General features: G+C 41.1%; 1 protein-coding gene across 6 annotated transcripts; it reads left to right on the top strand.

Annotated features, from left to right (window-relative positions):
* Positions 1-60,169: 60,169 nt before the first annotated feature.
* On the top strand, positions 60,170-103,182 carry CD47 (CD47 molecule). Of its 6 annotated transcripts, none has more exons than XM_058555742.1 (11): positions 60,170-60,308; positions 71,376-71,723; positions 79,720-79,809; positions 90,188-90,295; positions 91,528-91,620; positions 92,515-92,607; positions 93,849-93,941; positions 98,936-98,967; positions 100,346-100,370; positions 100,982-101,014; positions 102,939-103,182. In XM_058555742.1, the coding sequence occupies exons 1-11, from the start codon at positions 60,263-60,265 to the stop codon at positions 102,941-102,943; spliced, it is 966 nt and encodes a 321-aa protein (XP_058411725.1). In that variant the 5' UTR covers positions 60,170-60,262; the 3' UTR covers positions 102,944-103,182. The 6 variants fall into 6 exon arrangements, 4 of the variants coding, with proteins under 4 accessions (XP_058411725.1, XP_058411726.1, XP_058411727.1 ...); XR_009222220.1 differs by lacking the exon at positions 100,982-101,014 and adding an exon at positions 95,786-95,832 and having other exon boundaries at positions 60,171-60,308; XM_058555745.1 differs by lacking the exon at positions 60,170-60,308 and adding an exon at positions 69,460-69,577.
* The last annotated feature ends 740 nt before the right edge of the window (positions 103,183-103,922 follow it).

Genomic DNA, 103,922 nt, shown 5'->3' with positions numbered 1-103,922 from the left:
ACAAAAACAAAAGTTTCTGTAACGAGTAAATTTGAGAAATGTTGAACAAGTTTCATTTTCTTCACATTTCATTTCTTCTACATTGTGAATCTTTTTTTTTTACAAATATGTAATCACAGACGTTTTCACCCAAGAACATACTTTGAGAATGCAGAATGCATATTTAGAATGAGCGTGTGAAAATCAGTATACAAACCTGAGATTATCTTCCAACCTTTTATTAGAACCAGCCGACCTGTGTAGGAAGACGGATGAGGAGGCACGTGCTTCTCTCTGATTTGTAACTCTCCTGCGTGGATGGTTAACAAGCATGCGATGCTCTGTGAATGTCAGTAGACTCTGAGGATTTAGGAGACTGTAGAAAATCTAGGATTACATGGCCAAATGCGTTTCTTCTTAAAACTCTTCCATGCCAGGCAAAAAGTATTTTTGTTTTTCCTTTAAAGCAGTCTTTATTATAACGATGCAGCAATAGTAGTTAGAATGTACTGCCCTATTTTGTAGTCAAGTAGCAACCATCGTCATAGCTTTACCTTTTTAAAAACTTAATGTGCCTAATAACCAAGTCATAAATCCTAAGACTTTAAGAAGGAGGAATGGAATTCTAAAGGGTAAAAACAATTTTGGATTCACTAGTTTGTACTTTTTTTTTGACAAGCCTTTTTTTTTTAAATACACAAGAGAGGAGAAGAAGAACCATGCTCATCTTAGTGTGTCCCAAATAATATGTCTCAACATTAGATTTCCATAATTGTGTGCTTTTGATGGAGACATGCGAAGTTCAAACCTGTGATCTGCAGACTCGCCATCAGCGTCTTATTTTAGACCTGCCCTCGTCCCTCTGTACTTTGTCGGTGCACTGCGATGTACTGCAGGGATACTTCCCGGTTGACCATCAGACCATCAGTACCCTAAAGCCCACCATCCCCTCCTCAAGAATCTCCTGAATAGGCTTAAAGCTCCTGTACGTGGCCCCTTCTCGTGGGTCAGTAGTCAGCGCCTGGCTACCAATTTCTTACCCTGCAAAGCCTTCTCCAGGCGAGCAACCTCTGAAGTTCTTGACTCTGGTTGGGCATCAAAACAAACAGGCAACTTTTTAAAAAATACCCAATTTCCCAGCCGTCTCCCTCAATTCTTACTTCAGAAGTCTTGGCTGGGACTAGGGATCAGAACTTTTAAAAAGTTCCTCAGGTGACTTTGATGCCACTAATCTAAGAACTACATTGGAGAGCTGCCACTCTAGAAATTTTCCCTGGCTACAAGTAGACAGATAAAGCATCTTAGATCTGAAAAGTCTTTAAAGAGGATCTAAAACACTGTTTCTTGAAATGTGGCCTGTGGACTTTCTTAACATTAGCCCCACCTGGGGTGATTTATAATAAGTACCCTAGGTTATTTAATACACTAGAGTTTGAGACACACCAATATTGAGAACTGTCACTTAACAAAAATTATAAGCCCAAAAAGGTTAAGTGGCCTGCCCATTGACATACCAAGATTCCAAACTGCAGTTTCCTAAATGGTTCTCAGCACAGCTTGGAGCAGCTGTGTGGGAACTTCATGTCCACAGCTCTTGTCACCCATCCTGTCCCATCCACATCCCAAACAAGATGATACAGTCATGTTTCCATTTATGTCCAGTGACTTTTTTTCCTCAACTCCCTATGTAAAGGCTTTTGCACAGAATACTCCATGGAGAGTCCAAACACCTTGATTCTAATCCCAAGTCTGCTAGTAACTTTCCACATGACTTTTAAGGCATCATTTATCCTCAATGTCAATTTTTTTCTTCAGTTTTTTTCCCTGCAAATTTAGTAGGACTAGAATATTCTGAATGCTTCTAGTCCTAAAAGTGCATGATTTTAAATCTTTAGCAGGCTCTCCTCCACTTTTTATAACTTGCAATGATGTACCAGCTCCTCAGAGCTGCTTGTCAGATCTTCAGAAATTTTGAGAGCAGTTGTTAAACTGTTGGTAGCTTAAAACCAGCCCACAATGGGAGTATTTACACCTTAGAAATAAGAAAACACTAAAAATCAGGGCTTTAAAAATCAAGAAGAAAACAGCCAATTTACCAGCACACCACTGGTAATAAGTATTATAATGTTCCATGGACCAGAATCAAGTGCAGTAAATATATAACAGAATGTCCCACCGTATTTTAAGGTAGATTATTATAGTACTAATTGAATTAGACCAGATTTGCAAATTGTTCTCAAACATCAAGTCTCTATAAAGCTACCCAGTGTGTCAAAAAATATGCATCCCCTGCACCATCTTACTGATGTCACTTTATTGCCTTCCTAACTAAACTCAGTTCCTTTTACTGCTTCTCGAATCAATAGGCTAGAGCAGCCCAAGCATCTTCCTACACGATAGATTCAAAGATTGTGCTCATACAACTCAAAAAATGTAGAATGCACAACTAGTCCAATTACTTGACTATAAAAAAAACAACTAATTCAGTTCACTGCATCATTGATCCATTTAATTGTATAGCAGCTTCCTATTCATAACGGGAGATGTCCCTGACCCAGCCAGGCTGAAGCTGAAACTAGCCGGTTTTCCACAACCATAAATTTCAATAAGGATTCTACATAATACATGGGAACTAAAAATCACAGCCAGAGTTTATTAGATTTTTCTTAGTTTCTTTGACCTATTCTCTTGCATATCACCCGATTTCTCATGCTTCCTGGCTTTGTTAGTCATTAAATGTTAGCCTTTATTTATGTTCATGACTGGATGTTTTATTTCAGATAAAGATTGTGATAAATTTTGGACCATTTATTCATTTGGTTGTTGGAAACCATTCAGCAACCCATAAGCTTTACAGAAGGTTCTGCTGACCCAGAAGAGTCATATTTCTGATCTCTTGGTTTAGGTGGATGCTATTTTGTAAATCTATGTATATAAATACAATAAAAATTTGATGGATAACTAATCTATTTTGAGCACAGTATTAGATCCAGAGGGAAACAAATATGAATAAGACATAATCCCTCTCTCCAAGAGCTCACAGTCTAATGGGAAAGATATGTACATATAATTAAAATATTATAATGGTACATTTCCTAATAGAGAAATAAACAGTGTTACTGAATCTGGGTGAAAAGTAATTCTAACTTGGAGAAAACAGAGAAGAATTCATAGAGTTAGTCCTGGATGGATGAGTAAAATTCCAGTAGCAAAGAAAAATGGGAAAGACCATTCCAGGCAGAGAGGAAGACACAAAGTCATGGAGGTGTGGAAGAGTATTAAGGGATCAGGTGGTCTAGAGGAAGTATTAAAGGAACACTGGAAGAAAAAGAAAAAGTGGAGCGTTTTGAATGCCAGGATAAGGAGTCAAGCAGGTAAAGTGGTAAATATGCATAATACAATAAAATATAATAATGAAACTGGATGCAGTGGAACACAGTTGATGAAACATGAATCCACCGAGAGGAAAGGATCCTTCAACCAGGTCTTCTAGAATTTTGCAAAATGGAAAAGAGGAGAAGCAGCTTTTCAGGAAAAAGAACTAACATGAACAAAGGCACAAAGAGAGTGATGAAGATCATTATTATCACTGTATGCCAGGCACTGTGCTGAGCATTTTATCTTTATTATCACATTTTGTTTTGCAACTGAGTGATGGAGGTATTGTTTCTGCTTTACAGATAAGAAACTGAGATCCAGAGAAGCTAAGTAACATGCCCAAGGCCACACAATAGTGGACTCAGGATTTGAACCCGTTATGCCAGGGCCAGCTGGGTGGCATAGCAGTTAAGTTTGCGCCTTCCACTTCAGCGCCTGGGGTTTGCCAGTTCGGATCCTGGGCACAGACCTACTCACCACTCATCAAGCCATGCTGAGGCAGCGTCCCATATAGAAGAACTAGAAGGACCTGCAACTAGGATATACAACTATGTGCTGGGGCTTTGGAGAGAAAAAAGAAAAAGAGGAAGATTGAACCCGTTATGCCATAAAACCTGCAATCTGAGAAATATAGGGATATATGATGTAGGAGGACAACAGTAAGTCAAGTTGGCTATAGTGTAGTGATTTTTTAAAAATTATAGTAGCCCTGTATTGAGCAGCTACTATTTTGCAAAGAATTTAATATATGTATTAAATCATCACAACAGCTTGAAGAAAAAATTTGACCAAAATCACCCAGTTAGTGGCAAAGATAGAAATTCTTGACACACAAAAAGGACAGAAGAAGCTGAGAAGAAGAGGAAGAGAGGACACCAGTCATGACTTTCCAGAGAGGTATTGGTGGAGAAAAAGCAAGGAAGTTTTGGCAGCTATGGTTGACAGCTACACTATTCTATTCGTCTAACCCTAACCCCAACCCCAACCCTAACCCTGAAGCCAGGTACCTGAGGGTTACTGTAAACATTCAATAAGAACATGATTACCTTTTGATCTTGTCAATGTGCTGTTTTCTTGTTTAACCTGAGGGGTGACTCAATGGTCACAAGGATTTATGAGCTTGTTTTACAGAAGAAAGAGAATGCCTGCAAAGAAGTTACAATCACCAGATAAGTAGCCCCCAGCTGCCGTTGATGCCCAGAAGTCAGATTGCCCAAGGGCTTATCAGGAATGGAAGAAACACTGATCACGCCTTTGTTTCTCTGAAACTTCCCCCTGCCAAGCTCCTTAGCTCTATAAAACCTCCTGCTTTCTTCTCTTGTGAATGTGGATTTGAGAGAACCTATCCTCCCACCTTCTTGTTTTGGCCTATTCAAATAAACTTTTCTCCATCTCCAAGCCCTCATGTCTCAGTGATTGGCTAGCTGACTGCACAAGGGATGCAGGAACTTGAGATTAAAAGGTTCAATATCAACCCTAAGAGGATTTTAATATAATGTTCAAGTCTAGCATTTGCTATTGACAACAAATAAATATTGCCCCTCCTCACCTGATAAACTTTTTTTTTTTTTTGGCTTTTATACAAATAGTCAATCCGCCTCCCCGTCCCCCCAAATTCTCCCTTCCCACTGTTGACCATTGCCATTGACCCTTCCTACATATTGCACATAGAGAAGGAACCAGATTCAGGATCAGGAGAGAGTCCCCACTTGATTTGAACCTTGTTGAATTTGAAGCATTTTCAAAATATCCATGTGGATACACTCAAATAGACAACTGCAAATACTGTCAGTCAAGAGTTGGTGTGACATATGTTGTAGTGGGAGATGGTGGAGGAACCTGACTAGAAATGTAACCACGGGCCCATTTAGAGACAGTTTGAACAGACCCCATCTCTTATCAACAAAGTGATTAAGGATTGTCTTTCAGAAAAACTGCCAAGTCACACAGCCAGGGCATGTGCAAAAGAAGATATCACGACCTGAAACAACCTCAGAACCAAAGAGCCTCCTTCTACGGAACCCAAGGACTGGGACGTGACTGGAACTTGAAAGCCGGACTAGTATCAAAAGCGAGAGCTCCCTCATTCAGGAAAATCCGGTGTTAAAATTCCTTCCCAATTTCATCATAGATGTTTAGAACCTCATCATAAATATTTAATACCTTACCATACATACCTGAAGCCCACCAATCGAAACCTGTCCCACCAGCGTTTCCGCGTGCCAACCTGTTCTCCCTAACCTCTTAAATTTTGTCCCAAATCCTGAATCGGGGAGACAGATCTGAGGGCACAAGCCGCCTGTCTCCCTGGAGATCAATCTTGCAGAATAACAAGATGATTTCTCCCTTCGAAGGCTGGTGCCATAATTAATTGGCTTGTTTATGCACATTGGGAAGAGAACTCCAATTTTGTGCCGTAACAGAAACTGTAGTGGAACATGAGAAAATGGACCAAGCTTCTACTTCCTAGGAGGAGGCAATATGGCAGAGACCAAGTCTGCCCAGGGAGGTCATGATTTAGTCCAGTTTCAGATCAGGAAGTGGCAGTCCTGGAGTTTCAATCCAGGGGCAGCAGACCAGGGACCAGAGAGAGTTAGTATGTTACCAAATGCTAAATGCGGTAATGCCAGGTCATGGAGAATGAGAGGGAGATCTGGTCTTCCCAGGGCCTGGGGCTGGTAGGGAAATAGGAAATAGGCAGGGATACTGGGTCAGATCCCCCTGCAGTGACCACACCTTGGAGGGGGTCCAAAATGTCCAGCACTCCAGAAAAAAATGCATGGGCCTCAGAAACCATTCAGCAGCCTCCAAGCATTATTTCCAGAAGGTGCTGCTGATCCCAAAGCACCCTGTTCAGTCAGATTTCTTATCTCTTGGTTTAGATAGATGCTATTTAGTCCTAATCTCACTGGGATTTTGGAAGGGGCTGGAGTGACTCTGGCCCAACACACACCCTGTGGCCGTGAGCAGTCCAGCCCCATTCATTTATGCATAAGGTGGCTAGCTGCGAGCAGGCAAGGTTTTGGAATGTAGGACAGAATCCGGACTAGAGACGAGAGTTGTCTACCAGGAGGCTGCACCTCAAGCCGGGAGTGGGTAAGATCTTTCAGAAACTGAGACTGGGAAAAGGACCAAGAATCAGACAGTTTTACCCTTACAAACTGGCCAGAGGAAGGAGACTATGACGGGTCAATCAGATAAATTAAAGGCAAGTGAAGAGAATGGAGCTTCTAATGTTTCCCTTCTTCTCTCATGTCCTCTATATCACTTCTATTTTACTCTTTGATTTGTAATTGGAACAAATCTTCAAAAAGAAAACTCACTTCATTGTAAATGGATGGTAATGATGCGTTCCTCTGGGGAGGTTGTGAGTATTAAGTGGGATGCTGTATATGGCTGCACCTATTAGGTGTGTTCGTTCTCACCTCCTCTGGCACTCTGCCCACCGTCCCCCTTCCTTGGGGTTGTATTACTTAGCTTATAAATCCTTTGATCTTATCATCAAAATAGAAACAGGTGCGATTAAATTAGGTGTGATTGATTTCTACATACAGGCTTAACAGTGAGAGAAAAGAATCCAGCCTTTGCTTTCCAAACCAGCTCTCACAGTGTCTTGAAAAGGTGTTCTTTGGCTTTACACTTTTATGGGTGAAAAATTGAAATAATCAGCTGAACAGAAGTGCCCTCTCCAAATTCATAGCTGTTGTCCGTGACCTGGCAGACACTTTCCTGCCTGTTGCTTAGCATTTGGGGAATCCCAGGGAGTCAAAGAAGCAAGACAATGAATCATTTGGTAGTACTTATCCTTCCAATTCTGGAGCAAACCAGTTCCCCAGAATCATCTTCTAGGAGGCCTGTTGCTTACCTATTATATTTCACCACTGCCGTTTTACTGGTGCAAAGATGGTAATCATCCCCTGTTACCTTTTCCCCTTATTAGAAGTAGCCAGTGTTTATGATGATAGGAGTCACCGTTAGTTCCACTTCATGGACCCACCTTTCCTGTAATATGGCTCATATAGCTTATCTTAGAGACTCACACGGTTTTCCAAGCATAGTTCCATTGCCCACATGTTAAATCCCTTATGGCCAGGGGGCCCCATGATCTTTGACACACCAAATGGGGAATCTCAAACAGTTGTAAAGGGGCCACCTGCCAGTCCCTAGGAAGGTGACAGATGTTTACATCATGGCCCAGAAACCTCTCTACCCCCACCTCAGAGGTCGGGCTGAGCTCCAGAAGGAGAGAACGTGACAGTGTTGCCACAGTGCTAGGTTATGATCACGTCTGCTCCTCCTGGCTAGCACCACCCTCTCCTCTCTACCTCCAGAGAGTCCAAGAATCCCCAAGGAGACCACTCCAGTTTGTTTCACATAATGATCTGTAGATGTATGTCTGTGTATGTGTGTACACACACCAACATTCAAAAATTAGGAGAATTTCACATAAAAATCTAGATTGCAGACCTTGACTAAAAATCAGAAGATGCCACAACGTGAAACCAGCATTCCCACCTGTGACAATCAGACCAAGGGGACTAATGCTCTCCATTGTACCTCAGGCCGCACCACTGCCTACTGCATCCCTGAAATGAGGCTGTCAGTTGCAGTTCTGAATACTAGATATAATGACTCCGGGTTATAAGAATTCTTCTCTTGGCTGCTTCACTCTTCTGAATTACCTGCTTAGTCTAGTTGGCATTTAAGTGGAAACTAGTGAATTCTTGCTGCCAGTTAGACTCTAATCACCACCACAAGGTACCAGCATCGCCAGCCCCCATTTAGCTGTCCACTTTCGGAGAGAAAAAAAAAACGATCAACAGGTTTTTTCCTCTCACTGAATCCCTAGAGCTCTTGGAATAGAATCTGTATCAGGCTCCAAAGGCCACGGGACTGCTCCCAGGGCTGGAATGCATGCTGGCAGGATCTGAGTTTGGCATTGGGCCCTTTTGACATTTCCTGTCTCTTCTAGGGGACAGAAAACCAACTCCCTGCGTAGCCTAGTTCACTGTGAGACGACTGCAAGGCAGATTTGTTTGTTGTTGTTGTCGAAGTATTGACATCCCTATATTTTATATCCGTACATGCATATTTTACATGTATCCTATACATATATTTTACACATGTATAGGCCTACATGATTTTGATATATCACAGTAGAAAATTTAAATATGTTATCGGTCTGTAGTTCAGTTGAGATTGGGAAGCCCTGGCCTCGAGCATGTGGAATATTTCCCGACATCTCAGCGTTCTTTCCAATTTGAGGAAGGACCCTGTATAGACGTTAATATTCCTATTTCTCTTTAGTGCCGTATTCTACCGAACAAGCTTGTGCACCTATCTTCACTCCCTGGACTTTCCCATTCATCCGCGGAGATGCGGGGCAGAAATCACTCCCCTGCTTTAGGGAAGAGAAAGCTGGGGTTCCGGTGAGGCGAGCTGCTCACGGCGTTCAGGTGGTTGGGGTGGAGTCAGAGAAAAGCCCATCTCCCAGCCGGCAGCCCAAGGCTCTTTCTGAAGGTGATGCCTCCATCCAAATCCAGCGAACGTTTAAACATACCTGCTGATTGAATAACTACCCACAGTCCCTGGCATTGAGTACGTAAGAAGATAAAGCAGAATATTAAAAACACATATGCACTGGACTGAAGGTTCCGAGGTGTTGTGTTGGAGTCAGAGGCTTAGAGCAGTTCTCTGTAATGAAAGCCGGTCAGGGTTGGAATGGGCCCCTTCATCTCACTCATTCTATAACCCAGTTTTTATCAAGGACTCCTGCCTGAAGAGCTCAAACTGCATTTTGAAGCTTATCTCATTGATATGCACCACCACACCCTCAAAGGGTGCGGGGCATGTATCACTGTCTTCCCACTTAAGATGGAAATATGGCAGTGAAAAGAAGAAAAGCCATGTGTGTCTGGGTTCAAGAGTCAGAGACTGTTGTCTTTTAGCAGCATCAGCCATGTCCGATTCGCCTTTGCCCTCCCCTGTAGGAACCAACACTGCGATAAACCCAGTGGGATGCTGTCATTTCAGCCTGATGTCCGCAATGTCACAGTCTGACCAAAATAATAAGATCAAAGCCCTGAGGCTAGGCTAAAATGAAAGGCTATGATGAGGGGAGATTGGCAAAGAAGCCATTATATACTGGCCTGGGTACTCAAATGTCCTTAGAAAAATATTAAAAACACGGATGTGCATTATTATACGATGGCACTTAAAACCTATACCTCACAGTGAAAACAGCCAGCTTAGAGAGCCGGCCACACAAGAGCTGGGAATTAGATTTGCTTCCTCTGTGATATTTCAGCATGATGTGGAGCATTGTGGGTCAATTTCACTGCTTCCAATACGTCTCACTGTTTCTCATTCTGCAAATCTCTCTGCATTTTTAAAAAAGTAGGCCAAAGACACCTGGCATTAACAACCCCAATGACCACTAAAAAGAACACAAGGCATGTCATGCTGGGCAGATCAGGGGTCCATTTGATCAAGAATTCTGTCACCATTATCTGAGACATTTGGGGGAGGGGATGACTTCTTAAAAACTGGTCTTGCACTTCTGAGAGCCTATCCTACAAAAACAATAATCACACAAGATTATTCATTGCAGTGATGTTTGCAATAGCAAAAACCTGAGAACGAACTAAGTGGCCATTGATAAGAGACTGGTTGAATAAATTATGGTACATCCATACAGTGGAATATAACTTAGCTCTGAGAAAAGGGTGAAGGCCTTTATGTGCCAATAAGGAAAGATCTGGAGGACATATTCTCAAATACGTAAAGCAAGATGCATAAGCCAGTGTGTACAGGACATGACTATTTGTTTAACAATTGTGGAGATCAATATATTTGATCATTTAATGTCTGTTTATTGAACCCCTTCTGGTCCCAGGAACTTCTCTAGGTGCTGAGGATATGGTAGCTAACAAAACAGACTGAACGCCCTGCCTTCAAGGGATTTATTCCTATTGGCTTGTATATGCAAATATTTTTTAAATATTTGGAAAGATACACAGGAAATCCACGACAGTGATTATTACCGGGTGGAAGAGGCAGGGACTAGGCAGATGTGAGACAGACGCAGGAGAGCAAGTTTCTACTGTGTGGCCTTTTATATTACTTAAATATTTAAATCAATAAAATACAAATAAAAAAACCCAGGAAAATCTTAAATGCCTTTCCTTATTAACCTGACATGGACTTGCCCTCACTAATTTATCCAAACCTGTCTTGAACCTCTTTACCTATTTAGCCTAAGTATTCCACCCTGTAAACAGAGCCTCTTCCGTATATTCACTTGTGGAATTTAAATAAAATAGCATTCCTTTGTTTGTCCTATAAGATTTCTTTTTTGGTTGCAAATACCCCTTTCATCTGAGAGTAAATGAACATATTTACGTTTATTGACCTCTAACCATTCGTTAACATATAAGCCTTAATGAAATCTCCCCACTATCTTTGCATCCCGTCACTGTAGAGTTCTCATTCCTGCTAATGAATTCCTTATTTCCATTCTGTTAGTTACATAAAGCAGTGTCTCTGCTTGTCACTGAGGTGACTAGGAGTCCATCTCTCCCCCTGCTAGCCAGCCGCGCCACCCCCACGACCACCTTTCACCTTCCCTTTTATCCATAAACTCCTTTCCCTCAGAAAATATCCAAAGATGATCATTCTGGAGTATGGAAATTCTTTTTGCTAAATCCTAGCAGTAAGTTAATCTCTTCCTGTCCCCCATCCTTCCTGTGACCCCCCGTTTTCAGCCTGTCTCTGATGCTGTTTACCCCTCGTCCATGGTGACGCTGTGCCCATCCGCCCGTTGTTGCGTTTCAAGTGCCAGCCCAGCTGCTCTTCATTCCAACATGCGTTCAGCCCCTCTTCTCTCACTCATGCCTCTAATGGCCAAACTAAACGACGGTTCCCCGCTCTGATCGTCCACAGCCCCTCTGCAGTGTCTGAAACAGTTTGAAACCACTTATACCTGTCATGGTCACAGGTTCTTATTGTTAAAAGTGTCCTTGGCTGCTTGACCTCCAGCATCCCTGGCCTCTTACAGAGATGCCTCTGCAGGGTCCTGTGGGCCCCACTCACTCCAGCTTGGGGATATTCATGTATCCACTGTCGCAGATGCTCTCAGGCTCTGCCCATGTCCCCTGGGATCCCTTCCTAGGGTGACCAACTGTTTGGTTTTCCCAGGACTGAGGGGTTTCCCAGGATGTGGGACTTTCCGTTTTAAATATGGACAGCCGCTGGCAAACTGGGACGAACCAGTCACCCTACATTTACCATTTCACACACGCTGCCTCGTGTGCTCCTTCACTCCCAAAGGGCGGCACCTGTGTCTCCGTGTTGGTGGGCTGCCCTCAGGCTGCTAACACCCCTGCCCCTGCTCCCCCAGAGAGCAGAAGTGACCGGGAGTTTACATATCACTGGGGCAGCCCTTAACCAAGGCTGAAGGGTAAGGGAGTGTAGGCTTTCCAGTGACTTTGATGCTGATGGGGACAATGCTGAGACGACTTACACTGTCTCCAGAGCTCCTTGCAGGGTTAGGTCAAACACAGCCTCCAGGGGACTTTGCTCGGTGCTGCATCCTTGCTGGGCTGTCTTCCTTTTGCTGTCCCACTTCCCCATGCCACTTCTAGTTTTCCTGGGAGCACATCCTAATAACTCACTTTATTATCTCAGAGTCTGCTTTTAGGGAGCCCAGGTTTTCTGGCAATCCATTGTTGTGTAGTAAACCATCCCAAAACGTAGTGATTAAAACAACCATTTTATTATCTCTCACAATTCGGTCAGTTGACTGGGCTCAGCTGGGTGCGTGGTTCCTCTATTCTGCTTGATGACAGCTGGGTCTCCAGTCTTCTGGGGGCTCTACTGGGGCTGGAATGTCCCAGATGGCCCATGCCATGGACACTCACGTGCCTGAGGCCCCTTGAGAGTTCTGCTTGTCTCACTTGGGGTCCCTCATGTGGTTGTGGTCAGACAGCAGCTAGGGCTAAGCAATCTGAAGGATCAACCAGGATGCTAGAGAGTGAGTCTTCATTTCCTCTCCATGTAGCTTCAAGGCGTCTCCTCTTGTACTAGTTTTCCAGAGCTGCTGTAACAAACTACCACAAACTGGTGGCTTAAAACAACAGATATTTATTCTCTCACAGTTCTGGAGGCCAGAAGTCCAAAATCAAGGTATCAGCAAGGCCATGCTCCCTCTGAAGGCTCTAGGGAAGAATCCTTCCTCACCTCTTTCTAGCTTCTGGTGGCTGCTGTCTGTCCTTGACTGTTCCGTGGTTTGCAGCTGCATCACTACAATCTCTGTCTCTGCCATCACATGGCCTTCTGCCCGTGTGCGTCTGTGTTTTCACGTGGCCTTCTTATAAGGATACCAGCCATGGATCTGGGTTCCATCTAATCCAATATGACCTCGTTTTATCTTGATTACATCTGCAAAGACTCTATTCCCAAATGAGGTCTCATTCACAGGTTCCTGTTGGGCACATGGTCCCTCCATCAGAGTAACAGGACCTTTTACAGGCAGTTCTAGATTCCCAGAAACATAAAAGCAGAAGCTACTAGGCCTTCTTAAGACTTACCAAGTACTTGCGATGTGGCCAGCACTGTTTTAAATGCTGAGGTTACAGCGGAGAACACGACAATCAAGGTGCCTGCTGTCACGTACCTTTCACGGCAGTAGCGAAAACATCACTGACCATTTCCCTTGCCTAGAACTCTGAGTTTATGTGATGTGGTAGTGTGGGAAGACGAATGAACTACATCTGACACCTGGACTCTAGCTGTGCTTTGGGTTCGGGACAGAATAAAAGACGATGCAGCCTGTCTCCTGGCGCAACCATGCAATGTCCCTGGGCCTTCGTTTCCTCGTTGACGTAGTAGAGGGTTTGAACCAGACAATCTGAGGGCTTTCCAACTGAGGTCTCTACCATTTAACAATGCTTTCCTTTGTTCAAACAACTTTTTAACTTTCATCTCCTTCATAAAGTCTTAAAAGTAGCTATTGTTTTGGGGGATGAGTAAACAGAGGATGAGAACTTGTAGAAGGGAAGAAAGAAAGTGAGGTTCCTGGGCAGTTAAAAATTGCCTCTCCCACTCACGAGATAGTCCATCTCTTGTACTCTTTCTTTTCAATTGTGACACTTCCCTAAATTATTGATACACATCTGCTCAAATTGTGCTTTCCATCTCAACTGACCCATTTGGCAGGAGAGACAGGCTGCAAATTGTGATCTGGGCCAACGTCATACGGTTTTTTACCATTGCTATCTCGAGCATACACCTGTCACAGAGAAAGCCAGGTGTTAGGCAACAGATGTTCCTGGGATTCACAAAGAAAACAGGTTACTGCTCCCCTATGCTTCTTAGCATAAAAACACAATGATATCCATTAATATACTTTAATGGAAGGGACCAGAGAGTCAGCCCATGTGGTGCATGTGTGTATCTTCTTCCAAGCAAGTCAATAGAGCTGAGAATACAAGAGTTTTTTTGAGAATAAGTTTTAACATTGCTCTGAATAAAAGGTGTCTCTACGCCAGTGTTTTTCCAAAGTGCGGTACAGGGACCACATGCATCAAAATTACTTGGGCTGCATATTAAAACACATATTTCTGGGCCAGTTTCAGAAATTCAGAGTTAGAAGGGCTGGCACTTAATCATTTCCCCAAGACATGCTGGAAATAATGAATCCTCCTAGCATCTCACCCTTTCGAACAACTCTCACCACTCCCTGACCTTTCTTCTAGGTAGTTTGGATTCCAGGTCAGATTTCCACAAATTCCCCTCCTGCCAGGGACCAGGAATTAGCCCAGCTACCAATGTTACCACTGCCACCCCCTCACCTCCATCCACCACCACCCCCACTTCCCACTCCTGCCAAAGCTGTAGGGACACAAAATCCAAGAGTGAAGCAAAAAATAGAGTCTGAAGAATGGCCCCCACCAAGGGCCAGCAGTGGGGTCTGACTTGAAGGCAGGCAGCTGGGAAGCCCAGGAGGTGGAGATGCGGGGAAGTGTGGTGAGTGTGGTGGAAGGGGGACAGCCGGGCCATTATCCCAGAACAGCATGCTAGGCTGCCACACTGCAGCAGGGCCAAGCTTCAAGACCCAGGGATGGGTTTCAAGACCAGATCATACCCTTTTGTTATATGTCACTGAGAAAATTAAAAGGATTATACATTGAGATATTCAGAATGTGTTAAGAAGCTTATAATAGAAGATGGGAGTTTTGAGTCAAAAAAATTTTAACTACCTTAAAATTTAATATATGACCTATCACTCAACAGAGATTTAGTTCTTATCCTTTAATCTATTACATTTAAAATTAATTCTCTTGTGTTTTCAGAATCATTTATCCTATTCATTGAATGAATATTTATCAACGCCTGCAGGGGATACAATGTTCAGCAAAAATTCACTTGGTCCCTGCCCTTATGGAGTTTATATTCCACTGGGGAAGAGAGTCATTGAGCAAATAATCACATAAACAAAAGCATAATTACAAACTGAGCTAAGTGTCATGACAGTGAGGTTCATGGTGCTATAAGGATATATTACAGGAGAACCTGACCTAGTCTGGGAAGAGGAGGCAGGAAGGTATCTCTGAAGAATTGACATGTAATCTAAGAACTGAAGAATGAGTAAAAGTTAACCAGACTTGGGGCAGTGGGGTGGGGAGAGCATTTCAGACAGAGGGAATAGCATGTGCAAAGGCCCTGCAGTGGGATGAAAATGCCCAAATGAAGGAAGGCAGATGTGCCTGAGTACAGAGAGTAAGGAGAAGGCATCCCCATAAGGCTGGAGCTTCAGACGGAGGCCAGACTTTGCAGCGCCTTGTTCATCACACTAAGCAGATAGTTCTTTATCTAAAAACAATGAGAACCAGGAAAGAGTTTAAGCAGGGATGATATTGTCAACTTGCATTTTGAAAAGACCATTTAGACCGCAATGCCAAGAGCAGATGAAAAGGGCCAAAGCTGGATGTGAGGAGACCCATCAGCGGTCTATGGCACCAGATCAGACAGGAGATAAAGTGGCTTGGGTGAAGGTGATAGCTGTGGAGATGGAGACGGGAGGACTGCTTAGAAGCATATTCCAGAGGATCAGTGATAGGACTGCAAGGATTGGATAGGATTGAAGGAGAGGGAGGGATGAGTCAAAGATGACACCCAGGTGTCTGGCTAATGGAAGATTGTGTCCTTCACTGATGGAGGGAGCACTTAAGAGGACTGGATTTGGAGGGAGAAACAACTGAGTTAACCTTGGGGTGTATTTAGTTTAAAGTGTTTCTGAGACATCCAAATGGAGACCTTGAGTAGGCAATGGAAGTTTGGGGGTCATTGATGCTTCGATGGCAGTTGAACTCATAGCGTGGATGAGATCACCTGAAGAGTCCATATAAACAACAGCAACAGAGAGTTGTGGTTGAGAGCAGAGATCCTAGAGTAAAACTGCCTGAATTTGCAGCCCAGCTCTGTCGCTTCCTAACTGTGCAACCATGAGGAAATTAATCAAAACACTGGAAACCAAATTTTCCTATCTATAAAACAGAAAATAATATGCTTTACTTTATAACACTGTTGGAAGTATTAAGCATGATGCATTTAGAACTCTTAGTATGAGGCCAGCCCTGTGGCTTAGCGGTTAAGTGTGCGCGCTCTGCTACTGGTGGCCCAGGTTCGGATCCCGGGCGCACACCTACGCACCGTTTCTCCAGCCATGCTGAGGCAGCGTCCCACATACAGCAACTAGAAGGATGTGCAACTGTGACATGCAACTATCTACTGGGGCTTTGTGGGGGGAAAAGAAGAAAAGGAGGAGGATTGGCGATAGATGTTGGCTCAGAGCCGGTCTTCCTCAGCAAAAAAAAGAAGGATTGGCACGGATGTTAGCTCAGGGCTGATCTTTCTCAAAAAAAAAAAAAAAAAAGAATTCTTAGCATGGTTCTCAGAATCTACTAACTATTCTATTAACCAGTCAATAAATGTGGACTTTCCTTCTTCCAGAGAGCACACAGAGTTAGTAAGTAGGACCCAGGGCTAAGCCTTGAGGGAATCCAATGCTTAATGGTTGCATAAAGAAGGATTAGGAACAACCAAGTTGTGGTTTGAAACTGTGCTGTCCAAATCCACCCACCAGAGAAACTAGGTCAGCAGCCTCATCTAGAGCCCACTAGGATGGATTATCCCTTTTAAGGCAACTAGAAAGGGAGCCAGGAGTCCTTGAAGGGAGCCCAAAGTCAAAGGCCTGGTCCAGGGAATAAAGGGAGATAATAAAGCAGAGTCAGGAACAAGCTGGAAATAGGCTAGGAGCAGGTCAGAAACCAGGAGCTAAGGGCTTGGAAATGGCTGCTAACCATGGGATGGCCAGAGTATCCTGATAAACGTAGGTGGACAGGATGGGAGAAGCCACAGTACTTCACAACATTATTAAATAGATAGATGTCTGCTGCTCAGAATCATCTACCTAGAAATATTTTAAATTGTCCTACATGCAAACAATGAAATAACAAAATTTGGTAGTTCCTCTAGTTCAAGAGTATCCCATGTTATATAAGTTTAGTCATGACACAGTATGAAATTTTGATACACATTATGGTACATATGTTACTTTTAAAAATATGTCTTCTCTGGTATTCTCAATTAGAGTTATTGTTTTGGGATATAATATATCAGACAGGAAGTATTTACTTTATCCAAAACCCATTGACAGCCACGTTTAAAATGTTCTAGAAATGTTCATCCATATGATGATAATGGTGATGGCAATAGTGGTGTCATAAATGTCATTATCAATAATGTCCAGTGACAATAGAATCTGGTCAAATGTAATACTTGTGCTATGAGAAAAGCTATATATGTATGTGTGCATGTAGTGTGTGTGTGTGTCTGTGTGTGTAGAGAGAGAGAGAGGAGCATGCAATGGCAAGGAAACTTAATTAAAAGCAAATTTAGATTGAGACTACATATATAGCAATAGAATTTGCATTATTAAATACAGTGTTGATATTGGCTCATGCTCCTAGAAGTCTATTCTCATTATTCCGATAGCTTCTATTTCTCCCATTAGATTGATGAATTGCTGAAGGAAGCAAAAAGTGAATTCATCTCAGGAAGGGAGAATCATTTCATTGAGCATGAATTTCTTTTGGTCCTGCACTGATAATAGTCGCCAGGTGAAGGTCTAACGGTCTCTGATCTAGGCTATCCTCGGTCAAAGACAAACACGCAAGGCTTATTCACAGGAAGAAATATTATTACCTGAAACTTAACAAAGATCTTGGAGAATATTTAAATAGACTAAATCTACCTTTAATTTTTTTTTTTTGCTGAGTAGGAATGTCGTTCTGAAAGGTCTTCCGGCTGACATGTCTGTTTACTGATTGATTGTACGTTTCCCACTGTGCCGACAGCAGTATAGTCCCTGGGACCATTTTTGAATGTAGCTCTTAAATTTTTTTAATTAGGACATTGTAATGATTAAAGGCAGGCAGAAGTGAAAGCAGCTCTCTCTCCACACACACCCAGAGGCATCCATCCATCCGCCTCCCCTGTACTACCCCACCCCCACCACCCCTCTCCATCTCACTCTGGCTCTACTTCTCTCCTCAGGAAATTTTGGTTTCTATCGGAGTTTGAGGGCAAGGTAAAAATCACTCATCCAACCGTCACCTTCCAAGTCCACACAGTTGAAAACTTGGCAAAAGGAGCAAGCAGAGGATCCAAGCCCACTATCGGCTTTACCAGCAGTAAATCTGGATTGATAACACTGCTCAATCCAGGCATAGTATCGGCTTTATGTCATGGACAGAGAGCACGGGTGCTTTGTTAAACTATGCAGGAAGGGCAGCCCAGACCTACTAGTTCTCTGCTGCACGTCTACACCTGGGGACCCACTGAACCATGACTTACTACTCAGCTACATGTGGAGAAGAAAAAACAAGAGATGTAGCTGGACCCACCAGTGATGAGCTAACCCCTTAGAGACTTGAGACAGGCACATGCAGCTCCTAGGAGCACTTGGGTCTGAGAGACCAAGAGAAAAAGAACAATGACCTAGCAACACTTAACTTTGCCCAGTCAAGAAATGTGGCCAAGTAGGTGGCATGCCTTCCCCAGTCTCACCAATCAGGAAAACCATCCTCTCCAGAGACGAACTGAGTAAGTGGGGAAGGGCAGGGCTCTAGCACCCTTCCCAAAAGAGCAAGACCATTCTAGATGCATGTGGAGAAACTACTATATTTCATTATTTCCTCAATGGAAATAATACACAAAATTTTTTTTCCCTTTCATATCAAGAACTCGTTATAGATGAACTAGAAATCCAGGGATGGAAAGAAAGGACTTTGTTAAGGTCAAGTTTAATTATTCATGTTCACCATTTTGGTGATGATTAACCCTCTTTTTCAACTGGCAGAAAAGGATTTCTGGAGATCAGCTAATTCCGTGTCTCTGAAGAAGCTGATACAGTTTGTTGTAAATGTGTTTTGCTTCACGGACAATAGTGCTGTGATGGAATGGTTAGTCCATGAGTCTGTGAATAAATGAATAAATCACACACCTGTTAAATTGTGTGCTGCACATAATGAAGGGGTTGTGATGTGGTTTATTTTTAAAGCAAAATGTTGCTCCTTTCCATTTGCTGCTCCTAAACAATTTCTAAATGTAATGTCTTGTATATCTCCCCTTTTAGAGAAGCTCAAAGTACTTTATGGTGTTTGTACATATAAATTCTACCTCTCTTTATTCTCCCATCAGTTCTCAGGTTGCAAATATAAACACTGAGATTTGGCATATGAGCAAATTAAAATATATCAATGTGTGATCCTGTACCAGGCCATATTGTACAAATAAGAGCAATAGAGTCTGAACCGCTGCCATGGACATGCCACTCACATGGGCAGGTACTCTGTGAAAGGGTGTAGGGTATTCAGAATCCTAGAGAAAACCATCTAAGCCTTGGAGCCTCGGGCACCAATTCAGGAACACCTACTATGAAGGAGATCTCCATGCCAGGAACATGGCCATTGTGTCCACTGGCCCAGGCCAAAGGAAGAAGGAAACCAGGATCTACTGGGTTCCAAAACTTGTACATGGATAGCTTCTGAGTCTTTAGTGTATCTTGTAGCTTTAAAACAACCTCTTCTTCCAGAGTAGGGAAATGTACTCCATTATGAATGAGGACATTACATCTTTATCTAAACTAAACAATAATTACAACATTGATTTTGTTCTACTTTGTGCCTATTATCTCCCAAGATTTGCAGTGAAAAGAGTAAAGGCTTCAGAGCCAGACAATTTAGCTTTAAATTCATACTCCACGTTGTGATTGTCATGGCCAAGCTATTTAACTTACGTAATTTATTTATTCATCCAAAAATTGGGCAAAAAATTATTATAGAGTAGAGCTGTTGAGAGAATTAAATGAGATTTCGTGTGTGTGTGTGTGTGTGTGTGTCTGTGTGTAAATAAAACATTTAACAGATTGAAATAGACATGTAGAAGTTAGACACTTTTACTGATTTTGGCCACTTTACGAGCTAACTTATTTATTGGTCCACCTGGTCCATATATATTTACCTATAAACCATCAAAAGAGGTTTTTTATTTTGAAATATCGTAAAGACAAAGAACAATAAAAGAGAGAGAAAGGAAAAAGAAAAAGAAAGAGAATTGAACATGATGGACTGCCATATTATTGAGAACTCCGTACAGTTGACTTAGCCACAGTTGCATTGATAAACTGCGTGTTATATACAGTGCAGTTCTGATATAATTTACAATTCCTTCTCACTAAGAACTGAAGAAGACTCTCACGTGAAAGATTAAGAGTGTAGTCTCTGGTCTGGGATAAACGTTCCTTTCTTCTTTGTGTTAATTCAGCTGAGCCTTCCCCACATGCTTAGAGAGGTTGTGTTCTCACTGGCTCTTGTTCTCACTCTTTCTCATTCACTTGCTCCACGTTCACCTTCCTTTGAGAACAGCTCTTATCACTGTGTTGCTAAGAAGAGTTTTATACTCTCTAGTAATTGAGTCAAAATGCTAGCCACTCTCTACTTGGAATATCACTTAAATACTTCTCTTTTTATTTTTGTTTCCCTGAAACCCTCTCTCTCTTTTTTACCTGAATATTCTATGTCATACTGTGGAGATGGGGGAGACTCTGCTTTTGTTTTTCTTGTCATTCTCTACTCCTTTTGGTGAAAGGAGTAATTTCTGTACTGGTTTCAACCCGAACAATGGATTCCTTCAATGAGTAAAACGTGGGTGCCATGACACTTTCTGCATAAGTTCTGCAGATTAAAGTCCCCTGTGGTTGTAGCAGATCAAAGCTCTCCTCCTTAACCATTTACATCCAATGCTGAGTGTGTTTCTAAAGCACTTGAAGTGATATTGAAATCTTTATCTGTATCTTAAAGTGGCATTTTCAAAGGTTTGTCAGCAGGGCCTTCTAGCCTTAAAAAATAACTAAGTAGGAGGCGTTAATGAAAGCCATCTGGCCTCCAAAATACTGCTTTTCTCTCCCTTACCCCATCACTTTCCTATAGCTCCTGAAATTCCCAGCGTTGTTCATTCATTCTCTAATCCACAAGTATTGATTGAGGTCTTCCATGTGGGAGCTAGGTGGTGTGAATTAGTATAATGGTATATGTATGTGAATATACATGAGGCTATGCACACACAGAGGAAGGGGGACAATTAAACGAATGATCCCAATAATGGGAGCTAAGCGCCATGACAGGAAAAGTACACTTTGCTGAGGAGCCTTACTAGGAACTTCTACCCTGGGGAGGTGGAGGGAAGCAGGAGATGCTTCCTAGAGGAAGTGAGATGTTATCAATCCTATGGTGCCATTGTTTTGAACTAAGGCATTTATTTACCCTTGTTAAAATGCAAACTACTTAGAAGAATAACATTTATATATTTTTTTGTTTTGTTTTGGTGAGGAAGATTGGCTCTAAGCTAACATCTGTGCCAGTCTTCCTCTATTTTGTATGTGGGTCACCGCCACAGCATGGCTTGATGAGTGATGTAGGTCTGCGCCTGGGATCTGAACCCGTGAACCCTGGGCCACCAAATTGGAGTGCCACTGGGCCAGCCCTGAATAACACTTTTAGATCATAAGAACTGTGGATTTCAGCACAGATTGATGTCTACGAACTGATAAGGCCCTGAGGAAATAAATATTAGAATTGTTAAATTTTAGATGGCAGCAAAAGAGAAATGAAGCACTAGGCACTGTTTAAAGAGCAGGGAGCCACTTCCGCAGGGGATTGTGTCTGCAGAGATGTGCGGTGCCTGGGGGTGAGGATAGGGCTTAGATCCAAGACCCTGAAACAAGATGCAGCTATGGCAATAATTGCATCTGCATTACAGTTTTGCCTAAAGCCTACTCTTGAGCTAGTCCTTACAAATCCCACTCATCAAGGAAAGCGTCTCGACTTGGCTTCTAGATGGTGAAAGCAAAGTGTGAGAGGAAAAATATCTTCATAAAACCTGACAGTATGTCTAAAGTAGTTATGCGCCAAGACAAGCTTGGCTGAAAAAATCCATCTTGTTTTCCTTCGGGTTATCTCTATGACCCCTCCTTTTATGTAAATTGTTTATAACTGTGTGATTCTAAAACTCAACATAAAAATTGGTCATTCATTTTGTGATTCTATTACATGAACATATGCTAGCATCTATACTTCCTCATTCCTGCAGCATTTCAGAAATGCCAGGAAATGAGTCTCCTGTTTATGGTCCAGAAAAGCTTTCACCTAAACGCCACTGCAACATAATTTATATAGGGTTTCCGGGATGAAATAAAAATCCCTAATCTTAATCTCAACCTGTGTCCTTTTTTTAATCTAGTTCAAAACATTTGTCAAGTGATTTGCTTCTTTCTATTAAGCAAATAACAGGAAGTCTTTCCTTGTGAAAATAAAGAGAGTTGACAAGTTATTAGCAACCAGGAATTTTGTCTCTACCCGCCTTCCTGCTGTGAGAGACGTGAACTCTGTGAACAAGGATCTCTCCCTCTCCTTCTGCTAGTGGGGTGTGTGTGTGTGTTGTGTGTGTGTGCACGTGTGCGTGCTCATATTTTCGGAATGAAGAGGGATTAAGTCCAGAATTCCCACTTTTCTTGTAGGATGAAGATCCATCCCTGGTTTCCCAACGTGGCAGTGTGGATATGGGGCACGTTTCATGGAAATGATAGAAAAATCTGAGTAACATTTTACAGTTTCACTTTCATTTTATTCCAACAACAAACCTGTGAAGAAAGTAGGTTAGTTACAGTGACTCTTCTGCTTACTGGCTTTCAACCTTTGGATGTTCCTGGATAAAAACAGAGCTCTCCTGTGAGAACACGCTACATGGTACCAACAGATGATGCTGGAATGTGTGCTTCTGCCTTTTGGACTCTAAAACTGCAGTTTGCCATCAGTGCGTTTTGCTGTGTTTGTGTTTATTTTGTGACTTTTTCCAAGCATTATTAACCACATCAGATCCAATAAGTCTAAGAGCACAGAGACTGTTAAAAGTCCTTGTCGAGATATACAATTACCATGGAAACGGAAGAGATTTTTAAAAATTTAAAAGTGGTGAGAAAAGAAGGAAGTTTCCTGTGAATATAGAATGAATTATTCAAGAGTAGAAATGATTCTGAAGGACAAAGAGCAAATCATGTAATGTACAAAAGCGCTCTGCCTGCACCAATGGTTGGTATCAACAGAATAACAGAAGGGGGACACGTGGAACACTTTTTGAGGGTGCAGCTAGACATTGTGTGTGTGTGTGTGGGGGGGGGCGGCGTGGGGTAGGAGTCTCGTGTTAATTCTAGGCACTGGAGAAGTTTAAGGATTAGTGAATGGGGCCCTGTTCCCAAAACTCTTGTCTCTAGCCAGAGAGAAAGCCTCTTCCAATCTGGCTTACATCCACACGAGGGTGAGGTGGTGAGAATGGAGAATGGCTGCTAAGGGACAGCCCAGGACACTGGGAGATCCCCAAGGAGGGCAGTTATCTGCCTCCACAGACTTCCAGTAGACACAAACAAGGATGATTTGGGGAAAAGATGTCATTCACTCATTCAAAATGTATATATTCAATACCCTCTATGTGCCCAACATAATTCTTTCAGCTAGGCGTACATGCCCAGGACAGGTAAGAACAAGAACACTAGCCTTAGGTAAAAATTTGAGAAACTGATTCATGCTCCTGTACCTGGAAATGCGTTTGAGGCTGCAAGCTTAGTCATTTGGGACTTTCCAACAAATAGATTTACTTACATTTTGATTGTAAGTAGAGTTTCTATATTAATATTTCTAGTCTACTGATGAGGAAAGTGGGCTTTGATGAGGTTAAGACACTTGCCCCAAAGAGTCAGAAGTGGAATGAAAATTCAAGTCTAGCTGTTGACTTCAAACCAGTGCTCTCTTCTTCTACATTGTGATTCTTTGAAATATGGGCCAACATATTATCCAAAAATGGACCCAAAACTGATCCCCCAAATTTCCTTCCTTCAGTGCTTGGAAGCAAATGACAAGCAATGCCTTAGATTTTCTTTTTCACATATGCTGAGAGCTACTTTCTAGCAACCTACAAAGTGTATTACTAAGAATTACTAAAATATGGTATCATGATCTGAAATTAACACATTATTAGAGCTTACCAAGGACTTAATCCTATACTCTACTAAGAAGACTGAACAGCACCACAGGATTGTCACCTTTGGCATATGACCTACTTAAAGACATGGAGAGAGTTTGGAACATCTGTAATTTTTAGTAAATATGCTGTACATTTTGAGAATTGTTATCATGAGTGGGCTGGAAATTTCATCTTCTGTCATTCCTACCTTTAATTGTAATTCATTGTTCACTAATTTTAGAATTCTCATTTTAGTTTGTGGGGAGTTGTTGGGTTAATCCTATAGTCAATAGTAATGTATCAAGAGTATTTTAGCGCAAAATTATCCAGTGACTATCCAGTGACTAGAGTTTAAGACATAGGCTCTTTGAAGCTCAAAATAAGCATTTGTTTTGCTAAAGCACATATGTATAGAATCCACCCTCATCCGACAAATGTACTTGTACAGAGACACTTCATTTTTTTTTTCAATCAAGTTACTTTTTTATTGGAAAGTGGGAATGAATAGAAGAAAGAACACAGAGTATTTTCTACCTGTGCTCAAAAACATCTGAGAGTCACTTTAACCTCTAGAATACAATTACTGCTATCCTTTAGGTGTAAGGGCCATTCGCTACTGGTTAGCTATGCAAGAGCTGTTGCCAATCCCTTCTCCTTTGCTGCCTCCCACTATAGAGGCTGAGAAACAAAATATGTGCTTTCCCCATTTTTCTTGAAGCTAGAGGCAGTCACATGATCCTGTCTGGCCCATGAGATATAAATGGAAGTCTTCTGGAGGAGGTTACTTGGAGAATTTGTTCTTGCCTGATGAATAAGGGCATCCCTACTTCCAAATTCTTCTGACATTGAAGGCAATGCCTAGAACAACTACCATTCTATAACTTTGAGGAAAGTAGCAACAGAATCACGGGATGCATTTTTAAAACGCTGAACTATGCTGGCAGTTGCCTATCTACAAATTTCTAATTATGGGAGAAAAAAGAAGCATCTATTTGATAAGATCAATGAGTGCTGAGTTTTTTGTTAGGATCCAAAAGCATCTTCACTAGTACTTTGTATGAGAAAGTAGGGATTTAGGTGATGACTTTGTGCATAATTCTTACTTATAGCATTGTTTCTGAGAGGAAAAAGTATCCTGGGTTCAAACAGACTTATAAATAAAAAAACTTGAAACATCACTCCCTAACTGATAAACCAGTTCAAGTGTTCATTTTCATTCTCTCTCCCTCAACTCCATGCTCTTGCTACCACTCACACACATATTTGTGCACACACACCTGCTCAAAGACCTATATTTGTCCCTATTACCTAGAGCTGGGATGATAAATTAGTTTCATCTCAGGTGCCAACATTGATAGATTGGTGGTGTCTGTCTGGATCACTACGCTGAGAATAATTTTGAAGCAGACAACACAACTCATGAGGAAGAGTGTTGTGATCAACTGGCCAAGTCCCCCATGAATGTGAAAAATGGAGTGGCAGCACCTGTGTTTTTGTAACAGTTGACCTGAGCCAGAGTATCAAATTTTAATTCCTCAACCTGTGTAATCCCTTTTCTCCTCTTAACCTTGTAGGTAAGAATTTAGTAGTTTCAAACTAAGACATTTAGTCCTTATGTGGGCTACAGTTTTCTAACTAGAAAGTCAGGGAGTCCTAAATAAAACAATATCTAGCTAGGGTTCTTAGGTTGGAATTGCAGAGAAAATGTCATGTCCTCAGAAAAATATCAGATATGCTGTACTGGCCATGGGGGCGCACCACTTGCCTCTCCCTTCAAGAAGGAGCTTGCCACTCAGCTGCAAGAAGTGCAATGAGCCGACAGCATCCAGCTGCAGTGCCTGCAGAATCCTCAACTTTCAAGACAAGGGGACGTGCTTCCTAGGCAGACCCAGACCTTGACTGAGCGTGGGGCGGGGTGGGGGGGCAGTGGGGTCACAGCCTGGCCATTTCTATCCAGAGGGGCTCTACTACAGGCAATCTTTGCTCTGGGACTTCTGTTGTATTGATTAAGACTTCATCAGATCTGCATCATGGTCTGAAGCACTCCCAGCTTGATTCTGCTTCCTTCCACCTCTCCTTTCACAAGTGTCAGATCAGCATCCCTGCCCCATCCTGCCCCATCCTCCTTTATCTTTCACAGGTGGTACTCTTGCTCCTCTTGCACTCGTAACTCCATCAGAGTGTCTGCTTCCTGGGGGACCCAAACTGATACACACACCTACTGTGGAGGTGGCTACTTAAATTTATGGAGCATTTACATTTAATGTACAACATTCCCAAAGAGGCAAAGTGCTATCTATATTGGCTTTGGCATCAGAGAGTGTTGATTAAAATCCCAGACACTTATCCTCCAGGGGCATGAATCTAGTGTCCCCACTTTTAAAATGAGGATGCTAATGGTGACACTTGATGGGACTGGGTGAGGACTAAATGAGATAATATCCATGAAATTGATTTCTAAACTATTAAGCATAAATTTTAGTTATCATTATTATTATTCCAAGTAATCTTAGATATCAATTGCCAGCTGACCAATTAACATTCCTTTACAAATCTTGATAGCACCCTTACCACACTGGTGCTGGTCTGGGGAATGAGGTGAGCAAAGTCCCTGCTCTAGCGAAGATTACATTTTCTAATTAATCAAGCAAATATGAGTTTCATTTTAAAAATACTAAGTTAGCAACAGTTTACTAAGAGAGGAGACCATACTCTGGCTTGGTTCAAGTCTAACTGCCCTTAGCTCATGTCCTAGGATTGTCTTCGTGGATCTTTCCTGCTGAACCACCTCTCCTTTCTTTTGATTCCACCATCCCTGCTGCTGTGAATCCTGAGGAGGCTAACAGACTAGCGCCATAGCTTCCTGCAATGCCCACGGCTCAGCTGGCCGCACCATCCCCTTACACACTTGCTGTTTTTCTCTTTGCCTTTCTCTCCTTTACAACTCAACCCCTTCTTTCCCGAACATTTGCTACGTCTCTCCTCTCTGCCCCCCATTTCTCTCGTTTTCGCTTTCACATTTCTTCTTTTGCTGTTGTCCCTAGTGAGACACGCTCTCTCTGTGCCTTCAAATGGACTCATTGTTTCTGTGGGAAAGAACAAACTTCCTGACAGAAATAACAGGAAGACACACCTTTAAACAAAACCTCTGCTTCTGACACTTCCTGGAGATTGTAACCACAGGATTCAATGTGTGTCTCTGAGCGGTTTCTTCACTTCAAATTAATTCAGGCCTCAACGAGGCAGAGTGGGATGTAGTCATCCGTTACAGGCTGTGGTCGGGCCAGCAAGTCACCATGAACCGAGAGGCTGGCTGGAACGTGGCCGTGCGGAGTGCACAATGTCTGCATCAAAGCAGGACCCTTTCATCCAAAATACTAATATCTCACCACATTCTACACCCATAATTTTTTAAATGGATTTTTTAGTGTTTACCCTAATGTCTAGAAACCTATAGGTCAGGGGCTATCAAGTTTTCTGACCATACTCTACTGTTAGAAATAAATACGTGTATGTAAATAAATATACACACATATACATATGTATATTTGTACACACACATATTTGTATACCTGAAACAAAAGTTTCACAAAACAGTACTTACCCTTGTTACATGTGGAGCTCAAATTTTTCTTTTTTTGTAATCTAGTCTATCATAATAACTTTTTAAAATGCTGGTCTTGACCTAGGGATTTTTAACCTTTTTTTTTTGGTACCATTTCTACTCACTGTGGTGAAGCTTATGGATCCCTTCTTGGAGTAATGTTTTGTTTTTTATTTTTTTTTGTGAGGAAGATCAGCGCTGAGCTAACATCCATGCTAATCCTCCTCTTTTTGCTGAGGAAGACTGGCTCTGAGCTAACATCTATTGCCAATCCTCCTCCTTTTCTTTTTTCCCCCCAAAGCCCCAGTAGATAGTTGTATGTCATAGTTGCACGTTTTGCCCTCTAGTTGCTGTATGTGGGACGCAGCCTCAGCATGGCCAGAGAAGTGGTGCGTCCGTGTGCGCCTGGGATCCGAACCCGGGCCGCCAGTAGCGGAGCACGCGCACTTAACCGCTAAGCCACGGGGCCAGCCCTGGAGTAATGTTTTTAAATGCATAAGACAAAACTCACAGGATTACAAAGGAAATCGACTATATCGAAACAGTCCTTCCTGTGGGCCTCTGAGGGCAGGGGGGCCACGTCCGTGGACCCCAGGTCAAGAACCCCCCGTGACTAGATTGACTTCACAATCTACTGCTGAGTCATGACCTGCAGTTCAGAAAATATGGCTGTAGACAAAGGCTCAGAACACTTCCTAGTGATTAAATATCTCAGATACTTATTATCCTGTTATGGTTTTAACCCTCTCTTTCCCCAAGCTTCCCTTTCCAGCCCAACACACACACACACACACACACACACACACACATGCATGCAGATCTGGGGTCACCTCTCTGAAATGAGACAGGTACCAGCCTCCCACATCCACCCCTCCAGTCTCCGGGGTCCCACTGCTGACTGCCCCTCCATGCCAGCCCCCGGCCCCGCTCAGAACTCGTTCAGTGGCTCATCATCTCTGAAGGCCAGTGTTCACAGTCGCGGCCTTCTTGGTTTCTTGCCGGCACTGTGATCCAATAGGTGCTCTCTGTCTTAGAATAACGGTGGAGACTGGGGTGGGACAGCCCAAGCCCTCAGCCTTGTTTTCGGGGGCTTCAAGTGGACGTCCGCGGCAGGTGTTTCCCTCTGAGAGGCGCCCCGCCTCCCACCACGAGGCGTGACCCTGTGTGTCACTCCCCGCCCGCGGCGGAAGCTCTGGCTGGGCTCACAGTGGCTGTGCGGGACACACTGTGTCCCCAACATGAGCAACTCGAGGGGGGCGCTGGGAGGAAGTGCTGGCCCACGCAGGTGCCTCCTGCGTGGGCTGGCTGCTGTGTTTTCCCACCCAAGTGCGCACACTCCCGTGAACAAAGAAGAAACAGAGGAGGAAGAAGAGCCTGTGTTCGCTCCCTGTTTGGCCCGAGAACAAGTCAGACTGCTCTAGCGTCATTCTATCAGCAGAAGTTCCTGGTCCAAAATATGAACATTTTTGCTACATTCATAATTTTAAAAATAGATTTTCTGAGATTTACTCTAATGTCTAGTACTACCCTATAGACCAGTGACTATAATTTTTTTTTTTTTTTTTACCATGCCCTACAATTAGAAATGCAAATATACAGAATAGGGCCTCAGAGGCGTTCACTCCAACGACTTCCTGCAGATGGGAGGACTTTCAGGGCCGGAGAGGGGATGGGACTTGCCCAAGGTCACACAGCAGGAGGTAGCAGACTGGGGCCTCAAATTCTGCGCTCTCCTCCAGAGGGCTCCATCACTACAAGGCTTCCATGGTACATCCTGCTAAGGAGGTTTCTACTATAAAATTCACACTATGAAAATTAAATTTCTTTGTTCATGGCTTACCACCCTTCCCTCAAACTGAAACTGATGATGAAGAGGTTAAAGAATCTCCCCTGAGCTAGAAGAAGAAAGCGGAAACTTTGAGATAAGCTTTGCTAACTGCAGCTGTGCATATTCAGCATAATCAACTGTTGTTTAAAACTAACCAGGTCTCTCTGTCCCTCCTTAGTATATGAGTGAGCTGTCTTTCCCAGGAAGTCCCAAGGGTCCAGACATCAAGATTCAGCCTCACAAGACCAAATGCAGGCTGAAGATGAAAACGAGCCAGGAAAGTCCAGTCAAGGGAAAAGAAACTCAGTCTTCAAGGTAAAATGCAGGCTGGTGGGAAGGTGCCAACCAGCACTGCCGCATGCTCCCCCTCCCCTACCTAAAACCCCAGCACATGCTCTCCATCCCCTACCTAAAACCCCGGATAAAAAACCCTTACCTTTTTCCCTTTGAGGAGGTGGATCTGAGTTCTAACTAACTCCCATCTCCTCGTCTGGCTGCCTTTCGATAGTAAACCTCTTTCCTTGCCACAAGCCTGGTGTTTCAGTTTTTTTCTTTATTGGCGCTACTATGCAGTGGGTAAATGAACTGTGTTTGGGTTCAGTAACAAAACAAGCATTTAGAAGTTGAAAGGTCACAAGAGCGTCATAAAATTACCCAGAAGAATTGAAAAGACAACAGTTGACAGAAGTCTTTATTTCAAAATTTCTATTTTTCATGAAGACAGCTTTTTTCCTCTTCAGATAAATTAAATTTTTCTCTTTTATTTCCAGGTGTTCTTCTAATTGTGCCTAAGCCTGCATTTTTAAAATTGTTTGAAAGAGTCCTCTTTCTGTACGTTAAATCTCCTTATAATGCTCCCTTTTTTAGCAAACAAAATTCCAAAATTTTTTTTAATCTTCATTTTTTAACCGTAGTTCCTCTCCCTCATCGTAATTCACTTCTCCTATCCTGTTCAATGCATTATACAACTAACTACTTTTTCAGCTTCCAAATGGTTTACTATTGTGTGCATCATGGTTTTCTTCTGGATGAGAAAACTCTTATTTCACACAATAGTGCCATTGCTTTTATTTTTCTTCCTGTCACTGAGGGAGGAAAAGATCAAGAACCAAACAATAAGACTTTTAATTACAGCCACTGGAGAGCCGTCCGGAAGGTCACGACACACCTCTGCCATTGTGCGCTTCCATCTTGGACATGCCATCAGAGACGCATAGAATGGCAGGGGTCTTTGAGACCATGGAGTCTAACCCCTTCATTTCACAGAAGCAGAAACTGAGGCAATCAGGCCATCCAGGACCACACAGCTAGCTGGGGGCAGATCCAAAACCAAACCTCAGGCCTTTGACACTGTCTTTTCCACTGCCCAGTAAGTCCCAGGACTTCCCCCTGAACTCCCCGAGTTCATCCCCTGTTAGTGTTACAATCCATTTGTGTCCATCTTAGCCGTATGGAGGAAAAGGAATGTCATGACTCCTGGCTCAACAACATGAATTTACATAATAATTTGCATAATCTGGTTGATTAGTTTCAAGTTGCTCCAACTCCAACGTTCAGTCCATCTTCAGAAGTTGTTTCATATGTCAGAATCCAGAAGCTGTCAGCAGGATCCTGCGCATGACCTTGTGGTGGCCAGAAGATGGGCTCTATTGACCCCCCGAGCCTCAGTTTCCCTGTATGTAAAATAAAGATACTGATAACACCGGCTCATGCCGCTGTTTTTGAGGATTAAATGAGAGAATGCATGGAAAGGGCTTGATATTCATAACAACTCAATAAATGTTAATGATTATTATTCTAGCTACCAATAAGGAAATACTACTTGATAGTGTTTTAATAAAAATTTATAAGGAAATGTAAAAGAGTAATTAGTGCGAATGCAACAGTTGCAGGGCAATGCAGTAGAAATCATCTTGGCTGTGAATTGGGAAATCTGAGCGCTAGATCCAGCTCTGTCACTAACGAGCTCTGTGGCCAAAAAGAAGTAGGCTCATCTCTCAGGGTCTCAATTTTATAATCAACAAATCTAACACTAATCTCTAAATGGGAGAGAGGAACTTTCTGAGAAGTACAAATTAACAGACTTAGAATCCATCAAGGCAACCCCATCTCAAGCCAGAAGATGGTGAACTTCTGCCAAGAGTTACTGTCCTCTCTGCAGTGAGGAAGCTGGTTTCTTGGTCCACCTCCATGAGAAAAGCAATTGCTGGGACATCACTCTGAAACACCCTGTCCCCGAAGCAACCCAGGAATAATTCCATCCTTGCCTTCTCACGAGCCACCTGCCTGAGCTCAAGCCAGAGAAGAGAGCAGATGAACAATGAATGTCACGGCAATTAGTTTGGCAATTAGGCAGGCAATTAGTTCTGCAGCATGTAGAATGGGAGGAGAAAGTAAATCAGTGCTGAGAGGTGACAGGGAAATATGATTAGGACATCAGGTTCCAATGACACCCAGGTGGAAAGACGTGCATCAGGGTCCCAGCCTCCCTTTCCCATTGCTGCTGTGACAGAGTAGGATCCTTTCCAGAGACCTTTGAAAACAGCTGCTCTCATGGAAAGGGTTTCAGCCCACTGTTCTAGTTTCTTCCTCAGGGTCACCTCACAGCTCTAGTGTCCACTGCAGGCTAAAGATCTTGCTGGTTTCTCACCAAGGATTCTGCCCATAGCGTTAAATAAATGGACCAGTAGTTTCCTGGGGACTGTTTTCTCTTAGCTGAGAGTAAGTTTGGTTCTTTGTATGTGTGTTGTTTTCTTTGTTTTAATAGCTTTGGCAGTTCTTTTCTAGGGACAAATTAATTCCACATTTTGCCTGGGGTGGGTCGGAGGTAGACATATAATTGTATCATATAGTGAAGGAAAAAACTGAACTTTAGAGAAAAAGACCTGGGCTTGGATTCTCTGCTACCTACCAGGCTGTGAGCTTTGGTTTCCTCAGTTCCAAAACGGGCGTAGTAATAGGGCTGCCAGGTAAAATACACGACACTTCAGTATCTTCTCCAAAGACAAAGAGAAGATTTTTGGGGGGCATATTTATATTTAAAAATTATTTGTATTTTTCTGAAATTCAAATTTAACTGGGCATTCTCTATTTTACTTGCTAAGTTTGCTAACCCTAGATAATAATAATAATACCTAGCCCAAAGAGTGCCTGTGAAGATTAAATCAAACACTGTAACGAAACGCCTCACAGCATGCCTAAGACGGAAGTGGAGGAACGACTCAAGTTACTCTCTCTTCCCTTGCTTGTTCCACTGAGCACAGAAGCGTAGAGCAATGCCAACAGCCACAGCTTTTGACTCAAGGCAAGAAAAAACCTTTCCAATGGGTGGCCTCAGGCTGGAGGTTGGCGTCCAGGCCCAAATGCCTGGACAGGGAGAATCAAGCACAGAGGAGTGGCTGGACATGACTCCCAGGTAGGTCCCTTCCTAGCCTGAGATTCTGAACTGGTATTTTGAGCTGCTTTTCCCATGATGAAGACCTGAGAACAGCTTCAGAGGAGGCAGAGTGCAATCGGGAGTGTGGTGAGGTACAAGGCACCGAGCACAATGGCAGTTTGTCTGACACACTCATAGTGGTTCTCAGGAAGAGGCAGGGATGGGACTAGTGGTGGATTTCACACGTCACTGGTGACCCACTTAATCAAAGGCACCTTCAGGATTTGTGAGGCATGAAGCTGGTACAATTATGGGAGCCTTCTTTAAGAAAAAGAATGCAGATTTACAAATACAAAATTAGGCATGAAAGTGAATATTTACTTAGAAGGAGAAAATAGATCATGACAAATTACAGGAGCGCTGGAGAATTAGGTCTCTTTCTTCTGAGATCTCTTCAAGCGATTTACCAGAAACGCTAACATAGAGATGTTTCTGAGTATCACAGGGCTCCTCTCTCCACCTGGAACACTCTACAGCTCTTAGCAACTCAGGCTCTCACTGGGTCCATGCAAATGAGGGGACCTGCAGCTTACACTTTATTAGATTCATGGTATATCTTCTGCACCCAACTAAATACTTTTACAACTGTGCTTATTACACGAGAAATAGTGTAAGAGTGTTAATGGAAAACTAAAAAGAAAAAAGCAGAGGGGAGGTGACCTTTCATAATCCCACCGTCTTAACAAACTGTTTCCTCTTTCCATATTCCTTTTTCAGTCCATGCTTATATATGCATAATTTGTGTACTTGAAATCATGGTACAGATGCAATTTCATCTTCTTTTTCACTTAACGTGCCATCATTTTCCTATGGTGCTCCAATGTCTTAATCAACATGGTATTTCAAGGCTGCATAATAATCCAGTATCCTACCATTGTTAGAAATTCATATTATACAAATGAGAATTATGAAGATGGGAACTAAATTTTAGCCCGACTTTCGACAGCTCTAACTCCCAAAAAAATTTTTGAAAAAGAAAGACCCTAGCAGCATTGTAATTCACAGAAGCATAAATAAGCTGTCAATTTAAAGAGAAAAATCAGTCAAATCAATTATTAGGTGTGGGCAGATGAAGAAACTATCAGCAGGTTGGGTTTCCACTTTTCAACTCATTTCTTCTGTTAAGCAATTGAAAATCCAGTGCAAATGACCATTCTCATGGGGTTAGTGAATAGAATAAATAGAGATTGCCATGTGACTGGATATGACAGTGGACATTTTTCTCCTAAAGAGTATTTCCTAATGGAAAGTGTTCCTACAGAAGTCACACCACACCAATTCTATGGCAATAATTTAATTATGCCAATTAGAATGCAAATTATTCCACAAAACACTATGTGTACCATCTCAGAGAAACGTCTGAACAAAACATTTCAATAAGGCCCAGTCCTTTTGCCTTCCTGGGGGGTAGTCAGGAGTCGAGTACAATATAATTCATAACTTCATAGAACAGCTGTGGGAGGACTCCTGTCACTCACATCCCCCTCTACGCCCAGGGCTATACCTCCTTACCTTTTACTGTCTCAGCTTCTCAGTGGGATGCAGCCACCAAACCACCCTGTAGGGGTTGGCTTTTTAAAACTCCAGTATCAAAGGACTTGTGTGGTAAAGACATGGCAAAAGAGTCAAAAGTTCCTATTCTAAATTCTCTGAGTGTCGTATCAAGTGGTAAGATCAGGGTTTGAAATATCTTTTCTACGGTTTGGAACTGTCTCCACAGCCCATCCAATTCACAAGGAAAGTGAGTACAGCTCATCACAACTCACAGCATTGTACCAAGATGGGTATAAGCTATGAACATTGTTGCTAAGTCATTTTTAGAATGAGCCTTCATATTAATCAGCATGACTCACCTTATTTGGGGGTTCCTGATATAGCAAAGTTTGTTGCAAAGGTCCCCGTGGGGTTTTAAATCTGCATCTCTCACGTTCTCATATTAAGGGCAGGATGGGGGATCTGAGAGCATCTGAGCAGAGGGCAAGGTGTCTTGGATGTTGTGACAATGTCAAGGCTTAGATCTTCCCCAAGCCTCAAGCTGTAACATCCTCTCAGACTTTGTGCCTTCGGTGCCTTGTAATGAGAGACATGATTTGGGAGGTAACTACAAAGAACTGATTTCACAGGGTCTCCTAAGGTGTTCATCTTCCTTCCTCCTCAGTGACTCATCTAAAGTCTCAGGGATGGTGATGATCAAAGAGTTTCTGCCTGGCAAAGACAAAAATGTGTACATTTTTTTTTAATTTTATAAAAGCCAATGTCTATGTGAACCAAAAACAGGGGATGACATTCTGACCAGCCAATTTTCTCACTGAAGCTTCTGTAAAATGAAATTTTCTTTGCTTCCTATTTTTATGCTGCCTTATAGTGTTGCTGGCACGGGCAACAATCACACTTGGCGCTTCTGTCGTGCTTTTCATCCAAAGATTTCAAAGTGCTCCACAACAGGATTTCATCCCCACTGCAGGGCGGGAGGAAGGTCAGCGCTATTACGCCTAGTGAGCAGATGGGATGCCGAGGGGTGACGGACTTATATGCATGCCCTGCAAAGCTGCAGAGACACCACCAGGTGAGAGCTCAGCTCCCTAATTCCTAACTCAGTCTGCTCCTCACTTGTCCGAATTGATGTGGCCTCTTCTTAGAAGGGCTGAACATTAGGCCCAGCACGACACACGATGAACAGCTTGTTAAGTGTTTTAGTGGAAAGCCATCATGCCAAGGTGACTGACCTCAAGGAGAAATGAGAAGCCCAAATAAAAAGAGATTTGATTTGTTTTTGAGAATGACTTGGACAAATAAGCCTAAAAAGTTAGCGCAAATCTCCTGAGTGAAAAATGACTACCAGATTTAACTACTTGAAAATATCAAAGTATTGGCAAGGAAGTCAAGCAATGGGAATCTTATACTCTATAGTTGAGAATGTAATTAGTACAACTGCTCAGGGAAACAATTTAGCGATAACTTGTGAAATTGAACATGCACACACACTTCAACCCAGCAATTCCATTCCCATGTATATACACATATGTATAGGGAGACATATAATATATATATTCATGAAATGAAATGTTTTCCAGGGGTGAAAATGAATGAATTATATCTTCACATAAAATATGGATAAATCTTATATATAGTACTTAATGAAAAAAAGCTAGACTGAGAAGATGAGATAAAAGATGAATCTATTTTTATAAAGCTCAAAAATATGAAAACTAAACATATACAGGATAAAACCGTTTTTTAAAAAGACACAGGAATGATAAAGGCAAAAGCAGGATGGTGGCTACCACTTGGGAAAGGCAGGGATCTGAGATTGGGGAGTGTGTTAGTCAGGGTTCTGCAGAGAAACAGAGCCAATATCATGTGTATAGGAAGAGGTTTATTATAAGGAATTGGCTCGTGATTATGGAGGCTGGGAAGTCCCATGATCTGCCATCTGCAAGCTGGAGACCCAGAAAAGCCAGTGGTGCAATTCCAGTCCATAGACCTGAGAACCAGGGAAGCTGATGTGTAAATCTCAGCCCATGAGCAGGAGAAGACCACGGTCCCGGCTCAAGCAGACAGGCAGGAAGCAAAAGGAGCGAATTTTTCCTTCCTCCACCTTTTTGTTCTATTCAGGTTCTCAAGAGATTGGACATGCCCACCCACATTGAAGACGGCTGTCTACTTGACTGAGTCCACCAATTCAAATGCTAATCTCATCCACAAACACCTTCGCAGACACACTCAGAAATAATGTTTAATCTGGGACACCCCATGGTACAGTCAAATTGACACACAAAATCGGCCATTACAGGGAGGAACACAGACTAGTTGGTACATTTTAGTTCTTAGGTTGGGTAGTGGATTAGTGTGATTTTGTTTTACTATTTTTCTTCAAAATTACATATATGGTACACATTTTGTTCTCAAATATTACGAAATAACTTTGTCTGATAAGCTAAGAGTGAAAAAAAAAAAGTCTTTTAAAGGAAAACGTAGGCCTCCCACAAGGGTTGTGTGTGTGTATGTGTGCAGAGTTTAATGTACTGTCTCATGATCAGGAACATTTAAGATTTTTAAGGGTCAGTATTTTAAAAACATCTATCCAACAATAAATCAAGAAAAGTACTTGAAATAAGTATGACATAAGAAGAGTTATTATAGTGAGTGTGTAAAGAGTTTATATAAATTGAGAAGCAAGACGTTAAAACTCAATATAAAATCTGGGAAAATATAACAACAAACAATTTACAGGAAAGTTCCAATGAGAAAGATATGAAAAGTTTAAACTTCATTAGTAAACAGAGAAATGCAGATTATTAGGGTAATTTTTTTTTAACCTATAACATTGATGAAGATTGAAAAAGCACTCAGCGCTGGCAGGAGTTCAGCGGAGCAGGAATAAACACTGCTGATGTACAGGCTTTTCCGGAAGCATTCTGGTTTAGCATTCGGTAGCTTTAACTGAGCCCATAGTTTTTTACCCAATAAGGTCCTGGAAACCTTTCCAAAAGAAATAATTAGAAACCTGAAGTTTGATGTTCACAGCAACATTATCTTTAATAGCAAACATTAGCCTAAATGCTGAACAATAGGAGAATGATTAAACAAAGTAGAGCACGTCCTGAGTGGAGACTGTGCAGCCATGAGCAACGGTGTTTTCAAAAAGTACTTACTGATATGGAAGAATGCTCATGCTAAGTGAAAATTAGGATACAGAATTGTTTGTACTGCACAATTTTAGATTTGTAAAATAGATGTATACAAACACAAAGAAAAACTCATGGTAGGTGTTGAAAGGCTTAAATAGTGATTCCTGCATTATGATCTCATGTGTGGTTTTTCGTTTCTTTTTTGTTTCCTTCCATGGTTTCTAAATTTTCTAGTTTACTAATAAAATATATTTTTTGAGATAATAGAAAGTATCTATAGCAGAGGGGCAAGCATTTCCTGTAACATAATGGTGCTGGGTCATAAAGTGTCCCTTGTAGGGTAATCAACCCTCCCCGTTGGCTTGGGACTCTCTCAGTCTCAGCAAGGAAAGCGTCACATCCTGGGCACCCTCTCAGCCCCAGGGAAAACCTGCCACAGATGGTCATCCTACTGTTTGGCCTGAAAGAATCGTTGGAGTGGAAAGATTTCCCAACTGTAAATTGCAAAAGTAGTCTTGATAATTCCTTCAGTCTCCCTATAGAGAGGCTATTTTGACCTTGCAGATTTATGAAGATTTTTAAATAAGTCACATCTTAAAGGGCTTGTTGAAAGCAGAGCAGATTGCATAAATGCTAAATAGGCTGGTGAAGCTACGTCATCCAAGCTCGGAATGTGGACTCAGGTCAGGAAACAAGAACTACCTCTTGTCCTAGGGAAGAGAAGCTTACTTATCCCTCATTTCATTTTTTGTGCTGTGCATATTCTTTCCTTTTGCAAGAGTGGAGGTGGCATGTGTATCATGTCACCAGCGAAAAATCGAGCCCTGGGAATCAGCTTAGAGCGTGGAGCGAACTCCCCGGGCAGGGCTGAGGCCCCGCTGAAGAACAAAGGTCCAGGTTACAACCGCTCTTGCCCGCCTCTCCCGCGCAGTCAGAACAAGACCCCTCTGTGTGCTAAGTCTACTGGAAGTTTTTTACATCTTTGTTTAGAAAAGCATCTTGAAAATGCGATAGAACTAGGATCTGTGTGTGCTAACAGCAGTCTCGGTGTCACCGAGGAGAGGCGCGTGTGGAAAAAATCTGTCTAGCTCTAATTAGATATGAAAAAACAAATACGGCAAAGTGCTAACAATTGTTGATCTAGGTAAAGAACATTGTATTATTCTTTGAGTCTTTCTGTGGATTTTGAAAGTTTTCAAAAATATAAATTCAGGGGAAAAGTAAAAAATCTCTCCTTCTTGAAGTGTCTGGCACTTGGGTTCTTATTTATCTGCAAACATGTTAAAACAGAAAAGATTATCAACATGGCCTGAAGGGGAGCAAATAAGTCAAACACTAAAGCTCTGCTCTAATTTCTTGTAAGTCAAGCAGGAATTAGCAGACAGAGATATCTGGGTTTTAATACAAAGCACCCTTTAATTCACAGTGAAATTCTAGACACAAGAATTAAGCACATAATCTGTGAGCACTTAGAAAGGAAAGCAATGATGGCTAGGAGACAATGTATGCTCATGAAGAATAGGGCACAAAAAACACACCTTTCCCAGTGAGGAACATCAAAAATACAATATAAGTACAACAAAGGATTTGAAAAAGTTGATCATATTGGCTATGTGATTAAAATGGAGAAACGTAAGCTGGCTTATTAGCAGAACTTTCCTTTCCATCCTCATCCCTTCACTCGTTCATGCAGTGTTGACCACGTGTCCAGCCCTGTGCTGGACAACCAGCCTGCTGGAATTAATGAACGCATTACTGTCAACCTAGACTTAAAGGACATTTCTACAGATGTTTCTAAAGTGTAACCTAGGACCAAAAGCATCAGAATCACGTGTGGTGCTTGTATGAAATGTGCATTCCTGGAGTCACATCCCACCCTTACTGCATCAAAATTTCTAGAAATGAGACATGGGAATCTGCATGTTTAATAAATGTCCCTGATAATTCATTTTGCTCACAAAGGTTTGAGAACCACACTAAACTTCTTTGCCCTCTGTCTTGAAATCTTAAACATTTTAATTGGTGAATTAGGTGAATCCCAGTATAAATTTTGCCTATCAAATTTGTAGATGACTGAAAGTTGGAGGCAAAGCTGATAAACTGTATTAAAGAATTAAACTTGAAAAAGACCTTGACAAAGGAGAAGGATGGAATGAAATTAACAAGATACAACTTAATAGGGTTAAATGTTAAGTTCTGCATCTAAGTTCAAAGAATCAACTACTTAAATATAAGGTAGGAAAGCTCTGGACTGACAGCAGTTCACTTGAAAAATATTTAAAGTTCAATGAGAGTCAAAAATGTGGTATTATTTCAAAAAAAATGAATACAAATTTTTGGATGCATTAATAGAAAATGAAATTAAGGAAGGGGGAGCGAGATTGTACCCATCGTATTTTGCATTAACAGAGCACATCTATTTAAAAATATTTAAATACCTATTTTAAAAAAAACACTGTCAAACTAGAGTGTGTCCGAGGGAAGGTGACTAGGGAGTAAAGTTTTGTAAACCCACAACATATGAAGAATTAATTAAGGAATAGAATATATTTTGTATAGAAAAGTGGAGATTTACTGTCATGATAGCTGACTTTATGGGACTGAAAGGCTATCAAGTTGGAGAAGGAATTAATTTTTTATGTCTGGTTCCACAGGAAAGACCTGTGAACATTGGGACAAAGTTATAGTTATTTTTGGTTTGATGTAAAAAAGAATTATCTAAGAATTAGAGACCTCTGTATATGGTATAGGCTGTTCCCTTTTGAGAGAGTGAGTTCCAGCAGTAGGTTAAAACACCTGTCAGAGATATGTGGAGAGGATTCCAATCAATCAATCAATCAATCAGGGGAGGCCTTGCATCCACCAATAGTGATGGTGGGCTAGAAATTAAGGAGTATGTTTAACTCAACCCTCTGTAACTGAAGTACAAAACTTTTTTTTAAGGAAGAGGAAAATAATAAGAAGGGATACCTGCATTGCACAGGTGGTCCCTTCAAATGAAGATTCCATTCATTAAATTTCTATATACCTTTACCCAGGATTTTGGTTTCAATGAGAAGCCTCCAGCTCCTTATCTGGTTATATCAGTTGCTCATCCTTCCAAAGGAATCCATTTCTGACCTCTTGTAGGGGGGCTATTTTGGAGAAGGCAAGAGTCAGAATGCCCATGACACTACTTCCACAGTCTCCTGCGAAGGAAACCTGATCATGGTGAACCCTTAAATGGATGATTTTATTCATTAAATTGTGTTGCTCCACTGACACAACAACAGCCACGCTCACCAGAAGGGAAACTGAGCTCAAGGGCAGCAACATGTAGGCTGTCTGGTGCTCTATGAGGCAGCTTGGTTCAAACTTGATGTCAAAATAGGGATAATGGTGATTAATTAAAGGAATTATAGTCCCTCTTTTGGAGAGTTTTACATTTAATACACAAATTGGTTTTGGCATTTGGAAGATGGAGCAGAAGCAAAAGATATCCAGAAAGAAAGTCAGGCTATAGAGGCTATGAAGGACCATTGGATCTACTGAAATTATTGGTAGGCAAAAGCTATAAGAAAGTAGAAACCAAAAGATATATAAAGGAGTGGGGAGGGTAGTTGGCTGGTGGGAGTAGGAACTGTTGAAGCAGACATATAGACCCTTGCTAGAGTTAGCTCAAGGGCAAAGGGTGAAGAATTCGACTGCTGATGTGATGTCAAGATAGCCATCTTGGGTTGTTTAGCCAACTGTTCTTTGAACAGCATTCCAATCTCCAGCGTTACCTGTTATACGGCTCTTACAATGTCCTTATTTCTACCTAAATCCTATGCAATACTTCTCTGACTTTTCCACTGAACTCAAGAAAAGAAAAGAATGTGTACTGCTAGCAGTCTGGGACACTGCCCAAGCAGCTGATCGCAAGTTCAACATTTCTTTGCAGTCTCATGTTATTTTTATCTTTAAAATTTCATGAGAAATTTGCATTCTCCCCTGTAAAAGATCTGGACTAGTGTTTTTTTTTTTTTTGGTGAGGAAGATTGGCCCTGAGCTAACATCTGTTGCCAATATTACCCTTATTCGCTGAGGAAGATTGGCTCTGACCTAACATCTGTGCCCGTCTTCCTCTATTTTGTATGTGGGACACCACCACAGCATGACTTGATGTGTGGTGCATCTGTCCACGCCAGGGATTCGAACCTGTGAACCCTGGGCTGCCAAAACAGAGCATGCGAACTTAACCACTATGCCACCGGGCTGGCCCCCAGACTAGTTTTTATATAATGGGCTGATGAAAATTAACAACTTAAAGAGATAGGCTACATTTTTTTTCAGTGGCTTCTCATAACTCCTGACTGATAACTCATGTAATCTTCTGAGATATGGCTACCTCGGTCTGAGAAGCATAGTCTTACAATAAACTTACATTACTTGAGGTTATCTGAGTGACCGTTCCCTGAAAAGTCTAACTAATGCAGTGGTTTTACAGAGATATAAGTGTGTGTGTGTGAACCCCGTTCAAGAACTTCTTCTGAATCACAAAAGGCAGAACAGATAGCATTCTAGATGTTTTAAATATTTGTTAATTTATAATAAAATTAAACACACACTATGGAAAAATGGAATTTAATATTCAAACCCAAATATGCTTATTGGTAGACATTTTCATATCTTCTTGTATGTTAAAAGTAACTATATTTTGTTTATTTTGTCAGTGTTAATTTCCCCCACTTTTTTGTAGGCCCAAAGAAAGTCCATCTTCTTTCACATAAACCTCACTAAAGAAACAACAGGAAAAGGAAGGAGAAAGCCATGGACATGAGCAATCTGAAGAGAACTGAGGATGAAGATTAGAACTAGAACTTGGTCAAGGTGTAAAGTTGCACGTAGAGTAATTATTTGTTACATTTTATTTTAAAATTATGTTAAAAATTAAGTGTTTTTATATGTTGAAGTGTCAATTTGGTAGTTATTAAATATTATTTATTAAAACCCTAGATTTTTAAATTAAATATTGACTCCCAATAAATTAAATTTAAATAATGAAGCCTAATATTAATGGTGAGAGATTCCAGGAGAAGAGGAAGTCCATTGTGAAACCTACTTTTTATAAAAAGTTTTATATGTAGTAATGTGTTAAAAGATTATAATTTTCCAAGCCATCTTTTCTGCCCATTGCTAGCATCTACTTTCTTTAGAAACTGCTTTGTACTTCCCAAAGACTGTTACATCCATCGAAATTTACTGAGAACCTGCTAATGACTGTACACACCAGTTTAATCCAAAAGCCTTTATTGGACAGTAATATGTGCCAGACACAGTGAGGAAAGAGCACTCAGATATGACCCTGCCCTCAGGAGCCCACAGCCTGGAGAGAGGGAGGGATGTGTCAACGCATAATTACAGCACAGATACATGCAAGAGGGGAAATGTGGATGAGGCATCAAGTCGGGAGGCTCAGAAGAGTCTTCACAGGTACGGTGGTCCCTAGGTAGGACTTTGACCGCTGAATATCAGAGAGGAGGATTCCGGGCAGAAGTACTGAGCACGTGCAGAGGTGTGAAGCAGCATGCGGCGTTAGAGGGACAGCTATTATTTCAGCGTGACTGGGAGAGGTTAGAGGAAACGAATTGGAGCGTGAGTGAGCAAAGAAATGGGGTCAAGGCTAGATTTGTCCTTTCTTCTCTCTGTGTGACCTTAGGCAAATTACCTGACCTCTGTAAGCTTCAGTTTCCTCGTTTATAAAATTCCTTCCTGAATCTCTTGTGAAAATTGAATAAGATAATGCAATTTAAGATTATGGACAAGGACCTGGCCCCTAGTGCTCAATGAAGACTGGTTGCTCATGGTGGTTGTGGAGTTTGACACAACTGAATACAGAAATGCGGACGCCAGGCCCATGACCTCACAGGACCACCTCAAACTCACTGACATGCCAATGTCTATAAACTGGGAGCAGAGCAAAAACAGAACTCTGGTGTGCTGCTGCTGCTGCTCTGTGTGTGTGTGTTGTGTGAGTGAGAGAAAGGGAAGCGGGGAGAGAGAGAGAAGGAAATTGACCCCAGGAAGCAGGAAATTCATTCCACATGTGTCTTCTACTCTCTGACACCCAGATGATGATAATACTTAACACACTTTCCATAAGAAAATAAGTGTCTTAATACTGCCTCTTTTCTTCTCACCCTAACACCTGGCCTGGACAACCACAGAGCTCGTAGAGATGGCACATGGTCCTCCTACACTCCCTTGGAAATCCACTTGAGTGTGGCAAATGAATACACCTGTACGAGTGATGCCTGTTATAGTGAAATACAATGCACTTTTCTTTAAACCACTTTATTAGGGTAGGGCTGACATACAAAAAGCTGTACATAATTAGTGTATACCACTTGATGAGTTTGGAGATAAGTATACACCCATGAAACCATCACCACAATCTATTCCATACACAGATCCATCACCTCCAAAAGTTTCCTCCCACGTTCTTACTTATTATTATATTTTTGCATGATAAGAGCAGTTAACAGCTACCCTCTTAGCAAATATTTAAATACACAATACAGTATTTGTTAACTATCAGCACTTTGCTGTATAGTAGATCTCTAGGACTCATTCATCTTTGTAACTGAAACTTTGTACCCTTGGACTAATATCTCCCTGTTCCTGCTTCCCCCCAGCCCCAGCAACCACCATTCTACTCTCTGCTTCTATAAGTCTAGCTATTCTAGATTCCTCATATAAATGATACTATGTATTATTTGTCCTTCTGTATCTGAATTATTTCACTTAACACATTGTCCCTCAGGTCCATCTGTGTTGTTGAAAATGGCAGGGTCCCCCCCTTTTTTAAGGCTGAATAATATTCCATTGTATGTATATACCATATTTTCTTTATTCATCCGTCGATGGACACTTAGGTTGTATCCATACCTGGGCTATTGTGAATAATGCTGCAATAAACACGGGAGTGCAGCTATCTCTTTGAGATCCTGATCTTAATTCCTTTGAGAATATACCCAGTGGGACTGCTGGATCATATTGTATTTTATTTTTAGTTTTTTGAGGAACCTCCAAACTGTTTTCCATAGTGACTTCACAAATTTACATTCCCACCAACAGGGTACAACGGTTCCCTTTTCTCCACAACACAATACACTCTTAATGAAAGTCTTCACATCCAGGTCCAATTGGACATCTTTCTGTTTTTTGTAGGATAGGCACCTTGAATTCATTTATCTGAAAGCCAATTTCCCTGAACCTTGACCCCAAGCTATCCTCTCCTTGTCTGCTCCCTACACTGGTCAATAATGGCATCATTATACACTGAGAACTCATGCCAGGCACTGTCATCCTTGATCCTCCCTCTCCTTCACCACCCACGCTAAATCAAACACCAAGTCCCAGTAAACCCAACTCCACAAAACCAAGCCTGTCTCTTTCCTTCCGCTTCTCCTGTGGCTTCCTCAGTTCAAGTTCTCGTTATTTCTAGGTTCCGGCAACATAACTGTAAAAGCCTCATCCCTGGACTCCCTGCATCCAGCAGAGCCATCCCACATGGTGGCAGAGAGATCCAATGTTGCACATCTCTACTTCAAATCCTTTCAGGGTGCTCTGTTGTCTACAAAATGATGTCCAAACAGGGTGGACAAGGTCCTGCCTGTTCTGACCCTGCCTCCCTCTTTAACCTCATCTCCCACCACATAACACTTCGTACTTTGTGCTCTGATTATACCAAGTTACTGCTTGTTTCCCAGAAGCACTCTTCCAAGGCTCTGTACCTTCACACTTGCAATTCCCTTTGTCTAGCACTTTGCTACTCAAAGTGTGGTCCACGGACCAGCAACATCGGCATTACTTGGGAGCTTGATGGAAATGCAGGCTCTCAGGCCCCACCCTGGACCTACTGAATCAGGATCTACAGCTTAGTGAGATCCCCAGGTGATTCTTGTACACATTAAAATTTTAGAGTTCTGCCTGGAATGCTCTTTCCACCTACTTTGCTCATCTCACTGCTTCTCAGCGTTAGAAACCCAATGTTCCCTTTTTATATATTAAAAAAGTAACCTGCCCTATACTATCTTGGAATAAATGGTATGGATAACATATTTATGTTCATAATTTTAAAAAATCCAACATAATACTTTAACTGTAACATGAAAAAGTCAAGTAGTATGGAATAAAAAGTGTATTTCTATATGTAAAGGCTTGGGCACAACTACAGTCAAAGACATGAAGTGATGAAATGCTTGCCTAGACTCACTGGGGCTTGACAGATACAAATGAAGACTGATTCAGGTGTATTGTAATGGTGGCACGAATACGACAAGCAACAAGACAGTCAGTAATATGACTTTGGAGGATAGTGAACAACTCTTGGCAACGTTCCAAAGAGAGAAAAACACAGTCTTCCTCCAACTCACAAGGGAGTCATATTCCTGGAAAACGCAGTTTTATTAAAACTGTGCAAAGCCTACTTTGTGTTTATATGTGACAGGAGTTAGGTTTTGGGCCCAGATAATTACAATCAGATTTTCAACTGCATGAATGTCTGCTGGGACACTCAAATGTCATGTTGGATGCAGGATGATTCTCTGTTATAGAGGACTAAACCGTGCATAGCAGGACACCTAGCATCTTTGGCGTGCATCCACAAAATGCTACAGCCATCCTCCCATCCGTGACCACCAGTGATGCCCCCTAAGATTTCCAAACTTCCTGAGGGGTCAATACCTCTCATGCTGAGAACTGTTGCTCTGCCAGGTGCTCTCTAAGTCTACCTCCAAGTCTCAATTTACAGTCCCCCTCTCCATCCTGGCGCTCGCCTGGCTCTTTCCTTCACGGTGCTCTCTTAGCTCCCTGAATGTAGTTCTGGCACCGCGCTCTTGTAGTGCAGGAGGGCAGGTGTGTAGGGCAGGAATGTCTCTTAAACACCTTCGTACCCCCAGGGATTCGCACAATCCGAAACTGAGTAAATGCTCAACACAGGTTGTTGAATAAATGACTTAGAAAACAAAATAAAAAGAACAACTCTGAGAGCATGCAGATTAAAGATACTGTCATCCATAACAACTGAATGCTTTCTAATGTATCTACTTTACCCTGAAGAAAACATAATAAAAATGGACATGTGGCAATCTTTCTTTTTTCTCCTTTGTAACCAAAAGTGTTTCTGTACTGTCTTTATTCTTTCGTTCAATGCATTCAGTGCCAATTTTGTGTCAGGCGCTGAGGTGCACATTCCTTTGAGGAATTCACAATGTATCGTCAGAAAGAGCTAAGTGCATAACTTGGTATGTTTATATGTGACGTTATGCTTCCTTGGTGGCACGGAGGGAGGGAGTGATTAATTCCGACTGGGGGATTCGAGATCCACATCTTCCATATATAATAGTGCAAAGGTTCACATTTTGGGACTCTCGTATAAAGGCAATATGAAGAAATACGTGATTTATTATTGATGGCACTTTTCAAAGTCTCAAAAAAACGCTGAAGACGGGCATTTCCTCAAAGGCTTATTGTTATGAATATACATATCTGCCCTCTATTGAGTGACGTGAGGCCCTTCTACAGACCTGAGATCAACTGTTGGCAACTGGTTTTTCCACATGGGGTGGCTTCATCATAGTACTCTTCTCAAACAGGCAGTTTGAAATTAATATCATTTTTTTCCACACTAATGTATTGAACTTGGTACTGGTGCCCTGAGGAAATTTACCACTAAAAAATATACTGTCTTAGTTCAAATAGGAACTAGAATAGGTCTTGAAGATATTCGTACTTTTAAGGGTGGGTTTTGGGGATGGCGGTAAAAAATTAAAGCTAAAATTCTTTTGACAGTTCTAATATTTGAGAATTACAACATATATATCTGCCTGGTTCTTCTCTGTCCCAGAGTTTTCCACGACTCCTGGCATGTCTGAGGCACGTAACAAATGTTTGTCGAATAATTAATGCATTCGTACATAACTGAAATGGTCTATACTTCCATTTGTTCTGAGCTTCGGAATTTTTATTAAAATTACTAAGCTTTAGGGAAGTCAAAAATGTTAAGGAAAGCACCCAGAAGTGTTTTCCCTCCCATCCTGGAGTGAATGCAGCCTTTGAGGGACCGAGGACTCGTGGTCAGGGAACGCTGTGACCTCCTGCACCCCACACAAAGGTGGCCTTTTTTTTGTTTTTCTCCTCCTCTTGCTGGTTTCATGAGCTGGTGCCAGCAGAGTCTAGATGGTGCGCACTTTACACTTGAACAAAACGCTCCCTGCCCTCAGTTCTGGGAGCTCCACTCTGCTGCCTCCATCTGCTGCTTCTGATAAATGCTCATATTTTAAATATATGACTAGCAGCTCACACTCAAGGTGGTTTGCCGGCTCTCCACACAGCAAACAACCCCCCTGGCACAGAGCCACCTGTTAGGTGGAAAGAATTTGGGCAGACAGAAGACATATCTCTCAGTGAAGAGAGAGGAGACAGAAGGGGGAGGAAATTGCCTGGAGAAGCTAATGACAAAGACCACGTCTGTGTCCTGTGGGTCTCCAGGGGCCGTCAGGATCAGCGGCCAGCTCCAGGGTGTCTATGCATGGGGTGAGCAAGCCTGAAATGTGGCCATTCTGAGAGTGGAGCGGAGGTGAAGTTGAAGAAGATGCTTTGTTTTTTCTCTGAAAACGAGTTTAGCATTCTTAGCCTGGTCGGCTGACAACCCTCCATTATGAATAACCTCCAGGAAACTAAGATACACAGGAATTCGCCTCCAGCCCTCAAAGCCTCCTCAGGCACACACACCATGTATGCCACTCTTCCAAGTGCCCCTGCTAGTTTCAGCTGGCAGTTGCCTCCCTTTCAGTGTTTTTTCCTTCCAGCAACTGATCTCTAGCCAGCATAATCACCAATTGTGTGTGGGAAAGATGGAGTAATGCAGCGTGGAAGGTCTCCCTGAAGAACACGATCACAGCAGAAGCCACTGGATAGAGGTTTATTCTCTCACAATTGTAGAATCATAGACTATTAGAGCCAGAAGGAGAGTTAGGGAACATCTAATCCAATTCCTTTATCCTGAAGGCATCTTAAATGTTTGTGTCTCAAACTGACTCCTGATAGCCCCCTTCTCCCCCACTAAACCTCCCCTCTCGGTTTTCCTCATTTCTGTAGTTGTGACTCCATTTCTCCAGTTGCTCGGGCCAAAAACCTCGCAGTCATCCTTGGTTTCTTTCCTTGGTTTCCTTGATTTCTCTCATAGCCCACATCTGGTCTGACAGCAAATCCTGTGAGCTCTACCTTCACAATACAGCCAGTATCTGATCCCTTCTCACCACCTCCACTGCTACAACCCTGGTCTGAGCCACCCTCATCTCTTCTCTGGATTATTGCAATAGCCCGAGGATCAGCCTGAGTCAAATCTGGCCTGCCACCTGGTTTTGTAAATAAAGTTTTATTGGAATACAGTCACATTTATTAGTTTACCTTGTGCTACAACAGCAGTGTCAAGGAATTGCAACAGAGACCTCACGGCCTGCAAGAAATATTTACCATCTCTGGCCGAGCCCTGCGGTAGCCTATTAAATTGAAAGTTGGATAATATCACTGGCCTGCTCAAAACCTTCTCACTTACTTAGAGTAAAAGCCCTGTGTGAACCGCACCTCCTCTGATCCTCTGACCATCATCCCTATGACTCTCCCCTGCTCACTGTCATCTGGCCACACCGTCCACGTCCCCCAGTACCCGCTCTGCCCCCCACCCTCTGCTCTTCCTCAAACTGGCCAGGCATGCTCCTGATGCACGACCCTTGCCTTTACTGTCCCTTCTGCCAGAAATGATGTCCACGTTGACAGCCACCTGGCTTGCTCACTCTTTACTCCCTTTTTACTCCAATGTCACCTTCTCGTGAGCCTTCTCTGACCACCTGGTTTAAAATGGCATTCCCTCCCCACGGCCTCTCATCGCTTTCTTTGTCTCTGTAGCATCCATCACCATTAAATGTACCACATTTCCTTTCTTGATTGCGGCTGGAGTCTCTCCCCACCTCCCCAATGAATGCAAGCTCCATGCGGGCAGGGTTTTGTCTGGTTTGTTTTTTGATACACCTGCGGTGCCTAGGCATGTACTAGGTGTTCAATAGCTGTTTTTGAATAAATACATAAGTCCTTGGAAGTGGTAATGCTACAGTAGAGGTGAAATGCACCAGTGTATCAGCAAGGGTTTCCACAGACACTCCTTCTCAGGAAAGAATCGCTAGGAGCTCCAGGCAGCAAGGACTGTGGACTCCGGGAGCGCTTCCTTCTTCGCTTTCCCACTTCCCTTCTTCCATCATTTTTCCTACCAGCTAACCAGTGTCCTTATGCTATTCCTTGAGTCTATGGCTATATTTTTCTGCAGTATTTCAGATCTCACTCTTTCTTTTCCCCCTATCATTATTAAAACATATCTCTCTGGCTTCTATGACTAAAAGACTCCAGCCCACTCTCTTCCAAGCTGATAAACTCATTAAAGCCCAAATATTAATGAATAATATTGTCTCTCCCTCCTAGAAAGCAATTTGCATTTAAACAACTTTCAGTGCCTGAATCCAAAGAGGCCAGTGATGTGGGAATTTTGAGCCAGGCCAAGGCCTGACCAGCTGGGGCAGCCATGGAGAGTCCCCACAGACAAATCAAGTCACAGCCCCTGGGCAGCTGTCCACTCTGGCTCTGCAGGGTGAGTCTAGCATGCGTAGCCTCATTGGAGTGTGCGTGCACACAGGTACACAGGGTGTCAATTAGAGGCACCAAGAACATCTTAACTTGCATGGAAATGAACCTGTCACTTGTGATGTATCTACACAATTACATATATTACTATTGATTCCTTCCCTGAGCGCTTTGATAGCTTTTCCTCTAGCTTATAGTCCCGCTGGCATAAAGCTGCTTCTTGGGGAGGAAAAGGAAGCTGGATAGGCATAGGCCTCAGCCCCCGAGGAGGCGAGACAGGGAGAGGGGGGCCACTGTTGGAGCACAAATCACAAGCATGTTCCACGGCCTTCTGGGGCCATACTTACCATGCTCCAAAACACAGTGAGGGTTCTGAGAGTGGAGAGGAGGAAAAGATGGAGAGGTGCAACCTTTTCACCACAAAAGGACAAAAAAAAATTCCAAGATTGTGTGCTGTGCAAGGAAACCGTTAGACTTTCTCAGGCAATCCAGAACTGCCAGACAAAATTAAAAGAATCATTGGAACAACTAAAGAAGAAGAATATATCCATTAGTACCACATTTCTGTGGTAATATTCATTAATACTAATTTCCATTAGTACTGCAGTCAGACAAACCCGAGTGATTTGTCTATCCGAGGCCCTTGTTACGGCTCCAGAGGAAGAGGTGCTCATGCACACCCCAGGGACAAGGCCACTTCCCTTTTGAGGACAGAGCAGATGAGGACGACCTCTTTCCCTTGGTTTCTCAGAACCAGCTCCAGGTGGTCTAGCCCACGTGGCTGTTGAAAATGAACGAATCATTTTCTGTTGAGTCATGATAGAGTGTGACTCGTTTCTCCCCTACATACTGACACGTAGGTGCCTCTGAGTTTGTCATCTAGTGAAATGGCTATTGATCTGTCATTCCTCCAGGAAATCCCTGGTTTCATTTACTTCATTCTCTAGACAAAGAGACTCAATTATGTAGCTATATGGAAGATTTCTACATTTTATCAAAATGGCATCCTGTAAGTGGAAACTCATGAGAGATTAGCACAGATACCTTGATGGACACTCAGGGAAGGCAGTTTGTAAGCGACAATGAAACCAATTTCTTAAACTACTTCTAAACTCACTAAATATAGAACTAAGGAGATCCTCAAGTCACTTGGAAGTACACGTTGGTTTCTATCAGAACGGAGGTAGAATATGAGCTCCTTCACCGTGAGATGTTAGAGAAATCCTGCTTCCACACGAGAGGCTTCTCTTGTAGCTGACATGATTCTGTCTCCTGGGAGCCACCACAGCCTGACGAGCACTGTGACCTGCAGCTAATACAAAATGCCCAGTGGGCCAGGAGACAACTGAGGTTCCCAGGGCTTCTCCACTGTGCCATAGGTTGGTCTTTCCCACCAGATCAAAGGCGGCAGAGGAGCTGATGATATTTCTACCAAGATGGAGCACCTCCTAGGCAGGTCACCTGACTTCTGAGATCAAACCCTAAGCCGGTGGCTCTCAAACTTTGGTGTGTAACAGAATCACCTGGAAGACCCCCTATAACACAGATTGCTAGGCCCCACTCCAGAGTTTCTGGTTTAATAAGCCTGGGGTGAGGAGGGCCAAGAATGTGCATTTCTAACAACTTCCCAGATGTTGCAGATGCTGCTGATCCAGGGACCACACTTTGAGAACCACTCCTCTAAGCACAGTGTTTCTATAACTCTTCCTTTCCTCCTGCTGTTGTGGTTCCTGGGGCCTGCGGTTAGGGAGAGAGAGTAGAAGCTGCATCTACAGCAGCAGCAGTTGGTATGTTGGAGCCTTCAAGTCCAGGCTGTCATTCAAGACAGACAAATATGTGAGGTGAAAGGGACATGGAATCAGGCAACCTTCCTTGTGATTCCAACTATGTACATCTGTCCCGTCTGGCAGTTTGATCCTAGTTTATCCACTTCACTTTTAAAGCCCATCTGATGGAAGTTTGAGTCTGCTGGCCCACACCCGTAGCCATTAGACCAGTATTAGAGAAAAGTAGATGGCAGATGTACCCAGAGAACTCACGTAGCATCAATAAACAAACTTCCTGAGGCACAGTGCCGAGTAATTTTGCACAAGTGGCCATGGTAGGGCAGGGAGGAGCATGCCTAGAGAGCCCTGGTTTAGGCAGAGAACCCAGCTGCCAAGGTGGGGAACTCTCCTAAACTGGAGACAAGACTGTCCACCTGAAATGCAGACAGCTACTCTGCAGCTAATTTCAAAGTAATTTTCTCTGGAAAACTTGCCCCTCTAAGGTTATAACAGGTTGTCTTTAAAATTTATTTCTTTCTACACCTTGGCCCCAAAGAGGAAGCACAGTGAAGTGAAATGCTGCCAATGGAGTTGGGACTAAGGGAACAGTGAGCCTGCGAAGTGGTTTGGCTAATGGCAGTATTCGAGGGAGTTTTTATACGTAAGGAAGGAAGTGGGGAGCTGCCTTGGCTGCTGGGAATATCTCTGAAGGGCTGAACTGTGGTCATTAAACAGAGTAGATGTGTCCATCAGGAGAGATGACACATTTATTTCTCTTCTTGGTGCGTTTCCTTTGTAGGTCAGCTGGGGTTCTGCTTTGCCTCATCCTCACTCCAGGACCCAGGCTGAGGGAGCAGCCACTGTCTGGAGCACCGCTGATTGCCATGGTGGAGGGGAAGAGAAAGTGGCAAATTGCATGCTAGGTCTTGATGTTTTTGTCCAGAAGTAACGTACTTTACTGGTTGTAGTGTGTTGATTAGTATCCCCCCAAAATTCATGTCCACTCCTGGAACCTTAGAATGTGACCTTATTTGAAAATAGGTCTTTGCAGATGTATTTAATTAAGGATCTGGAGATGATATCATACTGGATTTAGGGTGGGCCCTAAATCCAATGACTGGTGTTCTTCTAAGAAGAAGAAAGGACATAGAGACAGGGAAGAAGGCCATGTGAAGACAGAGGCAGAGACTGCAGCATTGCAGCTCAAGCTAAGGAACTCCAAGGATTGCCAAGATCCACCAGAAGCTGGGAAAAGGCAAGGAAAGACTCTTCTCTAGAGCCTTCAGATGGAGCATGGCCTTGTTGACGCCTTGATTTCAGACTTCTAGCCTCCAGAACTATGAGAGAATAAATTTCTCTTGTCTTAAGCCCCCTCATTTATGGTCATTTGTTAGGAAGACCCTAGAAAACTAATACACTGGGCAAAGTAAGGCACATATTCATACCCAATTTCAAGGCGATGGGGAGGCACAGTCCTGCTGTGCTGGACAGTCTCCCTCAGATCAGCCCTCCACCCTTCCATACTCTGCCCTGGAAACTAAACTTCAAGAACTGCATAAACAGACTCCTTTCCCTCCAGCTTTCGGTGGAGATCTGTCCGTAGCAAGAGCTCAGAGGGTGGGAGGAGAGTGAAGTCAGCGTATTTACTTTGCCACCTTCCTCTCCACCCGGCTGTAGTGACTGTGTTCCTCTATCAAGGGTCACAGCTCCTGAGAGGCAGCCCCTCCTTCAGATTCTCTTTTCTCTCAGGGTCCTGGCAACCATTTCCTCCCCTTGCACCTCCAGACCTAGGGACCCAGGGACGACAACTGTTGTCAGCTAACAGTGCTTTGCCATTCTTGGTTGGTTTCCCTTAACCCTGCCCACACATTTACAAACAGTTCCTTTATTAACCTCTCTAAATAACTTGCTTTGAGCGTGACATCTGTTTTCTGCTGAGACCCAGTGGCTACATATACCATGTGCCCAGGAGGAGAACTGGAAATCTGGCAGACACTGCAGTGACCACCTCGCTGAGTTGAGAAGCAGCACTGGTGAAACAACAGCAGGAATTGCAGTGAGAGCGACAGAGAGTACCACCGCTTTGCTTCCACACTTCCCTCTCTCTGCCAGAGGAAGGAGCGTGAGCGCTGAAGCAAGATTCAAACCCCAGCTCCACCAATAATTAGTTGTGATGCAAACTTCTCTGAACCCCAGTTTCTTCACATGCACAATGGGTGTGACGATGCTTCCCTTATTGGGCTTACCCCTTATGAGGATTGTGGGAGATAAATATGAAAAGAACCTCACCGGGTAGGCAGAATAATGCCTCCCAAATATTTCCAAGTGCTAACCCTGAGAATATGCGAATATGTTACTTTACCCAGCAAAAGAGAATTTGTGGATGTGATTAAGGTTAGAGACCTTAAAATAGGGACATTATCCTGGATTACCCGAGTGGGCCCAATCTAATCACGTGGGCATTGAAAAGTAGAAGACAAAGGCAGAAGAGTCAGTCATAGAAATGTGGCAGAAGAAGGGGAGGCAGAGAGATATGACAACATAAGAAGGATTTAATGTACCATTGCTAGCTCTCAGATGTCCGGAGACTACATGCACCACACATAATGACCCAAAAGAGGTCTCTAGATGCTAGGGAGCCCCCAGACGGCAGCCAGCAAGGAAACGGGGGCCTCAGTCCTATAGACACTGAATTCTGCACCCACCTGAATGACCCCAGAAATGGATTCTCCTCTAGAGCCTCCAGAAGGGAAAGCAGCCCAGGCAACGCCTTGATTCCAGCCTTCTGAGACCAGAAGCAGAGAAGCCAGCTGAGCCCACTGGACGTCTGACCTACAGAACTGTGAGATAATCAATGAGTGTTGTTTCAAGCCCTTAAATTTGTGGGAATTTGTTCTGGCAGCAGTAGAAAATAAATACACTAGCATGGTGAAGTCTTGGTGCATAGTATGCACCCACTACATGTATGTTATCTGCTCAAGGAGGAGAGTGAGACAAGATGTGAAGGGGCCTTCCCAGGACCCCAAACATTATGTGCTCTCAAAGAAATAAGCCTGCTGTGATTTTACAATCTAACCTGGAAGCTGGCTTCCTCTAATGCTTTCTAGCTATTAGGAGGATGGGTCCCTACATGAGTAGCCTCCAGCAGCAGCAGGAGGAGGAGGAAGACGGAAGGCTGTGCCTCTCCCTGACCTAGGAAAACAATCCTGTGCACATCTGACACCCAGGAGGAAATTCACACCGGATCAGACTGTCATGTCTCTAGGAGGATATCCCTTACCCAAACCCTCAGCCCTCCCTCCCTCCCACCGCGAGGCCGTTTATGTTTCTAATATTTGCCCCTAGCTGAAGCACAGGCTACAAAGATCATCTCCTGCTGCTGGAGCCGTCCTTCTGTTTCCCTAAGCCAAATCCATCCCTCCAACTGCACGTCAATATCTTCCAGCTGCCTGACCATGCAAACTCAGTCCTTGCCAGAGAGCACAGACCCTCACTGCTACACTGCTTTCTTTGAAAACTGGGGCTCCTATGCTTTAATAACTGGATTGACCTGAAGTAACGCCCCAGGGCACTGGGCCCTGAGCCAGGTGTCACAGATGTGTGTCCCTCCGTATTCAATCACCAGCAAAGTGTGCAGAAGAGCTAGAGGATTACGGGCCACCCACTGAGCACAGACATGTGCCTCTAGCTTGAAACAAAATTGTAGACACTTTGCTAACTCATGGTACTTCTTCAAGGCTCCAGACCAGTAATTGGCGATCCTTTTGATAATAATTTTCACTGCCCTTCTAGGAGACCCATCTCACTATAAGAAGGTTGTAATAATAAGAGCTAATATTGATTGTGTGCTTACTGTGCACCAGGCCCTGCTCTGTGTAACTGCAAAAGTGTTAACATTAAATTCTCAAGGCAATTTGAAGAGTTAATTTCTATTATTTTTATCATCCGGCTTTACAAATGAGGAACTAGGGCTCAGAAAGGTTAAGCAGCTTGTCCAAGGTTAACTGTTAGCAGGTGGCTGGAGCAGTAACTTAAACTCAGGCTACAGTGTTTCTGTATACCACACACCACACTGGTCCTCTTGACTGATTCAACACACACGGGGCCCTTAGGTTTCAACTAGGCGTCGCGCCAGACCCTGGAGATACAAATATGCCCAGAAAAAATTTCATTTTCTCCTAGCTAACATGACAGAAGAGGAGACAGATATGTAGAAAGAAATATATATTAACACATTTTATTAGCATCATGAACAAAGTGTAATGGGAGAGATAATTAGACCCGCAAAGTGGTGGAGAGTTACAGGAAAGAGGAAAAGTAGGATTGAGAAAGGCTTCCCGAAGGAGGTAAAACTTGATGTTGGCCCTGAAGGATGACTTGGAATTCTTTGGATTGAAGAGATAAGAAAACATGGGGGAGAATATATGCAGCAGAGGGAACAAACAGCATGATCGAAGCAGAGAAGCCTGAAAGTAGAATAGACCCAGCATAGAAAAGTCCAGCATGGCCAATGTAAAGTGCCTGACCACAGCACAGAAGTTAGCTAGGACCACACTGGCCAGAAGAGTTAAAAATACAAGACTCTTCATTACAAAACACATATTCAGAGACACTAAAAAGAGAGAATAGTCATGTACTGCAACCAGCTTGATTGATAAGCCAAAAATTGGAATTATTGATGCTAAGAACCTCTGATACGTCACATAAGCTCCAGGGTTAGTTCAACGGTTCAGTTCACAGACCTCTGATATGTTAGATAAGCTTCAGGGTTACTTCAACAGTTCAGTTGACAGAGGTTTACTGAATACCCCTTTATGCTGGGAACTTTGCCAGACACTCACGGAAGACATAATTCCTGGCCTTGAGAGGTTTAACCATTAGTTTACCTTGTTAACAACCATTTGTTGATTACCTACTAAGTGCCAGGCACAGGGGCTAGCAGTGAACATGACGCATGTGGTCTCTCCCCTCATTGAGCTTACAGTCCAGGAAGAAGTCACTATTAAACAGGAAGACAGCCACATAAACAGATAATTTCATATACTAAGGTAACTGATATGCACCAAACATGACTAAAACACAGAGAAGGGGCATTTAACTCATACTGGGGTTATTTTGGGCTTTGGTCTACTGTGGGATCCCCTGACAGAGGTCCACTGATGCAGAATGGTGCATGTGGCCCTACACAGAGCACGGACCACGTGCAGTTAGGCACGTATGGTTCTGAGCCGACAACACACTGCATGCCACAACATGGGGCAAAAAATACCTGTTGAATGAAAAATTACAATAAGGATACAACTGTATCAAAATAATTTTTTAGACAATATTATATCAATATGGACTCTGTGGTAGGATGCAGATATAGTTTGGGGAGGAAGATAAAAGTAGATGCATTGTGAAGATATGAAGCGAAAGAAAAGGGAATTGATCCTGAATTGAGAACAGAAGCTTGTGAACATTTTCACTAGCCCTGGAGTCAGGTTAACTTCAGTCCAACCACAACCCCTCCCTGAGCTTCTGAGCAAGCCTCACCTTCCTCATCTATAAAGGGTCATGACAATAGCAAAGGTTTGGGGTTGTAAGTTTATTCATCTGTAAAGGGAAACTATAACATCTTTGATGTTAAAGAGTGAAAAGAAAGAGTCAGGAAACGAGGCCAAGGGAGATAGACAGAAACGAGGGAGACAGAGAGAAAGAAATATCACACAGAACCATGGGCAAAGTGGTTTCTTTCTCTTGTTTCCTCATCGCTAAAATGGAGAGCACGACACCGTTTCAAGGCTGCTATGGAGATTACCTTAGGTAAAATATCTAATGTGCACTAGCTCTGTTCAAAACGTTCTCACATGTATCAATCCCTCACTTTCCACCCAAGAAACCCCGTACATGAAGATAAGATGAGCTCAAATTCCAAGTAAAATTGCGTGGAAACGTTAAAAGAGTGGTTAGACAAATGTAAGGTGGTCAGACAATGGGAAAGGAGCCCAAAGTTATTTCAGAGAGAAGGCGATCGAACCCAGGCAGCTTGCTTTGTGTTCTCTCTCCCGGAATAGACCTCCTTCTGCCCCACCATGGAAACATAACTCAGCTAGAGTCCCAAAAGCAGAGGTGGTCACCCAAGTGGCCTCTCATTCACCTCACTTAGCCTATTCCATTTTCTGCACAAAGCTCCATGAAGCACGGAGGCTAAGCAGCTCCCGGTACAAAATAGAGCATCCCTCCATCTCTACCTCTGAAGGTTGGGGACAGTCCCTCCCAGTCACTCTTCCGCTTTGGGGGGGGTCGGTTGGTCTCAGGGACAGCTGACAGCCTTATTTAGCCAACCAGCTGCTCTGAGATACACAATGTCCCTAATGCTCCAAGTCTGGCTGACGATTCTTTTGTATTCATGTAAGCAGCAGTTGCAGGAGAATCCGTCAGTCCCTTTGGTGGCCTCAGGGTGTCAAGGCTGCCATTCAAATCATTACCACCACAATTATTAACCATTGTTTTAGTGAGCTATCTGCCAGGCAATTGTTTTTTCTTTTTTTAATCATTAAAAAACAATCAAATTTCACTGGAGCCATGCTTGCCTCAAGTCACATCAACACATTTATGAAACCCCTTCTGTTTGCCCAGTTCAACAGGAAGTCTTGGAGGAGGAAAGACTGAAAACACTCTCTGATTTCAAAGAATTGATAACGCTGTGGGGAAGAGCTTGGCACAAAAAACAATAGGAAAAACTTACGTAGGATATAATACACTGCTACAGAGTGGAAATTTTGTTTCCTGGATTTTATGACTCAGGGGATGGGCTGCAATGGAGGAGACGCCATGGGTGGATGATTTGGAGAAGCGGGATATTGCGGTGGGAAACCGCTTTCTTTTCCAACAGGTAAGAGGAAAACAAGCACAGTAGCGGACAGGATATGCACCCCATTAGAGGACCCACCAGAGCCTGACTTTTTAACAAGAGAGTTCATCATTTAGGATAAATATTAAAGGTAGTTTTAAAAGGGCTTTTGCTTCCAGATGAGTGATGGGGCTGGCCTGCGTAAATCAGTGAGATATTCAAAGGCCTCGTCCATAGTGGGGCTCGGAGCCACCTTCTGAACCCATTTTTCAAGCATGCTAAAGCCCAACAGCGCGCCAAGGGCCGCACAAGGCACGGTCACAGAGCGGGCTCAACGACGTTGCTGGAAGGGATGTGCTGGCCCATGTTTGCGGCCATGCCCGATGCCCCTGGGGCTTCAGCGCTCAGCACACCTCACAGTGTTTCCCCCAGCGATGGAACTTGTTTATGTGACCCTGTTCAAGGGATGAAAACACTGAACAGCAAGGCGAGAGCGCCTGGATCCGCCGCGGAAGCCAGGGCAGACGGGGCCGGCGCCCGAGGAGCGCGCGGGAGTCCACGCGGGGCGAGCGGACGGGCTGCGGACAGCGCCCGCCGGGGCTCGGCGGCCCGGGGCAGGCGGACCCGGGGGAGGGGAGAGGGGAAGAGGGGGGAGAGGGGGGAGAGGGGGAGAGGGGGGAGAGGGGGAGAGGGGGAGAGGGGGAGAGGGGGGAGAGGGGGAGAGGGGGGAGAGGGGGAGAGGGGGAGAGGGGGGAGAGGGGGCAGAGGGGGGAGGGGGAGAGGGGGGAGAGGGGGAGAGGGGGGAGGGGGGGAGAGGGGGGAGAGGGGGAGAGGGGGGAGAGGGGGGAGAGGGGGCAGAGGGGGGAGGGGCAGAGGGGGGAGAGGGGGAGAGGGGGGGAGGGGGGGGAGAGGGGGGAGAGGGGGGAGGGGGGGGAGAGGGGGGTAGCGGGCCGGCCGCGGGCCCCGGCAGCGGAGAGCCGTCTGGGTCGTGCGGGCCGGGGCTCGGCGGGCGGGCGGGCAGCGCCCGGGGGCTCCTGAGGCAGGAGAGCAGAGCGGTCAAGCGCAGCGGGGCCGTGGGGCGGGCGGTGCCGGAGGCAGGAAGGGAACGGCGGGGCAGGGGCAGTGAGGTCCCGGGTGGGCGTGGGAACAGTCGCTCAGCCTCCGGGGGGGTGCCGCGGGGCGTGACCAGGGAGCCCGGCGAGCGCCACCGCCCGGAGCGGGCGGGAGCGGGACTCGAGCCCGCCGCGAAGAGGGCGCCGCGTCCACAGCCTCGGCGGCGGGGCGGGGGCGAGGCGAGGTGCGCGTGCGCGGCTCGCGCGGGCGGGGGGAGCGGGCGGGGGCGGCGGGGAGCGCGCGTGCGCGCGGCCAGGCAGCCTGGGCGACGGGTCCTGACAGCGACGGGCGGCGTCGGCCGGTCCTGCCTGTGACGGCGGCGGCGGCGGCTCCAGACACCGGCGGCGGCGGCGGCGGCGGCCACCCCGCGGCGGCGACCCCGCGGCGGCGCGAAGATGTGGCCCCTGGTGCTGCTGCTGCTGTTGGGCTCGGCGTGCTGCGGTGAGTGCCCCCGGCTCCCGGCTCTGCGGCTCGGGTCTGGTCGCCCCCGCGGGCGTGTGGGCTGCGCCCCGCCGGCCCCGCGGCGCCCCCGAGCGGGTGGCGGGGCCCTGACGCCCGGGTGCGGACCTGGGAGGGCCCCGCGAGTAATCGGGTGCCCCCTTCCTTCCCTTCCCTCCTCTTCCTCGTCCCCCTGGGTGAGAGCGGGGCTCGTCTCCTTCCCCCCGCTCTGCACCTCCAGACGCTCACCCCAAGGAAGACGCGTGCACCTTCCGCAACAATTCAGTGTAGAGGGAAAGGGCGCGATCGGAGGCGAGGGGGTGACAGCTGTTAGGATCCCTCCTTTTTCGCACCCCTCTCCCTCCTCGGTGTTTAAACGCATGTGGGGATGAAGGAGGGAGAGTGGGAGGGCCCGGGCCTCTTGTGATGGAAGTGCGTATTTTGGCGAAGTCTGCAAGACGGGGTTTCTCCTATTTGCCCTCCCGCATGAACGGAGGAGTTAAGGGGACAGAAAGGACACAAGTAAGTTTCATTTCCAACCCAGCATTTAATCGAAAGAATCTTCTGGCCGTTTTTTTTTTAACCCTAGAAATAAGCTTCCTTATTCTTATCCACTTTTTTTTCTCGCTACCCCACGCGCCATCAACCACCTTAATATAGTCCCAATTGCACGTTCAAATTTTCCCACTTTATTTGAGGGGCCCATTTTAAGAGTTATCCAGATTTCGCTTGAAATATAAAGACAATAACCTCTAGTCAAAACAGATTTGCAGCAGAGTGGGATTTAGCGTCTTTTAACGCCAAAGGCGTCTTGTTCCCCCAAGCTTTTGGAATCCATTTCGCTTTTTGAAAATGTGTGCTTCGTCTGTAAAAACTGAGGAAGGAATAGGGATTTTTGTGGCTCTACAGTGCCTGTCACTCTTCACATCTATAGAGCCTTTTGTGAACTTTTTGTAAGATTCGGAATTGAGCTTGAGTAACAGTAGCAAGCAATTGTTACATTGAATTCTAGAAGGCGAAATTAATTACGTTGTAAACTGATTGTTAGCCTCCCTGCTTCGTTCATAGAGGCTTGTGTCTTAAGGCAACATGCCCTTAAGTCCCTGCTTATCACTTTCTCCACTCTCTGAAACATCCTGGGATGTCGGAGCTGTTAATATCAGTATCTCTATTATCTAAAGGATTGATGTTCCGTAAGGTAGTGTTTCCTGTCATCATCATTAATGGCTTGTTGCCATTACTATCATTATAGCTAAAATAATACTGCTTTCAGAAATCTGTTGTATAATCAGACAGCCTTCATAGTGAACCAGATTGTAAATTTGTAATAAAATATCTCTAATTCAGATGGTTGGCATCAAAGCTAGTCTGAAGAGTAAAAAGTGTAAATCATGTACTGTTATAAAAACAAGGGGCCTATTTTCAAGTAGATTAGAAAGAATTGCTGGAATGGTACTTGTGGGAATAGGAATTCTGGTAGGCCTCCTTTAGTAATAGTTAAGATTATGTATAATTAGCATTCATTTATGTAAAATTTTAATGTGCTGAAGCCCCTACAGAGTCATAGAATTCAGAATTTATGGTATTATATTATACTTAGTTAATAATAACCTGAAAAAAAAATAGAGGCAGTATGCATTTGAGTTCTAAGTGTTAAACATAAAACATAAAGTGATAGTGTTTGTCATAAGGTATAATGGCTTTTTTTGTGTGTTTTTAATATGTAGTTTTAAAAGGATGTGTATAAAGAGATATTGTTAGTCTCAGAACACAAGTAGTCATAAACCAAGGTATTTGGGAGATTAAATTTAGAATCCAGAATGAGAAAGGAAGTCCTGCATTTGTATGTTTGTTTGCACTGAAGTTTGATTTTCCTTTCAGTTTCATTTGCAAATGGCTGATAATCAAGGTAGCCAGTTTCCTGTTAGCTGCCACAGTTTCAGTTGACCTTTGCAGTGAAAGAAGTTATCTAAAATGCCCTTTCCATCTAATTACAGGCAAACTGCACCCCCTTGTATTAGTTTACAAGATGCAGAATGAATTACTGTGCTCCGCTCCTCCCTCTTCCCCAATCTGTCCAATTATATTTGTTTAAAAGCACATCAGCAGTTTCCGTGGTTTTCACTCACTGGTAAATAAAACCTCACTCAAATAACAACAGTGATATGAGCTGTCTTTTCAGTGGTTGAATGATTTTTTCTTTGTTCGAAGTCAGTTTTTGAAATTGGGGTACACATGATTAAATTAAAACACATTTTTATGGGTCTTAAGTCTAGTAGTAATTTGGCTTGCTTAAATGAAAATGTTTTCTTTTCTCCTAAAGACTATATTACTTTTAAACACAAGTTGCCATTTTAAGGAAGTAAATGCCTATTTAAAAGTACTTATTTATGGGGCCGCCCCAGCAGTCTAGAGACAGTGTGTTAAAGCATTACACTAAATGCCTGCCATTAAGACACTTGCTCATGCTGTCATCTGTATTTTGGCAGATGTTTTGTCTTTGCCACTGAGTTGTTAACGGAGATTTGAAAGGCCAGGTTCTAAAGATGAAAAATATGAGTTTTTCCCCAAATTGACAAATATTCTAAATCCAAAATAATCACTTGTATTATTAAAACTAAGTTGGCACTCCTTATTGTTAATTCAACTATAACTAGTATAGGCATTGTTTGTTAATATATTAATGTTCCTTTTGTGACATAGTTTTCATATAACCATTTTGCTCATCTTTTAGGTTTTTGCTTCATAGCGGTTTATACAAGATAAAAATTTCTGTATTTTTATATCTTGTGTCTCAGCATAATAGAATGCACTCTTGGGTTGTCATAAAGCTGCTTTCACTTTGTGTACTAGTGCAGGTATTTCTTCTGTGGTAAAAAAAAAAAAAAAAAACAAGAATAGTAGTATAGGTTCAATTTTGCTAAATTCATTGTAGTACTAAGAGCACCCAGGAAATTTGAGTCTGAAATACCTAGACTAAGACAAAAGGACCTGGATTTTCCCTCCTTGTGGTCACATGGAGTTGAAGGAGGAATTAGAAGCTACACCCTCCTCTGAATATTTCATTCCATGTCCATGGAACAGTTGAGTAAGACTCAGAATCTGATCAACCCCAGGGTTTGAGATTTAGATTAGGAGAATAAGTGTTCGTGTTTGAATACATGTCACACTTATGGGTTAAAAGGCAAAGTAAGAGATCTGGCAAGTGCAGGGTCTGTCAAAATTGCTTTTTCTGTTTCAAGTAAGTATGGGTCCATGCTATGCTTTAAGCAAGACCCTCTTGGACATATAGACAAATTTCAGACTGTGTGCTTCTTAATAACTTAAGATGTGGTTTATAGACAGTAGAGATTTTTTTGTTTTTATCCCTTGATGGTACTTAATATATTTTAAGTGCTTGGTAAGGCCGTAGTTCTGGGTGTTACTGACTTTAAACTGCCCTGCTTCCTGTAATTCTAGGTCGGCCACTTCCCTTCTTATAAGGCCACTTTTAAATCTAGTGAGGGGATTACTTTGAGTCAGAACTAAACAACTTGTGGACACCCCACTGTACCCCAGAACTTACCTGGTCTCTGTTGAGGACACATCTGACTAAATCCTCCTTTTTGTCCCTGATTCTAACCTGGTTCATTTGGAGACTCCAGTTCCTACCAGGGGTTTAGGTCTGGTGGCCAAAACTGGTAGGATTCACTCTGGCAGGTCTTTACTCATGAGCTTTGTGTCATTTCCTGGGGCTTCTTACTCCATTCCTGAACATCCATTCCAAGCAGATAGTTAACTTTCTACTCTACTGCAGAAAATAGTGATGTGTGGTGGGGATTCTCTCAACTTCCCTCCTACCATTGCTAAACTTATCTATAATATCTTAGACAACCTTCTCATGCTCCTCCCTCACCTAGTTTCAGAAGAATGCCTATTCACCTTTCTGAGGAAAGGACCACTTGTCTACAGCTCCTTCATCTCCACCATTTTGGAGATCTGCCCAATTAGCTTAATTCTTCAGTCTTGTGTCTTGGATTTTTCCCTCTGCATTGGTTCCTTCATCTTAGCTTGCAGACATGCTCAAGTTTTACCCCATTTTAAAAACAAACAAGCAAACAAGAGGAACCAGAAAACCTTGCCCTTGTCCCTGCCTCCACACTCTTTCCATTCTTGCGTTCCCGCTCATCTTTCTTACACTGCCACATGTATTGAAGAGAATCACAGCCTCTTCTTTCTCCCCTCCCATTCACTTCCCAAATGTAATCACTAGTGGGACTTCTCATTCCACTAGTCTATTGACATTGCTGCAGATAAAGAAGCTAATGATGTAGTTTTCAATCTAGAGACTGTTTTTCCTAATCCCACTTAACATCTGTTTTGTCCATATTAAGACCCTCCCTTGGTGACTGCCATGGCGTTCTTTGCTGCCTCACTTACTTCTCTCGCTTCTTTTTCTCACTTCCTTGGTTTGTTCCTCTTTAACTACTTGCTCCATAAATGTTGGTGTTCTCAACATTTTACTCTCTGGTACCTGCTCTGTTTGCTTTGCAAGGACTATCTGGGCAATCTTGTTTATGCTCGCGATTTCAACGACTAGCTGTATTCTTGGTGATCACCAAGTCTTTGTAGCTCCAATCTTCCTTCTTAAATCCAGATCCATATATCCTGGAATCTACTGGATATCTCCATTTCACTGTACCACATGTACTTAAATACTCAGTCTATTAAATATTGAAGGAATATTCCCCCTAAATCTCTTTTCTCTGTAGTTAATCCACAATCTAACTAGGTACACATACTATTTTAATTAATAACTTTAATTCTTCTCCCTCACCTTCCACATCTGACTTACGTTGATTTTACTTCTTTTTCACTGTAATTTTTTGGCCTTATCTCCAGTGGTAATTTACCTGGTCTATTGCAGTGATCTCTTAGTGAGTCTCCTTTCTCTTCTCCCCTCCCACCTTGAATTCACCCTTCATACTGCTGTATTATTTTTTTTAATGCAAGTAAATCTAAGTGGTTTGCTATTGCTTATATTATCAAGTCCAGACTCCTCAGAATGACATTCAAAGAAGCCTTTACAGTATTTCTTAACCAACTTTTCCAGACCCTTTTACTAGAGATCCCCTGAATAATCTTCTGCTTCCAGTTACTCATTTTCTTCATTCCTCCGTACGTGTTACTTACTCTGCCTAGAAAGCCCTTCTTTTCCATAACATTCCTGCTCATCCTTCAAGACCCAGTTTAAAACTCACTCTCTAGGAAGATCATTCTTAGACACATTCATATAATTTTTAAGGAACTCTTCCATCCAACCTGCAACTGACTTCATTGATACTTTCCATTAAAATATATATCTTCACGATTCCGTAATCAGGTCTATGGACGTGAGAAGCAGTGGAAGATTCTCTTGAAATATGGAAGAAGAGTGAATCCTCTCTGATATGATTTTTAGATTTTTCTTTCTTGGGATTCATCCTTTAAATTTTTCACATTCATAAGGAATGTATTGACTCCTACTTGGTGGACCCTGAGTTAAGTCTATGGGATACCAAATGAAGACATTGTCCTTCCTTTTCTTCCTTTTGAGCCTAATGGAGAGGTCAGTTAAGTAAAACAGTAATTACAGGATTCACTAGGAAGTACAGTGACAACGCTTGAACGGGGGCGATGGGAGCAATAGGGAGGAAGTGAGCACAGTTGTGTAGAGCTAGGGAAGGGTACGGAATTGAGCGTCTCCACTGTGCTTTAGCAGGAAGAGCCAAAGTTAGCAAACTATAGCTGCCATGTAATGAGCGTTTGCTATGTATGTGAAAGGCACTGCACTAAGAACTTCATGTTCTCATGGGCCAGCCCCGTGGCTTAGCGGTTAAGCGTGTGCGCTCCACTGCTGGTGGCTCAGGTTCGGATCCCGGGCACGCACCACTTCTCCGGCCATGCTGAGGCCGCGTCCCACATACAGCAACTGGAAGGATGTGCAGCTATGACATACAACTATCTACTGGGGCTTTGGGGGGAAAATAAATACATAAATAAAATCTTTAAAAAAAAAAAAAGAACTTCATGTTCTTGCCTCATTAAATCTTAACAAAATCTCTATGAGGTCTGTACTATCACTATTCACATTTTATAGATGAGGAACCTGAGGTTCAGAGGTTAAGTAACTTGCCTAAGGTTATACTTCTGGGAAGAGCTAAGTCTTGAGCCAAAATCTGACTCCAAAATGTGTGCTCTTACCTAGGCACCCAGTGAAGGGTGTGAGTTTCTTTAGGCTGGGAGAATAATATGTGCAAAGGCATGGAGATGGGAGTTCATGTGCATATTCGTGGATTGCAAGAAGGTCATTAAGACTGGAGCTTAGTCTGGAAATGAAGTTAGTACAGGAGATGGAGCTAGACAGGATCTTGAAGGACCTGGTTTGTATTCCATGCTAATGCACTTAGAATTTAGCCTGAAAAGGGGAGAGGGTGTTGTATATTAGGCAAAAGAGTGCACATTTGCATTTAGAACAGCTATTTTGGGAACTGTGGAAAATACACTGGGGCTGAGATAGGGAAACGTTGAGGCTGGAGGCAGGGAGCGAGTTAGGAGGATATGGCTGTAGTTCAAGGGAGAATTGATGAATGTCTAGTTCTTTCATACAACAGACATTGATTTAGGAACTATTAAATAGGTTGAGCCTACCAAGAATTCTCCATGGCTAAGGAGAAGGGGGAATCCAGCATGAGTCTTAGGTCGAGGTCTGGTTGACTGGTAAATAATAGAAAATGCTTTAGGTAGCTGAGGGTTTGGGAGGAGGGTAGGGAGTGGGTAAATAGGTTTTTGGACCTGTTGACTTTGAAGTAACGGTGGTGCATCCAAGTGGGAATGCACAGCAGACGGTTGGCTTTCCAAGGTCTGCAGTTAGGGAGAAAGGTGAGGCCTGGTTAAATAAACTGTGTGTAAGTCGTTAAAACCATGGAGTAAGGGAGAATACTGAGGGGAAGGGCAATGCTGGGTAGGAAGGCCATAGGAACACTCATATTTACTGTGTCAAGGAATAGAGTTCAATAAAGAAGGAAAGCTGGGACGGAGTAGACAAAGCAGTAGAAGGAAATTCAGAATCAAGAGATATTACAGAGGCCAAGGGACAAGAGCAGGAAAGGAGCTGCCCACTGGCTCAAGGACTGTGGAGAAGTCAAGACAGACAGTGAACCATGCACATTTAATTTTTCACAAGGGACTATTGGTGAGTTTGGCAAGAGCTGTTTGATGTGAAGAAGGAGAGGTGGGGAGGTGGAGGCCGGATGGCAGAGATTTAAGAAGTGAATAGGAGGTGAAGAAATGCAGTTAGATTATTATTTTAGGATGCTAGGGAAGAGAGAGACAGGTATGAGGGATTTTTAAGAAGTTGGCTAATATTCAAGCATTTTTTTAAAATGTAAAAATAAATAAATAAATAACCCATGTAAATGGAATAGAGGGCTGTAGGAGGCTGATAATCAGCTAGGGAAAGGCCTTAAGGAGATTGATGGGTGTGGAGGCAGAAATGGCTACTAGCTCTCAAGTGAAAGAATTCATTTCTGAAGAGGAGGAACTGTGTGTGGGGGGGGGCGTGTAGGTAGTTGGGGTTGCAGGTAAATTTGTAGGTGGGAGTTTTGGAAGCTTCTGGCTTCTCATCTGAAGGAATCAATTAGCATTAAGAAACAGGGAGAGAGGGCTTCTTTGAAGAGTATAGGATAAGCTCTTGCCAAAGGAGAGTGACCCAGTAAAAAGATAAAAGATTGAAGGCCCAAACGGGTGGGGACTGTGACAATCTTCTGTTGTTCCCTTAGTAGCAACACAGATTTTCTTAGAAATCTGTGAGACTGATTACTCTCCTGCCCATCCATAGAACTTCGTTCATACAGGAAGGATGGCACTTATGACCTCGTGTTATGCAAGGTACATAACGTTTCCCCAAGAGAGAAGTGTAAGCTTCTAAAAGATAATTCCTATATTTTTTTCATCATTGTATCTCCACATCCTATCACAGTGTTTCAGGTAGGTAATTCTCAATAAATGTTTGTTGCATTTTTAAATTTCTGAGCTGGACTTGTGTGCTGTGACTGCAATGTATTGAGCCTTCTTTGCAACTACATAGTAGCCATTTTCAGGACTGTGGTATGAGATGGTTTGGGTTGGTGGTCTGTATTCACAGAGGTTGTAAGGTCCAATATTTTTGGTATTTGATGTAAAATAATTTTCTCATTTCATTTGTTAGTTTATCTGTAACTCTGGCATCACTGATGGTTATGTTTGTCTACTCCTATCTGATTTAGACTCCTATAGGCATATCTTGATTATTGAGAATTTCCTTATTCATATTAATTATCTATGTTCCTTTGTTTATCTCTATATTTTAAATCTTTCTTTCACTTTGCTCTTTCATCAGAAGGCAGTAGCCAAAAGAGAGAAAATGCAAACCAGATAATTTTACTACTTAATTGTTTTTTAATAAATGTTTATAGAGGATGAAGTTGTAGTTAACAGCTGCTGGAGTGACATTTTTAGACTACCCTTATTTATTAATTATTAGTGTAAGGGTTATTCAAGTTATGCTTTATCCAGGTCAATTTTACTTTGAATTTTATTGGCAGCATTTATTCTACTTAAACTGCTTCAGCTATAAAATTTTTTTATTACAATAAATAATGCAGTGCAATTAGTGCTTTCTGTATTCTTTAGAAAATTTCTTCTCTAAACATAAGTTATGAAATTATAGAGTGTTTGCTGACCATTTCTGCTTACCTAGAGCCTTCTAAAAAAGTTCACCAGGATAACTGAGCTCTTCACTTGTATCTCTTTTATTAAAGGATAATTTGTAGTTGGTAAAATCTTGACTCAAACATATAAAATGAACACGTCAAAGATTTTATTTCATGCATTAATTAATGAACAAACCAGGAAGATTGAAAACCATCTGGGTTTTAAAAGAAAATTGGAAAAACAGACACATTTATAGGCAATCAGGAATGCTGAAATGGACTTGCTAATAGGTGCAAAATTGGTCAATATCCTCAGGGCAGTAAAATGAAATTTTTTGAAAATTTTTTTCCTGTCTTCCACTAGGTGGAAATCAATTGCAGAACAAAGCTTATTTGTGTCTCTGTGGACACGAATCATTTGCATTATCATCGGTTTTCTACAACTCACGAAATTGTAAAAGAGCCCAGTCAAACACAGCAAAAGGCACAAGCCCCTATAAAATCAGATATTGCCAGAGGATCTGTCAGACAATGCCCAGCGTTCCACTGAAAGGACGCCTGGTAATCTTTTTGTCCGTTTCAAAATCGCTCACCATCTTTTCTGACACTTTCCGTCCTGTCTAATTCAGCATCATAGCCGCCTTCTTCTCTCCTTGTTGTACGCTATAGTCTGCTCCTCAATGCTTCTTTCTCAGGGGAAATAATTCACAAGTCTCAGGTTTTGAAGAATTCAATTGCAAATTCAGGTTTGCCTGAGGCTTCCTAATATTTGGGTGGCTAGAAATGTAGAAAACTGGGAAGAGGTGAGCTGTTGGCGCTCACAAGGTGGGTTCAGACTGAAATTACCAGAAATATAACAATTTAGACCTGCCAGAGATGTTTCCGATCATTACATGAAAATACCACATTGCCTAGTTTTCCTAGTATCACGCTCCATATTTATAGCACAGGATTGTTGGAGAGCCTTGCCTGTATATTTTCTCCTTAGATGCTCACCACAATTCTGTGAAGTGGCCCAGTGTTCCTTTTTGATCCTCTTACTTACAGAGAGTAAGCCAAAGCATAGAAATGTTAAGTGACTCGCTTAAGGTCGCATACTGAAAAGTGACAGAGATGGGATTTGTACTCAGGCTTTCTGAACGTTGTTCCGTTCATATTCCATTAAGTGTCCTAGCATTCAATTCAGTGGGAGTTTATTGAATAATAATTATGTTCCTAGAGTAATAACATCCTATGCTCCTGACTTTTATTCCCAGTTTATATAGAAGGAAGAAAGCTTAAGGATGAACTATTAAAATTGCTATTTTGTTTATATTTGTTAGTGCTTTGTTTTTTGAGAGAAAGGCCAACTAACTACTTAGATAAGAGAGTTGATAAATGGCTGAAAAATGTGGAAGACAACTACAATTTCTCCACATTCTTGCATGTTTTAGATGAAAGATGAGTGATTGTGTTTACTTTCCCAATTCCTTTTTTATAAGGCAATGACTGGTAGTTTATTCTATTGAGAAGAGTTGACAGAATATAGCCTTCTTATTAGCAGTATCTGCTCTTGGTTTCAATGAGTTTCTTAGCTTTATTTTGAACAGTTTATGATTTCTAGGAGAAAGGTATACCTGTAAAATACATTTGGAAATTGTTATTCTGTGGCTTCAATGAAATATAGGGGTGGGAAAAATGCCTTTCAATTGTATATAATCCTTTATAATACTTACATACAAACGTCTATTGCTGTCTGTATTTTGCAGTGTGGAAATAGCCACAGAGAATGTTTTTTCTCCTTAGCATTCTAAGACTAGTGGAAAGATGTGATGTGATTCATCCAATTTACTTTTTATATTAAAGTATAGTAGAGCCTGCCACCTTTTTTGGAAATGCAACATAAGGATAGAGATAAACTTCATATCAGTTTAGCAGGTGGTATTTGGAGGAAGTGTATAGGAGTTGAGACTGAATATAATATTTGGTTTGATTTTCTGTTCAGAATTTTCCCATGGTAAGGACAATATTTTTCTACATATATCAGTAGGCAGTAATGATTACTCAGAAGCTTCCAAAGCCAGATACCACACCTGCATGTTCCAACATGGTTGCTGAATTTATTTCCAAGACGCATGATAATGTATACTTTGTATTACTGAGAAAGAATTAGGAAAATTTACAATGTAGTCTACCAGCTGTGCACATTGATATTAAAATAATTTGTTTCTTTTTTTCACCTTCGGGTCTTCTCTACAGCTGCACTGCTTGCTTACGTGAACAACTGAAGCATTGCTCTTTATCTTAAGGATTTTTTACATAACTAAGATCTTACAGAATTCTATAGCAAAATGAATTTTCTTTTATTTTTCTTTTCCAGGTTCCGCTCAGCTAATATTTAATATAACCAAGTCTGTAGAATACACCGTTTGCAATGAAAGTGTCATCATCCCATGCTTTGTTAATAATGTGGAGGCGAAAAGCATTACTGAAATGTATGTAAAGTGGAAATTTAAAGGAAAAGACATTTACACCTACAGTGGACAAGGGCAAAAGACCACTAATGACCTCGACTTTAAGAGTGCAACTATCACAGCTTCAGAATTACTAAAAGGCATTGCCTCTTTGAAGATGGATAAGAGGGACGCCCGTGTAGGAAACTATACCTGTGAAGTGACAGAATTAAGCAGAGAAGGCGAAACCATCATAGAACTGAAATATCGTGTTGGTAAGACTTCTATACGAGCTTTTCTTTTATTTGTCCTGCAGCAACCTGATCCTATTAGAAAGGGCGCAGAATGAGACTGGGAACTCCTTAGAATCAAAAAGCAGGCTGTTAATAATAAAAGTTGATGTAATGTTTGTTAGCAACTTTAAGATCATGAGTTTTATCTTACTTGCTCTTTTACTTTTCACAGTAAAACTCCTTTGCTGTTTGCTAAATTGTATGTTGTGTGGTTCTCAGATTTTTGGTCTGAGGACTGTTGTGTTGATGTGAGCGGTCCTGGTGTCACCTGCTCTGCATTTCTCTTTGCTGCTGTCAAAAGTACTTTCTTTCGAGGGGCCAGCCTGGTGGTGTAGTGGTTAAGTTTCCACGAGCTGCTTCACAGCTTCTGATCCTGGGCTCAGTCCTACCCACCTCTTATCAAGCCATGCTGTGGCGGCATCCCACATATAAACTAGAGGAAGATGGGCACGGATGTTAGCCCAGGGCCAATCTTCCTCAGCAAAAAGAGGAGGATTGGCAACAGATGTTAGCTCAGGGCTCATCTTCTTCACCAAAAAAAAAAAAAAAAGTACTTTCTTTTATGTGATTTTCCAGCCTCTTTCCAATTATTTAGCCTTTTTTTTTTTTTCTAACTTTACACTTTGATCAAGGGTTGACAAGTCCCAGCTATGCTCCCTCTGGAAAGCATAGATTAGAAGGAGAATCAGGAGATTAAAAATCGCCTTATCGTGGATGATTCCGTGAGGTTTCCTATGCTTAGCCGTGCTTTGCTGCTTTTTTCCTTGGCCAAGATATGGGAGAGCTAGAGATCCAATTTAATTTATTTGAATTTACCTTGGTTATAGCACCCTGATTCTGCCCTTTCTTTGCAAGGTTGGGTTGGTGAGCTGTGTAAAGCAGTAAAGTTAGCTCAAGTCAGCAGTCGGCTTTCTTTTCCTTGATGTGCCAGCTGAGGTCTTCAACCACATGCAAGTGTGTTCTGACTCTCTATGTTGACAGCTCTATTCAGAATCACTAGACATATTACTGACCTCGGGATGAGACCATACTTTGAGAACCTCTGCTTTAGATGGAATCAGAACAGTTGAATTGGATCAACTGTTTGCCTTCTATTCTTCTAGTGTTTACTGTTTTAAGATGTCTGTTACCAGGTTTGTTTGTTTTGTTTCTTTGTTTTCAAAGTGCCCTATAAAATATGAGCTATGCTTACTTTTGGGGCCATTAAAATGAGAAGGAATTGTTTTGTTTTAAAGAATAGAAAATTCTACCAGAGGTCTCAGATATTAGGCTTCACACCTATTTTTTTTTTTTTTTGGAATAATTGTAGATTCAGAGGAGGTGGCAAAGATAGAACAGAGAGGTACTGTGTACTCTTTGTCCAGTTTCCCCCAACGGTTGCATCTTATGTAAGTGTAGTAAAATATCAAAGCCAGCAAATTCACAATGGTACAGTGTATATATTTCTGTCATTTTATCACATGTGTATATTTCTGTAACTACCACCACAATCAGGATATAGAACTATTCCATTAATACAAAGATCTCACCCCTACCATCCCTAACCTGGAAAGCATTAACTTGTTCTCCGTATCTATAATTTTGTCTCTTTCACACTGTTATATAAATGGAATCATCTATCCAAGTTGTTGCGTATATCAATAGTTCATTCTCTCTTCTTTTTTTTTGGCTGAATAGTATTCCATTGTATGGATATTTCACAGTTTGTTTAACCATTCACCTGTTGTAGGACATTTTGGTTGTTTCCAGTCTTTGGCTATTACAAATGAAGCTGCTGTGAACAATTGTGTACAGGTTTTTATGTGGACATAGTCTTCATTTCTCTGGATAAATGCCCAGAAATTACTGGGTTGTATATAAGTATATCCTTAGTTTTAAAGAACCTGCCAAACTGTTTTCCAGAGTGGCATTCCATTTTACATTCCCATCAGCAACATATGAGTGATCTAGCTTCCCCTCATCCTTGCCAGCATCTGGTGTTGTCACTATTTTGCATCCACTTTTGACTGCAAAAAAAAAAAAGAAAAGAAAACCTCCTTTGCATGAAAAGGTTAATTTGGGCAGGACTCTTTCTGTGGAATACAAATTTGTTGTGATAATGATATCTACCCATCATGTGGACTTTGGGGATTTAGGGAATTGAAAGCATTTTTACTATGTTGTGCTTTTTTGCAACTATAGGCATAAATGAGAAATAGAAATGACTTAATAGAGAATTCCACTTGGTAGAAAGCGGAGTAATGGTGGCCATCGTTTGTGCCATTTTTTGGAGCACTAGTACTGAATGTGTGGAAATACTGCCTATAAGACAGACTTTATATACCTCTGGTGCCTGTGGGTAGTACGGTACCATGGAAGGAACACAGGATTTGAGTTTAGAAAGCTTTCACCATTTTCTAGTTTAAGAAAACTTGGATAAGAAACTCAACCATCTGGCCCTCAGTTTTTTATCTGTAGCATGGGGATGCCATCTCCATCACAGAATGGTTTGAGATGTAAATGAGTTGATATCTCTCTTACTTAAAAAAACATTTATTGAGTATCTACTATATGCCAGGCTCTGTGGATTCAGTGATGACTGAGACATGATCCCTGCTTTCAAGGAAGTGATAGTAGTACAAATAAGAGCAGTAAAATAACCTAACATTTATTTGAGCTCATGCTGGACACTTATGTACGTGTATCCTGTGATCTTCTTGATAACGCTAGGAGATAGATACAGATCTTACCATTTAACAGATGAGGACGCAAAAGAGATTTAGGGTACTTGTTCAAGGTCAGAGTCATAGCCAGGATTTTAACCTAGATCTGTCTGTCTTCAAAACCCAGTATTTTTACCACTATAGTATATGGTTTCTGTGAAAACACCTTGTAAACAACCAAATACCAAATGTAAATAATAGTTACAAAATTTGTTATTAATATCTATATTTATATTATTAATGATACAAAAACTTGGAAGCTTAAAATTTTACATTATTAGGATTTTGTTTAAAAAGGTCAGTTCAAGTTCAGCAAAGTTGCTATTTCCATCATTATCAGCATAATATACGTTAGATTCATAATGTTGACATGGAGGATTGCAAGATCCTTGTATTAGTCTTCTCCTGCTGTGTAACAAATAACCACAAACGTAGCAGCTTAAAACAACACCCGTTTATTAACTCACAGCTTTGTGGGTCACAGTTCTGGTCATGGTGTGACTGGGTTCTCCACTCTGAGTTGTACAAGGCTAAAATCAAGGTGTTGGCCAGGCTATGTTCTCATATGGAGTTCAGGGTCCCATCCCAAGCTCACGTGATTGTGGCAGAATTCAATTCCTTGTGATGGTAGGACCGACGTCCCTGTTTCTTTCTGGATGTCTGCTAGGGGCTTGTCTCAGCCCCCAGAGGTTGCCCCCACTCCCTGCCACACAGCCCCTTCCATATTTAAAGCCTGCAAAGGAGAGTCTTCCTCTTGTTGAATCCCTCAAACATGTTGAATTTCTTTTGCCGGGAAGAGCCCAGATTCTCTTAAGGGTTCACTTGATTAGGTCAGCCCCCTCTCTCCCAAGAACAGTCACCCTTTTTTTTTTTTTTTTTTTTATTTATTTATTTTTCCCCCAAAGCCCCAGTAGATAGTCGTATGTCATAGATGCACATCCTTCTAGTTGCTGTACGTGGGACACGGCCTCAGCATGGCCGGAGAAGCGGTGCGTTGGTGCAGGCCCCAGATACGAACCCGGGCCGCCAGCAGCGGAGTGCGCGCACTTAACCGCTAAGCCACGGGGCCGGCCCCAGTCACCCTTTTTTTAAAGTCAACTGATTGGAGACCTTAATTGCATCAGCAAAATCCCTTTTGCTATATGGCTTAACATAATCATGGGAGTGAAATCTATCATAGTCACAGTCTCATCCCTCCTTCAAGGAGAGAGAATTATAAAAGGCTGATTGTAGGGGGCAGGGATTTCTGGAGAGGCACCTTAGAATTCTGGGTTTGATTAAATAATCAGGGGCTGTAGCCTAACCAAGTCAATACATCAAAAAAGCCATCACAATCCTGAAACATAAGTAAAAGTGTGGCTTGAATTTTAGTGTTGTAAATTTTATTGTAATCTTATTTTGTGGAAACTGGTGTTTTCTCTGTTTGTGAAGGTTTACCATGTATGTATTTGAAGGAGAGGAACACTTAATTAATTGGAGTGATCTCTTCACTTTTTTAGGTTATCCCATTTTTATACAATGATAAGAGAAATGAAGTCTTGGGTTTTTATAATGCTTAGGCTTGGAAGCAAAATTTAAACACTCATCCACAGACCACACCCTCTTAATATCATTTCTTTGCCTTTCCACCAATAAGAAGTTCGTCTTCCTAGAACCACTCTACCTGACCAGGAATTAGGGGAGAGTAATGAGCAGAGTTATCAGCCATAGCTTCAGTGGAATAAGATTATGGATGCCCTTGGGTTATCTTTCTTAATCCTGAGGTAGAAAAATATCTGATATTATTCTTAGTCCATTTTAGGCTTATTTTATTAGTGCCATAGAAATTCAGAGCTGAAAGAGACCTTAGAGAAGTATCTTGTCCCTCTCTCCCCTTGGGGAACATCTGACAGTACTACCATCATAAATCAATAGCTTCATGGGCATATAAGTGGTTTTACATAAAACATCAGGTTTTTCCCCCAGCATCTCATTTGGTTCTTAAATGTCAAATTCAGTGATTGTCAAACTCTTTCCACCTTAACAAGTTAGAGAGAGGTAACATATTTGTGTCAGTGAGAGGAGGTAAATTATAGCAGAGGTCTGTAGCAGTGATTTTAAACTGAGAGAATCGTGGACTCTCCCCCCCATACACACACATGCTTACCTTGGGGAACATATTAAAATCTTGGGGTGGGAGCTAAGAGGGGAGAGTGTGTGAAGTTTGAATAAACCCCAGGTGATTCTGATAATCTCCAGTTAAGAATCACTTAGACTTAAAATTTTTTGTTCCATAGTCACACCCTCTTCCAGTCATTGAGATAATTCTTACACTTATTTCTACACAGAGACCTGGAGTCATCTAGTAGTCATCTAGTCTATCTTGACATCTAATTCGTGAGTTACTTCTATCACACCCCAGGTAGTTGCTCATTCCAACTTTTTACCTAAATGCTTGACATGATGAGACTGTTACTTAAGGATCTTGGTCTATTAGCAGGCAGTTCCAGTTCTTCCATAAGTCAAGCTAAGACTTGCATCCCTGCAATTTCCCACTCACTAGGAAGGCTATCGTGTTCCTCTCCTGAGTTTATTCTTCTCTAAGGTAGAAATCTCCAGCTCTTTCAGCCATTGCTCATGGTTTCAGGATCCCCATTCTAATTACCTTCCTTTGGAACAATTCCCTGTTGTGTCTTTAAATATGATGAGTGAAACTGAACTCAGAACTGCCATACCCACAAGAGTCTGTTCTTCAACCCTCTCTCTTCCTCAAGCTTGTGGCCTTGTTCACTGCCGGACCTCAAATATCTAGAAGAGTACCCTACCCACAGTGGGCTTTCAATAAATGTTTGAGTAATAAGAGAAAAATGAGTGCTGAGACCAGGGTCAAACGCACCTCTTATTTTTACTAGTAGATTTCTGTTAATATGTCCTAAAACTGTTGAAGGTTGTTCTATTGTGTAGGGAGAGAGTGAAACAACATTTCATTATCAGCTCATCTTGAACATGAGATCAGATATCTATATTTTGAAAGTAGAGCCCACAGGATTTACTGTTGGACCAGATGTGGGGTGTGAGAGAAACCAAGGAGTCAAGGATGATTCCAAGGGTTTTGGCCTGAGCAGCTGGAGAAATGGAGTCACCACTATGGAAATGGAGAAAATCAAGAGGGGAGGTTTGGTGGGAGAATTGGGCGAGGGGTATCAGTTTGGGACATGAAAATTTAAGATACTTAAGATCCTTAATTCACTGTGCCTCAGTTTCCTCAATGTAAGGAGGGGTTAATAATTCCTCATATAATAATTGTGAGGATTTGAAGAGTTAATGTACACAACTCAAAATAAAATAATAGAGAAAGTGGGTAGAGAAAAATAAGTTGATTGAGAATAGTCATTAGATCATGGAACTTTTACCAAATCCTTTGGGCATTAGTTATGAAAACCTAAGCATAATTCACAAAAGTTTTTCCTGGTAGGATTTTAGACTAAATTGGAATGGGTTTTCTTTGGTACAGGAAGATGCTCAATGATTCAGTTGGAAATTAAGGTATAGATTCAGCGTATCTGAAAACATCCATGTCTTAGTAGAGATCTGAAGCCATGGGAGCCTCAAAAAAAAAACCTGTCTTCATTCGCTCACTAGCCTATCTCATGACTGTTGGAACCATCAACAGCAACCCCCTGGAGTCTGCTATGTACAGGACAAAATGCTAGATTCTGGGAAGCTAATATCTCTAAAATAGAATTTATAATATTGTTATATTCTGGGGATTAGTGTGAACATTTACCAGAGTTTAACATTATAAGCTTAACACAAGAAATGCATGGCTAGCATTATGGTATGAAAGCCCACGAGGTTCCTCATGTGCTGATAGGAGAGGCAGAGCAATGGAAGATCTGAAAGGGTTAATCTGGGCCGGCCCCGTGGCTTAGTGGTTAAGTGCGCGCGCTCTGCTACGGCGACCCGGGTTCGGATCCCAGGGGCGCACCAACACACCGCTTCTCCAGCCATGCTGAGGCCGCGTCCCACATACAGCAACTAGAAGGACGTGCAACTATGACATACAACTGTCTACTGAGGCTTTGGGGAAAAAAAAGGAGGAGGATTGGCAATAGATGTTAGCTCAGAGCCAGTCTTCCTCAGCAAAAAGAGGAGGATTAGCATGGATGTTAGCTCAGGGCTGATCTTCCTCACAAAAAAAAAAAAAAAAGAAAGGGTTAATCTTTGGGGAACCCCAGTGCTTGCTTCTGGCAGTATTCAGAAGTGTTGTTCTCACTGAAAATCCCCCATGTTCAGGTGAACTTTGAAATGCTCACTGTGCATTTACTTGGCTTTATTGTTAGAAAAGAAATTTCATAGGTAAAATTATGGTCTTAAGAGTTGATAAGATGCAATTAAACTTAATTTTTTTTAAAGGTCTGAACAAATCTCATTTGAAATCTTAATATCACAATTTCCTTTTTATAGAATGTGTGGCTCTATTTTCACTGTCTAGATAATGTGACACGCTTCATAGAAGCTTCTTTAATACCTAAAGCCCTTCATGTTACTTTACATGTAAACAGTCGTTTGAAGCCTTATTATTCGTGAGTACATCTTCTGTTCCAGAGTAAATTTGAGAAAAGGTGGGGCTCGCATTGGTCTCCGTCTTAGTCACACTAAGGAGAGGAGGGTGCTCAGTTGTACAATTTCCTCACTTCCGTCCTCTGAGTCTTTACAGGAAGACTTCACCGTTGCTTTAGGATAAATTCTTGGCACGTTACACATACAAGCGTTCACCAGAGAAGCACATAATAATCATTGTAGTTAATGTTTACTGAGTACTTGGTACATGCCAAGCTTTGTTTTAAGCAGCCCTTTGCATATATTGATTTCGTTGACTGTCACAACAGCCCTTCATGGGGAAGGTACTGTGTCGTACGGTGTACGACACTGAAGAACAGAGAGGTGTTAAGACTTTATCAAAGGTCATAAAGATAGTAATTAGAGTTGGGTTCGAACCCAGGCAGTGTGGCTGCAGAGCCTGGTTCAGCTCCTGTGCCATGTCACCTCCTTCTATAAATCCTAGGTTAGGGAAAATGGGGTGAGAAACATTTAAATAGCTAGTTTCTTGTTTCATAAATAAAATTTGTTATATAAGTAAATTATATACGTAATTTGTTATTTAAGGCCACAGCATTAATTAATTATCTTTATTTTCCATCTACACAATAAAATATATTGTTGACCATTCATTGGCAGGACTTAAAGTGATTGTAGTAAATATTAATTGTGATTCTTGTTTTCTTTCTTCCCAGTTTCTTGGTTTTCTCCAAAGGAAAATATTCTCATTGTTATTTTCCCAATTTTGGCTATACTTCTGTCCTGGGGACAGTTTGGTATTGTGAGTAAGTATTTCTATTTTTTATTTATGTTTTAGTGATGAAATTGTTATTTCTGGGAGGCAATGTTAGTGAAATATTTTATTTAACTAAGTTGTATTAGGAAGTGTGATTATGTAATAAATAAGAATATACATATTCTCCTTGACGTGTATATTGTCCCTCATAATTTCCTACAGTTCACTTTTAATTCCTAAGAAGTTGTTTTTTTTTTTAACTTAAGATTGAATAGTGGGAATCCTAATAATAACAATACCTTAAACTCATGCTGATTTTAATGTTTAACAGAACATTTACACACACATTATTTTCTTTGGTAAAGAGATGGTCACAGCCTACATGAATGTTAGGATCGAATGTTGTACTTTTGAGCGTGAAGACTTCCCTCCCTTTAGTTTCCTAGTTTGAACTTCTCTGTATACAGGTGTTCATCCTTGAAAAGCCCAGTTTGAACAACATTTTGTCATCCTTACCCTGTGATTCTGCAGCCTCTAAGCAAGTAGCCATGGGAGAGTTGTGTTCTGTGATCATGTTTTGCTATAATAATTAAGTGACCAAACTTCTCAGGGCAGATCTTAATGCTGTATCAGAATTAGCATCAATAATGTAGAATTGTCACTACTAGGTAGAAAGGTCATATGCCTTCTGGTTGATGTTTATACTCAACCGTATTTCCATATCAATTTGGTAAAGGAAATTTGGAAAGTTAGTGAAGTTCTGAGGTGACAGTCTAAACTTTTAAACTTTTAGAATGTAAGATTTATTCCTCGTCTATAGCACACTGAAATAGTCAGCCATTGAAGGCCAGTAAACATTTATACAAGGCAACCAGTAAATAATGCTGATTTCAGTTATTTATTTCATTCTGCAACCTTTAAAAAAGTGAAAGCTAGTAAAATATTGTAGCGGATTGGCCTGTTGTATATTTCATGAATTTTACTTTTACTCAGAAGTTTAAGTCATGTGTATCTAAAGTGATATATAAAAATGGAAGGAAGATGACTGATTTTATATTTTAAGGGTTCTTCTCGTTGTATAGCACTCTGGAAATGCTTTGTGATTTCAAAGCTGTTCTCGACTTCTGTCTAAAAGGCAAGAAAGGGCTAACAGTGACAACTGTCAAGACGTTTCACAATTCTCACTTTCAAAACAGTGTCTAGAATTCTTGGGGAAATTTTCTTAGAATTCTGGTAAGTTTTTTATGTCAAGACAAAACTGGTATAGCATCAAGACCTAGTCAGTCTTCGCTGATGTTAGGGAAAGCCTTTAACCCTGTTGGCAGACCCAGGCCTACATCATATGATTGAGGTAGGAAATAGCCTCTTTTTAAGATCATGAAATTATTTCACAGTAGTGTGAGTTTTTGCATTTGGATTGATGGCAGTATGCTGATCGCGGCAACATCATCAGTGACATTATTTTCAGTGGACTGAGCCAGGAGTGAGTCTGTTCACTGTCAGCCATGTTTTTACAAAATAAGCTTTACAATTTTTTTCTGACTTAAAAAAGTAATACATGTCACTTTAAAATACCTTGTATAATATAGAAAGTTATAGATAAAAACCAAAAATCATCTAGAGTCTCACAACCTAGAAATAAACTATTGGTATATTCTAATGAATTTCCTGCGTCCCTTTCTGTCTTTTTCTATGTATTTTTGTTATCTTTCATAAAAAAAGAAAAACTATACATGGACTCATATAGCTTATATACTTGTACATCCTGATTTTCTCCTCTGAAATCTTTCTAATCTGCCTGTGCTCTACTGTCACAGATGTACTATAATTTACTTAGCTCTCATCTTGATGGATATTAAGGATATGTCCAAATTTTTTTAATACTGTGAAAGTAACTGTGCTGAAGATAAGATTGGAAATGGCAGAGATATTTTAAGGCTCTTGATACAATATGCCAAAATGTTTTCTGGAAACATTGTATCAATTACTACTGTAGATGAGAGTACCTGCCTTTCACCTCACAATCCTGACAGCATTTTAATTCTGCAAACTTTGCTAATTTGATGGGTGAAAAAACATCTTGTTTTAATTTTCATTTCTGTGTTAGTGAGGTTGAATGTTCTTTTTTATATTTATTCTTCTGGTCATGTTGTAAGGAATGTGCTTATGAACCTAAAAAAATATTTCAGTGGCAATTTTTTCTTTAGGCTCATCTTAGAACAAATAAATGTGGTGTGTGTTTGTGTGTGTGTGCATGTGTGAGGAGGTACCTATATACTTGATTCCCCCAGTCTGGACTCACATTTAAAGGTGTTTATATGATAATAGTACCTAAACATTTGTTGAGCTCTTTCTGTGTATGATAGACACTGTGCAAAGGACTCTGTGTCTGCAATGACACTGACTTCTCCCAGGAACTCAGTGGGGGCAGATACTGTTGTTATCATTCCTGCTTTATAGATAAGAAATAGAGGCACAGGTGAGTTAGGCAATTTTCCTTCAATCACCCAGCTGTTTCCTGGTAGTACTGGGATTGGAACCAGTGCTATTGACCACTATGCTATACTGCCTCCCTGTCTTGAATTTGTTTTGAGCATTTTTTTTCCATGAAGGGTAAACCTATATCTGGGTACACACATTGAGTAGATGAAACCATTATTGGTAGAGCAGAATGTGGACCTACTTTATTCAACAAACGTCTATTGACAGTGCCTACCGATGGCTGGGCACTGTGCTCTGTGCTCGAGGGGTGGAGGTGAAGTGTGTGTTGCCCCTGGCCCTGTAGCGCTGACATCTCAATTGAGGAGACAGTCGTGTGCCTTCTGTCATATCTTTGGGTAGACATGGATCTAACTCTGCTTTTCTTTTGGCACCCTTTATAAGAGGCCCCCTGCTTGTGGCCTGGGGATTCCACAAACCGGGAGAGCCCCTCTGTTTTCTACTCGCTGCTTGGCTATGTTCTTTAGAGTGCGGTGTCTTACAGCCCCTCAAGTATTAATAGTAACTGAGGCCTGTGACTTTCAGTTTCTAGGTTTCTAGTTCTCCTTAACTTTTTCTGATTACCATTTATGGTCTGTACTTGACCACAGGGTTTTGCTAACTCTGCACGTCAGTCTTTTGGTCATCCAAGATAAAACCAGGACTTTCCATAGGCCAAACATTTAGTAAAGACAGCAGGTCGTGCCTTCACTTCGAGGAGAAAGAGTTTCTTTATACCAGAATTGTATCTTAACTATATGTCAGGGTGCCGTTGATCCTACTGAGGAAGAAGCCTGAGATTCTAAACTCCCAAAGCCAAGCCAGGACTTGGTGAGCCCTAGACCATCTTCTGAAGACAAAGGTCCCTAACAGGGAAGTGTTCCTAAACACCTTGACCTTTCTCTTTAACTTATGAGCTTTTAAGGAGAATCTCATGCTTGGCAAACAGCTCAGAGATTACTAGAATTAAACACTGAGCCTTAACCAAAGTAACAAATCTCTAATAGTATTGCATTTCAGGCACTTGGTTTTTGTTCTAAAAACTATACCAACTCACAGTTTCCACTTCACTGACAATTAAGTTCCTGGCTGATTTTCAGAGTTTTTCTTCCTCACTAAACAATATAGCAGGTACTTTCCGTCATTTAGATGTTTGATAAATGATTGCAAGTGCTGTGCACCAGCATCTTCAGTCCTTGTAGGATTAAAGTTCAATTCCATATCAGGAACTAGCTAGCATCCGGAAATTCTTTGAGATAGGTCTATCTATTCTTACTTCTCCTTCCTTTAAACTTTTATTGTATATAAGAAGTCCTCGCATTGCACAGAACCATGAGACCATAAACATGACTGTGTAAGCTGAAACTCTGTAAAGCAATCTAATAACTGTGAAAATCACTATTGCTCCATGACCTTTAAAATTTTTTGTCAAAACATTAAACACTCTCTGTCAGTAATAACTGTATTAGGAAATGAAAAAATAGTAAAATTAATATTTAGTACGCAGTAAATTAAAATATTAAAAACATTGAGAATTAAAGTGTTTTATGAAGAGTAGTTTGAACAGTGTTTGCCTTCTTCTTACGGTATAACTTCAAATACAGAGCAAGCATCTTTTCTATGTCTTGGCGAATTCAGATCAGCTTCCAACATTTTATCCTTTGCGCTTTCAATGTCATGAACTATCTATCTCTGAGAGTTCCTTTCCTGTGAAGTCTTTTGCCAGAGTCACTTCTTCTGGGACATCTTCATTCTTTTTGTCACAACCTCCTCACTGTCCTCCTCTATGCCAATAAGTTTACGTTTACTAAGTTCCTCTGGCTGCATATCTGGAGTTGCTTGAATGGCAGGAGTGTTGATAATTCCCACAGTTAGCTGTCTCTTCTGTAATACCATTTACATTCTGTTCGAATTTCCCTTCCAGCGTTATTACTTTTCATTTCTTTACTCTTTCATCTTTGTTGCCCAGTTTCGTCTTTTGATTATCCATTGTAAAATGTCATGTTGGGAGTCAAGGAGATAACATAACACATGCCTTGCTGTCTGTGCATGAACTGAATAACAGATGTGCAGGGACCAATCACCAGCAGTCTTTAAAATAAGTGGCACGATGAGTCACTGATCGTGATGCATGTCTGTTACTTAGGTAGTAATTTGTGACTGAAGAGATAGCAATGAAGTTTGCACTTTATGCAATTACTCGATTAATATGTTGTGGTAACTGAAATTTGAACTGTGTTTTGGGGAGACCTGTGTTATTTAACTCAACCATAGTAACTGAAATTCATGCATATCAGAACCACGAAAAGCAAGGACTGCTGGAATTTATTTCAAATTCGTGCGTTCTAGGCATCTTTCATTTTCTTTTCTAGCTTTCTAGTTCCTGCTCAAGATTATTCCACAAGGATTTTGGTTACTGCTCAGAGATATTTGGTTAGATGTCCCTGTAGAATCATTGTTAGAAAATTGAAGGAAAAAAATTCTCTATCACCATAGGCTGGAGATCCTAAGTCCTTGAGTCCCATCTTGAGGACTATTTAATACTGAAAGTAATTAGGCTGTGAAAGCACATTTAAAGAAGTAATAGAACAGAGAATTTCTTTGTAGATTAGAAAAATCATTCTGAAGAAGTGAGGACATATACTAACTTCACCAGGAAATTTCTATCCAGGAAGGAAAATATTTCTCACAATAAATATTATTACAAAGAATCATTCTGTGACCTGGTTGATGGCCACTGTTAATAGGACTTTGTTATTAAGTTTACACTGAATTCTATTCAATAATCTTGAACCCCTAGTGCTTTCCCTTGGTCTTGTCCGTATGATTGTCATATTCTATCGTTAAATGTTTTTATGCTGATTTTATTGTAGGGGGAACCGAACAGAACTATAGCTCAGCAGTGTACTCTTTTGTAGAAATGTAGTTGCTATTCATTTGACCCTTTCCAAATTCAAACATCCCAACCTCCTGCATACACTCTGAAGTTATGGCACCATCCACAGGACCAGAGAGCGTTTGGAACGAAGGAAAGGAGTCAGTGTGTTGAACATCCTCTTCTTTAACCTTTTATATTCAAAGTACTTGCTGCACACAGTCGGGGCTCTTTTATTTCTGGGTCCTGTATACTGGGAATGTGATTTCTAGTCAGTATTCATTTTGACAAAACTGTTTCATCAAAGCAAGTTAGATAGTGTATGGAATTTATTATAAAATTATTTTATGTTCTGGCAAGTAATCAGTTTATAATTGGCATTAATATTCACTTTTCTCCAGCACCAGTCTCAGAAAGCCTTCGTTATTTTTTTATGTGTTAAATATTTTAAAATAGTAATTTAAAAATAATTAAATAACTTAAAAATTTGAAATTGTAATTTCATTTTAAAAGTTATCAGATGTGCTTTATCCTGTATCAAAGACAATATTGATTTGCAGCTCAAGAGATACCAAAAAGATCCTAAAATTAATTTCTTAGAGTTATCAGAAAATATCACTATAATAATAAAATTACACACGTCTACCTTTATGATTTATTCTTAATCTGGTAGACATTATGCCTCACTGGTTAGCCTTCCTGTCTCACCACTAGTTCACTGATCACTTAGGGACCATCTCAATGTCATGTCTTTGAGTAGCCATTGCATTCATGGATTTTTGGTTTCTGTTGGATGGACTGTGGTCTGTGTTGGCCTTTCTAATACCATCCTTGGAGAATCATGAAAACTAAGATAATAGATTTTATTTGATCTCCAAGATGACCTGGTCATTTCACTAGATTTCATCAACCATAACCTGTATTGTGTTTCTGTCTTATATGTGCTTTATATCAGTTGCAAGGAGACAGGAAAACAGAGTATCTCTTCATAGTATTAGCTGTTTCTTCAGGTGGCTAGAGGGATATGTCATTTCTTCATTCACATGAATTTGAAAGATTAAATGCATAAAAGGGGTTTTCTTCGGCTAGAGTAGACCCACACCTTTTATTTAACTGGGGAAGAGGATCTGGGAGTAACTCCCCATCACTCATTCCTCCCCAACCCTTCAGCACATGCTCACACATTAGGATGTGAGGGCATCGAGACAGGAGGATCTGTCTGTCTTGTTCAATGCCAGCACTTAGAATAGTGATTGTTACATAGTAGGCACTCAGTCAATTATTGTCGAATAAAGTAATCTTCTACTTGTACCCTGATTTGGTTGATACGATTTGGACTAATTAAAGGACCTGGTACATTGTGGGTACACAGTAAATATTTGCAGAACAAATGAATGAACCAACCTCGCTCATTTTTGGGAAGTAGCCAGCTAGATTTAATTATTTTATAGAAGATATAAAAGGGAAAATTTTAGAATTCCTAATTTGTTGACAAAAATATGATATTGCCTCTCCATATGTTTTATATTTCTGTGTCAGGCAGCGCTAAGATTATAAGTTTTTGTTAAAAGTGTAAATACTGACAACACTAAATTCTGGTGAGGAGGTGGAGCAACGAAACTCTCATTCATTGCTGGTGGGAATGCAAAATGGTACCGCCACTTGGGAAGACAATTTGGCAGTTTCTTATAAAACTAAATATGCTCTTTCCCTATGATCCAGCAATTGGGTTCCTTGGTATTTAAACAAATGGAATTGAAAACTTAGGTCCACACAAAACATGCACTTGGATGCTAAACTTGGAAGCAACCAAGCTGCCCTTCAGTAGGTGAATGGATAAATAAACTGCGATACATCCAGACAATGGAATATTATTCAGTGCTAAAAAGAAATGAGCTATCAAACCATGAAAAGACATGGAGGAACATTAAATACATATTACTAAGTGAAAGAAGACAATCTGAAAAGGCTGCAAACTGTATGATTCCAACTATCAGGCATTCTGGAAAAGGCAAAACTATGGAGACAGTAAAAAGATCAGTGGTTGCTCGGGGTGGGTTGGAGGGGAGGAGAGAGGCATAGGCAGAGCACAGAGAATTTTTAGGTCAGTGAAAATACTCTGTACGACGTTATAATACTGGATACATGTCATTATACGTTTGTTCAGACCTATAGAATGGACAACACCAAGAGTGAACCCTAACGTGAACTATGGACTTGGGTGATTATGATGTGTCAATGTAGGTTCATCTTTGATAAAAAATGTACCATCTGGTGAATGATGTTGATAATGAGGAAGGCTGTGCATGTGTGGGGGCAGTGAGTGTATTGGAATTCTCTGTTTCTCCCTCTCAATTTTGTTATAAACCTAAAACTGTGCTAAAAAAGTAAAGTCTTAAAAAGTGTAAATACTATTATTTCCCCTATTTTATTTTGTGTATTGATTTTGGTAATTTTACCTAAGGAGAATCTTTTAAAGTGTGCAGATTTTTAAAATTACTTAAGTTGTCTTGCCAAGCAGCCAGATAATCATACCAGGAAGTTTGATAAGGGCCTGGTGTTAAGAACACATTAAATTATCTTTATCTTAATGCTAGCGTTTGGGAAATTACTTGAATTTATTTTCTTTGTTACATTTAAAGTTTAGATAGGTTTGATAAATAAGGATAAATTCACTTATTAAAGGACAAGAAAAGATCACCAGAAAAAGACTTTTGAGATTCTTGGGTTCTATGGCATCTGTATCAGATGCCTGACCCTTTAGCTACACTGTAAAGATTGACAGCTGGACTAGCAACAGCATACCTTCTCCACACTTGCCATGGGACTTGCTCAAATGTGGCCATTGTGAGCAAAGAAAATGAGTCAAAAGAAACTCTTTTTAAAGGTTCACTAAAAAATAACATGGAGATACTCTTTTCATTGCCTGTGGTGACTTAAGTAGACCCCACTAACATTTTTTAGAAATGGCTGCTTAGTGTAGGGAAGAGTTTAGGTAGCCTTGAAAATAAGTAGTAGTGGAACCAATCAACAGGAACTAAAGGTACCTCCAATATGTAGTGAATTTATACGCAAAGGTTTTGAAAAACCCATTCTATGGTAAAACACTACCAATTTTGTGGTATTTTATTTTTGTTGCTATTGTTGGCATTTTTCTCCTCTAGCTCTTCTAAGCCTGAAGAGGTTGAATTTTATGTGAGGTTCAGATTTTTATTTTTGTTAAGAATAGTATAAGTCAGCTTTTTTGCATGAACTTGTACTGTATTCTAAGGTGAAGTCTTGCTGCTTACTCTTGGTCGCTCCTTTATGTATTGAGTTAAACCTAGAAAAGTCTCTTATGAATGTCTGATTGCTTGTGAAGTATGTTTGAAACAGCTTCTATGTCATAACTCTTTTGCAGAACTTTCCAACTCGGTTTAGATAACCATATACATAAGATTAAAGTGGAAACTCTGACGTATGTTTAGAGAAAGTTTCTTTCTCTAGCTGTGTCTGTGCCTTTTATGACCTATACACTGAATTTCATCCTAGCCAGTGTTTGAACCTGGAAAATAGGGAAGCTGTGAAAATCTGTGCCCTAGAAGAAGGTGAGGACATGACTGAGTCAAGTCAGATGAGTTCCAAGACTGGATGGATCAGATGAGAGCTTGGGGAACTTGCCATATTCCTTACTCTTTTCTGATTAGTGTGGATTTCAGTTACTGTGCTTCAGGATTAGTTATTGCTTAGCCCTCCATCTTCCCCTGAAGAGAATAGAGTTGAGGTTACAATCTAAAGTATGAATAGGTAGAGATTTCACGTTACCTGTATTATACCCTAAACACTATAACCATAGGTTATACTATAACCTTGGGTTACAATCCCTGAAACATAGATTTTACCACAGTCATTTAGGGGGTTATCTGTTGTTTTTACTATATTTGATCTGTTTGTCATTATTAAAGGCAAAAATTATAAAATATTAAAAAATATTATATATAATATTTTAAATATATATAAAAATATAAATATTATGAAATATTTTAAAAATAAAATGTAAAAGCAAATTAAGTGCTGAGGATAACATTTAAAAAATTTTCTCCCCCAGAGCAGTCACATAATTAATGGCATGAAGAATATCGTGTGTGGATGAAACAGCAGAATTTCAATCATGCACTCTGTTTCTCTCTGCTACTCAGTCTGCCTTTAGGTTACTTTTAACAACTTTCTTGGGGAAAAATTAATTTTAATATTTATCAAACAAAACCCAAAATATGTGGTAAAAGATACAATATTTTTAGGCTTATCTATTACATTATTCTGTCAGGGAAGGTACTGGATACTTGGCAATAAAGCTGGAATCAAAACCAATAACATGTGATGAATCCTATTGAGTATTTATAGTTTATTTTTATGAAGTTATTTTAATTGAACAATTTAAGCATTTTTCCCCCTCAGGATTTCAAGAGGGTATGATTTGTCCCATGTTTATTCTACTCTTTCAAAACAAAATATCTAGATATCCAGATGCTTTACTAATTTTATATAAGGTAGAACAAAGTTGTCTTTTTCTCGGTGTTACTAATTAGCCAGGTATTCCCCGTCAGCATTATATTTGTCAGTTGTAAACCTGAGGCAGTTTTGCTCCTCAGGGGACATGTGACAGTGTCTAGAGACATTTTTGATTGACACAGCTGGGAGGCTGTTACTGGCATCTAGTGTGTAGAGGCCAGAGATGCCACTAAACGTTTGCTAATGCACGGAGCAGCCCCCCAGAACAGGGACTGATTTGGCCCAAAATGTTAATAATGCCTCAATTTAGAAAGCCTGATGTACATAACTTCATTCTTTGAAGTGTAGCGGAATACAGCATCACCTATAAATTGGGCATCCATATTTATGCTGCCATGACACTATTTAGCCATTGACTTACTGTGAAAAAGGTTTGAGGTGGCTTTACATGATATGAAGCAGTTGTTCCTCAAAGGTTATTCAATTTTAGTAAGTTATCAGTTTGTCTCTGCACTTTGTAAGTTGTAAGGCCTCACTTCTTGTGATTGAGGTCCTGTAATTCTTTGTTGTTGTTTTTTTTAAGCACTTAAATATAAATCCAATCCTATGAAGGGGAAAACCATTTTTTTATTTGTTGCTGGACTGGTGCTCACTATAGATGTCATCGTTGGAGCCATTCTTTTCATCCCAGGTAAGATGCACAGTTACTGTGAAGGAAGGCAGGATTGGTGTAGATGGGGCATGCCTGGGGGGGTTTGTAGTAGAGTCCTAGGGCTACTGTAACGAATTACCACCAACTACGTATTTTAAAATAATAGACATTCTCTCACGGTTCTGAAGGCCATAAGTCTGAAATAAAGATGACGTCAGGGCCACACTCCCTCCCGAGGGTTTAGGGGAGAATCCATTCCTTGCTTCTTCTAGCTTCTGGTATTTGCTGACAAATCTTTGCGACTCCTTGGCTTGTGGCAGCATAACTCCAGTTCTGCCTCCATGGTCTCATTGCCTCCTCCTCTCCTCTGTGTCTGGGTCAAATCTCCCTCTGCCTCTCTCTTATGAAGACACTTGTCATTGGATAATGACTCACCTGGATAGGCTGAGTCAGGCTTTAGGGCTCACCTGGATAATCCAGAATGCCTCCTCCTTCCAAGATCCTTAACTTAATAGTATCTTTTGCTGTATAATGTAATATTCCCTCTTTTGCCCTATAAGTTAATATTCGCAGATTCCGGAGATTAGGAAGTGGTCATATCTTTAGGTCCACTGTTCAGCCCTCCTCAGAGGCAAACTTCCTTGGCCAAGACATGGCAGTGGGAATGAATGTGGGAAACAAATCTGTCTGAAACAGCAGTTGCATTTGGAGGATGGGAAATAAGGGTATGCAGCACGTAGAAGGAACAGCAGAGATGATCTGGGACCCAAAGTGTAGACCTGGAAAGCCATTGTTGTATTTTGAGCAGAGTACGGGATAGGTGTAATGTTTAGGAACATAAATTTAGCAGCTCTGTTTGCAGCTGGAGTTAGTGAGGACATGGGGAGGAAGAAGATGAATTCAGAAGACAACTGGAAAGAACAACTGTTTTGATTTTGGGACAGATTGGATATGGCAAAGGAAAGGAGTGGTAAGAACTGACTCCAGGGTGTCTCACTGGAATCCTGTAGCGGAGTTAAGAAGGAAGCAGAGCCAAATCAAGGTTTTGACATGTAGAGACTTAGATGTTGACATTTAGGTGTCTTAAGTTTGGTCTTAATCAAAAAATAGTCACTTATTTTGTGCGAAGTTTAGGGGGAAACATTTTTAAACCTTTCACAGTTTATAAGAGGAGTATTGAGATTAATACATTTAATAAATTAACTTTAACTTCCTGTAGAGTAGGAAGTATGTAGGAAAATATTTTAAATTTTATTTTTATTTATTAACAGGTGAATTTTCAACAAAGAATGCTTGGGGACTTGGTTTAATTGTAATTCCTACAGCAACATTAACGTTACTTCAGTACTGTGTGTTTTCGATGTGTGAGTATTTGTTGTCATGGCATGATTTTGCCGACCTTTTTCATGTAAAAAACAGAATTTTTGGTTAAAATATTCTTTTATGGTTTTTTTAACAGCTCAGTAGAAGTTAGTTTATTAAAAGATTTCCTAAACTATTCTTAGTGACATTTTCCTCATATGGATTAATTTTAAGCTTAGCTTAGTTTTTCAAGGTATTCAATTACTTTGTAAAAAGTGATTTTCATATATATTTGATGCCAGTCAGTAGGTTTTTTAAATTATGCTGTATAATTTCTTAATGATTATCTTAACATTGTAGTTTTAAAAGATGATATAGATATCCAACCTATAATTGGTATCATTTTCACTGCATTTTGGGAGTAAATTGCTAACATTTTTTCGTTACTATTAAAGAGTCTATTTTTTCTATTTGCACATTTAACTCTTGCTCTTAGAACCTATCTCTGGCTTGCTGTACATTGGAAAGGTATTACTTTGTTATAAAATCACATATCCAGACACACAAGATAGAGGTTATGACGTTTACAATGGCCTGTTTGCCTAATGGTTCTCTCCACCGGAGCAATTTTGCTTGCATGTGGCAAAGCCATGCATAATAGCCATTCATATTGTAAAACGCACAAATGTGATAAAAGCAGCATTGTTCTAAGATTTTGGGTAAAAACTGCCAATCCAGCTCAGCTCACTGTGAAAATAAAAGGCTGCTGGGTGTGTGAATGTGGAGCTGACTGTTTGTGTTGAAGGGCAAGGTTTAGAGCCCTGGGAAAGCATCTGCTATCTGGCAAGGACCTCCAGAGTCAGTCTTTGGTCAGAGGCTGTTATTCTTGATTGCACAGAATATAAGTAGGAGTGATTGCTCCTCAAATACTCTCAACATGCTCTTCCTTCCTCCAGCTTTTGGGATGAGCTCCTCCACCATCGCCATACTGATCCTCCAGGTGCTGGGCTTTGTGCTCTCTGTGGTTGGACTAAGCCTCTGTATCTCAGGTAAGGGTCACGTCTTTCTCTAGTCCCAGGTTGTCTAACTGGAGATTTCTCTTGGGCAGAGCTCTTTCTTTTTTCTTCTTCTTTTTTTTAAATTTATAGACTATTTTTTAGAGCAGTTTTAGGTTCACTGCAAAATTGATTGGAAAGTACAGAGAGTTCTTATATACCCCACACACTCACAGCTTCCTCCACTATCGACATCTCCCACCAGAGTGGCACATTTGTTAAAATCATTGAACCTACATTGACACATCATTATCACCTAAAGTCCGTAGTTTGCTTTAGAGTTCACTCTTGGTGCTGTTCTATGATTTTGATAGATGTATCATCACATGGGTCATAGTCATAGACACAGTATCATAGGGACAAGTTTCACTACCCTAAAAATCCTCAGTACTGTGCCTATTCATCCTCCCTCCCTCTAAATGCCTGGCAACTACTGATCTTTTTACTGTCTCCATAGTTTTGCTTTTTCCAGAATGTCTTATAGTTAGAATCATACAGTATGTAGCCTTTTCAGATTGGCTTCTTTCACTCAGTAATAGGCATTTAAGGTTCTTCCATGTCTTTTTATGACTTAATAGCTCATTTCTTTGTAGCATTGAATAATATTCCATTGTGTGGATGTACCACAGTTTATTTATCCATTCACCTCCCTGTGCAGGTTTTTGTGTGGACATAAGTTTTCAACTCCATTTGGGTAAATACCAAAGAGTGCAATTGCTGGATTGTATGTTAAGACTGTATTTAGTTTTGTAATAAATTGCCAAACTGTCTTCCAAAGTGGCTGTACCATTTTGCATTCCCACCAGCAATGAATGAAAATTCCTGTTGCTCCACATCCTCGCCAGCATTTGGTGTTGCGAGCTTTTCTTTTTTGTCTCTCATCCCTCCCCCACCTCCCAGCTGAGGATAGTGCTTTCACATTGCCATGAGAATATTGGCTGTATATGTCTTGTGGGCTGATGGTTCCAGCAGCTAAACAGTTACATCTGTATTTGGGGGAGAACTTTTGAAATAACCAGGCTCCAGTTGATTGGAGCCTCAGGCTTCACACATCATTTTCCATTAGTCTTGATATGATAAGGTACATCTTATGCAAATGAAGGCTTTTTTCTTTTAATAATTTAGAGTCATTTCGGCAATAATGATGAACATACGTAGATAATTTTTGTTTCTTGATAATTAGAATCAGTTATTTCATGTGAATTTCTAATATAAAATTTCATTTGTTTTTACAGAGTGCACCCCAGTGCATGGCCCTCTTCTGATTTCAGGTTTGGGTATTATAGCTCTAGCAGAATTAGTTGGATTAGTTTATATGAAATTCTTTGGTAAGTCAAACTTATTTTTGTTAGCCTATGTCAAGAATTTCAGATGTATAATTTGGAAAATGTTTTTGGTTAGTTCTTATAGTTTAGGACCAAAGAATATATTGGTAACTCCAAAAATAAGAAAATACAGTGAATGCTGCTGTAGCTTTTAAGTAATAAAATTGGAATGATTGGGGGTAATGAAAAAGGGTAGGAGACATATGAATTAATGAAATTTTAAGTGATAAACTAGTTTAAAAGAAAATGGCTTTATGTTTTAGAATTTGTAGTTTTTTATACTAAGTAAAAGGAGAGATTGTTGAGGATTCATTTTAATTAATACAAAAGGATTTTAATTGGCCATTGTTTCTGTGACAGAGCTCTCTCAGAGAGACCAGTCTGTCACTTGCCCTTCTTGCAGACTGTTTGTAAGACTTGGACTCCCTAAGTAGACAAGAATCGAAATTCAAAATCTGTCATTTTTGTTAATTAAAGTAGTGTCCTCTGACACTTGACTTTAAAATGTTTTTGGTTAAAATCAATATAATAAAAACATTGAGTTTTAAAATTTAGGCTTTTACTACTTTTAAAATCAATTATTAGTAAGTGTGGAATTAGCTTGTTTCCAAACTTTGTGTTTAATCTGCCACTTTTCAAATAACAGGTTTCTGTATAAATTCTTATTTTTAATACATATATAGAAGTAGATGCTTTTAATAGTGTCCAAAATTAGTGTGTTGTCTTTCTTAAGTTAAAAATGTTTCCTACAATCTGGTTTATATTAGTCTCTCTTTAAAAAATAGAACTCTTTTTTATTTATGAAGTAAAGCAAACGCTTAAACATTTGTCAAAATAATCAAAAGTTACAAATCAATGGAGTAAAAAAATCGATGTTTCTGCTTTGCTTTAGGAGAACTTCACTGTATGTGTCTCTAAAAATTAATACAAACCTTGAATTGTTATAGTGAAATAATTTTCCATATGACTCGCGTGGTACTTGCGAAGAAATTTTACCTTTTTCTGAACTTTAGCTTTTGCTGACTGACTGATCATTAAGTTCAATTCTGTTGTATATTCTTTGTCCCCCTTTAATTAATGCTTATTGGATAAGCAATTAAAATACTTAACTAAAATCTACCTATCTTTAGTTTATGTGTTCATAAGTCAGAGTTGCTACCTCAATGAAATATTCTTAGTTCATGCCTCCTAAGTCCAAAAAACACAATTAAGACTTCTAGAGCAGAATGGCATTCATTTGGTAGCTATCATGAGCATCACATTATGCATACTATATTTTCGTTGAGTCTTCTACTTACCATTTGTCTGGTTCTTGAAGACGACCCTGCTGATTCTGTTGCTCCCTGTGAATGCTTCAGAGCAGTCTGTGACCTGTAGGACGCACGCAGCGTGATGTGGTATTAGGTGTCTTTGACTGATGATCAGCTCTTTGCTCTTTTTTTCCCTCATTATCTGGATCGCCCTCCCTTTGATTCCCATGCTACCCCACATCTTCCTTGTCTAATAAAGGATGATGTTCGGCACACTTGCCAACAGATCTGGAGAAGCTGACTGAAGTGGAAATAGGCATTGTCTAGCTGCCAGCCCCTTGACCTTGCTCTCCCCACCCCACTTCTCCATTGCTTACATCCCTAAGAGGCCTGTGAAACCAGTATAATTACAAACATGCTGTTTTCACATTAAAATCAAAGTGAAAGTGAAATTCTGAGACGTTCCCCAAATTATTTTTTATTTATTACAATTTAACATATAAATATACCATATGTAAATTAAGAATTTAGTCCAATTTTGTTGACATGTTGAGAATATTCTAAATTAACTTTTCTAATCAACTTATCTGACACCAGAGTTCAGAGGCACACCTTCGGTCAGTTGAAGGGCAAGAAGAGAAAAGGTACAGGAAAGTTACTCTTTAGGTAATGTGGTAGACTAGGAAAATTCATGTGTTTCTCTTATAGAATGTGAGCGTGTAAATCTGAGTATATGTAACGTTAAGGTTGCAAATTTGAGCCTTTATATCAGGAAGTAAAAATTGTAAATGTTTCCAAAATAATTTTCACTCATTGAAGATGCTCTGTTTTGGAAAAGCCTGATGAATGTGTCTTGACTTAAATGCAATAAAATCCTCAGATGGTTTAAAAAAAAAAAATCCAGTCTATCTCTGTAAGAGTAAGTTAACGTCCCCAGGAAAAGTTTCACTTTTATAATTTTCACTATTTTCAAGTTCAAATTTGTAGCCTTAATTGTTACTTTAAAGAGTTATTTTAACTTTCATTTTCCATGGTCTTCTTTAACTGTGTTGGATTTTTTTATTTTTTACTGGAAACATTTAAATTTTATGAAATGAAATTGGAAGCTGGGAACAATAACAATGCGAAAGCATATAGAAGATTAGAAGGACTAAACTCTCCAGAATTGGGCTTGTTATTTATACAGGGTGTTTAGAGCCATTCTTTACAAGGGTCAATACTTGGCTTTTTTAAAAGCCATTACCAGTTAATTCATTATAAGGGCGTATGATTATGTTTTGATACAAATCAATCTACTATCAGTCAGAAACCGTATTTAACACAACCTCTCAGATGTTTTAGAATGACATGAAATATGCATATAAAATTCAGTGATATTTTCTTGCCCATTGTTGGGGAGAAGTGAATCTGAAAAACGTGTTCCTGAAAATTAAAAATCTAGACATGGATTTATGGCGTGTGTCAAGTGTTTCAGGGAGAGAAGAACAAATCAAGAAGAAGCATTGCAAGTGAACTCATATGGAATGCTTACAGCTTATGGTTTAAATATATATATGTGGCCGTCGATGCCTTAGCCCTGTGGTGGCAACAGAGAAATCACAGTCATTCTTCAGGCACATAGGTCATATGCCTATTCGAGAGGATTAACTCAAGTGAAATTAACTTCTGCACTGTTTGGTTTTATAATATTAGAAGGAGCACAGCTGACTGGTGTCCTTTTGAGTCACTGTTCTTTGTAGATCTCTTTTTTTCGGAATGGGCTAGCCGAATATGATGTTCCTTTGACCTGGGAATTGAAACTCAGAAACTATTCTTTACACATTATTAGGGTAATAAAGGAGTTACTTGGCAGTTCTGGATACTAATTCTCATAAATAAATTTATGAGCTCAAAAATGTAACTCTAAAATCTTACCTCTGACCCTTCACATAATGAATCAGAAATTTACATAGCGGTTCAGTTCTTTTCTCCTTGAGATAATGTTGATGCAGGGCATGGTTTGGTTGAAGTAAGTTGTGTATATATGTAACCATCATGATGATCCCTAACAAAGTTCTATAATTCTGCTTGGTTTATTTGGGAGGCTGCTAAATGTGATTCACCCACATTCCCAACTCATTTCACACCATAGTTCTTTAAAAAGAGGTTTACTTCTTGTTTGGTTGCGTGGACCAAACCACTCCCCAAGTGCCTCCAGTAAGAGAGATTTACTTTAAAGCCACGCCTGAAACTAAGAGAGATGGAAATCTCATGAGAGCAGATACGTAACTGGGCCTCAGAGAGAATCGAAAAGTAAGAAGTTCAAGAATTGGAAGGATCCAATACATCTCTAAGGACTGAGTCATCATGTTGCCCTCTCAGTAACAAGAGTTAGTTGATGCCCTTCTGCCAGTTATAGTTACTTAGTTCCTCTCTGTTTGGTTCTTTACCTTTTAGTCAACTAGCTCATCCTCCCTTTTATGTCCTTATTTTTTCTCTTATTCTTCTCTTCTCACTGTTAGCTTTTCTTATCTATAGCTCTAAGCTTTGAACTTCTCCTCGCTTACTTTCTGTCTCCTTGTCACCTTCCTTTATCATCACCAATTTTCTAGTCTTTTTCCTGTTTCTCCCCCTTCAGATTCCAGTGGAAGAGAGAAACTTTTCAGGCCAGTCAGTTGCCATTTTTCCTGTTTGAGAGAGCCTTATCAGCTGCTAGCTAACCTATAGACTGGCTGCCCTTGGTCTCACCCTCGTTTTCCATCAGCTTTGGAAGCTTGATAGAGTGGATGTGGAGGAGTGGTGGTAAATAAATAGCATAGAACACCAGAACAGCTCTGGGGGCCTGCCTCAGTGTGCTCGTAAGCAAATGCAGTGCTGTCATCCAATCCAGAGGACGGTGGAATTGACTCCTCCATCCAGTAGCATCACTCTCCTACAGAGGGATTCACAGGGTGTTGCTGGTTGATGCGTTTGTATCTGTAGGACTCTGATTCTGTATTTAGGACTAGTTTTAGCTGCTCTGGGACTTCCTCCCTTGGGTTTTGTAAGGAAGTTCTCTCTTCTTCCCTATGCAACTAGGGCAATTCTTTTCCCTTTTGTCATTTTCTTCACACCATATATTCCGTCATCTTCATTAACCAGTCCATTCAGAAGCTGTGAAGGGTAACTCAGAAAGCTAAGAAAACACAGAGAAGGGCTTGTTTGTAGCTAAAGCTAGCTGCCTAGAATAATTCTTTAAACTCAGAGGGATCTGAATATTTTCTTTAATTTGTTAGCTATGTGGAGCTTTGAAAACTGGAAAGGTGGAAGAAAAGAAAAGAAGACTAGGCTACAAGGCACAAGAGCAGTGAGCTCAGGGTGGGCGATGAAATAGAGGTGGAGAGTGGTCACTGCCACATTCTGTCCACATGCTGGTTGGGTTGAGTGTGGAGGGATGTAGAGTCTACAGTAGGAGTGAGGAGATGACAACATTTTCCCACCATGAAGTGTAACAAGTGGCTGATTTATGGGGAGATGGCATGCACAAATGAGAGAATGTATATTTTTATTATTTGATATAGGTAGATTATTTGTATCATGGTATTCTATTAATGCATATGGTCAAGAATATTCTGTATATTTTAAGAGACTATTAAAGTTGGAACTCTTTCAATGGATTCTGGCACCTCTGGTTTCAGCCCTGAACATTTTATCTTAAAAATTAAACATTATATTGCCTTAATTTATTTTACTTATTAAATTCTTTTCCATATTTTTTAATTTTATCAGATTCCCATAAGAAGACTATACAGACTTCTAGGGTAAGTTTATATTTCTTAAATGAATTGGGTATGATCACTGGATGGTTTAGATTGAGGAATGGTAGTTGAGATATTGGACCCTTTTTTGCATCTGTTTAGTGTAACATCAAATTAAGAGAACGTCGAAGTCATTTCATGACCTTTGCATGAATAGATCCAGTTCTATGTTAAAACCTATGTTTGGTCATTTAGTAGCAGTGGGAAAGATAAATGATTCCTTTTAATATTGTACTGACTTCTCACACCCAGAACTGGAAAGTTTATGTGTAAGAATAATGGTCAATACCTCTGCTGAAGGAAGCTGATTCCAATATATTGCCTTACCTGTTGGATCCATTTGATGTGCATATACAAACTGATATTTCAGGCTTAAAAATGAGAGAGAGAGATATTTATATTCAATTGATTTCATTAAAAATAATAATCTATAAAATAAATGTACATATTGTTCAAAAAATATGTTCTGAATTGTGATTCGTTTCCCTCCTTCCCTTATTTTATAAGCATTTTTCTTCCTCCAAACTGTACTGTAGTTTTCACTATATCTTCAATACCTGAACACGCTGAGAAAATTCCAAGAAAAAGGGCAAATTTAGGAGATAAACTGAGAGGGATAAGTGAGGGGGGTGAAGAAAACCTTTATAAACTCATCATGGTGATGGCACAGGAGCTACTTTATGGAAATAAGATCTGGAAAGGACTATAGTGGACTCATCTTCCTATAAAGGATTAATGAGAGCTCTATCTGGAATGCCAAGAGCGAGACTCCTGTCTGCAGCAGGAAGTGGAGATTCTACCTGCTCCTGAATCTGACAGGCCTTAACAGACGTGCCTGAAGGGCAAGGGGGTGGGGTGCATCTTCCCACAGGTGTTTCTTCTAAAAAGATTGGTGCCATAGCTACACTGGTCACAAATGGCCAGCAGTTTTTAAAGTGCCTCTGTTAGAGATAACCCAATCATTAGCCCTTTATATCTTAACGCATTCTCTTTCCCTGTTCCTGAGTTCAATCTGCATGACTTAAAAATGATTCTGTCTTACTCTCTTCTCTTGCTTAACTGCATTATTTATTATGTTGCTATTGATGTTTCTGCTTTAGTAATTTTTTTTGAAAAGTTAGGATTTCTTGAACAGTGAGAGATGGTGGGGTGGGAAATTCTGCATAGAAAAAGAATCTTAGCAGAATAATACAGTTATTATTAAACTATTTGCTAGGCTTGGCAAGCTTTGTTTTTTTAACCTTTGTTGCCTTATTGTGTTTTTAGACTATAGGATTCACTGCTTGCTATATAGTTTAAATGTTAGCATATATAAATTTCAGTATATAAGGACATGAAATAAATTCTATTTTTATGTAAATATATTTTAAATATTTTCCAGAAAGCTGTAGAGGAACCCCTTAATGGTATGTGGTTATTACAAACTTATATATTCTTCTTGATCCATTACCAGACCATAATTTGAACTGGCCCCCAAAGCAATTAGGATGCCCTGTCTATGCCTTGGGAAGAATCTAGTTTTTTTCCTTACCTTGACCTCTCTTTTCTTGATTATTCATCAGGAATTAAAAGTATTGCTTTTGTAATGTTCTCACCTCTGAGAAAAATGCACTGTTCTGTGCAGTAAGTAGTTGCTGGCACTAGCCAAGTGATACTGGGCGAGGGGACCATTGCTTTTTTGTGTTGCCCGAGGTGAAGTGCAACACCCCTAGTAGAGAAGAATCTCAATTAATTTCCATTTCTGATGTGTAAATTTCAGAAAGATACAGGCTGTCAGTATGGAGTAAGACCAAACGTCTCACTTTCTTTCTCCCTAAATCTAGATCTATATTCCGAACTGACTTTGTTTCCTTTGTGGGCACTGTGGGTATGATCCACAGAAAGGCTTTGTAATAAAATGATAGCCTTAACATTAATTTGGCTTTATAGCTGTGCAATATTTGGCATGTTTATTTAGAAATGATTTCTAATTGTGGAACCTTACTAACTACCTGCTTGGCTTGTTACTAATTCTTAGCATTTAAAGAATCAAAAGGAATGATGAACGATGGTGAGTATAAAATGTACCTACCATTATAGATTGGTTAAAATATGGACATTGAAAAGAAATAAAATAGCTTCTTGAAAGTATGGCGCTTTTTTTTAAATAAAAAGGACACTGTCAAATCATAAAGGTCTACCTTTCTTGATTTATAAAACTTAAGTCTACTCTGTTAAAAATTGCAAAACTAATAATATAAAAGCTGTGGGTGTCACTAATCAGACTGTCCAGTCATGTTGCTCATAGCAAAGAGAAATTACCACTTTTTCAAAAACATTTTTCAGATGCAGCATCTGGTGACTGTAACTTTAGAATGCTTTTTATAAGACACATAGATATCTGGCACAAGTCTTTGTCATCTTGACAGTTTCTTTTGTGCTTGTCTTGGCAATTTTGTCGCATTTAACCCATGGGGACTTAATATCTCTGCTTTTCCAGGCAGGAATGGGGTTCTAACCTTGTGGGAGAGGATTTAAAAAGAGAGAGAAATGTTTAGACACTCCAGTTTTTCTTCTTTTTTTCTAAATCTGGGCTAATAACTTCCAATTTTTATTGAACACTTCAAAGACATATATTTGTTAGTTCCTAGAGATATATAAGTCTGAGATATTGAATGCTAAGTATTCATTTTGACTTTACCTTAACATGCTATGATACTTCAGTTCTGTTAACATGTTAATAACTACTTGTTTTAATCCTATCAAAATTTCTTCATACCTTTGATATTTATAATCATTCCTTGATCATGGAAAGTTTGTTTTTTATTTTACTGTTTTAAAGTCTGTGACCTACCTGCTCACCTCTACAGCAAAGTGCAGCATTTAACTCAAGAGGCTGTATTCCCCTGAGTGCAGTTAATTTTTGCATAAGATTAAAAACACACCGATTGTGTCAGGGGACTAAATTTAAAACGATGCTTAGGTTGTGTTCAACAAGGAGTCACAGAACGATCCCACTTTTGTAAGTTTGTGTCACAGCCTTTATTACAAAAATGCATGTTTTGTTATAGTAACCACCACCCTCCTAAACAAATTATAGTTAGTAGGCGTACATTAAATGACATCAAAAAAAGAGCTGGTACCTGGAATTGTGGCATGCTTTGTCCGTGTTTACATCTTTGTGTTCTATATCTTCATCTGTTTGTTCTTTCCTTTTCCTCCTGTGGTGTCATTCTTCCATAGTTGTATGAAGAAACTAAACTCCTTTTCTCCATTTTCAGAAAACCAGTATAAGAACCTTGAATGCCTCTTTCTTTGTTAGTTTTTCTTAAGATGTGACTTTTTTTGAGCCATTATATCAGGAGATACAGCAGTTTTTGTGCGTTCATAGCACATGAAATCTACGATGACCTTTGAAATTCTCTTTCCTGTTAGTTTGGCACATAGTTAGCTGTTCAGGATTTGTTGGGTTTTTTTAAACTGCCTGTCTTGTGGGCTCCTGCTGACAGCTACTCCATGCTCACAGTGTGTCTGCCTTGTCGGTGCGAGAGGTCTGGAGTACCCTCCTAGGGACTGCGGCACCATTTCCTCTTTCACGTACACCTGATCACCTATTTATTTCGCTGACATTAAATGAATGATGTAGATCTAAAGTGAATGTGATTGAATATTATTCTAGGATCAATATCTTTTGCTTTGAAAAATCAACATCCCTTGGCTTCTCCTCAGCTCATCCAGCAAACGGAGATTACCAGACTTTGTTGATTTTAATTTTCATTTGCATTGGCCTTTTACTTCCTGCAACTAAAAAGGCTGGTGATTTGCCTGGTTTATGTCTGTGACCCTTGCAAATCTAAGATTAAAAGCTTTTTCTAGATACTATTTTTAGATACTGTATATCTGAAACAATTCCAAATTTTTAAAATACATCAGCTTATTAATGCATAGAAAATAGACATGAATAGCTATTATATGTTTATTTTTCAATTTTCCAGAATAACTGAAGTGAAGTGACGGACTCTGATTTGGAGAATAGTAAGACGTGAAAGGAATACACTTGTGTTTATGCACCATGGCCCTGATTCACTGTTCTGGAGAATAAAACAAGAAAAGTAACTGGTTTTTATCTACAGGAGAAAGTATATCATTGACCCTTAAATGATTGTTATAAATAAGATTTTATTCAATGCATTTGTAATTTAGTTAATAAAAGAATTATGATCTGTGTTGTGTGCCCAATTGAGATCTAGTTTTTTGTTGTTATTTTTATTCGATTAGGGGCAAAAGTAGAGTGGGCAACTTCCAAGAATGATGCCTTTCAGATCCGAGAGCCTCTCAACTCTAGGTCATCAGTCTAAATTGGTCAAGGTGAGAATTACCTGACACTAACCTGGTGGTTACCCTAAGATATCTATGAAAAACAGTGGCTTCCATCGAACCTTAGGAAACTCAGGTTCACAGCCGCTTTTGCAGTTGCGGTGGTAGCTGAATGATGTGTCTGCCACTTCTGGGTCAAAGGAATAGCAAATTAAGTACAGACGGGAATTTGGTTGGGAACATCTTGTATGCTGCCTACATGTAGTGTGATGCTGGTGGAGATCATGGTCTTCATTCTTGGGGGTTGCCATTCACACATTCTATCTTCAACATACAGTGTAACAGATCCTTTCCAGATTTAGCGTCATTTTATTGATGAATTTGTCTTATTCACACAACCCTTTGAACCCTGTCTCGTCCTCCTGTTATTTGCTTCTGCTGTACAAGATGTAGCACCTTTTCTCCTCTTTGAACGTGGTCCAGTGACACGGTAGCATCATTGCAGAAAGGAGCCAAGCTAGTTCTTAGAGAACTATGTTCACACTTTTCAACAAAAATAGCAATGGTTGTAACATATGTATTCCCTTCCTTGGATTTGAAGGCACAGTCTACAGTGTTTCTTCACTTCTTTTCTGATCTGGGGCATGAAAAACCAAGACTGA

Source organism: Diceros bicornis, chromosome 15 (assembly GCF_020826845.1).
Source record: "Diceros bicornis minor isolate mBicDic1 chromosome 15, mDicBic1.mat.cur, whole genome shotgun sequence".
Classification (NCBI taxonomy): domain Eukaryota; kingdom Metazoa; phylum Chordata; class Mammalia; order Perissodactyla; family Rhinocerotidae; genus Diceros; species Diceros bicornis.
The sequence above is the reverse complement of the archived record's forward strand: the minus strand, read 5'-3'. Positions and strand labels throughout refer to the sequence as shown.

Bases quoted from the DNA above. Each gene is read 5' to 3' on its own strand.
- CD47 (XM_058555742.1), top strand. From the start codon at position 60,263: ATGTGGCCCCTGGTGCTGCTGCTGCTGTTGGGCTCGGCGTGCTGCG. The intron at 90,296-91,527 runs GTAAGATGCACA...ATTTATTAACAG, and splicing joins AGCCATTCTTTTCATCCCAG to GTGAATTTTCAACAAAGAAT. The intron at 98,968-100,345 runs GTAAGTTTATAT...AATATTTTCCAG, and splicing joins AGACTATACAGACTTCTAGG to AAAGCTGTAGAGGAACCCCT.